This window comes from Lemur catta, chromosome 8 (assembly GCF_020740605.2).
Source record: "Lemur catta isolate mLemCat1 chromosome 8, mLemCat1.pri, whole genome shotgun sequence".
In the NCBI taxonomy this organism is placed as follows: Eukaryota; Metazoa; Chordata; class Mammalia; order Primates; family Lemuridae; genus Lemur; species Lemur catta.
In genome coordinates, this window is record NC_059135.1 from 52,139,456 (window position 1) to 52,283,634 (window position 144,179).

At 37.7% G+C, this 144,179-nt stretch overlaps 4 protein-coding genes, 1 non-coding gene and 1 pseudogene across 7 annotated transcripts; 3 read left to right on the forward strand and 3 right to left on the reverse strand.

The window, feature by feature from the left end:
* Positions 1-7,743: 7,743 nt before the first annotated feature.
* LOC123644117 lies at positions 7,744-8,453 on the reverse strand (annotated as a pseudogene).
* A 1,303-nt stretch (positions 8,454-9,756) lies between these two features.
* Positions 9,757-50,648, forward strand: GPR155 (G protein-coupled receptor 155). The gene is made up of 16 exons (XM_045558939.1): positions 9,757-9,974; positions 13,811-14,307; positions 21,711-22,110; positions 23,920-24,085; positions 25,362-25,517; positions 27,167-27,250; positions 27,889-28,006; positions 31,920-32,004; positions 32,100-32,190; positions 33,205-33,415; positions 38,996-39,100; positions 41,240-41,376; positions 42,582-42,677; positions 44,967-45,031; positions 46,246-46,383; positions 49,534-50,648. The coding sequence occupies exons 2-16, from the start codon at positions 13,842-13,844 to the stop codon at positions 49,832-49,834; spliced, it is 2,619 nt and encodes an 872-aa protein (XP_045414895.1). The 5' UTR covers positions 9,757-9,974; positions 13,811-13,841; the 3' UTR covers positions 49,835-50,648.
* Positions 50,649-54,773: 4,125 nt separating this feature from the next.
* On the reverse strand, positions 54,774-77,510 carry SCRN3 (secernin 3). Of its 3 annotated transcripts, none has more exons than XM_045558937.1 (8): positions 77,445-77,510; positions 74,991-75,160; positions 73,326-73,507; positions 72,561-72,760; positions 69,997-70,086; positions 61,139-61,301; positions 60,008-60,176; positions 54,774-56,449 (listed from the first exon to the last, which is right to left on the reverse strand). In XM_045558937.1, exons 2-8 carry the CDS (start codon positions 75,147-75,149, stop codon positions 56,279-56,281), a joined length of 1,134 nt encoding a protein of 377 aa, XP_045414893.1. In that variant the 5' UTR covers positions 75,150-75,160; positions 77,445-77,510; the 3' UTR covers positions 54,774-56,278. The 3 variants fall into 3 exon arrangements, with proteins under 3 accessions (XP_045414893.1, XP_045414892.1, XP_045414894.1); XM_045558936.1 differs by having other exon boundaries at positions 69,874-70,086; XM_045558938.1 differs by lacking the exon at positions 69,997-70,086.
* Positions 65,859-65,931, forward strand: TRNAK-UUU. Its single transcript has one exon. It is a non-coding gene; the product is annotated as a tRNA-Lys (tRNA).
* Positions 77,511-77,546: 36 nt separating the features above from the next.
* On the forward strand, positions 77,547-113,728 carry CIR1 (corepressor interacting with RBPJ, CIR1). Its single transcript, XM_045558940.1, has 10 exons — positions 77,547-77,708; positions 81,400-81,494; positions 85,729-85,802; positions 86,447-86,457; positions 86,548-86,612; positions 87,347-87,395; positions 88,975-89,092; positions 110,297-110,403; positions 111,278-111,363; positions 112,687-113,728. Exons 1-10 carry the CDS (start codon positions 77,637-77,639, stop codon positions 113,405-113,407), a joined length of 1,398 nt encoding a protein of 465 aa, XP_045414896.1. The 5' UTR covers positions 77,547-77,636; the 3' UTR covers positions 113,408-113,728.
* Positions 113,729-122,987: 9,259 nt separating this feature from the next.
* Positions 122,988-126,578, reverse strand: SP9 (Sp9 transcription factor). The gene is made up of 2 exons (XM_045558941.1): positions 126,418-126,578; positions 122,988-125,385 (listed from the first exon to the last, which is right to left on the reverse strand). The coding sequence occupies exons 1-2, from the start codon at positions 126,436-126,438 to the stop codon at positions 123,943-123,945; spliced, it is 1,464 nt and encodes a 487-aa protein (XP_045414897.1). The 5' UTR covers positions 126,439-126,578; the 3' UTR covers positions 122,988-123,942.
* Positions 126,579-144,179: the final 17,601 nt, after the last annotated feature.

The window sequence follows — 144,179 nt, forward strand, 5'->3', positions numbered from 1 at the left end:
CCTTTTGCCTCTAAGATAGATGATTCAATCTACTATGCCAAATGCTGGGCTTGAACTTTTAATATTAGTTCGTGATTTGACAAAGACTGCTGGCTTAAAACAAAAAAAATCCTTGACCAGCCACCAAGACAATAGATGAAATGAAATATTTAGGAATCTTCTAGACATTTTATCAAATTTTAACATTACTATAAACATATGATTGCCTCAAAATATATGAGTATAATAAATCTATGTGGTAGGGTTTGAGGCCATTAGGACTAATAAGCTAGACTTGATATAGTTAATCATGCTATTAGCTACAGATTGTAAAAACCCAGACCTCAACTAACACTGCACTGAGGAACTTACTTTTATCAACGTTATTCTCTAAGAACAACATTCTCCAAATCCAGTGCCCAGGTCTTTTTGTGGCTAGGCCTGGTTCTTTCTTGTCTCAACTTTTTGAAAAGGTCTAGGGAAAGCTTGCATAAGTGTTAGGGTAAAGGAAAATCTAAATAATGTTTGGAATTCCGAGGATATTTAAATATCTGTAGAATTAATTATTGGGACACTATCATATTTAGTCTTCGTCACAGCCAATGATGATTCCCTATGATTTATTCTGTTTCAGCCACTGTCAGTTATAAAATGATCTGCTTCCTCTGCTGCCCCATAGACTTGAGCTATGATACTTCTCCATCAGTCACTTTGTTGATAGTTAAAAGAAGCAGACTAAGAAAGAGCAGGTGTTTCCATTTTAAGTGATTCTCTAAATACAGAAACTTCACCAACTTGTTTAGCTTATATTCTAAGAATTAGTAGGTCAACAAATATTTATCAAATTCCTGCTATGTGCTACGCACTGTTCTAGACACTGAGGATACTACACAAATCAACACAGACAGAAGACCTACCCACTTCAAGGAGGGAAGGGAACTGGAACCCTTGATATATATACTCAGCCAGAAGAATACAACTGAGGTATGTGCTTGATTGTTGTGCTGAGGACATGAAAGCCTTTTTTTGAGCTACCTATTTACCCCCGAGTTCTCCCCATATTTTAACTAGAATCAGCTAAAAACTTTTTTACTCCCAGGGTCAAGGTTAAAATCTGAGGTTTTTCTCCACTTCCTCTTTATATTTTACAAAATTGGTTAGTGTTATTAAATAGCTTTTTCACCTTAGACATTATTCACATTAGAAAATGCACTGCACATTTATAAGATTCTTTCTTTAAAGATTGCCTGTTAAATAAATTTGTCAGTGAGCCCATTTTTAAATGAACAAACTAAGAGTAGAAACAAATATATTTTTTTGTCTTTCATTTTCATGTTCCTGATATCTAACTGCTTTCAAAAAAAAATGTGGTCAAAACAAAACCACAAGTATTAAGAAACTAAGTCTTGAAAAGATTGGTCGGGGCCCCAAAAGTCATCATGCTTCTATTGTATGGTTTCTGCAGCCTATCTTATCTAAGTCACTGATTTAACTTTCAGTTTCATAACCTAATTCTGATTTCATTGTTTTTCTGCCTAACTTCTTTTTTTAATTTTTATTTTTATTTTGTATTTATTTTTATTTCAGCATATTACAGGGGTACAAATGTTTAGGTTACGTATATTGTCCTTGCCCCACCTGAGTCAGAGCTTCAAGCGTGTCCAATCCCCCAGATGGTGCACACCACACCCATTAGGTGTGTATATACCCATCTCCTCCTCCCCTCTCCCATCTGCCCAATACCCGATGCATGTTATTATTATATATACACTTAAGTGTTGATCACTTAATAGCAATTTGATGATGAATACATGTGGTGCTTGTTTTTCCATTCTTGGGATACTTCACTTAGTAGAATAGGTTCCAGCTCTATCCAGGATAATACAAGAAGTGCCATATCACCATTGTTTTTTGTGGCTGAATAGAACTCCATGGTATACATATACCACATTTTATTAATCTACTCATGTATTGATGGGCACTTGGGTTGTTTCCACATCTTTGCAACTGTGAATTGTGCTGCTATAAACATTAGAGTGCAGATGTCTTTTTTATAGAATGTTTTTTGTTCTTTTGGGTAGATGCCCAGTAATGGGATTGCTGGATCAAATGGTAGTTCTACTTGTGTCTCTTTGGGGTATCTCCATATTGTTTTCCACAGAGGTTGTACTAGTTTGCAGTCCCACCAGCAGTGTGTGAGTGTTCCTATCTCTCCGCATCCACGCCAGCATTTATTGTTTTCTGGACTTTTTGATAAAGGCCATTCTCACTGGAGACAAGTGATATCTCATTGTGGTTTTGATTTGCAGTTCCCTGATGATTAGAGATATTGAGCATTTTTTCATATGTTTGTTAGCCATTAGTCTATCTTCTTTTGAAAGTTTCTGTTCATGTCCTTTGCCCATTTTTTGATAGAGTTGTTTGATTTTTTCTTGTTGATTTTCCTGAGTTCTATATAGATTCTAGTTATCAGCCCTTTATCGGATGTGTAACATGTGAATATTTTCTCCCATTCTGTAAGTTGTCTGTTTGCTCTCATGATAGTTTCTTTGGCTGTGCAGAAGCTTTTTAATTTGATCAGGTCCCATTTATTTATTTTTGTTGTTGCTGCAATTGCCTTTGGGGTCTTCCTCATAAATTCTTTTCCTAGGCCAATGTCTATAAGAGTTTTTCCAACATTTTCTTCTAGAATTCTTATAGTTTCATGCCTTAGGTTTAAGTCTGTTATCCACGGTGAGTTGATTTTTGTGAGAGGTGAAAGGTATGGATCCTATTTCAGTCTTCTATGTGGGGCTATCTGGTTATCCCAGCAACATTTATTGAATAAGGATTCTTTTCCCCAGTGTATGTTTTTGTCTGCTTTGTCAAAGATTAGATGGCTATATGATGATGGTTTTATATCTGGGTTCTCAGTTCTGTTTCATTGGTCTATGTCTCTGTTCTTGTGCCAGTACCAGGCTGTTTTAGTTACTATAGCTTTGCAGTATAGCTTGAAGTCTTGTAAACTGATGCCTCCCAATTTGTTCTTTTTGCTTAAGATTGCTTTTGCTATATGGAGGCTTCTCTGGTTCCATACAAAGCGTAGAATTATTTTTCTAGATCTGTGAAAAATGATGTTGGTATTTTAACAGGGATTGCATTGAATCTGTAGATCACTTTGGATAGTATAGACATTTTAACAATGTTGATTCTACCGATCCATAAGCATGCTATGGTTTTCCACCTGTTTACCTCCTGTGCTATTTCCTTCCTCAGTGTTTTGTAGTTCTCCCTGTAGAGGTCTTTTACCTTCTTAGTTAAATATATTCTAAGGTATTTTACTTTCTTTGTTGCTATTGTGAAGGGTATTGAGTTTTTGATTTGGTTCTCAGTTTGACTGTTGTTGGCATATAGGAATGCTACTGATTTCTGTACATTGATTTTGTAACCTGAGACTTTGCTGAATTTGTTTATCAATTCCAGTAGTCTCATGGTAGAATCTTTGGCATTATCTAGATATAAGATCATATTGTCAGCAAAGAGCGATAGTTTGACCTCTTCTGCCCCCATTTGGATGACCTTGATTTCTTTCTCTTGTCTGATTGCTCTGACTAGAACTTCCAGCACTATGTTGAACAGAAGCGGTGATAAAGGGCAACCTTGTCTGGTTCCAGTTCTAAGTGGGAATGCTTTCAATTTTTTCCCATTCAGTATGATGTTGGCTGTGGGTTTGGTATATATGGCTTTTATAATTTTTAGGTAAGTCCCGCCTATGCCTAGTTTGTTAAGCATTCTTATCATAAAAGGGTGTTGAATTTTGTTGAATGCTTTTTCTGTGTCTATTGAGAGGATCATATGGTCTCTGTTTTTGCTTCTATTTATGTAGTGAATTACATTTATAGATTTGTGTATGTTGAACCATCCCTGCATCTCTGGGATGAAGCCCACTTGGTCATGATGGATTATTTTTCTGCCTAACTTCTTAAGTCCTGACCCAGACAAAAGCCTCTGCCCATTTAAAGATATATGAGCCCTACCTGAGATCAAAAACAAGATTAATAATTAGATGAGATGTTCAGGTCCCACTTTCTTTTATTGCTTTTGTGAGACTATTTCAGTCACAAATTGAGAGAAAAAAAGCTATTACATATTTATGGAAACACACACACATATGTGTAGATATTAAATTAAAAGGTAATTTTCTGGCCAGGCGCGGTGGCTCACACCTGTAATCCTAGCACTCTGGGAGGCCGAGGCAGGTGGATCTTTTGAGCTCAGGAGTTCAAGACCAGCCTGAGCAAGAGAGAGACCCAGTCTCTACTAAAAAATTAGAAATTATATGGACAACTAAAAATATATATAGAAAAAATTAGCCAGGCATGGTGGCACATGCCTATAGTCCCAGCTACATGGGAGGCTGAGGCAGGAGGATTGCTTGAGCCCAGGAGTTTGAGGTTGCTGTGAGCTAGGCTGATGCCACGACACTCTAGCCTGAGCAACAGAGTGAGACTCTGTCTCAAAAAAAAAAAAAAGGTAATTTTCATGGTTTTATCTTGACAGATTAAAAATTAAATTATTTAATTATAACATTTACAATAACAAAAATAAGTCAACAACTTGGGAGAATATTTAAATAAAGCCATAAAACTAGGCCAGGTGAAAAGCTGGAAAAAATAAGAAATCCAGTTACTATAAAAGAGCTATATCACAGTTGCTTGTGTTTAATAACTCCCATTGAGTAGAAGTGCACTTCAACATTCTAGATAGCTGGTAGGCAATTATGTTTTATTCAATCATTCAAAAGCCATTTGTGGACTGCCACACATCAGAGAAAGTATAATTTAAATGCTGGGGATACAAAGATTAACAAAAACAAGGCCTTTGCCTTCTCTAAGTTCATATACTGCACCATATCAGTGCTCTTAAATCATTCTATTTTATGGGTGGATTTTGTATACCTACCTAATTAGCTGGGCATGGTGGTGCATGCCTGTAGTCCCAGCTACTCGGAAGGCTGAGGCAGGAGGATTGCTTGAGCCCAGAAGTTGGAGGTTGCTGTGAGCTAGGGTGACGCCACGGCACTATAGCCTGGGCAACAGAGTAAGACTCTGTCTCAAAACAAAACAAAACAAAACAAAACAAAAAACACTATCATGTATTAAAGTTTTAGAAGATAGTGGTTTTAAAGTTTGTTTTAGAAGATTATTATTAGGTATTGTTCACTGTTTCCATATAACCAAAGTATATACTTTATGACTTATTTCAGAATTCTTCCTGATAAAATTAACATACATTTTTTTGATAAAAATTTTGGGAACTTTTCTACACAGAAAAGAATTCAAATCATGTGTATTCTTACCACTCAGGGACAATCAGTGTTGGCATTTTCTCTTAGCATTTTTTTCCTATGCTTTTGATTTTAAGTAATAGAAAACTCAACTCAAACTTGTTTAAACCATAAAGAAAACTGACTGGTTCACATGAATGAAAAGTCCAAGGTCCCTGTTTATTTCATTCTCTCTACTGTGCCTATCTTGGTCTCTCTGTCTTTCTAAGACTGATTTTTCTCAAGGCCCCAAGATGTCTGTCAGCATCTTCCTCTAGTCCAGCAAGAAAAAGAATATCAGCATTCTCTGCAAAAGTCCCAACAGTCATTCTATTAAACTATTTTATGGTCAATGCCCACTCTGACTCAATCATTAAGTCCAAAGAGATGGAATGTACTGATTGGATAGCCTAGGTTAGTTACGTCACCCCCAAAGGCAGAGTGAAATCAACTTCTCTGGAAACATATGGATCCCTGCAGAGAAAATGGTGCTGTTGGGAAGGGGGTGGGGCATTTTAAAGAAACAAACAAAATTTTTTAAAGAAATTTGACACCATATTACACATAGTCAAACAACAGATTTTAAGCCACTCTTTTGTCTTTCTCATCTTTACTCCACTTTGATTAGATTTTACACATGGCCCAGACTTTCTACTTTTTCAAGGAAGATCACCTCAAAATTTCACTAGGGAATACCCAACAGACACTAAAAATTACGATATAGATCTATATGGATAAAAATGTTAATGATATATTATTAAATGAAAAGGCTTACTAAAAATTATGTGAATGAAAAGTCATATATATTGTATAATCCTATTTTTCTTAAATAATCTATAGTTGCCTAGAAAAAAATGTTACATGGTAAAATATTAACCTAAGCTATCCATAGGTATCATTTTCATGTTCTTCATTCCCTGATCTATATCATTTGAATATTTTATAATTGTTATTTATTACTTTCATAATCAGGAAAAAAACATTAGAATTACTTCATTTTGGAAAAAGTAAAATTTACCAGGAATCTACATGTACATCATATTGCCTCAACATATATTTTATATGACCCTCATATTAAACCACTTGGTTTATTCCTCCCATCAATTTTGATCAGCTGGAGTTGAGGGAAATGGGGGTATCAATGTGTTTGAAGGCTACAGGTCCCATTTATTTGCAAGTGGAAGTTAAGATTAATTTACAGTTGTTCCTCCATTGTTCTGCATAACTTTTAGCTTTTCTTCCCTTTTTTCAGTTAATAGTATAGTATACGTCAGCATCTCACAGAATGATTAGCAGATATGATAGTGGAAGTCTTTCATCTCTGTGTATACTTTGTGTTTCCTTCCACTACCTGCTCTTCTCAGAAGACTTATTTACTCTGTGTAGATGTCTCTTCAAACCACATCTTTAGCTCTTCTCTGTCTCTTGAGCTTCTGTGTTCTCTCCAGGGGTTTACCGGAAGTCTCTGCACACATGTGCTGATGCTGTCATGAGCAGTTAGTTCATGGGACAGTGAGAGCTTTTCTTCTCATTCTCTCTTACTGACTAGCTGGGAGTACTTAGACCAATCGCCTAATCTCCTAGGGCCTCAAATGGAGAGGATGATAACTTCTTCTTCAAGAGAAGACTGAACTAGATAATTTCTCAAGGTTTTAGATTTTAGGTCTAAAACCAAATTCATTATCTTTTCCTTGTAACTGCTTCCCCCTTTGAAATATTTCTTCCTCATCTTCAGATAATAGAATGATAGAAAACAATGAGATTTTAGGTCTGGAAAGGATATTAGAAACTTTCTAACACAATTCTTTTGCTTTATTGTAATGGATGAGGAAATACATACACAGGTCCATTAAGTCCTCCTCATCTCTAGCTCCATCAGTAATTGAATCTCACCACTTCTCCTTTTGTAATGTCTCTCAGGCCTATTCCATTCTTTTCCCTGTCATCACTCCGGAGTAGGTCTTCATTTCCTTATGTCTTGGTTCTCTTGCCTTCATGCTCTTTCAGCTAATTCTGGGAAAGCTTCCAGATTATACATCCAAAAATAGTGTGATCATTATGACATTGTTTCTGTGAAAAAAATATTAAAAGGCTTTACTGTGGTCAAAAGATAAGGTTTAAGTTTTTTTTATTTTCAAACATTTTATTTCATACAAATTTCATACGGTACAAAAGTATTACATGCTTGAGCCTGTCTCCCAAATCGAAGGTTCTTTCAGTTCTTCAGGGCCAACTTTCGGTCAGAGGCAAATAAATAAGAAACATGTCTTATTATGTAGAACATATATAGCAAAGTTTCTTTTACAAGAACAAAAATATTGGGACATTTTATATTTAGTACAGGTTAGCAATCCAGTTTATGTTGACAAATCAAGTTCATTGTTAGGAGGTACCCATTACACATACAAAAGAACTCAATACAGCAGATATTTTAACCTGTAAGGAAAAAAATATCTGATTTAATTTTTTTCTTGTATTTTTTGAAGAAGATACTCCATCTGTAAATTCAAGCTTGGTCAGCCCTTTTTAGTCTTTTTACTCAATATTTTGAACACTTCCATTTTCTTCTTTTTGTAGCACCTTTGAGCTTCTCTCTCTTGTTTTCTCCTCTGAAATTCTTGTTTCTTAGCAGCACACTTAGCTCGTACCTGTTCACATTCTTCTTGTGCTTTTTGATTTGATGTTTTCTTTTTATTTTTCTTTGGCATATTAAAGGACTTTACATTGTTTTTCTGGCTGAAGCTGGTCAAAGCTATACTGATCTTCAGACAAAGCCTGGTCAATGCTACACTGTTCTTCAGGCAAAGGCTTGGTCAACTTGCTCTTCTGACAAAGGTTGGTCAACTTTTCTTAGTTGCTTCCCGAGTCTTTCCTCTTCAGCTAAATGTTTCAGATGATCTGGGTATTGATCTTTGAATTGGGATTCCTGTGATGTTTGAGCCTTCTTTTTCTTCCATAATAATTTCTTGTAATTTGGCTGAATCTTCAGTTTTCTTTGAAACGCAAAGCCTCGTCCCTTGCAAATGCTCCCCATGAAGGCATGTGAATAGTTAGGCTGCCTTATCCTCTGTTTCACATTCTTATTCCTGAATCCGACCAAAGAACCCCCTTTGCCACGTGTCCCCAAACCCCTCTTCCGCCGCCACTGTTCCAGCCTCCCCGCCGCCATTTCCACAGACCCAGGTTTAAAATTTCTAAGACTAAGCTAAGGAACATCTGACAAGCTATCTTTCCAGGCCTGTTTTCTAATATTCCCCTCATAGTCAAAGCTCAGTAAGTATTTATTTAATTGAGTTAATCTTCATACTTTCTAAATAGAAATGCTTTTCACCTTAAGATAATTGAGATATTCTCTCTTTTTTTAAAAAAGTAGCCAGGTTCAACGGAAACAAGGCAGTTAAAAATGAAGAAGACAGAGAACGAACGAGAGTTGAACAGGAGCAGAATGCATGCCTTTTCTGTAGTTTCAATTTCTGTTCATTTTCTCCTGCTAAGTTTCAGATCCTTCAACTGACCCTTAGTTTACTGTGATTTTTCTTAGTAAGCCATATGGTTTTGTATCTTTGCACTAAAACTGCCAGGATGATTAGAAGACACTGAAGTTGCCAGACACAAAAGTTTAAGATGATTGTAAAGGGCAAATGCTTGTGTAGATACTAAGTGGTATCAAAGCATAAATAGTTTAAAATTTGTAATAATTTTTATTCCTAAAGGCTAATTCAACTACAGGGTTTCTTCACGTTTCAAAGTGGAGCACTATATTCGGGATACCTTCAGTTCAAAAAGCTCTGGAAATTTTCTGTCAATACAACCAGTTTCCTCTCGGTACACTGAAGAGATATGCATGTAGTTTCCCCTCCAATAGAAATACTGTACAAGCAGTCACGGACAGGGGGCTTATTCTAAATCAAGTACAGGGCTAAAGCTTTAGAGTCATTTTAATCTCTCGGTTTAGGAAGGTCAAGGTCACACTGCCATGGGAAAGGTGGAAGGCGGGATTTTGACCCAGATCTGATTCTGTGTTCTTGCTTTTAAACCTGATACTATAAAAAGGACTAGGGTAACCGAGAGGACCTGGCGGATCACACAAGGCTGGGGTTAGGCAGAAAGACGACAGTACTCAGCGACTGAGTTTAGGGAGGAAAACAAGACAGGGAATCCCCCCACGGCGGCTGCCATTTTGCGGGAGCCGCGCGGCCGGAAGTCCCGCCGCCGGAGGACAGCGTTGGGCGGCTTGCAGCCGGCAGGGCGGGGCCGGGGGCCGTGCTGCTCGGAGGCTCGAGAAGTGGGGCGGGCCCTGAGGGCGGGTCTGAGGAACGAGCTTAGCAGCTCTAAGCTATGGGCGGGGCCTGAGGGCAGGGCGGGGCCGTGTGACCCAAAGCTCGAGGCTGTAGGCGGGGCCTGAGGGCGTGGCAGAGGCCTGTGCCTAAACGCTTGATGCCGGGGGCGGGGCTAGAGGGCGGGGCGGGGGCGGGGCCTCGCAGCTGGGGCCGGGACGAGCTGACAGGGCCGCAGCGGCTAACCTCCAACCCCACTTTCTCGGAACGTGCCTGAGCTGCTGCAGCTGGCACCCGGCAGCGCTCAGCGAACAGGGCTGGGGGCGGGAGATGACGGTGATATCCTCCCTGCTTGGCCCTCTGCGAGCACCGACTCCCTTCTCCTCGCAGCCCCAGGGCTGCAGACGAAGCAGGTGAGATGGAACCCCGGGGCGCGAACCTGCCCCGTCCTAGCTCGGCCTTGAGGGCACCGGGTACCACACCCCCGACCCTCGGATCTGGGCCGGGGGGCAGTGACCGACCCTCTGCGCCCTGGCTCCGCGGCCCCCTGCCTGAACCTGCCTACCTCTGCCCCGCAGCGCCTGCGTTTGGAACGTATGAGACCACCGGGAAGGGTTGCACAGGGGAAGAGGTGGCTTGTCCCCTCCGGGGACAGAACTGCCATCCCCAGTTTGGGAAGCTCCCCACTGCACGTGCGTCCACCCTGTCATTCTCGGACTCTTCCCTTTATCTGGAGGGTGGCCCAGGCACATGGAACGTTGAGCCAGATTTTCTCTCTACCCCTTTTTGCACCGTTAGTTACCATGACGTTGGGACTCCATGCCCTGGGAAGATGAGCGACCACCTTTTCCCAGGCTGCCTTTCCACTTCCACTGCTGCCTTCCTAGGCGTTGGGTGGCAGCTGTTCTCTGGGCAGCCTATTTGGTTAAGGACTTTCTTCACCTCTTACCTTGCAGGGCCAAAGTCTTTCCCTGCAGTGCTCAGAGCCCTCTACACTGGGTCTCTAGGGACGACATCTGGCCCCCTACAAGTAGGTGGGAGTGGATGAATGTTGTGACTGTTGATGTTGAAGAACTCTTTAGTAGTATCACCCTGTATTTTGCTTTTTCTCGGGAGATAAAGGATATTGGGTGTTTGAGAAAGAGCCTAAGAGTTGAAAGCTTTCTCCTTGAAGTTAAACAACTCTCCATTCACTCCCATTTCCACTTAATAATAGCAGTTTTTTACAATTTCAGTGGTTCATTGATGTTTAAGCCAAATATGAACTGGCCAGGAGCGGTTTGTATTAATATATACAGTAACGTTTCTTCAGTTCCTGCTCCAGTGAATGGTCTTTTACTGTGACAGATCAATTTGTTTGTTGTGTAACAAGATTTGTTTTCATAGATGAAAAAACTGGAGGTAATTTTTTAAAAATTTCCTTTGCTGTAGTTCCTGTCCATTTTAAAGTAATGCTTTAGAAAGCATATTTTCTTCCTGTACTAGGATGAGATAAAACTTTATAAGTCCTTTTGATTATTTTGACTTCTTCCTCAGCAGGTATTGCTTTTATAATATTGAAAAACATTAAAAGAAACCTCTTGGAAGGGGCAGATTTCTTTTCAATGTTTTGTTGTTGTTTTTCATTTTCAACTAATTGAAAGTTAAACCTGGACATCGCTATAACTATCTGACCATCACCCTGAGAAAAATGAACAACTCTCCCTTCACTGTCAGCAACCATTTAAGATCAAACTAAATTAAATTCAATTCCTCTTAACTGTTTAGTATAAAACAAAACCTGATATCTTTATGACACATCCCATCCCTCTTTTTTTGGTTGGAGGATCTCTAATACCAAGTATGTTTGAAGAACTAACATAAGATTTACTTTGTTACCATTATTATTATTAGGACTGCAGCTCCTAATAGCAATTGTTACCATTTCTTGAAAGCCTACTTTGTGATAAGCTGTGTATAAAATATTATAGCTACACAATATCCCTCTAAGGAGATTTTTACTCTCATTTTACAGTTGAGGAAACTAAGGTTCAGGAAGGCTAAGTAATTTACCCAAGGAGTTGATAAGTGATAAGGCCCGGAATCTGTTTGACTCGTTTCACCGAAAGACCACTAGTTTAAACTGTGGGTTAAAAAAATTTGTTGAAATGTGCTCATATGGTACAAATAAGAGGTTGTGAGCAGTATAAGTTAGTAATACTCTGGGGGAAGAAATATAGGGAACTTTTGAAAAACATCACAAGACTGGACTTCTTTAGCACTGCCTTCCCAAGAACACATTTCTTAAGGTTGCCAAATGTGTAACATCTTTGTTTGTTTACTAGCGCCTTATTTCAAGTATGGGTATTTGTACCAACCAGTAGCTTTCCCAGGATATAATTTGATGCTTATGTGGTAAACTTTAAGTATGTGAGTATTATAGGTTTTGTGTACTATATTAAAACCACTCCTGTCTAATCCTGGTAGAAAAATACTTGTCTTAATCCAGATTAAATGTAAGGTTTTTAAATGGTTTGGTTTATAACAGGGTAGCACAGAGAAAATTCTCTTACACACCCCCATGTATCGGTTGTTGGTGATCTCTGGCCTGCCACCTGAGTCTCTTTAATGTGATGTAGATGTTTGAGAATTTAACCAGGGCATTGTAAATTTCAGGAAGCTTGAGGTTTTTACTTTCTACCTTATATAAGGCCACTTTAGATGGTAAACCCAGAGTAATCACTTAGAAATTGACAATTGACATCATATTAATTTCAAGATACCAATAAAAGCTGATTAATTTTAGAGTTATCCAGACCTCCTGTGCATCGTGTTCCTGGCAGCAAGAGGGGAGTCGATAATTATTGTAATGTTACCATAAAGAATTTGTTCCTTGCTTTAGCATTTTCTGAACATCTTTGGAGCATTTTACAACATGTTTTGTGTTCTTTAACATTTTATGAACATTTTTAGAACATTTTAGGACACATTTTGTGTTCTTGGACTTGTTAGTATAGGGAAAAACAGGGTACTTTATCATTTGGAAAAAAAAATTTTTTTCTGTCCATGAACTTGATAGTGCCTAAAAGAGAACATTGATTCACTAAAGGGTAAAAGGTTTATTTAAGTACAAGTTATTATTTTAGTCATTCATTAAAAATGACAGTGTCTCCTGTGTGCAAGGTGTGTGCTAGATGTTAGGGACAGTCCCTGCTTTTGTGACATTTAAAGTCTAGCAAAAGAGACAGCATAAATTAAATAGTTACTCTAATGCATAGTATAATTGAAGACTGAGAAAAGTAGCCTAAAGGTAAACAATGAGAATCTATTTGAGAAAAAATCATGGCCTGGCTGTGTGGTTAGAGAAGCCTTACCTGATAAAGTGACACCTGAACTATATGATTTGGAGGATAAGTAGTTGTTAACTATGTGGAATGCAGCAGGTAGGTGGGTAGAAAAAAGAACATTTTAGGGTGAGCCGAATGTGCAAAGTCCCTGAGGCACAAAGGGGTTATGGGGCCAGTGTGTCGGGCTGGTGTAAAAGAAACTAAAACTAGGTTGGCAAGATACCATCATTTTTTCTTTCTTTCTCATATGTTCTACCAAAATTTAAATATTTAACTTTGGCTAAGTGATTACTCTATACCAGATGTGATTCTGAGGATTTTACTTGAATAATCTCAAGTTCCTATGAGGTAGGTACTATTATTGCCATTTCACAAATGAAGAAAGTGAGGCACAGAAAAGTTATTGGTTCAAAGTTCATAAGTGATCCTTGACTATATTGTTCTTTCTATCCTATACTCAAGTATGACCACAGGCTAGAAAGAACTTTCTAGTCCTGGTGTGACTCCTTGATGCAGCCCTGAGAACTTCTGAAATTTCTGAAGAATTTGGATGCAGGTGGACATTCAGCAGAGACTCTGTGGGCCCCATGCTCCTATCCACCTGACAGAGCTCAACTGTGGATCCCTATAGAGAGCTATAGGGCATGACTGCAGCTGTCATATCTGTGGATCTTATTTTACTCATGTCTGATACTGAATATAGAACAGCAACATAAATATGTTGAGCTGAACTACCTTTGAGAGTAAAGAGGTTATTGTTAGCAACCCCCCACTTTTTTTTCCATTGTATTTTTCCCTGGTGGTAGCTGAGAGTATGTATATTTATTTGGCCATTTAAGAAATAAGTAAATCTAGGTTTCCCAGTGTAACATTTCAACTAGAATTCTTATTGTCACACTGAATCTTTGTTTCTTTCTTTCCAGAGATCTGGTTGGAGTTGGAGGTTGAGAGAAAATGAATTCCTTTTCTAGTTTACCTGAAGAGAACTTAACCATTGCAGTCAATATGACCAAGACTTTGCCTACAACAGTAACACATGGATTTAATTCCACTAATGACCCACCTTCAATGTCAATAACAAGGCTTTTTCCAGCCTTACTAGAATGCTTTGGCATAGTCCTTTGTGGCTACATAGCAGGAAGGGCCAATGTCATAACATCAACACAGGCCAAAGGACTGGGAAATTTTGTCTCCAGATTTGCACTTCCAGCTTTATTATTCAAAAACATGGTTGTACTTAATTTTTCCAATGTGGATTGGTCTTTCTTATATAGTATCTTAATTGCCAAAGCTTCTGTATTTTTCATTGTATGTGTATTAACCTTATTGGTTGCCAGTCCTGATAGTCGATTTAGCAAAGCTGGACTATTCCCTATCTTTGCTACACAAAGTAATGACTTTGCATTGGGATACCCTATAGGTAAGTTATTTTTATTTTTCAAGATTTAAAAAAATTCAAGTGGTTTAGGAGGTAACAAAATATAAACTTTTAATTTAAGCATTTGTTAGTGGCAGATGCCTACTCTTGTATCTAAGAAATCTTTAATTTTTTTTCTTAAATATGTCTCAAGTTGGAATGAATTATATTTTTTCCTCAGCTTCAGAGTTTGAGGATTCCTTTATCATCTACTTGAATGATCATATCCTAGTAATCTTTGTGAGTTGTTTTTCTAATAGTATTCTTTTTCTTCTCAGTAATCATATGAAAAGTTTAATTTTCAGAAGGGATTTGATTCTGATTTAAATTATGTAAAAAGGATAGGCTTATGTCTGTATTAAAATAGTCATTATTAAATGTTAGTATTGAGAATTTATGAGTAATTTTTCCCTCTTGTTTTTCTTACCATCTGGAATATATATTTTTTACATTAAAATTGTTTTTGAGCTCATTATTCAAAATTTTAATGTGTTTTAGTTGAAGTTAATTTCTTGTTTAAAAACAAAAATAATGATGGCTTTTTTTTTTTTACCTTTCTCACTTTTCCTTTTTTATCTTTCTGACTCTTTAAGCAGCCTAATTTTATGTTTCTATGTGTGTACATGTTCCTGATGAGACAGTAAACATACCAATTTGGGATGTTGGGATATCTTAAAAGAAAACATTCTATTTTTTAGAATACTTCGCCACCAAGAAAATGTATACCTAGTAATTACTTTTTTATATTTTTAAATTAAAGTTATGTGTACTTTGATCATGTATCATAATGTGAGAACCTGAATATTGTGGATATATTAATTTATTCACTCATAGGGAACTGTTATGTACCAGTGACTGTGCCAGCTTCTGGGAATATGCCTGCGAACAAAGTTCTTGCCCATACTGAATTTATATTTTAATGGAAAAATAAATAAAATTAAAGTTAAAATCATTTCTGGTGGTGACAAGGGCCATAAAAATAAATAAAGTAGTTTAGAGGGATAGGAATGAGAAAGTGCTATTTGAGGTAGGGTGGACAGTGAGGGCCTCTCTGATGATATGTCTTCTGAGCAGAGACTTGAGTGGAACCTATTAAAGTGTACAATTGAAATCTACCATTAACTTTCAAGTTTCTTATCCAGTAGTTTTATCCTCTTCCCTACCCTCAACTTATTTCACCAATGGCACCCAAAAGATTCTAGTGAACTATACTTTCACCTTTCTCTACCTTTGACCTTCCTCCATCTTGCTTACCAGAAACAGAGAAATATCTATGAGTAAAGCAGGAGGTTTAAGAGGAAGGAAAAACTGGATCTTGATAATTGAGCTGCAAATACTCAGAAACTAGATAGGTGTTCCTTTAAGGTTATTGAATTTTAAAATCAAATAAAGACTTGTAAATAAAAAAGCAAGGAGTTATTGTGTTTGTTTATTTCCTTGGAAGCAATAATAATGTAAATTTGTCAAGGTATTATGGTATAAGGACCTTAGAAGTGTCTCCGTACCATAGTGTTAAATATCTAATAAATATTATTATGTCTTACTTAGACATGAACTAGAAGTATATAGTTTCATGTTCTCGTAGTTTAGTAAGCCCATAACTAAACAGAACTAATATTTGTAACTTTAGGGAGTACTTTCTATTTTTATTATTTTTTATTTTATTTATTTATTTATTTATTTTTGAGACAGAGTCTTGCTCTGTTGCCCAGGCTAGAGTGCCGTGGCATCACCTAGCTCACAGCAACCTCAAACTCCTGGGCTCAAACAATCCTACTGCCTCAGCCTCCCAAGTTGCTGGGACTACAGGCATGTGCCACCATGCCCGGCTAATTTTTTCTATATATTGTTAGTTGTCCAGTTAATTTCTTTCTATGTTTTAGTAGAGACTGGGTCTCGCTCTTGCTCAGGTTGGTCTCGAACTCCTGACCTTGAGCGATCCGCCTCTGCCTCCCAGAGTGCTAGGATTACAGGTGTGAGTGAGCCACCGCGCCCGGCCCAGTACTTTCTTATATACTTATGTCATTTGAGTAGGGCAGATATTATTATCCTCATTTTCAAACAAGGGGACAGGCTTAGAGAGATTTAAATGTTTTATCTCAGGTCACACAGCTAACAGGTGACTGAGACCCAAACCTAGGTCTTCTGGTTCCAAATCCTGGGCATTCTCTTATGCCACAGTTATATAACATGCCAACTTAATCTTCAGAAGACTCAACCAGCCTTGTAATATATTAGTTTCAGAAAGAATCAAAGGTTTTTTTCTCTATATTATTCTAAAAATATTGCATAAAATGAGTAGTAGTGGAAAAGGACCTATTAGATGAGTTATTCCATTTTCACATCAAGGCAGAACTTCCAAATAAAAAATATAATCATCCATTTCATCACTGCTTTTCTTATGTCCCACATTAAATCAGTGAATCTGGTAATAATCATGTTTCTAGTGGTGTACTAGCCCAAATTTCCATGATGATTGTTGATTTTGAGGTGTAATTTTTGTTGGGTTTTTTTGTTTGTTTTTTAATCACAATAATAAGAGCTCTTGTAACATTAGGTTGTAGTCTATGACTTTACTGAAAACCAGTAGTATAGACAGAAGTGCTTTCTCATATACCTACACGTTGGAAGGTGTGGTGCAGAACTGCAAGGGCCGTGTTTCTGCTACTTGATGAGGTTATTTAGTATTGCTGCCTGTGCCCTTCTGCCTTCTGGCCTTGCACATGGTGAACGGAGAAGACTGTCTCCAGACAGAAGACCTTTCTTTCTATTTGTTTCATGATCTTTCCAAGAAATTCCCACTCTCTTATTTACAGATGGGCATTGATCATGGGTTATAAGAAATGTCCTTTTTAAGACATCATTTAAAAAAAAGACTACATTTTTTTTCCACATCTGTCTAATTTATAGGTGACTCAGGAAATGCAAGGAGAAGATAGATAAGTTAATGAATAAAGAAAAAGGATGTTTCCTTTTCCTATGTACTATGACAACTGTAGTGGTCTGTGAAATTACATTAAAATGACTTTACTCAAGTGACAGAGCATTATTACAGACTAAAAAAGAAGCTTACTGTTTTTTAGACCCATTCTTTTCAAAAGTACTTTAAAAATCCAAGTGTGAGAAGAACCCAGGAATCTACCAAGGTGAAATGTTGGTTTTAGCAAATCAGAATGATTCCCTGCCTCTGTCATTAAAAGATACTAATAGGGCATAGTTAAGTCCTATAATTTATTCTTCAAACAATGCTGATAGCATAAGTACCCTGACTAATCATAATTATGCTCCAGTGCTTGAGCTGTAAACAGAAAGGAAATGAAGCATTTAACTATATGCCATTAAATAATAGAATGATCTTGTCTGGGTCTTTGTGTTATGTGCTAGGACTTGAAACCCTGCAGGAATCAAAATAGGAGGCACAGTAGGTGGCTAATTTTGTCTCTTAGTCCTCCAAAGCTGTATAATAACTCCTTATGATGGGATTCTCCCCTCCCTCCAAGAGCCTTTTTTATTATCATTAATTAATTAGAACTTTAAAAGTTGATACAATGATTATAAATCTAATTTTAGTTACTGTAGGTCACTGCTTTCATATATATTTTTTTCAGATTTGAAAAACTAGATTGATAACAAAAGAGAAGCACTGCCAGTTTACAGGGAAAGATGTAATGTTAAGTAATTATGCAAATGAATGGCACAAGTAGACTAGAATTCCTGTGTTAAACCCTGATCTTCTAGTGATTTAACAAATATTTATTAAATCACAATTTTTTGCTGTCCCACTAGACCATACTTCTTTTGCTTTTGTATACCTGTTTAGCTGACTTGAAATACCTCAATAGTAACCTGCTTTATAAATATTCAGAATGTCTAAAAAAATTTTTTAAGATGCATACAAAATTTCAGTTAGGAATACATTTAAGATATCTATTGTACAACATGGTGACAATGGTTGAATAACAATGTGTTGTATTCTTGCTAATTGCTAAAAGTAGATTTTAAGTGTTCTCATCACAAAAAATGATAAACATATGAGATAATACATATGTTAATTAGCTCGATTTAGCCATTCCAGTGTGTACATATTTTGAAATATGTACATGATAAATATATATGTAATTTTTGTCAATTAAAAATAATTTTATAAAAAGCAAAAATAAAGTTAAAAATGGATATAAAAAGAAATGGATTAACTGATAACAATTAGATATAAATTATTGTGTGTTATAAAATACATTTTACTATATCTGAAACCTTTGACATTCATTGATGTGTCAGATAATTCCATTCAGCAAGTATTTTCAGATTTGCTCAGCATTGTACTACGGACTGTGGGTTATAAAATGGTGCCTTCAACGAACTTAGAATTTTTTGAGGTGGCACTAATATGAAGCAAAGTATCATGGCATTCCAGAGAAGGGGAAATTAATAATGTAGATTGAAGACTTGGTGGAAGAAGTAGTACCAGAGACAGGCCTTAAGCATTAAGTAAAAAAAGAAAGATTTCAAGAAGTTAGAGGATGATGGTATGGTCAGCATGTAGAACTAGTAATTATGAACATGGTGTTTGTCTGGTATAATTATGCTAGTAAACCAGCTGATGGAAAAAGAAGAAACAAACAAGAAAACCAGACTGATGGAGTCTTTGCATTGAGAAGTAGTGAGAGATGAGTTGGATAAATAAGGGACCAATTGTGGAGACAGGGCTATGAATGTCAAAAGAAAGGTTTATAGCTGTTCTGTGGGCTGTGAGAGCCGTGGGAAAATCTTAACTTTTAAAAGCTAAGATTTAGATGGTACTGTTAGCAGTGAATAAAATGGACAAAGGAGGTGGTTGAGATAAACAAAAAGAATATTGGTTGGTAAACACATTAAGTAATCTAATTTTGAGATTTTTAAGAAATGATAGTGGTGAGAATCAAGAGGAGAAAATACAAAAAAGATCCTGCTAAAGAGGAAAGTACTTGGTGGTTGGACAGACATATTTGACATATTGGACAGCTCAAATTTGCATTGAGCAAACAATGGAAACTTCATTATGTGATGGTCGTTGACTGCTAGTATGCCAGCAAAGTAAGTTACTGGAAAAAGGCAATTATATAAGGGGCTTTGAGTAGATTGCAGAATTGTAGCTGTGTTGCCAAAGGAAACACATGCATTTTATTGTAGCTGCTTAGGAAAAATTCTTATACTCAGATTGAGAACACAAGATTTTTCCAAAATATACACTCTACTTTAAAAATTGAGTGGTGGGCAGGTATGGACACTTTTCTCTTGAGTTAGGATATCTAATCAGAAGTGTAGCTATCTAGAAATAGTTAGAAAAAGTGTTGTTTTTTACTTAAAAGATGAAACCTTAAACATGAAAGAAAAGCACTAAGAGTTATAGAACTAGCATACTGAATTTGGAAATCAGTGGAAAGAATTTATGAAATTTTATATAATCACATGTTTTTAACCACTGCTTCATTTTGGACATATTATAACCTCTGAAGGTGCTTAACTGAGAAAATGGGGATTGAATCTTATAACAAATAGTTTTAGCTTATGAGAAAAAGGTGAACTTCTAAAGGTTATATAATCTAGTTACATAACTTTAACGGTACATGTGCATGACATTAACTGAACTTACATATCCTGATTAAGTAAACAAATATATTTTCCTACCTGTGTCACTTTATCTTCATGTAAATTGAGAAACCTAATCTTTTACATTTTTTCACATGATTGCCTCTCTCCTTGTGAGTGACTGTTGCTGTTCTTTATCTTTCTCAACTTCAGATCAATTACCAGTTGGCCTTTGTATGCATTAGATTGTATAATGTACACTTGGGTTGCCAAAAATGTGCCTAGAGACCAGGTTGTTTACTCTAAGGCTTTAAGTTGCCCCCAGTCCATCAGGAAACTGCTAGAAGTCTGATCCAACCCGCACACGTCCCTCACAGGATAAGGAAACACATCTTATGCAGTGGTTAGGATCTAAAGTCATCAGGTATATCTAAACCCTTGAAAAAATTCCTTAAATCACCCACAAAATACAGCACACACACTTTGTCTATACTGTACCATTTCTCATAACTCTAACACAGTTTTTTTCTATAGTATTGTTCTTCCTCAATGAACAGCAGGTGAAATAGTTAGTTTGCACTTGAAAATATGCTACAGGGGAAAAAAATGAAGGTTTTGTTTTCCTGAGAGGGTGCAGTTGAATTTGTGTTAGTTAAATGTGCATTGATGTGACTCCACTGTATTTCCCTCCCAAACATTTCTTAGATCCACCTTTCTAGTTCTACTTCTTTAGCATCTTCACTGGGCTTCCTTCCTCATTCATTCCCTTTCATTCCTCTCAGATGGAGGCTGTTCATTTTTGCATAGCCTGCACATCACATGAGCAATGGTAGGTAGGACTGGCATCCCCATAACCACCATGGACTACTGCTAAGCCATTACTTTCTGCTCTGTTGTTAAAAAACTATAATACTTTGAGGTTTGTGCTGTCTAGACCACTCAGCCTCATTGCTGTCACCTGCTGATGTCATTCTAATCATTCCCCCTCATTCACTGAAGACTTTAATATCCGGCTCACTGTCATCTTCTTTATCCCTGTTTTGCCATCTTCTTGTTTAACTGTGGCTAGCCTTGTGAACCATCTGTCACATGCTCCGCCCTCTCAGTTCCTTGACCTCATCTCCAGTGATTTTTTGCTTTACTCCGTTTCACCAACCAACTCCTACGGCCACATCCTGGACTTAGTCATCTGGAAAATACTAAATTCAGTAGCTCACTATGTGACTTACTCTGACCACCTACACCTCCAACTGCACTTAATTCTTGGGCTTCATAGGGGCCTGCATTCTCTGATGCCTCCACATTCTGTCAGCCATCTACCAGCTTCACTTCTTTCCTGTACAGTGTGGACTCCATATCAGTGCTCATTTTTTAGTTCCTTGTCCCCTACTGTCTCCTCAATCCTCTGTAATCTGACTTCTGCCTCACCATTCCAGAAAAACTGCTCTCTCCATGGGTACCAACAACCACCTTGTTGCTATTACTACTTAAATGTTTAGTTTGTTACTAGATTTTTACTTTGAATTGTTTCTTTTAAAAATTTTACAATTCTTCCCTTTTTTGGAGAATAATTTTAGCTCCTAGATAGTAAAAATTAGTGCGTTTTTACTAAAAATAATTGTTAAGGTTGAGTATTATTTTGTAAGCCAGATGATCTTTATTATGGTTTTTTTTTTCAGGTTTATTACTAAAATTTACTTTTCCAAAATAAGCTAATGAGGTCATTTGGAGCTATTTAGATTAATTAACAATTGCTATAATTAAGCACAGAAGAAAATGTTATGTATATATTTATGTGTTTTTGTAATAATTTAAAAATCAATATTCTTGTTTTGCAGTTGAAGCTTTGTATCAAACTACATACCCAGAATATCTCCAGTACATTTATTTGGTGGCACCAATATCTCTTATGATGTTAAACCCTATAGGGTTTATCTTTTGTGAAATCCAGAAGTGGAAAGATACTCAAAATGCTTCTCAAAACAAAGCAAAAATTGTGGGACTTGGACTTCTGCGTGTATTACAGAACCCAATAGTATTTATGGTCTTCATTGGTATTGCCTTCAATTTTATTCTTGATCGAAAGGTGCCTGTATATATAGAAAATTTTCTTGATGGACTTGGAAATTCTTTTTCTGGATCAGCCCTATTTTATCTTGGTCTTACGATGGTAGGGAAAATAAAGAGACTGAAGAAGTCAGCATTTGTTGTACTAATTCTTCTCATCACAGCTAAACTGTAAGTTTCACTTATTTAACTTGGGAATTGAACCTTGTGAAAGCCTTCTTTAGTCAATTCATTGGGATGTGTCTGTGACTATTTTCGCCCTCCTTATAAAGTAGCAGTGATTTAAAGGAAAATATGATGTTGGTGTATTGTGGAAAGTCATTTCCGTATACTGTGTAGATATTCTTTCCATTTTACTATCAGAGATGATTGGTTTCACTTCAGTTTTTAAGTAAAGTTAACTTAATATTTCCTAAGGTACCAATGTGATAATATATTTTTTAAAGAAGTTTTGCAGGATTTCTGAGTTTTCTAAATCCATTAAAATCCTAAAAGCAAAAGCATCTTAGTAATGATGAGAACAATAATTTTTAATATAAACATTTTTCCCATGAATTTGGGGGAAATATTTTGTAATTCTGAGGTTGAGCTTTCTAAATATATGTGAGTGAGTATGAAGCATTATTAACAGCCATCTGGTCCCAGCCTGTCAAATAAAAAGTTTTTACCAGCCCTTAGTTAATAGTGCTTCACCTTGCTTATACTTCATGGTACAGGTGACATAATTTTACTGCAAGATTATCTCAAATATTTGAGGCATGCTTAATTATGGAATTCAGCTCTTGTATAGACAGTTAAATTCATAAGACCAGTTTAATATAGTGTTTATTTTTCAAAATAATAAAAATGAATATAAGACTGAAAGTTATTTATGGAAAAGCTGTAAGGAGCTTTTATGCTCCTTAGAAACAAAGTATTAATTAGTATTGCCACAGTAATAAATATAGTTCTAACAATAATAGTATTATCAACTTCCACTTATAAGTAGAATTTAAATATTCTAATTTAATTTGGGGGACTTTCTGATTCTTATTAGATATCAATTTAATTAAAATAAAATGTCCAATAAGAATCAAATTAAATATCTAATATTTAATTAAATAATTGTTAATTAATTTAAAATTAAGTTCTAATTAGTTTAAAATTTTAACTTTTTGAAATTTATGAAAATAAACTTTTTAATTAAAAAAATAAATACAAGAGTAGTTCTTTACTCCATCCCAGAGCATCTCTAGAGTTGCTGCTGTGATAATGTTGCCAGCCTTAGTCTTGCTATTTTTAAGGGAGAGTCCCATTGGTTCAACTACTGTTGACATGCTCTTTCTATGGAATCCTGAAGAATTTATTTAATAATTGACTCTTCCCCAGGTTTGGATTTTACTCATTTTCTGTTCCATTGTTTCAGTTCCCTTTGCTAACCCTTTTTATATTTACAAAGATGAAGAACTAATTGTAAGATACCTATTTTTCTACAGGTTTATGGAGTGTTTTTGAGCAGCATTGTTATCATTAACTGAACCATTTAAACCCCTAATCATAATTAAAGTTCAGCTTTTTTTGTCTAGAAGGAGTTTGGTAATTTTCTTGAAAGAAGTTTTTACTCAAATTGTCAACATTTTTGTTTTAACGTTTCAGTGAACCAATAGAGGAAGCAAGAAAGCAGCTATAATTGCAATTTTTACCAAATTTTTGCAAGAAAATTATTTGTAGAACAACAAAAATCTGTGTTTTCTTCCTTATCTCTGATGTGTGAAGTATTTCTAGAATATTTTTACACTTTAAGTGACTCCAAGTTAAATTCTTGATTCTTTCAACAAAATGTTCAAAAGTAGGTATGCACAGAATATGTGCATGCAAATAGATACCTCTTCTGGGCAGGAGAAGAAGAATAACCTAATACCAAGTTCACCAGAGCAATCTACAACTTGGGGATAAGAATACTTCAATATCAAGTAAATAATGTATTTCTTCTTTCTTCAGCTTGGTGCTGCCACTCCTATGCAGAGAAATGGTGGAACTCTTGGACAAGGGTGACAGTGTTGTGAACCATACAAGTTTATCGAATTATGCATTTTTGTATGGTGTCTTTCCTGTAGCACCAGGAGTGGCTATCTTTGCAACACAGTTCAACATGGAAGTAGAAATTGTATGTATATACTACTTTCTAAGTTTGATTATTTGTGTGTTTAGTAGGAAAGTGAATTTTTAAAACATACAATGTAACATTGTTTTTATGGGAATTTGATGTCTATGAACTACCTCATTGTAAGTAAGGAGCATTGTGTAACATCATGTAACAACAGTTATGTAATCTGGGGCCTTTATTCAGCCATGACATTTTTCATTAGTCTGTCCATTCATTCATTCATTCATTCATTCTTACGTGATCCTCCTGCCTCAGCCTCCCAAAGTGCTAGGATTACATGTGAGCCATCATGCCCAGCTCTCATTAGTCTTTTGAAATTTCAATTATTTTATTTCTATACTTATACTGAAGGCTAAAAGTTATTTACAGAAGGGTAACTTTTAAAATTTTGAGGAAAAAAATCTATTTCATTCATTGATAATTCAACCACCAGATGCAAAATACCACATAACCAACTGCAAGAAATAGCTAAAATCAGTTAACACCAAATTATTAACAATGTCTAAGTGTATTGTACATGCTACCTACAGCATTAGAGCAAATGATTGTGAAATATAAAGGAATTCAATTGTTTAATGAAGGTCATTTCTATTTAATCTGTAAAGTGTTTGCATGGTAATTTTTCTCTTTTTGAATTGTATTTTTTGCCCTATGTTTTATAAAATAGTATGGAAGGAAACTGTTCACAGGTTTAGTTAGATCATTGATATGATTTACTGTCTTGAACCTAGAAGATAATCATCAACAGTGGAATTTCTAGACCTGGAGCAGTGGCTCACTCTTGTAATCCTAGCTCTCTGGGAGGCCGAGGTGGGAGTATCACCTGAAGTCAGAAGTCTGAGACCACCCTGAGCAAGAACAAGACCCTATCTATACTAACAATAAAAACATTAGCTGGATGTGGTGCACACCTGTAGTCACAGCTACTCAGGAGGCTGAGGCAGGAGGATTGCTTGAGCCCAGGAGCTCTACCTGGGGCAACAGAGTGAGACTCTCAAAAAAAAAAAAAAAAAAAAAAACCAATGGAATTTCTACTATTTGTTATGTATAAATATAAATTAAGCATAGATTGGAAGGGGAACCAAGGAAACTTAACTGTGTTTTCTTTTAAGGACTCTCAGAAATAGGAAATACGGTATTGGATAACATGTTGGATTTTATGATGTCTATACTAACTCCTGGTTTTATTTTAGAATGCTTTAGTGTGCTGTGGTTATTTAAAGTTTAAGGTAATTAAGTGAGATTGTGACTCCTCAATTTGATTTCATTTTTGCAGGTAACCTCAGGGATGGTAATAAGCACATTTGTGTCTGCTCCCATCATGTACGTTTCTGCCTGGTTACTGACCTTTCCCACTATGGACCCTAAGCCACTGGCATATGCCATCCAGAATGTTAGTTTTGATATAAGTATTATCAGCCTGGTCTCTTTGGTAAGTACGTTTCATTGTAAACATGAATGGAAACCACAGAATGAGTTTTGAGAATAGCTTGGTAATAGAAAGGATTTTAAAATCTGGTTTCTTATGAAGTAGAGAAAGCTAAAGCCTGCCCATAAAACACAGTATTAACCTTCCGATTAACTGAGTTTTTTCTTTCCAATTGGGAATTACAGTTGTATAGTGGACAAAGCATAAGATTTAGTCAGGTGTGGATTTGACTCCTATCAAAACTAGCCCAGGCTGGGCGAGGTGGCTCAGGCCTATAATCCTAGCACTCAGGGAAGCCAAGGCGAGAGGATCGCTTCAGCTCAGGAGTTTGAGACCAGCCTGAACAAGAGTAAGACCCCCCTCTCTACCAAAAATAGAAAAAATTAGCCGAGCATGGTGGCATACATGTAGTCCCAGCTACTCAGGAGGATCACCTGAACCCAGGAGATTGAGGTTGCAGTGAGCTATGATGACACCACTGCACTATACTCAGGGCAATGAAGCAAGACTATCTCAAAAACAAAACAAGATAAAAAAAAAAAAACAGAAAACAAACAAAAAACCTAGCCCTATCACAAACTAGTAATATGGCTCTAAGCTTCCGTTTTCTCAGCTATAAAATAAAGATAATTTCACATATTTCCACGGGTTGTTTTAGGTATTAAATGAGATATGTGAAAAGCATTTTGCAAATGATGATGAATCACTATACAAATGTTGTAGAATCATGGGGTCAGAAGGGATCTCTGGAATCAAGGCCAACCGCCTTTTTAATGTTAACAAAACTTTAGGTTACTTTTCAAATTGGATATATCTAGCTCAAATTAAATAGTGAAGCATTTGACAGCTAGAGTATCTTATAGATCAAGTTGCCTATTGAATTCAAACAGTATTCTGACTGGAAAAAAAAGCGACGTTTACAGGTAAAGGAAAGGGGGTAGGGATGAATATGTATATTGGAAACAAATAAATGGGTAATTAATGTAATTTTTAAGAAATTCCACCTCTGTCACATATTCTTAAAATCTATGCCCATTGGTAGATAAGAGAGCAATTTGGAGAAAGAGACTATATAAATTTCAATTGGCAATGAGGACAGAAAGAAGGAAATCAACTAGGATACTTACCTGGCTACTATGTAGGTGGAGTAGTAACCCAGTTCTTTTAAATACGTGGAACGTAAGACATTTAGTCTTAGGGTGGGTGATGTGTATTGTTTGAAGTAAGACAGCCTGGAATTTAGATATCTCATGAGCCAATATGGTGGAAATGAAAAAGGAAGAATTTAGCATTATAACTGTATCTCCCACTAAAGCTCTTTTCCTGACTAGTTGCCTGTGACCCTTGTGACCTATCCCAGCTGCTGAATGCAGGCGTAGTTAGAACATGGCCCTGGCCAAGGCATTAGTTCTTAAAGATCCTGTAATTTTTGGACAGTTAATTTGCTATGGGATCTCTCCATGATTTTTATTTTATTTCGGATATAGTAATTTACCTCTTTGGAACCAGACAGGTTAAAGTAAATAAAATATTGGAATTTTTTGTGAATCAAGACCCAGAGGATTCTTTAAAGAGGCTAATCAATGTGTTATTTAATAAGCAATAATACTGATTAAGAAACATGAATAACTTTTGAACCTTTTGTCTTCAAGATCTGGTCTCTGGCTATTCTTCTTTTGAGTAAGAAATATAAACAGCTTCCTCATATGCTTACAACTAATCTACTCATTGCTCAGGTTAGTAAAACCACAGATATTTAGAACTATGCTCTTCTCATGGATTATTATACTATAGGAGAAAATTACTTTCCTAAGTTTTTCCTGTTATAAAGTCATGAGTATTACCAAATGCAGTCAATTACAATTTGAGTACATTTATGCATAATATATTAAATATTGCAATAGGTCTTGAACTATCTAATGTTGAGGCTAATGATGGCATTTGATAACTTTGCATTTTTAATAGAAATAAATGAATCATTAAAAATTGAACTTTCTGGCAATCTTTTTCTAGTTTAACTTTGCATGTCTCAAATTATAATGCAAAGAAGTTTAGCATTTTCTATGCTAAATTTACTATTAGTAAATACAGGGATTAGGTTGCTATTTAGAATGTAGTCATTATCTGTTTTGATTGAATATGTACATGGTTAAAGACTCTGAATAAAAGGCTTTTTTATCATAAAGCTTGAAGTTTTAGTATAACTAGGATGTAATTGTTGATAATTAGCAATAATTTAAAATAAGTAATTATATTTGCTGTGAATAAAACATGAGTATAACTGGCTATTAATTAATAGTTATTTTCTGTGATAATATTGAATTATATGGTTTTCTTAGCTATTTACAAAGTCTTTTAATAATTTTCTTTCTAGTCTATTGTCTGTGCTGGAATGATGATGTGGAATTTTGTTAAAGAAAAAAATTTTGTTGGACAAATTTTGGTGTTTGTTCTATTATACAGCTCCCTCTATAGCACCTACCTGTGGACAGGTAAGTTGGATTGTGAATGGAAACTGAGGTCTGTTCCCTTCTCCTCCAACCCCAGAAACCCTCAGCTTCTAGTCATCTATTTGAAATCTGTAGTACAAGATCGTGGCATTCACTCAGGCAGTTATGCCCACCAACAGAGGCAGTCTGCAAAGCTGGGCTCTTTTCCTGATGTACTCTGTTTCTGCCTGGGCTCAGGGCCTTGTGGAGTCACATGGTTCTTTTGCTCAGAGTCTTTGGCTCTAGGCCACTGTCAGCACTCCCCTTTGGAGACAAGAAGAGGGCAGGCACTGGAGGCAGGTGGAGAAATGAGGGAATGAGCAGAGAGGCCTGAAGTATGTCCCAGAGCTCACTATTAGAGTCCTACTGAACAGAAAAATTCTAGCTCTGCAAATTACTTAACTTTCAAAACCTCAGTTTCCTCATCTGTAAAACTGGGTTACAGTACCTTATAGGGTTATTTTGAGGATGAAATGAAATATGAGTATTTATATCTGGTACATGGCAGGCACTCAACAAATGGAACTGTATTAGTTATTAAATAGGAGGAAAAGAGGTAATGTGAGAACAAGAAAACTAGGAGAATGACAGGGTATGGAAATAGAAGAGAACCCAGTAAGAAAGACTTCCTCATTTCAACTGGCTCCAATAAGGATATTTAAAATGTTTTAGGCCGGGCGCGGTGGCTCACGCCTGTAATCCTAGCTCTGGGAGGCCGAGGCGGGTGGATCGCTCGAGGTCAGGAGTTCGAGACCAGCCTGAGCAAGAGTGAGACCCCGTCTCTACTAAAAATAGAAAGAAATTATCTGGCCAACTAAAAAATATATATACAAAAAAATTAGCCGGGCATGGTGGCTCATGCCTGTAGTCCCAGCTACTAGGGAGGCTGAGGCAGTAGGATCGCTTAAGCCCAGGAGTCTGAGGTTGCTGTGAGCTAGGCTGATGCCACGGCACTCACTCTAGCCCGGGCAACAAAGTGACACTCTGTCTCAAAAAAAAAAAAAAAATAAAAAAAAAAAAAAAATAAAATGTTTTAGCACATTGCTATTTTGAAGTATAATATTTATTTGGATGCATACATTCTGGTATGTTTGTGAAAAATTCTGTCTGGCTGTTTTGCATTCATACCATAAATTTAAACCTGTAAAATGGCACATAAAAGGAAATTGTAGAATGTTAGGAGGCAAGTGTCAGGAAGTGGCTACAAAGGACAGACCTTTAATTTCATGCCCTCAGGATCAAAAGCAAGTCCCATCTAAGTCAACAGCCTTTTGAAGTGAAGCAACAATGTGGTAAGGAATTATGGAATGAAAAATTCAGTGCAAACAGAAGATGGTTTGTGCTTCTTAAAGGCAAATACACCTTGCATAGCATGAGAGTTTTCATGAAATGTTAAGTTAAAAAAGCCTAAAGATTTCATATTGATTGGATCAAGTTGGTCCAAATATAAATGGACCAACTGAATCAAGTTGGTTCAAATATAAATGGACCAACTTGATCTCTAATAACTAGGTTTATTCAGGTTAACTTTATAATAAGAGTAAGATAGCAGCAAATAGATCAACATATCAAAAAGCCCATGCCTCTCTAAAACCCTCTTCAAGCATCTGTGCCAAAATCTACTTAAAGAGGTTGTTCTGAATTCTCTAACCCTCGTAAAGGTGCTCTTCAACCTTCAGATTATTAGGATACAACAGAATTTTAGACCTAAAAGTGTCATTTTAAATCATCTTGTTCAGCCATTTTTAATTTCACTCATTTACATACCATCCTCACAATTTTTGCCATATCTGCATACCACTTGTTTTTTTTTCTTTAAATTTGACTCATTTTTTTCTCCTTAATCAATGGAGCCTTTTATCAATGAAATCCCGGGTTTCATGTGCTAATTAGTTTTTTTAAATGCACATTAAAATAAATGCACAACTAGTCCAAAAATTTTCACCTTTGTGCCACCTATGGCCCCTAGACTTTAGGAAACACTGGTCTAGTTTTAATCCTTTGTTTTGCAAAGTGGGAAATAGGCCCAAAGGGTTAAACTGATTCAGGCAGGAGCTCCCACAGCCTTCTCAGTGAGACATCCAGGGATAGAGTCTGTCTTTTGGTATATGCTTCTTTTCACAAGGCAGGAATGATGAGCTAGAATTTTAAAGACTGCCCTTGCTACTGTAACATGTATGGCACACTTTTGTGATTGGTTACTTATTTCCCTTGTACTTTGAATACCTGAAACTGTAGAGTATACAAATGTATTGAGGGAGGAGCAATTCTCAAGGGCCTCAATTTTTTTTTTTTTTAAGTAATTCTAGTACAGTGTTACTCAATCTGTACAATATTAAATCTAGGTATGAATTCTTTATATACAGCTAATATATAACTGTAAAACCAAAGCAAATTCAGATTCTACTCAAACAAAACTACAAACCCAATAATTCTAATTAGCAACATTATTTAACATGACAAAGGATCTTGTTTTGCTAATGTAAATCACTGCTTGAAATGTAAAATGGAATTTACTTCTTTGCTATGGCTTTTTTGAGTTTGGCTTGCCTTCACCCCACATACATGGAAATATACAGGGTTATGGCCTGGTTATCTCACTGCTTTTATTTCACAGAATTTTCATTTGGACTGTATGTTATGAATTTGACCTTCACTTGACTCAAAGTTAATATAGAATCAACGTAAGGTCTGAAATCCCGAGACTTTGGTTAAAAGGTGGACACAATGACTATCATAGAAAGTAAACAAAAAAGACTTAAAATTTCTCATAGAAACTTCCAGATCCTGAAGAATATGTCTTAGGAACCCCAAGGGTCCACAGATCCGAGTTTGAGAAACACTGATGGAGTTATACAACTTGTGCCAGAAGGCTGGATTTCTAGTCTTGCTCTGCCCTCTGCTGGCTGTGTGACTTGGGCAAACCCTTATATATAAAGTGAAGGGGTTCTAAAACAGAGGTACCTTCCAACCTTCAAGTTCTAAGATTCTATAGCTATGTAGAATTTATTAAATAAGATGTTACTCATATAAATAATAAAAAGTATAAGGAAAGTTGAAGAACTTGAAAACATTTGTGTTTGTGTTAAGTTCATAATGTATTTGTATTAAGCTCCATCATTACACTAGGGTATTTTCTAAAACCATTACTCATGTAAACAATTGCCTATACTGTGTAGCATCAGCACAATGGGGTTGTTTTTATTTTGACAACTGTTCTGTATATAGTTAAAAATTTTTTCAATTAGACTTAGATTCCAAACACATAAGTCAAAACAATAAAATGATTAGGGCTTTTGGGAAAAAGTACTTGCAGGTAAAACAAGAAGATTTGAGTAAAAGAAATAATACAGGAGGGAAAACATGAATGATTTTGAATTGAGAAAACCCGCTTCAAAATATTGGGGACAGCATTTATTTAAAAGGAGTAAATTCTAGGGCAAAAAATATAGATTACTACTGCAATAAATTTGGTTTAAAAAAAGAGGAAATAAAGTTCCAAAAAAAAGAAAATAAAATTCCAGACACCGTTTTCCCTTCTTTTCCTAAGCACATGAGTCAAAATGACTTAGCTAGCTGTTAATATCTCAAGGGAACACAGAAAGCAAAATGTTTATAAGAGAAGTCTACAAGCATGAATAAACACACCAGATGTGTCCCAAAATATGGGATACTAACAATAATATAACCCTTATGCCACTGGCCGTATCTAGGACTACCTAAAATTAAAAATTAAAAGATTAAAAATAAAAAACCTGACACTGTGGAAAAGAATTTTTCTGAGCAGCAAGCCATGTCGTTAAAAGACTACTACTGAAATAAATTTGGTCTAAAAAAAAAAAAAAAGGAAAGTTCCATGAGGTCTGATTACTATTGAGTAATTATCTCTCTTTCAATCTTTATTTCTTGTTCTTAGGCCTCCTAGCAATTTCTTTGTTTCTTTTGAAAAAGCGAGAGAGGGTACAAATTCCTGTTGGAATCATCATAATATCTGGCTGGGGGTAAGTTGGTAGTGGTCTGTTTGCTTACCTGTTTCTGTATACACAGTTACTATTCATTCTCTCTTTTTCTCTCTCAATAACCCTTGTTATTACAGAATCCCTGCTCTCCTTGTTGGTGTTCTTTTGATAACTGGAAAACACAATGGAGATAGCATTGACTCAGCCTTCTTTTATGGAAAGGAGCAGGTCAGAAGAGTTTATTGGCAATTCTGTTCTTGAGACTGTTTCTTTTTAGCTTGTTAATGTGCCTTTCTATACATTAAAATTAACTTTGAAAACCTATTCCAACTTATTGCATATCATGCTGGTGATCCTAGATCACTTTGTCACACCTCAAAATGTGATGAACATTTTGCATGTCTAAATCCATTTTTAGCTGAAGATTTCTAAATGCTTGAAACTGAAGAGTGTTCTTAAATGCACTTATGAATTATGTTTTCACTACTGGATAAGAGTGATTAATTTAAAGCCATTTAATAAGTTAGCAGTAATAATAAAGGTCAAATTCTTGACTCTTAATCCTATGATAAATATAAATTTCAGAACAAAAAGTGTCTGGGGAAAAATATGCTTGAAAAGCTATGGAGCAGGAAAGCTTGTAGGACCTACTGAATTCTTTAGGGCTGGGGCCCAAAGATGTGTATGTTTAAAAAAACTTCTCCAAATAATTTTGATTCCTTACCATTTTTTTTTCTGTTTTGCAATTTTGAATTTTATGGAGTTTTTGTGAGAATAAATATGATTATACACCTAAAAGACTGAGGCTAGTGCTGGCATCTAGTTAGTGCTTGACAAATATTAACTATAATTATTTATGTCTAGTATCATTGCCATAAAAAAGTCTCTAGTTGACTGAAATACTCTTGAACTACATATTAAAGTGAGCAAAACTTTAGAAGTAAAGGTCTGTAAGAAATCATTTAGATTACTTGTAAAGGAAACTAATGGCTGTGTTGGTAACCAATTGCTGTACAATGAAAGAAGCATCTAGAAAACTTATATGACTACGTGCAAACCCTAATTTCTCTACAAGTAACTTACATTCTTTACATATGCTTACCCTTTTTAAAGAACCACTGTTCTAGAGGATTTGAAGCTGTGGAGATGTCTTTTCCATCAAAAAAGTGCCCTTAACCTACTCTACTAAGATTTTCAAGATGGGGCTGTGAAAAGTGGCCTAATGTCTTTTTCTCACAACAGATGATCACCACAGCAGTAACCCTGTTCTGCAGCATTCTGATAGCCGGGATATCACTCATGTGCATGAACCGCACCACCCAAGCAGGAAGCTATGAAGGTTTCGACCAGTCTCAGACCCACAAAACAGTGGAGCCTGGAAACACTGCTTTTGAAGACAGTCCAACACCAGTAAATGAGCCAGAACTTTTTACAAGCTCTATCCCAGAAACAAGTAAGATCCTTAAAGAAACTGTTACATGCCTTTATAGCATATATCCTAAATGTTTTGTTTAAGGGCACTTCCATGCAGTATTTTGAATATCATAGCAATCTGTCAAATGAAGAACTTGAATCATAGTTATATAGCTTGCAAATTCGTTCATTAGATTTTTGTTTATAAGTCTTTTTGTGAGGATGATCTTTGGTTAGATCCTAAAACTTCCTCAGAGCTGAGAGTTTAGAAAAAAGTAACAACTGAGAGAAGGCCCTTCCTAGGAAACTATAAGCATATACAATTGTTAACTCCACAACATTGTATCAGGCAAGCGTAAACAATAAAACGAACTAAAGGGGGCCTAATTGAGGCCAGGTTAATGATATAAATCAAGTATTGGCAAGCTATAGTCCATAGGCCAAATCTGGCTCACCACCTGTTTTGTATGGCTCACCAGTTAAGAATGGTTTTTACATTTTTAAAAGGTTGAAGAAAAAAGAACACAAATATTTTGTAATTCTTAAAAACTATATGAAATTTAAATTTCATGACCATAATTTTATTGGAACATAGCCATGCTTATTTATGTATTATCTGTGGCTGCTTTCATGCTGTAATGGCAGAGTCATTGCAACAGAGACTGAGCAGCCTGCAAAACCTAAAATATTATCTGACCCTTTGTAGAAAATGTTTGCCAATCTTTGGCATACGTGAAAATATGACCCTACCTACTAGTAACTTTGTCAATGAGTATTAACAATTGTATGGGGTTTGCTTCAATTCCTGAAGGGAACTTGGCAATAGAATATGTATTTTGGATTCATATGCATGTGGAGATTTCATAGATATATGAAAATCTGGGAAGCATAAATGATGGTACCTATTTTGTTTAGTGAGTCTGTGGAGTAGAGGGATGACTAATCACAGGACTATTTGTTGTAAATATCAATAAATAAAGGATAAGAAGAAAGTGAAACGAGATAGAAGATTAAAAAACATTTTAATATCTTTACCTTAGAAGGAATAAAACCCCACAGATCTTTCTATCTCATATTGCCTTTCTTCCTCCCTCACTTCCCTCCTCCATCCCAAACTAGAAGTATGTAACACAGTGGTTCAAAACATGGATCTGGAGCCAGACTACCTGGGTTCAACTCCTAAGTCCATGATTTGCTACTATTTGATTTTGGGCAAGTTCCCTGTGCCTCAGTTTCCATATCTGGTGACAATACCTACCTCATAGAAATACAAATAGATAAAATGATGTAACATATGTAAACCCAGCACACAGTAAGTATAATGTGTTAGCTTTATAACACTTTATTATAAAAAGAAGACATCCTTACAGTAAGGAATTCAAATACTATTCTAAAAGACTATAAAAAGAAAAGCTAAAGTCTTCCCTTCCCTTACTCTCAGTCCTTCTCTCTAGAGGTAACCACTTTTTATAGTTTTATGTATCACTCAGACATTTTATTCATTTTTCTTTTATTTATTTGCCCATGCATAGAATAAGGCAATGCATAATGTCCTACAACTTACGCAGAGATAATGAAGTATGAGAGGCCATTTTTTCTGTTCAGGGAATTGTAAGAGGTTCAGTAAGGCTTGAGCTCAGGGTATATCTGGGGAAGAGGTCAAGAGAAAGCTGGGAAAGTAAGCAAATACAAAGGGAATTCTATGCCATGCTAAAATGTGAGGGTTTTGTCCTGGGAGTAGAGTTATATTAGGAGTTTTTACAATAGGTTGGGCCTGACCCAGGGTGTATTAGGGCAGTAGCGGTGGGATGAACAGGTGGGGCTGTACTCAGGAGAAGTTGTATTGACCAGGTTTGGTAATTGGTAGGAAGCTGGGTGAGGACTAAGGGAGGAACTGAGGATAACATGCAGGAATCTAGTTTAAATGAATGTTTAGTTGTGGGGCTATTACCTAAGAAGGGGAATTCAGGGAGAACAGATTTTTAGTGGAAGGCAACAAGCTCTACTTTGAGCCTTCTAAGTTTGAGATGCATGAGACACCAAGGATACATCCTAGTTTCTCAGTGTACCTCTTAAAATAGGATGTTCAGATCTGAATACAGTATTCCAGTTATCAGTCCTTAGCACACAGTAAGCATTCAATATTTGTTGAATGTTTGTTGACTGAGTGAAGAATAATATTAAGTACAGGGAATAAGGTAGGATATTTACAATTAATAAAGGTTAGCATGTCATATTTGCATCATACATTTCTCCTTTTTAAAAGAAATAAAAATTACCAGTAAAGTTGAAATCTTTGTACCCTCCTCCATTCCTGCTAACCCTAGAGGTAAGCACTATTATGAATTTGGACTGTATCATTCCAGAGCAAAGTTTTATTATACTTTCATAATATGTATATTTTTCCATCAACAATATAATATAGTATGGTTTTTTGTTTTTTTCGGGGGTTTTTTGGAGACAGGGTCTCACTCTGTCACCCTGGGTAGAGTGCAGTGGCATTATAACCGCTCACTGCAACCTCAAACTCCTGGGTTCAAGCAGTTCTCCTCCCTCAGCCTCCCAGGTAACTGGGACTACAGGCACTCGCCATCATACCTGGCTAATTTTTCTATTTCTTTTGTAGAGACAGGGTCTTGGCCCTTGCTCAGGCTGGTCTCAAACTCCTGGCCTCAAGTGATCCTCCTGCCTTGGTCTCCCAAAGTGCTGGGATTATAGGCATGAGCCACTGCGCCTGGCCCTTATATGTTTTCTTAACAATTTCATCTTAGCTGATTTAAACTTTCAAGTTTCTGAACATAAGAGGGCTGGGCCAGATAATCTCTTTATTTTCTATTATTCTGTGGTTCTATTTTAACCTTGAGATGGCATCTTTGTAGTAAATTTAGAAAGACATTTAATAGCTTTATTATAGATCATACTTTTTATACTTGGAAATCTTTTTGGTTTTAAGAACATCACTGAAGAATTTAAGCACATTATCAATGAAAGGCTCACAGCCTAAGAATTATTCATTTTTCTAGCATATTAAATTTTAATAGTTTATCACAAAAGCTAATATTCTATTATAATTCATGTCAAAGAGCACCATGTCTATATATGTGTGAGATGTTTTAAAGGACACTGCATGCAGTTCTCTGACTATATAGAGGAAAAATTATAGCTCTGTAGAGATATGTCAGTGGGACTTCTATAAACCAATCTACCTGTAAACCAGCAAGAGCAGTATATAGTTGAAAAGACAAAAGTATGTAATTGTTTTACTGCATCTTATAGACTAGTAGGAGGAAAGAAGTGAGGGTTTAAAGAACAGAAAATTGGACGTTTATTTTTATAAGAATTTTATTTTTAATTGATACATAATAATTGTACATATTTATGGGATACAATGTGATATTTTGATATAGGTATACATTATATCATGATCAAATCAGGATAATTAGCATATCCATCACCTCAGACATTTATCATTCCTTTGTGATAAGAAATTCAAAATCCTTTCTTCTAGCTATTTTGAGATACACAATATCTCATTGTTGATTATAGTTCCCTTCTGTGCATGCAAACACCAGAACTTATTCTAATGTAACTTTGTACCCACTGACCATTCCCCTCATGGCCCCCTGTCTCCAGTCTCTGGTAACCACTGTCCATCCACTACTTCTCTGAAGTCAACTTTTTTAGATCTGCCTATGAGTGAGAACATGCAGTATTTGTCTTATGTCTGGCTTATTTTACTTAACATAATGTCCTCCAGGTTCATCTATGTTATTACAAATAGATTTCATTCTTTTTATGGCTGAATAGTATTACACTGTGTATATATGCTACTTTTCTTTATCCATTCATCTGTTGATGAACACTTAGGTTGATTTTATATCTTGGCTATTGTGAATAGTTTTGCAGTAAACATGAGAGTGCAGATATCTCTTTGACATATTGATTTCATTTCCTTTTGGTATATACCCCATAGTGGGACTGCTAGATTATATGATAGTTCTATTTTTAATTTTTTGAGAAGCATACTGTATTTCATAATGTCTATACTATTTTACATTCCCACCAACAGTGTGTAAAGGTTCCCTCTTTTCCAAATCCTCACTAACACTTGTTATCTTTTGTCTTTTTGATAGCAGTCATTCTTACAAGTATGAGGTGATATCTCATTGTGGTTTTGGTTTGTATTTCCCTGATAATTAGTAATGTTGGGCATTTTTCCATATCCCTGTTGGCCTTCTGTATGTCGTCTTTTGAGAAATGTCTATTAAGGTCATTTGCCCCTTTTTAATTGGGTTATTTGGTTTTTTGCTGTTTAGTTACTTAAGTTCCTTATATATTTTGGATATTAACTCCTTGTCAGATGTATTGATTGCATATATTTTCTCTCATTCTATAGGTTGTCTCTTCATTCAGTTGATTGTTTCCTTTGCAATGTAGAAGCTTTTTAGTTTGGTGTAATTCCATTTGTCTACTTTTGTTTTTGTTGCCTGTGCTTTTGAGGTATTATCCAAAAAATCCTTGCCTAGTCCAATATCATGAAATATTTCCCCTATGCTTTCTTTTAGTGGTTTCATAGTTTCAGGTCTTATATTTAAGTCTTTAATCCATTTTGCATTGATTTTTGTATATGGTGAAAGATAAGAGTCCAGTTTCATTCAAGTACATGTAGATATCCAGTTTTCCTAGCACCATTTATTGAAGAGACTGTCCTTTCACCAGTGTGTGTTTTTGGCACCTTTGTCAAAAATCAGTTGGCTATAGATGCATAGATTTATTCCTGGGCTTTCAATTCTGTTCCATTGTTCTGTATGTCTGTTTTTATGCCAATACCATGCAGTTTTGGTGACTGTAGCTTTGTAGTATATTTGAAAGTCAGATAGTGTGATGCCTTTAGCTTTTTATTCCCCCTCAAGATTGCTTTGGCTATTCTGGGTCTTTTGTGGGTCCATGTGAATTTTAGGATTGATTTTTCTGTTTCTGTGAAAGATATTATTGGTATTTTGTTAAGGATTGCATTGAATATGAAGAAGTGAGTTTTGAGCTGAACTCAAAAGAAAAGAGGATTTAGATGAATTAACAAAAGTGGGAATTCCATGTTTGTCAGCCTAGGCCTAGAGACCCAAGTAAACATGGGATTTGTGGAGGACCCTAAAGAATTGTCCTGAAATAAAGGAAGATTTTTTGTTAAAAAGTAGGGGTGGTTGGATAAGGGAGAGCGAGTCCAAGTCATAAAGAGCTTTCACATTCAGGCCAAGGAGTTTGAATTAGTGCATGTTTTTGAAGAGTGATGAAATAAAAGCTGTATTTTAGGAAAGTGTTTGAATTCTTAGTTCCCAAAGTACAGTGGAAACTAATAAAACAGCATGGATGAAAACATTTTTCCCTGCCTCATATAAGGAGATAATACATAAAGGAGCTGATCATTTGTCTGGCACTCTTTACATGTTAGCTTCTGCATAAGCACATTTTAATACCTTTTGATAGATATCATGTAAAAACATTTTCACTGAGGCTACTTGGGAAGTGTGTGTGAGTTGGTTTTGTTTTGTTTGGCATCTTTTGGACTTGTCCATTTCTCTTGTTATTGGGCTCTATCCTCAATATTATTTTATCTATAAAGGTTGCTGCTCCTGCTCCATGGGAAATGGTGAATTACGCTGCCCACCGACAGAGCCAGTAGCAAACACAAGCACCCGTGGGTCTGTGACTCCTTCTTTTGAGAAAAGTAAGTGCCTCTCAGCTATGAGGATAGGCTTAAGGAATAGAAGATTTCTTACCCTTATGCCTCAAAGGAACGCTACATAGAATTTTTATAGAAGCTACAAACACTGAGAATATGGATTCTCAAATAAGATGGGGAAAAGTGCTAATAGGATAATTGTACATAAATACTCATTTAAGAAAATTTCTCATAAAGTAGTAATAGGTAGTATTATACATACACACACACACACACACACACACACACACACACACAAATTATCCAATAAGTCTAACCCAAGTGATAAATCCAAAAAGTTTGTCCTAATGCATAAATACTCATTAAATATGGCAGTAGCAGTAGTAGTTGTTGTCCATATGGAGTTTATATTTAGCTGCTGATAGCTAGGAATGAATCTTTAATGATAGCAGAATTCATGTTTCCACAGAAAGGGGTGAAAATATATCAGATGTCCAGCATTCACTGACTTTTTAAATAGGAAACCCTTTCTGACATTCAGTTAAACTGTCTTTCAGTTTTTATCTGTGTGCCTCTTTGCTCAAGTTAATGTTTCTTTCTGTACCTTAGAATTCCCAAGGTTTTCCTCCTTATTTTTTTTCTCACTATACAATATACCTAATAGCAAGGACCCTTGACAAATTCAACATGTAATCAGATTCAGCAACTATTTTTTTCTCCCAAAATCTCCTTACATTTTGCTTACCTGTCATTTTCTTCATTAATAATGTTGATTCTTGAAAATGCTTTTTTTTCTTTTTTCTTTTTTGCAAGGGCAGTAAAAATGCTTTTAAATTATAAGGGCTTCTTGGGTTTTCTGATTATATTTTGCAAAAGTTATATACAATGAGAGCCATCATGTAGGGACTTCATCTAGTCATATAATTTAGCATCATTCCTAAATGAAATGAATTAATGTCTAAAGGAAATTAAACCATAGGCAAATGAGAATTTTTAGAGTTAACAATATAATTTATTCCCCCTAAAGGCAAAATAAATATTGCATTTAGATTGCTGAATGGCAACAGTGTGTGAAAAAGGTAAATGAAAGATAATAAAATTTATTTTTATCCATTTTTATATTATCTGTACATAATATTTTAAAACCAGGCTTATTATATACATATATACTTCTAGAATTTTTCTACACATAGATATATACAAAAATTTTTATTAAAATAGGATCATACTATAGAGACAGTTTAGGAGCCTACTTTCTTTTTACTTAGCAACATTATGAACTTTCCCCTGTGCCATCAACCATTATGCTAGGCCATGTTTAATGAGTGTATGTGTCCTTTTCGAAAAGTGCCTTCAGAAAAGACAAATTTTTACTTTTAACTTGAGGGTAAGAGCTATAGAATTGTGGTTTTTAATCATTTACTTTTATAAGACTGTATGTTAGACTAGGCATCTATTTTGTAAGAATGTTTTTCTTTACTTTTGCTACTATATATAAAGTGTAGCTGAGGTAGAAAAGCAAAGGTCTCTTGTGAAAGATCTCTCACCTCTATCCTAGGCTGGAGAGGAGTCATGCTTGCGATTTGAGTCTGGGTCCATATGCGAACAAAACATAGTGTATATTTACTTGGTTCCTTAAAGGTCTTTTCTAAGGCAAATTTTAAACTCTTTAATGAAAGGCAATAGATAATATTTAATTTGTTTAACAGCCAAAGTAGAGTATACATGACTAATAGGTAGATTCATCAGTGGTGAAACTTGAGTTATTAATTTGGCCTTTATTTAATATATATAAAATTAAATATATATATTAAATATATATTTATATTATATATTAAATTATATATATATTAAATAAAGGCCAAATTAATATATAATTATATACATTAACTATATTAATAAAATTATATGATTATGTATGTACACACACATAAATAAAACATTGTTGAATAGTATAAAAGGGAACTTTTGCATACTACTTGTGTTTTTTCAAATAAAACACTCTACAACTAGAATTCTCCTGAAACAACATGAAAGAGTTTTTCTCTTATTTCATCTAAGATAATATACTGATTCTTAGCTGAATGTGCTTTTTTGTTGTTTCTCTTAGGAAGTCATTACAAATTGAAAATGCATTCAAATAAAAAGCTCTGATTACAAATTGTTGTGTTTACTGTGTTATAGATGATCATTGTGTGAGTCGCTGTAACTCCCAGAGCTGCATATTAGTGCAGGAAGAACAACAGTATCTACAGAGTGGAGACCAGCAACTAACTCGACATGTGTTACTGTGTTTACTTCTCATTATTGGCCTGTTTGCTGTAAGTATTTCTGGTTTCCTTTTGTGGCTACTTCTTTAAATGTTTGGCAAAGGTTGCAATTCAGTCATCAGGGAGAAACTTAGTTGCTGCTTTCCGGGAGTGGGGCAGCTAGGTCATCTCAATCCTAATCTTGAGCTAAATGTTTGCAGGTGGGGGTGGGAGAAAAGAATGAATTATTCACATTACCCTGTTGCCCAAGTGCTCCAATGGCTTATTCTGCTTAGAATCACTTATTTATTCTAGCTCTGAACCTAGAATTTGGTAAAGACAGATATCTCAATGATGTGTACAGGGCCACTTGTTCCTAATGTACTTGACTGACCAAAGTGGATAAATGTATACAGTATCTCTCAGAAGATGTTCCTTAGATAAATAAATTTTTTAAATAATATTATGAAAAGAACATAACCACTTCATATAGTAGATACAAAATAGAGAAAAGAAAAATATCCATCATACTACTGCCTTCTAATTTTTTAATACATTTTTCATAGTTCTATCTGTTCATACATACAGATTTATATCCTGCTTTTGTCCCTTGTCAAACAAGTTGCTACATAGTGTTCATAACCATTACTTTAATTTGATAATTTTATAAGTGAAATACAGAACCTTATTCTTTAAATGCATGCATTTCTTTGATTACTAAATGTCCTCTCGTGAATTATCAGCTATTATTTTATAATTCTTTGAGATGATTCAAGTGTAACTTGTCAGAGGTAAGAGATGGACCATATAACCTGTGAAGGAACCCTTTCACATTGGGATGCTCGTTACATAGTATGATTTCAGCCAGCATCACTTTAAATGCTGTTTTAAGAACAAAAATCAAAAAATAAGAAATGCTGCCAAAAATTGCTGCTTAGTGATGTAATTGTTTTCATTGTGTAGAACTAATTTTAAAATCAGCCCTGTCTCAGGCTAGTCTGCAGTCCTGATATATTATGTAAGCTTCTGTATTATGGCTTATGTCTTCTTTCTTCAAATCTGATCAGAATAGATGGTGTTTGAATGACATCTGTCAGGAGGAGAGGTTGAAACCTCTTGTTGGAAAGACAAAGCCTCTATATTCTCTAGGTGTTTTTCCCTTTAGTCTTTCCCCCCCCCCTAATTATTAAGTAGATAAGTAATTGTACTGTGCTCTGGATGGAAATAAATGATCAGCTTGCTTCATTTTAAAGTACTCTTCTCTCCTTCCTTTACAGAATCTTTCCAGTTGTTTATGGTGGCTATTCAACCAAGAGCCTGGAAGACTATATGTTGAGTTACAGTTTTTCTGTGCCGTGTTTAACTTTGGCCAGGTATTTATTTACTGAGAACTTTGAGTGGTTTTTGTTTTACTAGATGGGTTGATTGGTGTTGGGGGGGAGGGCTGGTACGGATGTTGTTTTCTTTTAAATCAAAAGGGCTTAGTTTGTTTGCCAGCTGCTAGTGTGCATGACAGCTGACAGCTGCTGCCTGTCTCCTAGTAGAGATGAATTATTACTTTGGTTAAAGTCATCAGAATATGCACTGAGTGTTTCAATCAGAAATACCAAATAGTTCTTTGCTTTGGTTCTGAGCTAAAGAATGATAATTTAAGCAGGGACAAGATGTCCTAAGTCCTTTTTCTACTTTGTTTTGATCTTAATAAGTTACTTTGAGAAAATAACTTACTTTCCCCAGCCTTTAATTTGATAAACATCATTTCATTTACATTTTGATGTTTCTTGAACAATAGGTATGTAAATCTTTAAAAAAAATCATGTGGTGTAAAAATAAATTTTGGCTAGGAATAACAGTTACCATTCCTTGAGCATCTACTATGTGCCAACCATGGTTAAGAATTACATTCATTATTTCATTTAAACATCACAAAAATACCTGCAAAGTGAAATTAGAAAACTAAAATTCTAGCTGGGTGCAGTGGCTTATGCCTATAATCCTAGCACTCTGGAAGCCTGAGGCAGGAGGATCGATTGCTTGAGGTCAGGAGTTCAAGATGAGCCTGAGCAAGAGTGAAACCTGTCTGTACCAAAAATAGAAAAAATTAGCTGGCAGTGGTAATATACCTGTAGTCCCAGTTACTGTGGAGGCTGAGGCAGGAGGATTGCTTGAGCCCAGGAGTTCGAGGTTGCTGTGAGCTATAATTATGCCACTGTACTCTACCTGGGGCGACAGAGTGAGACTCTGTCTCAAAAACCAAACCAAACCAAAAAAACCACTAAAATTCCTTGAGGAAGTAATATGATGGATGCTATTGTCTAAGTTTATGTCACTATTAAAATGGAACTTTAAGGATAAATGACATTTTATATATTGGGAATATATTTTTATGTGAAAATTTCAAAATTTGATCTTTTCTTCAACTCCGTACTTTTTAATTAGAGAATATTGGTCAACAGATTGAGCAACAGGTCAAAAAAATACCGTGTTTGAAATCACTGAGTTTTCCTATTAAATCTAAAATAATTTGCCATATGAGTTAACATTTGTCATTAGATGCTCCTGCAAGTTTTTTCCTAACATTAATTTCTTGAAATATTTCCAGTTTTGGGGGGCCATTATTGTAGGAGCAAAAATAGCTATATCTAAAGAGACAAGTGACCTTAGTTTATTACAGACATGAGCATCCCAACAGCTACTTTGATACTCATCTCACTTTGTGGCACTGTTTAAGATCTGATTTTTTATCTAAGAACTAAAAAATATTATGTTGAAAAATCATAGCCTCACTTGGCATTTTGCACTCAGAAAGCCCACTCCAACCTGAGCCATCCCAGAACTGGGACTGAGAAAGCTTCATTCCACAGGGCTATGTCATAAACACTAGCCAGGAATGTTCCATTTAAAATGCTGCCCACACAACTTATGGCTGAAGTGGTTCAAAGGAGCAAAAGAGACCTAAACCCCACTCCCATCCCATTTTCCTCTTGGGGAGATGTTGTGGTAAGATCATTCCCTTCTAGTTGTTTATAGTCTTGGGGTGAAGAAAGCTAGGTCTTTCATACAACATACTGCATTTTCCATTCTACCTCCACCAACTTGCACTCAGATCATTATCCTAGTGTGCCTGACAAATGGCCGCTGCCAACCTCCCCAAACAGTCCTAAACTGTCCTGATCTGTGGCTGATATCTGGTACCAGCTTGCCTCATCACTGGCAAATCCTTCAAATCATTCCCCTAACCACTAGCCACTTTCACTTTAAATTCTGTTCAGTTACTGCATTATAATTAGATACTGAAGCACTTGTTACATAATTTATGAAGTTTTAACAGCAAAATAATAAATAGTTAAGCACAATGAAGGGAGAAATAAAGACATATAGCCCTTAAATGTTTTCATTTTTCTTCAGGAAGCTGTCGTGTGAATGTGGCTGCTCAGCACTGGTTTGTATCACCCATCATAATTAGTAGGACACAATGATTGGGAAGAGGCAGCAAAGTGTCACATGTGCCCCCAGGCACTGCACTTCAGAGGCCTGCTTTGTGTGTTCTTCATCGCTATAGGTTTGCTCCCTCAAACACTACATTTGGTGGCTTCCTTAATTTCTCTATCTTAAAATTTTATTGTTGAATTCAGAAAAAATAACTTTGTTTTCTTCCCTAGGGATTTATTTCCTTTGGAATCTTTGGATTAGATAAACATTTAATCATCCTGCCTTTCAAAAGAAGGTAAATTTAGTTTTGAAATAAATCTGTATCTGTAAAGGTGATGAAAAAGCCATTCTATTAAAATACTAATATTTCTAAACCTTTAGTTACTGCTAGGAGACCACTAAGTGCCACACAGAGGTTATCTGTTGATTCACATATTTGTTGTAAATAATTGCAGAGAAATATGAGAAGAACTATTATAAATTCAGCATTGTAATTTGCATTTAAACAAGAATTGATGGACATACTGACTTCTATCTATGCCATTAACTATATAAAGTTAAATGAAACTTGAAAATGTCTTTAGAAATGGAAATAGTAGATGGTGTGCCCCCAAAGGTCTATATTTGATTGTCTTTCTCCTTTGAAACACAATTCCTCTTTCTATCAAACTGGTAACTTATAGAAAACTCAAGTTTTCTCTCTAAATTTTTGGGTTTTTATTAGCTTAGTGAAGCGTTTCTTTGAATGAAGATCAAGGATTTCTCTATGAAAAATAACAAGTGGCATACTCCAACTTGGGGGTAGGAGGAAAAAGCAGGGGGGCAAATCCTTGTACCTCTTCATTTGTTTTCAAAGTCAAAATTAGTAGAAACTAGAAGTGCTAATGAAATTTATCCTGCCAGCTCTGTGAAAAGCACCCAGTAAATGGTAACTGTTCTTAATTCTTCTTCTTCTTCTTCTCCATCATCATCATCAAGATACAGTTGCTAGGATAATAATCATCTCATGAATGAAGAAAAACATAACAAGAAAGTCACTGAACTCAGTTATCAGCTTCATAATGTTGATCAGGTGAAACAGTCAACAGTTCTATTGCCTGGGCTGGCAGAAACAAAATTGTTCTGTACTCCAGACCCTGGTATTTGTCTTTGTGGTATTGAAATAGAAAAATGATTAAATAAAATACTTGATCTCTAATTTATCTTTGCATTTCCAAACAGTGGGATGTAGAATAAGGAACATTTATTCGTAGAAACTGAAATGGGTCAAACATGTCCAGAGGGTTTATAAATAATGATTAGGTTCCCCACTCCAGCCTTCTTTCAATAGGAAACTGAATGCAGAATGTGTTTTTGCTTCAGAGACTAATGATGTCTGGGAACAAAGATGACAGCTCTGGTGAATGACAGCATTGGAACAGCCATTTTGATGGGGTGCTAAGGCAGGAAGGGCTCTCTCTCAGAGTTTTTCTTTTCTTAAAAATGGCCTCCTTAAATTTTGGTTTTCAGACTTGAGTTCCTATGGAACAATAAAGAAACAGCAGAAAAAAGGGATTCTCCTGTTTCTGAGGAAATAAAAATGACCTGTCAACAGTTTGTGCATTATCATCGTGACCTCTGTATCCGAAACATTGTCAAGGAAAGAAGGTAAGCAAACTGCCAGTACAGGTTCCAGATAATTGTTTTATATGATTAATTTTGGATTGTAATAGGCTAAATATGTGACTGTGACTCACTACATGATTATTTTTAATAACAACATGTAAAAGTTAAAAGTTATGGGTCATGGCTGGGCGCGGTGGCTCACGCCTGTAATCCTAGCACTCTGGGAGGCCAAGGCGGGTGGATTGCTCGAGGTCAGGAGTTCGAGACCAGCCTGAGCAAGAGTGAGACCCTGTCTCTACTAAAAATACAAAGAAATTAGCCGGACAACTAAAAATATATAGAAAAAGTTAGCCAGGCACGGTGGCACATGCCTGTAGTCCCAGCTACTCGGGAGGCTGAGGCAGTAGGATTGCTTGAGCCCAGGAGTTTGAGGTTGCTGTGAGCTAGGCTGACACCACAGCACTCTAGCCTGGGCAACAGAGTGAGACTCTGTCTCAAAAAAAAAAAAAAAAATGTTATGGGTCAGTTTATAGTTTAAAAATGATATATGAAAGAGCCATATCGCTTTGACATTAATATTTTTTTAATGTCATATAACTTCTGATTTCCACATAAAATGTGAAAACTTTAGTTTAGAATGAACCAAAATGTCACAGAATATTAACATTCATTTCCAGTTGGCCATTAGTGTCTCTCATAAAACTTTGAGATACATTGGATTTAGAAGGGATGTTATCTTCCCATCTCCTGGTGGCATGTTATTTCATATTACTAATACTGTTGTCAAGAAAATGAAATTTCTGCCTCTTAATTTTGATGCTTATATTTCACCTCAAGCCCTAATCTTTGGTCTGTGACATATTTATTCTTCTAATCCCCAAGGTAGGAAGTATGCAGCAGGAAATGATGAACTTTGAATAAACAAATGTTACAGTGCACATGTTTTTGGTAGTCATAAAGGAGAAAATAAAACAAAACAAATAACCTAATATTTTTATGGCTATAACTGAAAATTTGAAATTGTATGAAAGTCACTATTGAGGATGATTTATTTTCATATGTTATGCTAATGTATTCAACATGTATTAATATGTCATTATAATCAGAAAGCAACCTGGAATTGACAGTGGAGGGGGACTCATTGGGTGAGGACTAATACTAGAACTTAAATCCTGAACTACACTTACTAGCTTCGTGACACTGGGCAAGTTCATTCTTTAAACTTTAGTTTTCCTACTCTTTAAAATATCTGACTCTCAGGGTTGTTTGAATTAGATGACAGAATGTCTGTGATTGGCCTAGCCCACCGCCTGGCAATAGTAAAATATGAAGAAAAGTTAGTTTTTTCACCCTTAAAGGACTGAGCACAATTATTTCAAAGTACTATGGATAGTTTCAACAATTTGAAACTGCTTTTTAAAATTAAAAATTACAGGCTTATGCCTATAGTCCTAGCACTTTGGGAGGCCCAGATGGGAGGATTGCTTGAGGCCAGGAGTTTGAGACCAACCTGAGCAACAAAGCAAGACCCCGTCTCTACAAAACAATAGAAAAATTAGCTGGGTGTGGTGGCACACACCTATATTCCTAGCAACTTGGGAGGTTGAGGCAGGAGGATCATTTGAGCCCAGGAGTTGGAGGTTGCAGTGAGCTTATGATGATGCCACTGTACTCTAGCCTGGGCAACAGAGTGAAACCCTGTCTCAAAAATAATAATAATAAATAAATAAATAAATAATTTAAAAAGAAAACTCCATGTTAGTTCTGTCAGGCCCATCGTGATTGCCGTCAGAGAGCATAGCTCTTGCTGTTTGCAGGGCTGCCACACTGCCTTGGTCCCAGATGGCTGAATGGGCACCTGCTGGGAGCATGCTGGGAGTGTGCTGGCCTGTTCCCTCTTCCTTTGCAGGTTCTGCAGCCTGTACAGTGTCACATTCTCTGCCATTCTGTGCAGCTCCATGGGCTGTTGTTATAGCTGCCTGATTGCAGTAATTAGGAAACAAACATTCAGTTGGTGTCTGGGCTAGAAGGTGTTAGGCTATAAATCAAAAATCAACAAGCAGGAAGAGGCTCAGACACAGGCTGTAAAATTCAGGCTTTTGTTGAAAGTGATATTTGTAGTTGCAAGGCATAAATTCAGATATCACTAAATGAAATACTGATGTTAAAATATTGTGATTTTATGTACTTGAGAAAATTTTTCATGTATATTAACCTTTTTTGTAATTTTTATATGAAACTCTCATGTATATTCATTTATGGTTAAATGTTTTTAAATTTTTATCATCTGTTTCTCATTTCGTCTTGATTTTCATCCACTGTTTCCTATCATCAAGGACTTTAGGTTTTATAGCTTCACTGATACTTGTGGACAGATTCATGCTGTCGATTGCATTTTTGTATGAAAATGTACAAAATTCATGTAATTGGTTTTTTCATCTCTCTTTCCCTTGTTCATTTGCTTTTACTTAAGGCACCCCACATTTGCATTAGGAAGACAGATTTTAAATAATCAAGAAGTAGATTCATAATCAAAGTACATTTTTAAAATCTTATAATAGATTTGTAGCAAGACAAGAGTTCACATATTCCTTCCTTGCTTCCTAATGAAGCAAATTCCTGACAAACATATCAGGATGATTGTCTTGGCTACTGAGGGCAAGAAGAAAGGCTACTTGTGGACACTATGATGCACACAGTGCATATGTATACATGATGTATATAGAGCTGAAAATCATGTTGATTTGAGTAGTTTCGTGAAAATAATCACTTCTTAAGAGCTTGTGAAAAATATTTAATGTTCCCAAGACAGTTAAATTACTCAGTGTAACTAAGTATAATAAGTTATATAATATTCAGCTGTCTTCAGGATGGATCTGATCATAAAAGGCCATGCTACTATAAAAAGAATATTTCTTTGTAAATGCATTTACTTTACCTATGTCTTTTTTTGTTATTATTTAAGAATTTCTGCTTTCACAAGCATTATTGGCATATTTTTCTCCAATAGATCCTTCAAAGGTCAGGCGAGTTAACAAACCCTTTGTATTCAGAACGGTTTCATTCCTGCCATGCTTTTAACTATCATGCTGTCTCCTTGTTTCCTTCTATTTTTTCTTGCTTGTCCTTTATCATGCAGTGCTGATATGAGATTTACAGAACATATGGGTGAATCATTCCTTTGACATACAGGTGTGGTGCAAAGACTTCTGCCGGGACCTTCTGTGGCTGCGACCTGGTGAACTGGCTAATTGAAGTCGGCCTTGCCTCTGACCGTGGTGAAGCTGTGATATACGGAGATAGACTGGTGCAAGGGGGAGTCATCCAACATATTACCAACGAATATGAATTTCGAGATGAGTACTTATTTTACAGATTTCTTCAAAAGAGTCCTGAACAGAGTCCTACTGCTATTAATACAAGCAACCCCCAACAAGAAAGATATAAAGAAATTGAGCATTCATCCCTATCCTCACTTTCCCCTAAGACCTAAATTATGACAGGGAGAACCCCATATGGAATCATATTCTAGCCCCAGATCTATTACTTTTTAGCTATGTGACCTTGGGCAAGTTATACCTGAGCCTCAGTTGCCTTTTCTGTAAAATTTGACAAGATGCTTTCCTAACCCATGCTAAAGGTCTATGATTTTATGTGTAACTAAAACATATAGGGAACTGACTTAGGAAAAAGAAAACCAAAGCAAAATTTATAAGTTCTGATAATGAATATAATAATTACAGTCATTCCTCAGTATCCACAGGGGAATGGTTCCAGTACTCCTGCAGCTACCAAAATCTGAGAATGCTCAAGTCCCTTTTATAAAATGGTGAAGTATTTGCGTATAACCTACTCACATCCTCCCGTATACTTTAAATAATTTCTAGATTACTTATAATGCCTAATACAATGTAAATGATATGCAAATAGTTGTTATACTGTATGGTATAGGGAATAAAGACAAGGGAAAAAGTCTATACATGTTCACTACATATGCAGCCATTGTAGGCCTAGCATTTTGATCTGCAGTTGGTTCAATCTATGGCTGTGGAACCAGCACTTAGGGAGGGTTTTCTGTACTATAAATAATACTAATGTGCCAACACTGTAAAATCATTGCTTTCTGAAACTGTTTGCTATAATTTCAAATATCAACATCCTAGTAACTATTCCTTTAAATTGACAGATTTTGTAGGTGTATTGCTCACAGGAAATGGACCTTAAATTATGACAACTTTATATTTATTCATATTACCTCCTAAGAAAGAATTTTAATGATTCTAATAAAAGGTTCTTACTATTTTTATTTTTTCCATTTCCTTGACAAATAGTATTCATTTAAAAACTAAAAGCACTATTTTTTAAGGCTTGTCTTTTCTTGCTTTTCTATCCAAGTACTAATCTGTGTCATTTGGAAGGGAATAAGAACCTCCATAAATATCATCTCCACAATCTTTCAACAAAAGGATAGTCTGATCTTTAACTTTTGTATTATAAATAATAATTTTAGAAAATTCATTTAAATTTTATCAACAAAATTGTTGCCATATGATGTATCATTTCTGGTATTTGCACAAAGCATCATAGTACAGAATAATCTTTCTACTTTATTCCCTAAAATTAAAAAAAGAGAGAAAACTATAAAGTTTAAAATTACTAAATGTTGCCCTCTTCCTTAGTCCGTTCAGGCTGCCATAACAAAATGCCATAAACTGGATAGCTTATAAACAACAAAAACTTATTTCTCATAGTTCTGGAGGCTGGGAAGTCCAAGATCAGAGCACAGCAGATTTAGTTTTCTGGCTCATAGATGGTACTTTCTTTCTGTGTTCTCACATGGTAGAAAGGAAGAACTCTGGTCTCTTCAACCCCTCATGAGGACATTAATCTCATTCATGAGGGCTCCACCCTCATGACCTAATCACCCCCCAAAGGCCCCACCTCCTAATACCATCACATTGGGGATTAGGTTTCAATATATGAATTCTGGGGGGACACAAACGTTCAGATCTCAGATAAGCTTTATCTTCAGTAAATTAAAGAGATCTAGTCATATGACCTTTGAATATCTACTTATCAGGTGTCAGTGCTGGTTTAACTTATTTAAAACATGTTTCAAATATTTATTAATTATTTCATACTTTTAGTGTCTCATATACTAAAGTCATTTTGGAAAATAATTTATAAGGTTAGTGTCATTGTCCTTTTAATGCAACAAATATATAATTTTTAAAAAACCTGCATGGAAGCCTAGTGTATTTAACAAGTAAACTATACTTTAGTATAGTATTTACCTATACCAATTTTAATTTATGATTATGGAAAGGGGATGTTTCTAGCAAAACTGTCTTGCTGTAGAACTTTCTTTTTTTAATATAACTACATTATGACTCTCTGAATGCTCAGGAGTAAGCCTAAGGCCTCAATGCTGCACCAGAAGACTTATTGTTATAGTAATAGATGTTAATTCACATGCATGCAGGCAACTCAAACTCAAGTGGTAAATTTGTTTTGCTTATGAATAATATCTTCTGTTATTTGCATGAATGGCATCATTTTCCATGGGAGACACTAGAAGAAAACTCTGGATCAGAATGGTCTACAGTTTCAGATAATAAAGGCTTTTAAGAGACATTTTTAGAATTAAGGGTATGCTAATTTTATTAAATGAAAATATTTGTAACTGTTACTTTCTCACTGACAAGGCAAGTTTCTCAATAAAATGCCTATTTTAACTTGCATTGCCGACATCTTTTCTCTGAGTAATCACAATAATGCAGTAGCCATTATAGAGGTCTTTTCTATAAGTTCTCAGTGTTTTCTTAAATGGGTTTTCTGAGACTGTTTCCCTTTCATGACCCTCTGGATTCTGTGTACAGGGCCTTGCCCAATTATGCATTCAATAAACATTTTTTATGAATGAGTCAATATGACAAAGTCCTTTTCATACATTTCATAACCTTTAATATTCAGGGTCACAGCTAGGGAAAAGATCTGATACAATTTTGATTAAAGCCTACCCTTTTTGTTACTAATCTTCAGCATAGTCAATTGTTTTCTTAACTCAATGAATAATTCCATACCTAGCTTTTGCTTAGATTTCAATATTTTTAGAATAAGATAGGGCACGGTGGCTCACGCCTGTAATCCTAGCACTCTGGGAGGCCGAGGCGGGTGGATTGCTCGAGGTCAGGAGTTCGAGACCAGCCTCAGCAAGAGCGAGACCCCGTCTCTACTAAAAATAGAAAGAAATTATCTGGCCAACTAAAAATATATATATAGAAAAAATTAGCCAGGCATGGTGACGCATGCCTGTAGTCCCAGTTACTGGGGAGGCTGAGGCAGTAGGATCGCTTAAGCCCAGGAGTTTGAGGTTGCTGTGAGCTAGGCTGACGCCATGGCACTCACTCTAGCCCGGGCAACACAGCGAGACTCTGTCTCAAAAAAAAAAAAAAAAAAAAGTTGGGATTATAAATTTCTGCAACTGGTATGCTAAATGCCTGAAGTAATTATTTAAAAAGAGAAAACATTCACTCTGTAGACCTGTTTTTGGCAAATTTTACAGGAAGGAACTAACTTTCCAAAATTCTGGGCTGCACAGTTATTTCTAGGGCAAAATTTTTGGTTGATGATTAATACTGAACACTGAGCACACAACAGTGAGAACAAACATGATTCCAGTCTTCACAGAGTTTCTATTCTACTGTGTTAAACACATAATCAACTTGTGATCAGAATCCCATGTGTCTCCAAGAGTATGGTAAGAGAAACCTGACCTTGCGGCGTGGGGAAAACTTCTCCGAGGAAGTCATGTCTCAGCAAAATTCTAACGGATGTAAAGTACTGCTTATTATGTATAAAAGGAAGCACATAGAATGAATGGTGCAAGTAGAAGGTATAGCCATGAGGAAGGCATATTTAAGGACTTGAAAGAGCAGCATAATTGAAACCTAAAAAACAATGGTGAAAGTGTAATAAGATATAGACAGCAGATAAGCAGGATCTTTTTGGTTATTTGTTAAGGATTGGGACTTTAACCTAAGAACAATAAGTCTTTAAGAGTTTAGGCTCAATCATAAGAAAATGAGCAACCTCATTAAAAAATGGGCAACAGATCTGGACACCTCACCAAGGAAGATGAACAGATGGCAAATGAGCATATAAGAAGATGTTCAAGGCCGGGCGCGGTGACTCACACCTGTAATCCTAGCACTCTGGGAGGCTGAGGTGGGAGGATTGCTCAAGGTCAGGAGTTTGAGACCAGCCTGAGCAAGAGCAAGACCCTATCTCTACTAAAAAATAGAAAGAAATTAACCAGACAACTAAAAATATATAGAAAAAGTTAGCCAGGCATGGTGGCACATGCCTGTAGTCCCAGCTACTCGGGAGGCTGAGGCAGTAGGATTGCTTGAGCCCAGGAGTTTGAGGTTGCTGTGAGCTAGGCTGACGCCACAGCACTCTAGCCCGGGCAACAGAGTGAGATTCTGTCTCAAAAAAAAAAAAAAAGATGTTCAACATCATAAGTCATTAGGGAATTGCAAATTAAAACAAGATACCACTACACATCTATGAGAATGGCCAAAATCCAAAACACCAACAACAAATGCTGACAAGGATGTGAAGCAACAGGAACTCCGTTCATTACTAGTGGGGATGCAGAATCCCACTCTGGAAGAGAGTTTGGCAGTTTCTTACAAAACTAAACCTACATTTACTATATGACCCAGCAGCCATGCTTCTCAGTATTTACCCAAAATGAGTTGAAAATATGTCCACACAGAAGCCTGCATATGGATATTTATAGCAGGTTTATTCATAATTTGCAAAACTTAAAAGCAACTAAGATGGCCATCAGTAGTGGTACATCCAAACAATAGAATATTATTAATATTTAGCACTAAAAAGAAATGGGCTATACAAGTCATAAAAAGACACAGGAAACTTACATACATATTAGTAAGTTAAAGAAGACAACCTGAAAAGGCTACATACTACATGATTCCAATTATATGACACTCTGGAAAGGCAAAACTATGGAGACAGTAAAAAGATCAGTGGTTGCCAAGGGTTGGGAGGAGGGAGAGATGAATAGGGAGAGCACAGAGAATTTTTAGGGCAGTAAAACTATTCTGTATGATACTATAATGGTAGATACATGTCCTTACATTTATCAGAGCCTATAGAATGTATAATATCTAGAGTGACCTCTAACATCAACTATGGACTTTGGGTAATAACATGTCAATGTAGGTTCATCAACGGTAACAAATATACCACTCTGGTGCTGGGATGTTGATGGTGGGGAAGGTTGTGACTGTGTGGAGACAGGATATATTGGGAACTCTGTACTTTCTGCTCAATTTTGCTATGAACCTGAAACTGCTATCAAAAATAAAGTATTTTTAATAAAGTTTTAGGAGGGGCATTCATGATCAGATTTAAATTTTTAATAGGTCACTCTGGACTATTGTGACCAATATGGATGGAAATTTTAAAAAACGGGCGTAGGAGCACAGTTAACTGCAGTGGTCCAGGTGAGAGATGCTGCTAGTTTTTGGTCTAGGGTGGTAGCAAAGGAGAAGGTGAAAACATGCTGGCCCTAGAGAAAGAAATAAGATTCACTGTGTGTCCCTGGATAAATCATTGAACTGCTTACCCTTAGTTCCCTCATCTATTCAAAGAGAGGAGTATAGGAGTTGGCCAGTGGTCCTCACGATCTAGGGACAACCTATCTCTGAACCATACATAACACAGACTCAATTGAGTACTTGACTCTGACATCTTGTCCTTTGTAATGTCAGACCTATATCAGACAAGAGCAGTATCAGGCAGATGATGGTTTTTATGAGAGAATTTTTAAAAAATAACTTCCTGGGTGCTCTTTAAATATAACAGTCTACTTCTTTATTTTAATCCTAATTGTGATGATAGTGACCAATTTATATGATAATCAAATACCAAAAATGGACATTTCTAGAAACCAAAAAATACTTAGTGTTATTTTGAGGTGGATTTTTGTTTATATTTGCAGTTTTGAGTCTTACTAGGTAATCTTTAACTTTAACAAGGTTTTTTAAAAATTTAAGAAGATATTACTCATTTATGTTAATGATATAATGTTATAATATTCATAATATAAGAATGATTCTATTTCATTGCCACTACACCTCATTCCTGTTTTGGTTTTTACCGAATGAACAGAAGTAAAAGATAAGAGAGATTTGAGACCCAGATACAGTATGTCTTAAGGTCGTGGTTCTTTTATCTCATTCTCTAATCTTTCAGACAAACTCTTCTAAAAAACATCTTATTAACATAAAAAGCTATTAAGGGGAATGGCCCAAAACTTGCTAGATAATTAGAGCTATAAGCTCATTCACGGGTCAGCCAAGGCTTGACAAAGAACATGTTTGAGTTTAATAAAAATGCATTTGCAGAATTAATATACTATAATGATGAAGACTTAATGTATACATCTAGAAAATTTTCTTGTTTGAGCTGGTTAATATTTGCCTAAAGCACAAAGAACTCACCACTTGAGATGTTTTCCATTACTAAAGAAAAATCTTTCTTGATATAATTGAGAAAATGATTTGAGGGTACTACATAATTATAATAAATATAAATCCATGCATCATCTTAATGTCTCCGTATTTATGCAGAATTGAGTACTTAATTATTGGGGCAAAACAGTTGTGGCTAAAGAAAATAACACAAGGCCATCACCTGAAGTGACACCTGGCTATCCCATGACATATGTATCCAATTCCAATGTTGTTTTCTCAGTATTTCAGCAAGACTATATGTAGTTTTAATAGGCAAGATATCACTTGACTGCTAGTAAAGAATAATCAGATCTGTTCAAATTAGATTTATATCATTTACCAAGGTTATAGGTTCTGACTTCCAGGAAGACTGCTGACCATTTATATGATCACTAAGAACTAATATTTGACTTATAAATTCTAATTTCATCTTTTGCACATTGAGAAAAGAGATTAACAATTTTATCTACATTGAGATGCTTATTTTGAAGGATTAATTCCATTTCTTTGAATAGCTCTTTCTCCAGTTTCTTCATGTTGTCCAACATTGTTTTGGCTTTTTCCTAAACAATTAAAAATATAAAAATAAACTCATACATGACTTTAACCAAATTCCAGCCCACCTACACAAGAATTGTTCAATCTGATCTACTTCTGGTTTGGCTTCCCTCCTATTCTTCTGATATAGAAGGAATGAAATTCTTTGTTAAAAAAAAAAATCATTGCTTTAGATTGAGTTAATGCATTAATACTAAATTATTAGTTATTTTTAGTAGAAAAGGCAAGAACAATTATATAGGACTAGTCTATAAGCAAGAAACCTAAAGACAACAGAACAATTGAAAATCTGGTATTAATTGTATATGGATAAGGTTGCTGAAAACTGAGGCTGAGATTTTTATCACATGAGATCTTCTGGCCAGGCACAGTGGCTTGTGCCTGTAATCCTAGCACTTTGTGAGGCAGGAGGATCACTTGAGGCCAGGAGTTCAAGACCAGCCTGGGCAACATAGAAAGACCCTCATCTCTACAAAGTTTACAAAACCCACCTTCCAGGAGCAGTGTTATGGGGAAAAAGAGAGCTGACAACTCTTGAGAACTCTCACAAGCAACGAGGGCTGTGTGAAGTCTGCTCAGGGAGGTGGAAAGGAAAATCCCTCCAGAGTAGAAGCTCTTAAAACATATCACTAAAGAACTTGAGCAAAGGCATGAAGAACCAGAGGGCTCATCACTGTTTACAGTACCATTTTAGGTTGGAAGGACAAGCCAAGGCCATGGAAATGGATGACACTGCCTGGCACAGTGGATTGGGCCCTCGTTAGCACACTAAACTGGCTCCTAGTCCTTGCCCCTCACGCCACACCACCAAGATACAAAATAGCGTTTAGATTGTAGGTCAGAAGTGAAAACAAACCAGTCCCAGATAAAGCAGGAGTTACATCAAGAATTCATGGCAAATAGGAAATCTGGCAGAGCTCTTTGCTTTAAGCATAAATGAAATAGGGGAGGAAAAAAAGGCAAGGCAACTATGCAAACATACTCCAGACAAAAATAAATAGATAATTACCTGGAGGAAAACTCATTTAGTTCATTTAAATGTGGGGAGAAAGTAAATGTATATACTTTGACACAGTAAAAGGAATTGTAGGGAAGAAAAATCAGGAGATGGTAGAAACAGAGGAGAAAAGATGGAAGATGGCCAATCTTTTCTTTCACTGCAAGGAGTCAACTGATAGCTGCCTTTAGGCAGCCTTTACATTTCATTCTTACCTTTTCTTTTACTCTAGTAGAGGGTAAAGAGTAGAGGGTAGAGGGTAAAGAGTAACAACAGGCTAAAGAGGCATAGGCATTATAAAATATCTATGCCAGAAAAAAAATATTTAGGTTACTAAGTATGAAATGTCCAATTTCCTTAAGTACTAAGTTTGAGAGTTGATATCACTGACATTTCACTGTGACACTTCTTGTTTTATGTTTATTGTAAAGATACATCCTCAGTCTTTCAAATGTATGTTTTGGCTTGTGATTATCTTTCACATTTTTTAAGAGAAATTTTTGTGAAACCATGGAACATCAAAAGTTCATGTTATTTTCAAATATGAGTTCCGTTGTAGAACCAATGCAGCACAGACAGCTCCAAATATCAAAGAAGTGTATGGGAAGGATGTAGCTAACAAATGCAAAGTATGTAGATAGTTTGAGAAGTTCCATTCTGGTGATTTTGATCTTGAAAATGAGCCACGTGGGCAACCTGAGACCAAGGTGGATAATGATGAGCTGAAAGCTGTAGTGGAAGCAAATCCATCTCAACCTATGTGTGAAATTGGCAGCAAGGTCTGATGTTACTATTCCAACAATATTGGGCCATTTGAAACAAATCAGCAAGGTAAAGAAGCTGGATAGATGGGTTCTGCCTGAATTAAACAAGTGTCAGAAGAGAAATCCTCTCGAAACTTGCTTTTTTTTGCTGTCAGGACATAAAGGCAAACTATTTCTACACTGTACTGTTACATGTGATGAAAAATGGATACTTTCTGACAATCACAAAGCGCTTGGCACAATGGCTGGATAAAGATGAAATGCTGAAACACAGCCCAAAAAGAGTCATCAAAAAAAGCTATGGGGCCGGGTGCGGTGGCTCACGCCTGTAATCCTAGTACTCTGGGAGGCCAAGGCGGGCAGATCGTTTGAGCTCAGGAGTTCGAGACCAGCCTGAGCAAGAGCGAGACCCCGTCTGTACTAAAAATAGAAAGAAATGATTTGGACAGCTAAAAATATATATAGAAAAAAAAATTAGCCAGACATGGTGGCACATGCCTGTAGTCCCAGCTACTTGGGAGGCTGAGGCAGTAGGATCTCTTAAGCCCAAGAGTTTGAGGTTGCTGTGAGCTAAGCTAACACCACAGCACTCTAGCCAGGGCAAAAGAGTGAGACTCTGTCTCAGAAAAAAAAAAAAAAAAAAAAAAAGCTAATGGTGTCTGTTGGGTGGTCCAGTGCTGATATTATCTACTACAGCTTCATGAAACCTGGTCAATCAATTACAGCGGATGTCTAATGCAACCAATTGGATAAAATGATGAAGATGCTTGCGATTAAGCAGCTCAGACTGGTCAGTAGAGACAGGCCAATCCTCTTGCAAGGCAACACTTGACCACATGTCACACAAATAATGCTGCTCAAACTACAGAAGCTAGACTTGGAAACTCTCTGTCATCCACCATATTCACCAGACCGTGTACCAACTGACTACCACTTCTTCCAGGCTTTGGACCACTTCTTGCAAAAAAATATATTCAATTCTCAACAAGCTCTGGAAAATGGCTTTCATCACTACTCACTCTCTAAGCTTCTTCATAAACAAGCTGCTGTTAAGATGGCAAAACTGTGTTGATAGTTTAGGCGCATACTTTGATTAACTGTGCTGCTTCTTGTTTGAGATATAATAAACTTCACTTTTGATTTGAAATTGGACATTTCATATTTAATTACCTATATATCTTATTATTTCTGTAGATGAGATTTTGGGTGATATATTGCTCTTCTAAATGCTTATATTTTAAAATAATGAGCATATATCACTTTTGTGAAACTACAGTGCATTATTTTAAGTCTCTGGGGTTTTAACTCACTTTTAATTAGTTTTAATCTGGGACTATATGATTAAGAACATTATATAAAAGACCAGGTTAATTGCCCTTCAGAGGCTTTATGATTTTGGTGTAGGATATACACTCAGCAAGTTACTTAAACTCTCCTTGTCTCAGATTCCTTATCAGTAAAATAGGGATAATAATAGTACCCACCTCATAAAGTGATTGTGAAGATTAAATGAAATAATCCATATAAAACTGCTATGGTGTGTGATATATAGTAAGTGCTTGATAAATGTTAGCTACTGTTATTATGTTTAATATATTAAATTTCTCTGAAAGATTCACAACACACGTATTCTTAATGAAAGGTAAAAAAAAAATACAGCTCTACTGTAGTCTGAGCATCTAAATTATCTCTAAACCTATTTTTTATATGAAGGAAGGAAAGCTAATACTCCAAAATTCAAAATATAGATTGAATCACACTTTAAACTATTCTTAATGATAGAGAATATAATCTAATCATACCTTATTATTATCTATTACTTCCAATGCCTGTTGATGTTTTTGGTAGAGTGGATGTCTTCTGTCAGGCTTAAAGTGTGGCTTCTTTGTAACTGAATCTTCAAATGTTGGTGAACTGGTATCCAACAGTTGTGATATATGTGGCACAAATATGAAAGGCTTAAAAATGGATCTAGAAGAAAGATCTTTATTAAATTGGTATGTCAATACATAAAAAGTATTCAGCATTATTCTAAGTCTTCCAAGATTCCCTATAATTAGAAGTTTCCATTAATGATGCTATATACTAAATTGTTCCTATCATATTAGTCATACTTATGCCGGTCGTGCTTGGCACACTGGGATCTCCTTTAGGGCAAGAGACCATGCTTTATTTAGCCTTGTATACTCGTGAATCTGACAGAGAGCCTGGCACATATACAGTGTCAGCAAAGTAATAGTTTGTCTTTCCTACTTCGAACTCCACACCTGGAGGTTAAGAACAACCCTCAATGTTATAGACTGAGGATTAGGACTTGGGGTGAAAATCAGCACCAATGTTAATAAGGGGGACACAGGTTTCATTCCATTTTCTTGAAAATAACTTTAATAATATGAAAGACCATATCACTAAAAGTGAATATAAAATTATTTCTAAATGTAACGTGTATTAAGTTTTGTGAAAGATAGTAATGACTTAAATCAAGATAGTCTATAAAAGTCTTACTTAAAATATAACTGGAACTACTTATATTTTATGTTTTACATGCATTTATATCCTATGTATGAGTGCATAAATAAATTTGGCACATCTACATCATTTAACTTTTTTACTGTTATTAGGCATCTAATGTTTGTAATATCTGAAATCTGAATAAGAAAACTTATCTACTTTATTTTTTTGACAATATTATTAATAAATACATCTGTGGGAAGGAAGAGAAACTATACAAGAAACTATTAACATTTCTCTCCCATAAAAAATGAGAACAGTTGTACATACATGGAAACTGCACACTAAACCCTGAACAGAAAATACATCCAAAATTTATTCTATTTGTGTAACAAAAATTTAGCCTGACAAGATCATCAACACACTAATGGGTCTACTCATCCCCTGATCCCCTGCTTGTTGATAGTATTTTGTGGCTTTACCTCTCAGGATCAGGAGTTCCTGTAAAAAAGTGAATGCAAGGAAGGTTGGAGTCTTGAGGTAAAATAGAAACCATGCTTGCAGTGGTCAGGAATTCACCCTCCATATTAATGCCACTTGGTTTATCACGGAGAATTTCCATCATTGTTTCAAAAGTTATGTTTCCTAGAGAAAAAATTTGAAAAACCATCAAATACGTATGCATATACAGATGCCTTGCAAATATGAACTGCTTTCTCTACTAGTAATATATAATAGGAGATATTGGTCTTGGAATAAATTAAATAAGAGACTGACTATAAACAAACTTTGTATCAATTGCAATTAGACACTCATTCCACTGTCACAATGAAGATTTTTTTAAAATACACAAAATTTGCAAAGTCTCAAAACCACTGTAACAGATAAAAATTTCTAAGAAGAAGGAATCAATAATGCAAAAATACACTCAATCTTATTATCCTTAAATAACTTTTAAGGCATATTTAGTCAACAATGAATTAATGATATCAACAACTATTATCTGAGTCTACCCATTTTGGGAACCAAATATTAAGAGTATATTGTGCTTAGTTTCCAATATTATACAAGATATTCTTTACAAAATAAATTATTTTCCTATATTAGTTTCTGTGCCTGACAATAATCTTAAACAAAAGTGTGAATTGTAATCTGAGCAGAATGAAGAAGACAAAATATATTATTGGTTAATAGAATTTGTGCACAATTCTGGACTCCTTTAAAAACTTAAACATTCATTGTGTGTGATGAAATAACATGTATGATGTAATACTGTGTGTGATTATATTGTTTTCTGCTTTCATATTTAAAGTTTAATATTTAAATGAAATTTCTAAGTATAAAAAGCAGAAAACAGAAAAAATCTATTTTATCTCTTTAGTAAACACATGTCCCTGGTTATAGAGAATATCAAACTAAAGAGATAAAACTTATTTTATCTCTTTAAAAATACAACATGTCCCGGTTGTAAAGAGCATCAGAATTCAATATTTGGAAGGCATAACCAAAAAATGTAAAAAGCACATGATGCCTTCAGATAGCTCTGCTCCATGCTCTATATATCCATAGTCAAAGATGTCCCTCAGGATCTAACTACCTCATGACAAAAAAAAAATCTTACCCTACCCCATGTAGTCCCCCAAAAAGTAGCCTGTATTTCTTCTCATATGTCTCATGTCATTCTCTTCTCCAAAATTTATGACTCCCAATTCCTCCTGAATCAAATTAAAACTTCTTCAAACTAAAATTTACTACTAAGCTTGACTGAAAGGACCTTTTCCTATCCACCTATACACATTCCTGATCTTTTGTCTATATTGGTCCTAGATCTGTCATTAGAATATAAATTCTTTTAATGACAAGGATGTGGAGGGGCCAAGATATGGACCAGAAGCAGCACATGCTGCTCTCATGGAGAGAACTGAAAGTAGCAAGTGGATATTCACCTTCAGATAGATCATCTAAGAAAGAGCACTGGGAATCAACAGAGAGGCAACAGGAAGCTCCCAATGTGAAGGAGATGGAAGAGGGGCAGCCCACTCCACGGGATCAAAGGTACATGGGGAAGGCACCCACATATGGGGAAGGGAAAGACAAGAGATTCCCAGGGCTCCACACCCCCCCTTCCCCCGTGGACATTGTGATCTGAGCTGCGGAAGGACCCTGACAGCAGGTTGTCAGACTGACACAGGGAGCTGACTGGAGACTGCGCAGTGGCATTGCTCTGGAGAGAAGGTACAATGGGGACCTACTGGCTTGCAACCCTAGATGCTGGAGCTGGTGCCATTTTGACATTGCAGACCCAGAGCACTGTGTCATCTGGGGGTCAGATCTGTTTCTACTGCCTCCCCATCACCCCTGCTAGGCTGGGGAGGGAGTGAGGAGGCTGGGTGCTCGCAAGTGTCCTGTGGGCAGGTGCCATGTGCCCCCACTGCCAATGGGGGACCTGGGTGGGGCAAACACTTGGGTCCCTGTGCATTGATCCCCACCACCAACGGTCCTGAGCAGGGCAGTACTTAAGCCATCACAGGCCACCACCTGTGGACCTGACCTGGGGAGCACTCCGGCCAACACAAGCTGACAATGGCCACTGCTGGCAAGGTGATCACTCACTCTGCAGCACACCAACCACAGCACAACCACAGGGAAGCAGTGAGACATGAGATGCAGGAGAACACTAGTGTTAAAGGTCACAGTGCATCTGCCCCTCTCCTGCTGGAGTGGGACTCAGTGAGCCAACCACAAACCTCTCTCTCTCTTCATTAAGTAAGAGAGCTCCCTGCAGAAAAGAACAGGTGCACCACAAATCTATCTGTCTTAAGCTGAGAGAAGAGGTCTCAGATGAGAAGGAACCAGATAAGAATTTGACAACATGAAAAAATAACCTGTTGTGATATCCCTAGAGGATCACAGTAGTTCTCTGGCAACAGACTCCAACCAAAAGGAAATTGTCAAAATGTCAGATGTGGAATACAGAATATGGATGGCAAGTAAGATCAATGGGATTGATGAGAAAGTTGAAAACCAACACAAAGAAACCAAAAAAGTAATCCAGGACATACATGAAAAATTCACTCAAGAAATAGATAAATATTTCCATTTCACATGGAAATATTTAATTGTTACATGAAAATTAGTTCCAAAGAAACAAATAACTTTCATTTAAAATGGTTGATTGACCATAGGCATTTTTTTCCTCCAAAACCCTACTTTAATGACAGTAAAGGGATGAAAAATGAAGCAACTCACAAAAACAAAGAGAATATGGAAAGCAAGAATCTCTCCCCATTCCCATGATAATATGGGGATTAAAAGAAAAAGTTCACAGCGAGTCTATACCCAAATTATGATTTTGTGACATTTCAAATTAAAAGAAAACTGACTTCCATATAAAATAATCTAATGTTCTTCCCTTACTTAATCATGCAAGCTACCAAGTATTCTATGTTAATGACAATAGATTTATACAAGTCTACATTTTCTTATCCAGTTCCTCCATAATATAGCCATACCTTCAAATTCAAGAAAAATAATTCATTGAATTTATAGATAATTTGTTACAGGAGCAATATCTTTCTGTTAATTTTGAAAAACACAGGAAGGAAAGAAAACAGTGCACCTAAAAACAGCTCTTAATATTAAAACTAAACAGTAAAGCAAAAGCCTACAATCCACACCTATCTATCAGGCACAGAGCTTTAACATCTAGTGAGCTTTAAAAATGATTCAAATCTAAATTCCTATAAATGGCAAGTTTTAATAAAAACAGTGTCAGAAACATAACATTGTGATAATGCAGGTATTATGAGGATATTTTCTGTATTCAAAACCTTCAATTCTCAAAATGAAAGGATTTACATGATCACTCGAGTAGGATAGCTGTAAGTAATCCACTAGCAAGCATTGAATAAGTACTGAGACTGCAGTGGCAGGGTTCAGTAAAATGAATGCAAAACACAGGGTGTAATTTCATTGCAATTTAAACTAGTTATTTAAAATAAATGAGTGAATATAGGTACAATTTGGATACATATGCAGCACAGTTAATAGCTATCAGGTAGGGATAGTTGGAAAGAAGAGAGGTAGGCTCTTTCTTCTATCTAGAAAAATCATAGTAAAAATTAACCATAATGTACTAGTAGACAATTTTCTCTGAAAGTATTAGGAAGACATTTATTCTTTTCACAAAACACAGAACACTGGATGAACTGTACTTCACACTTGGGGGAAAATAAGTTTCATGTCAGATTCAATAAATTAATAGTAATAGTTTTATAATAATAGTATAATAATAGTATTATAATCATGTATACACTTCAAATCTATGATTCAATATTCTTAAATATAACTGAATTATTATAATGTATGAGCTAATTAATTTATAATTATTTCTATCTATTTTTCTTCCTTTTGTCCAATTACCCTAAACCTTAGGATTCTTGACATTTCCCTCTCCATGTTAATTATGTATTATTGTTCTTCATATTTTAAGAATATCTGCTCATTTCATTTCCTGAGCCTTTAAGTTTATTGTCAGAAAAAAGTATACAACAATATACTTTTGTGGTCTTTGTTAAACTACCTGAAAACTACAATGTAATTCAAATCAACTAACAATCCTTTGTTAATTTATTCAATACTTATTAAGCACACACAATATACTAGTGCAAGACTCTGAACTAGGTGCTGACAAAAAGATAAAGACTAGTAAGAAAGTCCATGTTTTTTCAGTTTCATAGAAAGGACAAATGAAGAGCACAAGCACATGCAGTTTCCTCATTTGTAAAATGAAGATGATATCTACTTCACATGATTGCTTAAAGAAGATAAAGTAAGTAAATCACTTAGCACAGTGTCCGGCCCTTGATAAGCATTTAATAAATGGGAGTAGGTGTTGCTGCAACCAACACTCCTTATCTACTTTTATAATAAATCTAAAATTAAAGTCTTTAGTATAACATGCTTTAGCATGTTCTACAAACCTATACATATATATATATAAAAAGATTGTTTAAATAACCTATTTATAAAATGACAAACTAACATTAAGAAACTTTATAGAAAATTTTTCAAATACTAAGGTATTCTTCTGGAAATTAAAATATAAGTAACATATGAACTACTTTGAAACAATAATGTTAAGGCAATATAAAAATATTATGGCAAACTTTTTTCAATCATACCAAATAACTAAGATAGTGAGCCCGAATAGCTCAGTTGGTAGAGCATCAGACTTTTAATCTGAGGGTCCAGGGTTCAAGTCCCTGTTCGGGCATTAGGTCCAAATAACTAAGATAGCATTAACTTGTTTAATGAATAACTGAGAAGCAAATATCAATCATTGACTAATCTGTCCCTGAGTATTTGCTTTCTGATTGATCTCTAGAACCATTTTATCCTTCCAGTGAAGGAGAGTATAATGGTCACATATTTTTATTAATGAAATGACCCTTTTAGCACTTATCTGCCACTTAGTAATCTAAATAAAAGTTACTTTGCTGGAATTATTTGGAAGCAAAGGGAGAAAGTACATTAGAAATTATTTTTAACCATTACTAGTAACCCGATATAAAAATGGAAAAAATGTATACTAACAGGCAACTTATTAAAAAATTACAATTTTCCAATAAATGTGAGAATACGTCTAATCTCACTAATAAAAATATATTAAAATAATAACATGCCATTTTTGTCTAACAAATTTATAAAGGTTGAAAAAACAATATCCTATATTGGTAAGTATATTAGAAAATGAGGACTCAAATATTGCTGATGGAAATTTAAATTGACATAATTTTTCTGGTGGTCCATTGGCAATGTATTTCAAAAGCTTTAAAATATGCATACGCTTTGACTCCACATTCTACTTCTAAAAATTCATTCTTAGAAAATAATCATGAATGTGAATATAAACAAGCTATTGGCATGGAGAAATTAAAAATAACTTAAATATTAACACAGATTTGATAGCTAAAGTATGATTCATATAATCAATCTTTATTATACAATGATTAAAATATTACCATATAGAAATAAAGGAGATAAAATAATAGAGTATTATGCATCTGTTAAAAATGAGAATTATGTATTATAATAAAATTGAATGATCTACATTATATATTGCTAACTAAAGAAAAGTTATGTGCATAAAAGTATAAATAGCATGCTATCATTTTTGTAAAAAAAGAGAAAATACAAATACATGTTTGTTTCATTAAGCATATATCTCTGGAAGAATATATAAGGAATTACCTATGGGAAAAAGAACTGAATATCTAGGGACAGAATAGGAAAGAGAGACTTCATTATACATTCTTGTGTACCTTTGAATATTGAATCATGTGAATATATATATTTTTGTAAGTAAAATAATGTCATAGAACATTAAATGACATAGGAAGGAGTTCCACTTTCAGCTTGGCTAAGTAAGCTCCTATCAGGCCAACCCTCCCTCAGATTAACTATCTACCTGGGACAAAATACAGAAAAACAACTGCCTGAAGGCTCTTTACAGTTAACAAATGCAGGAAAATTCTGGAAGGGAGATAACAGTATGTTTCCCTTTAGCCTGAGAGAAGGCCACGATCAATGCTGTGCAATTCTGTGCAAGCAGCAGTAGAAAACCTTGTTCCTTCTGGCAGTAGGAAGTGAGGGGAGAATCCTATAAAGGAGAGAGTTATGCATAATATTCTTTACCTGAATCTGAACAGTTCAGGAAAATATTGGATAGCAGGAGCCTACAGTCCATCATTTTATGTGGGGAAATGATAATATATTCCTAGCTCATACTTAAAATATCAATTTCCCCAAATATTATTAAAACATTTTAAAAACCTATATAATAATCTACCAAGAATTTCTACATAACAGAAAGCATATAAAATACCAATTATATATTTATTTTAACACTCAATGAACTTATAGTGGTTGTGCTATGTGCAGCTCATAATAATAATGTATCTTATTCAATAAGAATTGCATTTATTTTCTATATTGCAAAAAACATTTACTATAATGTAAATAGGACTTCTGCTTCCAACCATGAAGGAGAAACAAGGCCCATAATTACCCTCCTACTGTAAATAAACAGAAAACTGGACAAAATAAATGCAACTGTTTTTGGACATTGGACTACAGGTGTATAGGATTATGATCCCTGAGAGAAAGGAAACAAACAAGGTAAGTATTACAATCACATTGACTTTCTTGTTGGAAGCAATTTCTAGACCACAGTGGGGAGAGGTGGAACCCAGGCATAGTTCAAAGATACTCTAAATTGAGAAAGTAGAGATCAAAGTTCAGGGAGGCCAGGGTGGCTAGAAAATGCAGAGCAGAACACCAGAGAGAAGGAAGCTACTCAAAGAAAATGTTCTCAAAATCTGTATAGTGGTTCCCTAGAGCTTTTGACAGAATACCAATTGGCATACACACATAGGGTGAAACTCCACATGGCCAAACAAAGAATAATTTTTCTTGTTTGAGAAATTAGGAATTGTAAGTTTTAAAAAGTTCATAAAGCTAACACTAGGCTGGGAATTTTTCAAGTTCCCAACAGCTGGAGTAGGAAAACCTCGCTTAATACACAGGGCATTGAGTGGAGATCTCAAAGGGATTACATGCCTTAGCAAACTAGCCCCAGATTAAAGTTACTCTAGAGATACCATTGAAAAGCTTAAAAGGGATGAAACTGTTACATAACTTAACTAACTGCTAAAACAAAGTCCAATACTGTTTAAAGGTATAATACAAAGTTCAGCATTCAATAAATAAAATCACAATGCCCACCATCCAAAGATTACTAGACATGTGAATAAGCAGGAAAATGCAAACCTAAACCAGAAGAAAATTAAATCAACAAAAAAGACCTAGAAATTAAAGAGATGATGAAGTTAACAGGCAAGAATACTAAAACAATTATTATAAATATGCTGAATATGCTCAAGGATTTAAATAAAACTTGAAGGTAATGAATAGAGAAATGGAAGTTATACAGAAAGAACTAAATGGAATTGGCAGAGATAAAAATATGAAATGAAAATATTACCAGATGATATTAACAACAGATTAAAAAATGTAGACGAAAATATCAGTGAACTTGAGGACATAACTAGAAACTATTGTGGTAGACGTAGAAACTACATCCTTTCATCTGAACCCCCATTTGACTTAAATGTTTTTGATGGCAGTTACATGTTGATTCATTAAGCAGATTTCTAATTCAGATGGGAAATTTGAGTAAAATATAATTATTTGTCATATCAAATATCATAGTGAGTACAGAAATACAGGTATGCTAGAATCTTGTGTGGTTTACTGATTCTAAACCAGTGTTTGTTTCTTGGCACGCACAGGTAGCTTCAGCTGAGCCTGCAAAATACATGTGGCTCAGAATTCAATCTTTCACAAGAGACTACTGATCCATAGGCTAGGGCAGCAGGCAGCTCAATTCCAGACTAAAACTAAAACACTGGGCAGGTAGTAGAGTAGCATTTTCAGACTCATAGCCTTAGTAAGGAGTCCAGTTCGTACTCCCCAAATGGAACTTTCACCTAGACACCTATATTCTCATGGAGGCTTACAGTCTAGCCTCTAAGGCTTTCTTCTGGTCCGTAATCCCCCCTTGACACAGAGATGAGGAGGAATGTGTGGGGAGAAGACACCTCAAGTTTTGCTAACATTATGGGTCCTCTCTTCATTTTTGGTAACTGGTGAATTCCTCTTCTTGTATTGAACTTAGCTACATATGTCTTTAATGTTTAGATATTTTATCCAACATTTCTAAAGTTCTGGATTAGAAACAGGGAATTCTTGTATCTGTTCAGTTTGTCTTCTTGGCCAGAAGTTCTAGGGATAACTTTTGTAATAATAAAATAACCAATAAGAGTATTATCAAGAGATAATAAAAGAAGCAGCAGCAAGAGTCAAAGAAGCCTGTCTCCATGTTTCAATTAATTCTGAGAAGAAACGTAATCCCAAATTTATTTTAAGAATATTAACAAGAGATTAAAAACATAGGCTCTAAGGATTGAGAATCTGAACTTGCCCTTTAAAAGAATCATTACCCTCTCACAACTGTATGTCACTTATCTAAAAATAGCTTATAATAAATGTCATATTTTCAGTTTTAATAAAGCTATATTTTTACTAAGTATAATTCCTCAAAATCTACATAAAATGTAATTTGTCATTCTGATATTATTTAAATGATAAAAATTACCTTTGTGTTTATTTAGAAGTTTGTAGCCCTCACAGTATCTGCCTGACGAAGTCATCATCTTGGCTGTGTCAAGATAAGAGTATGTTGCAGCAAAATCAAACTCCTTTTTACCGTCCCACCAACCTTTCTGCTTAGCATAGTTTCTCATGTCTGGGTGTTCCCGATCAATCTTGGTTGTTATAGAAAGCTGATTAGAAATATTACGAACTCCCTCTATTTTCAAAGAAGAAGAGAAGAAAGAGGAAAAGTCATATTTAACATAAAGTATCTATCTGTAATTGTGATTCTTAATCACTATTTAAATGTAAATATAGACTTCTATGTGTATCTATTACATATTCAGAATAAAAAGTAAATTACTTTTTAAAACTAAACTTTTTACTTTGAGATAATTGTAGAGTCATATGCAATTATAAGAAATAACACATTGTACCCTTTACCTTGGTTCCCCAATTGTAACATCTTACAAAACTATAGTATAATGTCACAACCAGAATACTGATATTGATACAGTCAAGGTAAAAAATACTTCCATTGCCACAGGGATCCCTCATGTGGCCCTTTTATAGCCACACCCACTTATTTCCCTACCCCAATCTTTCATTAACCCCAGGCAACCACTGGTCTGTTCTCCATTTCTATTGTATCATTTGAAGAATGTTATATAAATGGAATAATACAGTATATAAACTTTTGGCTATTTTTACTCAGCAAAACTCTCTGAAGATTCATGTAGGTTACTGTATATGTTATATCAATAGTTCATTCCTTTTTATTGCTGAGTAGTATTCCATGGTATGAAGGTATTATAGTTTGCTTAATCATTCACAAGTTAAAGGACATCTGGACTGTTTTCTGTTTTGGGCCACCATGGAAAAAGCTGCTATAAATATTTGTATACAGGTTTTTGTATAAATATGTGTAAATTTTTTATTTCTCACAGGAGTGCTATTGCTAGGTCATATGGTAATTATTGTTTTTTAAAAGACTGCCAAACTATTTTCCAGAGTGACTGGCTGTACATTCTTATGAACAACGTATAGATGAACCAGTCTCCACATTCTTGCCAGAATTTGGTGATGTCATTATTTTTTAAAAATTTTATTCACAGTTTATACTTACTTGAAAAATATCATTTTTATTTTAACTATTTTAATTATTCTGACCAGAGTTATAGTGAGATCTAATTGGGGTTTTAGTTTGCATTTTCCTAATGGCTAATGATACCGAACCATTTCATGTGCTTATTTGACATTTGTGCATTCCTTTGGGTCAAATGTTTCTTCGTACTTTTTGCCTATTTTCTAATTATATTTTATCTTACTTTTGAATTTTGAGTGTTCTTTATATATTCTAGATATTAGTTTTTCCTATGAATTACTTTTTTTAAAAGAAATCATAAATACATCTAGAACACAAATATAAGCCTTCCAAAAATATTATGGCACTAAGTTATAAACAAAAATTTCAACTAAAATACAAAATAGAAAAGCAATAAAAGCCTGTCCTAAAGAGATTATAGTAAATTAACCTATCATCATAAATAAAAATTGATAATGTCTTAAAATAAATTAAAATGACAGTCTGCCAAGTACAAATCAATTAAATTACTCCAATGAAGTAATACTTGGAATATTCTCACTACGAAAACCAGATTTGAGTCATGATACAATCAAAGACAGAAGAATTTTCTATCTAATAGATAATTCCCTATAGCTTAACAATTTACTTCTTGGGCTCATTTAATTATAGAAAGAGAAACCAGTTGGCAAAGTTAATCTACAACTAGATAATCAGACCCAATAATGAAAGTGTTCATTTTGAATATCCATGTGGGGCTGTTTCAACAGAATGTATTCTATTCATTTCTCTCTCACATGTAGCACATTTAATAAAATAAAAAGGGCTCCATGGTACAATCAGGTCAATTATCATGATAAGAAAAATAGTCTAAGATCAGTTTTATACATTTATAAGCATACGTGCAAAACATAAAATGTCCATTAAAACAACTGGGAGGTAAGAAGTACATGATTATGCTTGAACACAAGGTTGTGCTCTAGTGAAAGAACACTGCGCTGAGAATCAGAATGGAAAGATTTAAATTTCAAGTCTTTCACTCACTACTTTAAGTCACTTTACATCTTTGGCTTTCCTCACTTGAAAAATCAGAGGATTATATGATCACAAAGAAACCATGGGAAAGAAAAACCAAATCATTCTAAAAGAAATTGTGTTATTTTATTCAATGATATCAAATTTTTATGTTTTACTATTATATCAACATATCCTTTCTAACTACCAACCCACAAATACCCATCCCTTAAGCCTACTCCCATTTCTTCACCTCCACTTTAACACATGATAAAATTTTAGAGTGAAGCTCAAAGTTAAAAGAGGAAGAAATGGTAAGGGGTTATTAAAAAGAGAAAAAGTACTATAAAACAGCAAAGAACTGCTGCAAAGAAAGCATATACTATGAAATTCATATTGCCAAATCTAACGTTCTCTTTTTATCTTTTTCAAGAAAGCTCTTTATAGTGCTCTTTCACTGCTCTTTCAAATTTTTAATTTATCCTGCAGTTATTACATTGGATTATAAATCTTGACAGACAATTAAGTGCAATATCTGCAGTTAAGGGCATATTTTATTAATTGTAAAACAAATCACAAAATGTTGTCCATACCTTGTACTTTTTCTGCTGCCCAGTACTTCCCTGCAGTTTCCAGAATCCAGGCTTCATTCCTATCAGCTATCAAGAAACTGTTGTGATAGCTAAAAAGCATCCTACCCTCTGTACAATTTCCACCCTGGCCATATTTTTCTAATAAATCAACAATGACATGGAGGGCTTTTTCAGCTGTATCAGCTCTTTCAAGGCCAAGTCTAAAATAAAAATATTAAAGTTCTCAGATTAAAATAAATTTCCATTATTTTTCTTAAATAATTTCATGCTCATAAGATTTTGTGTTTATATTCAAAGTAAAAATACTTTCAAGTTAACAGATAAAATGAAATCTAACTTTTAAACTTTTCCTTCTGAAGTCAATTTAGAATCATGAGAACAAAATTTCTAGAGTCAAATGTTCAAATTCCAACTTGGTAATTTATTGGCAAGTTACTTTATCTCTGAACCTCAGGTATCTCATTTGTAAAATGAGCGTAATAATGTATGAAGTTATTATGAGAATTACTTAAGGTGTGATACACAAGTACATTCAGTACTTCCAATGAATCATAATTTCCAACTCCATCCCTTCTCCCAATTAATAGTATCCCAGAGTCATGAATTGCATGCTAGTATTCCAAAGCATTTTTGTAACAAACTATAAAGTATCAAAGTTAAAAAAAAAGAAGAAAAAAAAGAAATAGGAAAATAAAACAGGTAAGATTACATCAAAATTTAAAATTTAGACACGTTCTATAGCACAAAATAAAACAGAAAAATAACCTGACGAGGTCCATGCCCAGTAGTGCTTCTTCATTACAAACTTCTTCTCTTCCCCACACAGCTTCATTCCCAATGCAAACTCCATGCTCATTGGCTCCCATTTCTGCCCCCCACAACCATGCTGGGCGACTAAGGACAACAGCATATGTTTCAGGAACTTGATCAATTTCTATATAAGTACACTGTAAAAAGAAAAAAAAAGTCACAGCAAGAATCACAAAACCAAAAAAGTTATCAAAATCCAGAATTTAAAAAATCAACCAGAAGACATGACCATTATGAAAGAAGTGAAATATAACTTAATAGAAATTTTCACTCATAAAGGCATTACCCTTAAAACATATTCAGAATTGGCCCTTTGCTGAGCATCTCCTGTTACAAAGCACTCTGCCAAGAGATATATTAAAGATGAATCAGATACAAATCTTGCTTTCAAGAAACTACGACTTGTGCACATTAACTAAGATACAACAAAATATAAAGTATAAGGGCCATGAAGTGAAATAAAGATGGGGTACTAAAGACGCTCAGGAGAGAGATGGTTTATATTATAGTTGTGATATCCTAAAACATTTTTTGTAAGGGAAGATGTATGTGAGTTGAAGCTTAAGGAAGCAGTTCTCAACCTCAATGTCCAGTGTTTCTTGATTAGTGATGTAAGTACCCATATGGTAGCCCTTAAATTCAAGAGTATGGCCATAGAATCCCATGTCACATGTCAAAGTCATCCATCAGGTACATCCATAGCAATTAAAAGAATGAGAATCACTGGTTTACAGGATAGGCTAGATTTAAATATGAAGAGATAAAGTGAAAATGGTAACCCAGATGAATAGTCTCAGAAAAAAAAAGGCAGAGTATACAGAAAAAATCTAATATTTAATATATTTTAATATTAGAATATCAATAAAATAAATCCAAAGAGTATAAATTAGCAACAAAAGCATAATGTGAAACTCTCACTTTAAGTTCCATGTTAAATATGTTTTTAAAATTAATTTTTAAAGGATCCTTTAATTAATGTGTATACTACCAAGTGACTGTATAAAATGAATGTTGATATTTATCATAGAGCCTAATAAACCTTTTGCGATGTATCATAAAGCTCTTACTCCTAGAGTCTGGAATGACTTTTCTATTCTACACTAGAACGTATACCAATTCAGAATTAGAATCCTTTTTGTCCATCAAACTCTAGCTAACCCCAATTCCTATGAAGCCTTCTTTGATCCCCAGTTTGAATTAGATGTTCCTTTTCTGTTGCTACAGCATGCTGCTCTTACTTAAATTTGGCATTTAACCATCCTCCTTTATAATGGGGATAGTTGCACACATATCCTATTCCTATACTAGACTCTAAGCTCCTGGAAGACCAAATCCAAGTCTTGACAGCTGACTTTAAATCTCTTGCCCTATCATGTTTGCATATGGAAAGTATTCAAATATTTGATCCATAATTGAACACTTTTTATTATTATTCTTTCAACTTCCTCCAAATCATTTAAATAAAAGACCAAAAGTTTATTTCCGACTCAAATTATTTTTCAAATTTAAATTCTTGAATTGTAACTTCTGTAGTCTCTGCCAAATTGCTAATGATAAAAATAACTGTTTATTATATTTCTTTAAAAAACATATTGCTAACAAAACATGTATTTCACCTACCTTAAGATGTTCTTCCAAGTTATCATGAACTGCAGCAGGAAAATAAACTACCTCTTGTACTTCATCGCAGAGTCTATCTGAATTTTTTCCAAAAATAATCCTGTTATCAACTGTTGTTGGAGGTAATGCCACGAAAGTGTCACAGGAAAAAGGTTCCATTTTTTTAAAAACTAAAAATTGTACAGAAGTTTTAAAATAAAAAGAGAAAGCATTTTTTAGTATATTAAAAACCAAGAGTTTTACTCAATGACCAAGGAATATTATTTCCATACCTAATTAAGGATGTTCATTAAAGTTTTAAATTTCATATACTATAGTATAAAAATCAATAAGCATATGACTTAGGACTCAATCTTGTACTACAAGAGTCAATAAGAAAATGGCAATGAGAACTACCTTCTTCTAGTTTATAGTTCAAATTATTCTCTAAGACCTTTCTCTCCTGAAGCCTTCCCTGATTTTCCTTTCACTATTTCCATATTTGAGGATCCCTGTACATAGCTCTACTGTTGTAAAAGGGTACATTCTACTATATTTGTATATGTATATGAGTTCCCTTACTGGACAGTGAGATCCTTGAGGGCTGGGGGTATGCCTTATTAATCTTTTTATTCTCATTGCTGGACCTTATCTTATGTACCCAGTAGTATTTCCTCAAAGGAAAGAAGAAAGGGTCTCCTTTGAGCTGGGGAAGAATGCACACAGATCATAATACTTAAGATTGAATTTTGAAACAGGCTCACTTCGTATTCTGACAAATACAAAAAGATGTTGATATAATTCCAAATTGACATTTCTAGGAGGAAGTTCACATATATAATTTACAAATCATAAAATTGTATAATTTAATATCTAGATTATCTCTTCAATTGTAATTTGGAAAATCTCAAATCCTCAGTTTTTATAGAACACCTAAGTGTCTTATACTTTTTATTTTGCTTTCAGAACGGACACAATGTTTTATAGTTTCCTTCTTTCCTTTATTTAATAATGCCCAAATCTTTAACATGGCTTTACATAGGCAGATACTAGTAATTTAAAAACAAAATTTAAATGTAGTAAATGTTTCATTAAAAAAAAAGTGGTGGCTCACACCTGTAATCCTAGCACTTTAGGAGGCTGAGCTGGGAAGATAGCTTGAGGCCAGGAGTTTAAGACTGGCCTTGGCAACATAGTGAGACTCTGTCTCTACAAAAAATAGAAAAGTTATTTTGGGTGTGGTGGTGCATGCCTGTAGTCTCAGCTACTCTGTGCACTCTACACTGCACTCTAGCCTTGGCAAGAGTGAGACCCTGTCTCAAAAAAGAAAAGAAAACAAAATGACTAAAGAAACAAACAACTTCAGCTTGAAACTCCTAAGGGTGTTTCTCTTCTCCTCAGTGATGGGAAGACAGAGGGTCATGATTGTTTCTGTTTTGTTTTGGGTTTTGTTTTTTTTTTTGCTTCTACTTTAATGGATGCAAATGTTCTTTTCTTTGTGTATTTCAACCTCTATGTCCTGAACCTCCTTCTATTCGTGTTTCAAAGTTAGCTCCACCACTACATAACTTCAGCAGGCTGTTTGATCTCTCTCTTTGCCTCTTGCCTCATCAGTACAACAAAATATATTACTTGATGGGGCTGTTATAAGAACTTAATAAGGCAATATATGAAGAGTTTTGCAAGTACATGGAACATAGTAGACACTTACTTACATGAAAGCTGTTGCTGTTATTATTTGGTAGAAGAGTGTATGTCTCACAAATGTCTTATTCTTAACATCACCCCGCTGGAGAACTTGGTTGGTGGATCACCTACAGCAGTAGCAGCCAAATCCACTCAAAACTCTGGAGTCCCAAGGGCCACATCAAGCTGCACTAGGTGACCTGAGCTGTCTAATTGGGGTAGTAGAGAAAGCTAACGAAACTTGCGCCTAGTTATAAACAACATCTAACTCATTAAGGAGATGAAGCCTTGAGAGCCTTTACTAATTCCTAACGCGTATTCGTCATTCAACAGATGTTTATCGAACATCTTTCTGCGCCAGGCACCATACAGCTGGAAATAGCTGGGGACAAAATAGACAGGGCCTCCGCTCTTGTGTAGCTGTCATTCTTTTCTATTCCCTTTAGTCCACCGAGCGCGTTCAGAAACATCACATCGTTGGATCCTCACAGACGTACTACAGTTAGGGCAAGAATTACTATGACTATCTCCATAACACAGATAAGAAAACCGATGCAGAAAAGTTTTTGGAACTCGAGTCAAAGTTTATAGAAAGTAACGGGCTCGAACTTCAAGCACCTCTTGCAGAAGAGCCGCCGCCGTCCACCCCGCACCCCAGCCGGTGGCGCTCTAATGGCAGCCGGCGCAGCTGAGCCTGGAGTCCCTAAATGAGGCAGCGCTGCGCATCTTTTCGGTCTTCCTGTGTCCTACCTCAACTATGCACGCCCCTCCCCCGTGCACGCCCCTCACCTGGCCTCCCAGATACTTGAAGTGAAAGGCGGAGGGCGAGAAGTGGCGGGTACCGGAGCCAGCTGCCGGAAGTTGTTACCTTTGACCTCGGAAGTTCTCGCTGCCGCTGGAAGCGCAGTTCCGGTTAAGCGGCGGAGTTTGTTTACGCTCTTTCCAGATCTCGCCGCTGCTTTCCCCAGCTCAAGCTCCAAGATGGGGAAATCCTTCGCCAACTTCATGTGCAAGAAGGACTTTCATCCCGCCTCCAAATCCAATATCAAAAAAGTGAGTAAAGAGACCCGGGGAGGGATCTGGCCCACGGCGACTGGCTTCCCAGAGGCTGCGGGAGGTGAGAGTGGTGGTATCTCTTAGATCCCCAGGGCAATCCCCTGTTCTCCAGGCCTAAAGGCCTGATGTTCTTGCCCTCTTCTCCGCTGAGCAACTAACGAAGCGGGTCCTCAGCGTTCGTTCTGCATCAGCGAGAGTCGGGCAGCTCAAGGGAGCTCGGTCGGCCAGAGTGTAAATTCTTAAGATGTTAAGACTGTTGCTAAGAGTTCCTCAGTACTTCTCTCAGCTGATTCTATCTTTTCAGATCCCAGGGATTACGACTTATGAGCTCTGCTCTGCTGTGCAAAGAACACTTTCTATTTATTTAAGACAGATCTTAAAAGAGAAATTCATCCGATAATGTACTGTCTATTTAATGACCTCGCTGAGGTTTAGCGTTTTGAATAATTGCAGGTGTTCTAGGTGCAGTACCTTGCTGAATATCATAGCAATGAAAAGCAGAATGCTGAAGGAGAAAGAATCAGGGCTTTGGAGTCAGACCTGGATTCTAATTAATCCAACACAGTCACTTTCAGCCTTAAGACCTTGCACAAAAATATCTCTGATTTTCAGTCTTTTAATCTGTAAACTAAGGAGATTGACTTGTAAAATTGTGAGGATTAAGTGAAATGATATAAAGGATTTGAAACAAAGTAGGCACCTATCCCTGTGCCCACCACATAGAGGCGGTGCTGAGATGTTAATTTTCCTTAACATACAAACTTGTGAAAGTGAACAAAGCTTCTAATCGTTTTTAAAACCAGTTATAGTGATGATGAGATTTTGCTACACTCCCCTCACTTCCAGACCAGTGCTCCTCAACTTTTTCTCATTATTGCCTTCTTAAGGAACCTTTTTAGATACTTTTTTCCTATTCCCCCCCCACGAAATTTTGACACCACAGATGTATGTCTGTTTATGAACTGTATGTATGTAAACATACAGTTTATGTAAAAGTTTACATAAATTCACTAACTTAGAGTTAAGGTTTTTTTCCCTGCTTCCCCCAAGTACCAATTGTCTACCCCTTGAGGATTAGCAATATTCCCCCTATTAAGAATTTATGCAGTGAAGAAGACCCCTAAGGCAATCACAGCAACAACAAAAATAAATAAATGGGACCTGATCAAATTAAAAAGCTTCTGCACAGCCAAAGAAACAGTCACGAGAGCAAACAGACAACCTACAGAATGGGAAAAAATTTTCGGATGCTGCACATCCGATAAAGGACTGATAACAAGAATCTATTTAGAACTCAGGAAAATCAGTAAGAAAAAATCAAACAACCCTATCAAAAAGTGGGCAAAGGACATGAATAGAAATTTTTCAAAAGAAGATATAAGAATGGCTAACAAACATGAAAAAATGCTCAGCATCTCTAATCATCAGGGAAATGCAAATCAAAACCACAATGAGATATCACTTAATTCCAGTGAGAATGGCCTTTATCAAAAAGCCCAGAAAACAATTCATGTTGGTGTGGATGCGGAGAGACAGGAACACTCATACACTGCTGGTGGGACTGCAAACTAGTGCAACCCGTGTGGAAAGCAATATGGAGATACCTTAAACAGATACAAGTAGACCTACCATTTGATCCAGCAATCCCATTATTGGGCATCTACCCAAAAGAACAAAAGACATTCTATTACAAAGACATCTGCACCTGAATGTTTATAGCAGCACAATTCACAATTGCAAAGATGTGGAAACAACCCAAATGCCCATCAATACATGAGTGGATTAGTAAAATGTGGTATATGTATACCATGGAGTATTACTCAGCTATAAGAAATAATGGTGATATAGAATCTCTTTTGTTCTCCTGGAAACAGTTGGAACCCATTCTACTAAGTGAAGTATCCCAAGAATGGAAAACTATGCACCACATGTACTCACCAGCAGATTGGTTTCCTTGATCATCACCTAAGTGCACATTTGGGAATAACACCAATTGGGTGTCGGGCAGATGTGGGAGGTGGAGGGAGGGGATGGGTGTATACCTGCATAATGAGTGCGTTGCGCACTGTCTGGGGAATGGACACGCTTGAAGCTCTGACTGGGGGGGGGCAGGGGGGATTGGGCAATATACGTAACCTAAACTTTTGTACCCCCATAATGAGTTAAAATAAAAAAATAAAAAAAAAATTTATGCAGGACGAGTGCAGTGGCTCACGCCTGTAATTCTAGCACTCTGGGAGGCCGAGGTTAGGTGAATTGTTTGAGCTCAGGAGTTCAAGACCAGCCTGAGCAAGAACGAGATGCCATCTCTACTAAAAATAGAAAAAAATTATATGGACAGCTAAAAATATATACATAGAAAAATTAGCTAGGCATGGTGGCACATGCCTGTAGTCCCAGCTACTCGGCAGGCTGAGGCAGGAGGATTGCTTGAGCCCAGGAGTTTGAGGTTGCTGTGAGCTAGGCTGACGCCATGGCACTCTAGCCCAGGCAACAGAGTGAAACTCAGTCTCAAAAAAAAAAAAAAAAATCTGATCTCTTTCAGCTCCTTATTAAAATATTACAGGATTAAGTCCAGGTGTTAATAATTGGCTCCATTGTATTTCTACTCTATCCCCTACTGTTAGTCTCAGTTTTATACTATAGTAATATCAAACTACTTATTTTCATTTTTATGCCTTTGCCTAAGTTGTTCCTTCTGCCAGTAATATCTTGTCCTGTTTTTTCCTTAGCAAAGTATCTTTTTTTTTTTTTTTTTGGAGACAGAGTTTCTGTCGCCCCGGCTAGAGTGCAGTGACATCATCATAGCTCACTGCAAACTCAAAACTCCTGGGCTCAGAAGGTCCTCCTGCCTCGGCCTCCCAGAGTGCTAGGATTACAGGCTGGAGCCACCATGCCTGGCCAAATTTACAGTCTTCAAACTTAGCATGTTTGAAGAGAAAGGTTTGACTTGCTGTTTATGTTGAATGTTTGTCAAACACTTTGTGCTTTATTTTAAAGGTGGTAGGGAGGTATTGATTCCTTTTAAACCTGGAAGTAACATGATTAAATGTATAGCGTAGGTTATGTGGGCTTTCTGCCTTCACCACTCTTACGATTTTGAGAGTTTCACATGGGGACACATTTAGCCTGTGGTATTTGTGCCCTTGAGCTACTCCAGAACATCTGGTACACCTCTGTCTTAACTGTTTTTTCTCTTGTGTTTTCACTTTTTTCTATAACTACTCTTTGTTTCCTTTCTCTTTTTTCTCTTCTTCCTCTTCCATTTCTCTTAGGGTGTCAGTGACACCCACTGGCATCCAGGGCCATTGTTTAACCCCACTGATTGTACCTTGTGCTGAAGAGTTATCTAGACCAGACATATTCTGTGTAGTAGAGAGATGTTTGTTCTGTTCTCTGAAATAATGCAGAGACTGAGCATAAGAAGCTGTTGCTCAGAATGGTTCTCAAGTTTGCAATTTTTGCCTGAAAGTTTAGCTATTTTGAATGGTTAGGTTTAAGAACTTGTATCAAGGTACGAGTCAGATCGTTAGGGGTTATTCTTGTGATGATGTCATTATGACCAAATTAGATTATGTTGTAAACTGTAAACAATAGCACTTTATATTTTATTATAAAAGAAAAGCAGACTTCTGTTTAATTTAAATCCAAACCATCTAATTTACATTTTTTAACATCACTAATTTAGGTATGGATGGCAGAACAGAAAATATCATATGATAAGAAGAAACAAGAAGAATTGATGCAACAGTATCTTAAAGAACAAGAATCATATGATAATAGGTAAGAAATTCTACTATGCTGGTGTTTTTAGAATAATCAGTTTTATGAGCATGATTCCTTACTGAATCATACATTAAGTTAGTTTTGGGGGATTGAATGCCCCAATGATAAGATTCTGTTCTTTCCCTGTGAACTGTCTTCTTTACTTTTATACCTGTAGATGGCCACTTTTTCCACCTTTGCCCATAATTCACATAAAATATAGATTCATGTCATTCATGTACAGTCTGTGAGCAAGGCTCAAATTAGGCAAAGCTTAGAAGAACAATAAATGTCTATACTTGAACTGCTGAGAACGCTTACAATGGTATTTCTTTAACATACACTCAAATGAAGATACATAGGACGCCTTCAAGAAGAAAAGTGTCTTTATTTGACATCCATGTCATTATTCTGTCAGTAGCAGGATCATGGCAGGAATTCTTGATTGGTTTCTTTCAGCATGATACCTGCCCTTTAGCTATTGTGACTTTATGTTTATGTTGCAAATCTAACACTGAAGCTGGTTTCTTTTGGTTAAGCAACTGAATAGTGGTGTTTTAATTACATAGACTGTGCTCTGAGTTAAAGAACACTTGCTTTCATTTGAAACTCTAGAACAGATTAGTAAAATTTCCACAAAGTCCTGTTTTTTTAATCAAAATATGGAATTTAAGCAAGTAGTACTAAACTATTCTTGCTCTTTAAAAAATGTATATTGAGAGGATAATTAAAGAAATGAAACTCAGTTTACCTAAGTAGCTTTCTCACTAATTGTATTCAATCTGGTTAACTTTTATTGAATACCTACTTCATGCAAGACAATAAACGTTCTTGTAGAGGCCTGTAAAAGTGTCTGAAATGTAGTTTCTTTCAACCTTTGAGAAATTGTAATAAAGGATATGTACACATATTTCAAGGTCAAATATAACTGATGCATTAAAAACACACATCACTTTAAAAAAATACAGCATGTTAACATAGGACAGAATAATTCCATTTGGGGTAACAAGGGAAGACTTCATGAGAAAGGTGACATTGAAGCTGAACTATGAAGAGCGATAAGGATTTAGATCAGTAGTTCTCAACTAAGGGCCATTTTTGCCTCCCTGGGGACATGTGGCAGTGTTTGAGGACATTTTTGATTGTCACAACTGGGGGACTGGGGTGCTACCAATATCTAGTGGGTGGAGGCTAGGGATGCTGTAAAGCAGCCAGAAATGTACAGGACAGCTCCACACGGCAAAAAATTATCTAGTTCAAAATGTCAATAGCACTACTATTGAAAAGCCCTGATTTACATACAGTAAAAACTTACTAAAGATCAGCACAGTGGGAAAATAGAGAAGGTTTTCAGGAAACAGCCAATAGTTGAGTGAGAGGGGAAGTGGAAAAGCAGGTTTGAAACAGACCATACTATTCATGTTTATTCTTTATCTTAGAAAACAGTGAGTTACTATTTTTCCTTTTGTGATTAATATTTGAAGCTCTGTGTAAATACCCTATTTCTCCTTAAACTTTTGTCCACTAATTTTAGCATTCATCAGTAGATCCTGCCTGCGTCAGTATTTATTACTGTGGTGTTTTAATGATTTTCTATTTCTCTCATTCCCTCTATATTAATTTGAATTCCTCTGTAAGGAAGAATTTCTCTTATTTAGTTATTTAATCATTCGGATTCATGGATATTTATTTCATTCTTTGGGTTATTATCTAATACTATTGTTATTTATCTTCTTGCTCTAACTGTTCAATTTGAGCCATTGACAGCTCTGCCAGGTTGGCTTCTAAATCCATTTAACGTGCCCCATTCCTGTTTTTTTCAATTATTTTGCTAGGGATTGGGGAGGTGTGGGGGAATAAATCTGACTGCCCTGTTTTTTATAAAATTGCTTCTGGCACCATGAGATAGTCCAGACTTGTCTTTTATTTTTTTCCTGTTACAGCACTGGAATCAACCAGTTTTCCAAGGAACCCTGGTTCCTTTTCTTGGAGAATGATATTTATTATTGTTATTTTATTTCAATAGATTTAAGGGGTATACGTGGTTTTCTTGAGAATTATGTTTAGAAATCAGGATCTGGGCACTATGTGTGTTCATTGCTACTGGGATATTAACTGCTTCTAGGTTTGGTCATTTGAATGCAAATTTATGAGTAATTGGTCATTTACAAAGTGTTTTTTTCTTCCTCATTCAAAAGTGTTGTCCTTGGTAGCCAGTTCTGTTCTTTAGTAATCTGTTTTTTCCTTTTAAATGTTTACTGTCCTGGATATTTCTTAATGTTTATGAATATTGATCACTACATTTTTCCTAAGATGACAATTGCGTTTGCGTTTATTTTTCTGGCTGGAGAGACAAAAAGATTTAATGAGATATCAAAAAATTTGTACAGAGTATTAGTTAAAGTTAAAACAAAAATGCCAATGTCATACCTTTACTTTTTGTTCTGTATACTTGTTGAATTTTGCATGAAGTGGAAAATGATCTGGTTTGAGTTTTATCACTATTTTTGTTTCAACATAAATGACTTGGTTTGTGGGTTTTTTTTGGTAAAAGTATATAGCATAAAATTTACCATTTTAAGTGTACAATTCAGTGTCTTGCACCATCGCTACTATTTCCAAAACTTGTGTTATCTCCAACAGAAACTCTAACCATTAAATAATAACTCCCTAGTGTCCTTCCTCACAGCCTTTGGCAACCACCATTCTACTCTCTGTCTCTATGAATTTGCCTGTTCTGGACATATCATATAAATTAAATGGTACATTATTTGGTCTTTTGTCACTGGCCTCTTTCACTTAGCATAATGTTTTGACATTCACCCATTGTATAGCACTGCAGTCCCCAACCCCTAGTATTGGTCACTGGCCTGTTAGGAACCAGGCTGCACAGCAGGAGGTGAGTGGTGGGCAGGGGAGCCAGCGAGGCTTCTTCTGTATTTACAGCTGCTTCACATGGCTTGCATCACTACATAAGCTCCATCTTCTGTCAGATCAGTGGCAGCATTAGATTCTCACAAGGAGTGCGAACCCTACTGTAAACTGTGCATGTGAGGGATCTAGGTTGTGCGCTCCTTCTGAGAGTCTAATGCCTGATGATTTGAGGTGAAGCTGAGGTGGTGATGCTAGCACTGGGGAGTGGCTGCAAATATATATTATCATTAACAGAGAGGTTTGACTGCACAGTAAATATAATGCACTTGAATCATCCCAAAACCATCCCCCTCCAGTCCCTCCAACCCCCTACCCCCTGGTCTGTGGAAAAATTGTCTTCCATGAAACTGGTTCCTGGTGACAAAAAGGTTGGAGACCTCTGGTGTAGCATGTATCAGTACTTCATGCCTTTTTATTGCTAAGTAATATTCCATTGTATGGATGTAGATCAGTACTTTTTTTTGGCTGCTCTTTTAAATAGTTCTTTGTGGAATCCAATGGAAATAAAAAGAGAGGACTTACAATCATGTAGTATATAATTTCCTTGGTGATTGCCTTTTCCAAATATAAAGGGAAATTCTATTTACTGTTTAACTTCCTGCTTTATAACTAGTACTTCATTAGAACCTTATGAATTAAAACTTTAACTCAACCAGTCATTTAATTTGTTGCAGAGTTTGTTTCCCAAAAAGGCTTGTGTATCTCTGTTTGTAACAGAACTTCTACAGGGAACTTTCAGTGTTAGAACTATAAAGAATATGATTTTTGAGGTGCCACAGATACTAATTCCATCATATTAACTGGCCTGTTGTAGAATTTCTTTAAACTGTTTTCTCTTCACTGGCCTCACTAAAGAATTTTATTCTCTGATTGACTTTGACTCTTACAAGCCTTAATTGGGTTTGACTTCCTAAAGAAATCCCAGAGGAGTCATTTTTTCCAAACTATTTGATTCCTCACAATTAAGAAAAAGTGTCGGCACTTTTTAATTCCTGATTTGTGATGGCATATAGATTTTTCAGAGCTGTTGCTATTTCCACAGCATTTCAGAGTTTAGGAAAATTCTGTAACATTTTCTCCCTTTTCTGTTGGGATGGCTGGGATCTCTCAGGTATTAAGAAAATCTCAGAACTTAAAACCAGTTACTAAAAAGGCAGCACCATTCAGATATTTCAAATGTCATCTAGTCAGTAAAGTTTTGGAACTTAACCTCTAACAAAAATCTTTTATCTTATTTATCTTAGACTTTTGGGGGGGATAGTCTGTAATTTTTTTCCGGCTACATAAAATTGTTAATTTTATGTCTTGTTTCACTTAGATTGCTTATGGGAGATGAACGTGTAAAGAATGGCCTTAATTTCATGTATGAGGCTCCACCTGGAGCTAAAAAAGGTATTTGTCTCATTCTGTTTTTTGAAAGCCTTTGGTATGTTTACAACTAAATATTAAAAACTGCTATGACAGATATTTTTTGAAAGTTGCTCTTCATCTTTTTAAATTGCTATTATTCTGTGAAGACAAAATTTTTCCTTTTTTTCTTTTGTTTCTTGCCAGATGAACAGTCTTCTCAATGTGAAGACAATTTTTAAAATACTGTAACCGATACAATAAAATAAATACTAAAAATATCTTTTTTATCTGGTAATATTTCATGTTGTGTCCTTTGGGAAGAAGAAAGTCTCAACACCAGCAGAAGTACATTTATTCTTTTATAATTTGTATATATATCTTTAGTCCTTCTTACTAAATAAACTTGTAAGTATAAAACATAATATTCACTGTCAGTGAACAGCGTAAAAGCTTAAAATTAGGAATTAACGAAACATGCTTATTAAGTACTATGTCTTATTCATTATTGTGTTGTATCCTTCAGTGTTCTGAATTTTTATCTTGTGAAAGAAGAAAAGTCAAACCAATGAATTCTTCCAAAGTATAATTAAATGTCATAATATCATAGTACAGTATATAATACACTTTCATATTGAAGTTTTTAACTTGTCCTCTTTTTCCCCGCATATTTTTGATATGCAATCAAGAAAACAAAGAGGTAAAGGACTATTATTCTATGTTTGAATTTACTTGCAGTTGATTGTGATTTTATGGAAAAATTAAAAGAATTTTCAATGAATGTTTTTAGAAAGAAGAAACAGAAGGAGAGACTGAATACAAATTTGAATGGCAGAAAGGAGCTCCACGAGAAAAGTAAGAACTGGTTTACTTTTAAGATATGTATCATTAAATTTATCTGATATCCCATCTTACATTTCCTTTTCATTCACTAGAGAAAGTTACTAATATGGAAAGATATGATTTTTATTTTAGTGATTCAGTTGATTTTAATTTAGTGATTTCTTTTTTTTTTTTTGAGACAGGGTCTTGCTCTATTCCCCAGGCCGGAGTGCAGTGGTGTAATCATACCTCACTGTGCCTCCAACTCCTGAGCTCAAGTGATCCTTCTGCCTCAGCCTTCCATGTTGCTAGTAGTATAGGCACCTGCCACTATGCCCAGCTAAATTTGTGTGTATGTGTGTACATGTATGTATGGAGACAAGGTTTCGCTATATTGCCTGGGTGGGTCTCGAACTCCTGGCCTCAAAAACTCCACCTACCTCGGCCTCCCAAAGTGCTGGGATTATAGGCATGAGCCACCACACCTGGCCTAATTTAATGATTTTAATTAGTTATCTTATGCAGCTAATCTGGTTGAACATAGTCTTTTGTTTTATATAAGTTTTTGTTGTTTTTAAATCACAAATTATCAAACTAGACACTTAACTAAATAGTGTTTGGAAATATTAGATTTTATAGTTCTGTATACTTATTGAAGTAATATGTTTCATAATGTTCTTAGAACTATAAAACTATTTTTCAGATTAACTGCTGTTCAGTTTAAGTTATTCTTAATATTATGCTTATACATTTTCTCTATTTGATAGATACGCAAAAGATGACATGAACATCAGAGATCAGCCCTTTGGTATTCAGGCAAGTGACATATATTTTACTCTGTAAGAATGATTTTTAGTTAACAAATATATCTTTATATTGTTGTCCAAAAGGTGTTTAAGCTGAAAAGGGGCACTGTGGTTTCTGTTTGTCAGATAATGTAAGGAAAAGAGGAGAAAACATAAAATGTAGTAGACTGACAAAAAGAGATCAAACCTTTGTAGTAAATGTTATAATGATATTGGTCTCTGCAGTTTTCAAAGAATTTGCAGACTTAAGGTCAAGAAAATATTTAAAACTGTTTAGAACCAGGACAAGCTATCACTGGAGGGCCAATTCCTATAAATAAAGTTTTATTGGAACACTGCCTTGCTTGTTCATTTACATATTATCTTTGGTGCTTTCCCTCTATAGCAACAAAGTTGAGTAGTTATGCCACAGAGCATCTGGCCTGAAAAGCCTAAAATATTTACTATCTGTATCTTTATAGAAAAAGTTTGCCAACCCCTGGTTTAGAAATTTGAAGCTTTAAATGTTAACTTATTAAAATTAGAGAATTTAGGGGCCGGGCGCGGTGGCTCACACCTGTAATCCTAGCACTCTGGGAGGCCGAGGCGGGCAGATTGTTTGAGCTCAGGAGTTCGAGACCAGCCTGAGCAAGAGTGAAACTCCGTCTCTACTAAAAAAAAAAAAAAGAAAGAAAGAAATTATATGGACAGCTAAAAATATATATAGAAATTAGCCGGGCATGGTGGCACATGCCTGTAGTCCCAGCTACTCGGGAGGCTGAGACAGTAGGATCGCTTAAGCCCAGGAGTTTGAGGTTGCTGTGAGCTAGGCTGATGCCACGGCACTCACTCTAGCCCGGGCAACAGAGTGAGACTCTGTCTCCAAAAAAAAAACAGAGGAAGAAAAATCGGGCCCGACCTGGACCTGAGGGAATCGGGCCATGAGGTGGGGCAGTGGGAGGGCTTAGGCTGCTCCCAAAAGAAAAAAAAACAAAAACAAAAAAAAAACCTAGTGAAGAGGAATTGGACAAAATGCAAGAGCCTAAAATTAGAGAATCTGACTGAGAGCAGTGGCTCATGCCTGTAATCCCAGCACTTCGGGAGGCTGAGATGGGTGGATTGCTTGAGGCCAGGAGTTTGAGAGCAGCCTGGGCAATATAGCAAGACCCCATCTCTACAAAAAATTTAAGAATTAGCCAGGTGTGTGGTGGTACATGTCTGTAGTACTAGCTACTTGGGAGGCTGAGGCAGGAGGATAGCTTGAGCCCAGGAATTTGAGGCTGCAGTGAGCTATGATCATACCACTGTCTCCTAAAAAATAAGAAAACTTAAGATTAATCCATGACATAATTCTTACCATTCCTTTTTGGTAAGTATACATTGCCACCCAGTAAGAGGCAAAAAGGAATGGAATTCAGCTTAGCTTTTAGGCAGAATTTATAGTGAAAGATTTTAGTGTTTGAATTAAATTATCAAGCGTAGTTATGGAGTCTCTTTCCCTGAAGATATTTTAAAAATGTAATTTAACTTAAACTCTGTGAAGGAATAGGAAGTTGAACATTGTTTAGATTCTTAGTGTTTTAGTAACCAAAATGTTCACTATTTCTCAGGTTCGAAATGTGAGGTGTATTAAATGTCACAAATGGGGTCATGTCAACACAGATCGAGAATGTCCTTTGTTTGGTCTTTCTGGAATCAATGCCAGTTCAGTTCCCACTGATGGCTCAGGTAGGCACTAGACATAGACGTGATTTGTTTGTTTTAGAATTTATATTAAGGACAAACAACGAAAGGTAAGAGATAACATTTTTCTTTATTTTCTCTGGATATTGTTTTGTTTTATTTGTGTTTTGGGTTTTTTTCCCCCTAGACTAAGGCACATTCCCAAAATATGATGATTAATGGAGAACCCTTATCATATATGTTGAATTTGAAATGTATAATAGGATAAAATTTCATTTTTCCAACCAAAGGCCCTATTAACTTAATTTTAAAAGTAAGATACATTAAACATAGTTTATCAGGTTTTTAATCCTCTGTTGATAAACAGAGCAACCTTTTTGGAGTGCCATTTGATGATATGTATCAAAAGCCTGAAAAACATGCATATCCTTTTACCTAGAAATTTACCTTCCAATAAGTTATAATAAGAAAGTGATAAAGCAATTTTCAAAGATTAATAGTAGTTAAAGATTGGAAACAACCCTAAATATTCATCAGTGATGGGTAAAATAAACTTATTTATGGAGCCCTTATTCTGTGCCAGGCATTGTTCTAGGCTCTAGGAACACAAGACAGGAAAGGTCTTTTCTTTCATTACATTGGGAGTGACACAGAGAAAACTAATAAATCAGAAATAACAAGTATTTATAAGTTCTGAGATGAAAATTAAATTGGATATTGTGATAAGACTCTAAAGAATGACTTCAGATTAAGTGGTCAGGAAGGGCTCCTCTGAGGAAGTGTAATGTTAAGCTGAACCTAAATGAGAAGGATACAGCCATGCAAAGAGCTTTCATATAGAGGGAACCACCTTTCATATAGAGGGAACCATCAATTGTGAGGGGCCATGTATTAATACTTAGTGGTTTAAGTACTCAGTGTTAGCAGCACAGATGGGGGAGCTATGGAGATACATAGATGCCTGATTTGGAATCCCTGCCCTGTTGTTCAGTAGCTATGTAAGTTTAGGCAAGCTACTTAACCTCTCTCTGCCTGTTTGCTAATGTCCAGGGGTGGGGAACCTTTTCATGTTGGAAGGTCGCATTAATTTAGCTGTAACAAATAAGGCTGCATTCAAGAAATTTCAATTAGATAGACTTTAAAATGTACATTATTTTGTAAAAAATCTAACTACTATGTGCTTAATAACTTCAAAAAATGAAAACTATTTGTTAATTTTAAAGTTAGCTAATCTTTTAATGACTTTGTTGTGTCTGCTTTTGTTGGAAAGCATTTGAATATTTGGTTGCAGCATGGAGGTCCGCAGTTCCAGTTGATCTAGATGAGTATCAGTCATTTGTGACCTTAAGGGCATCTTGATTTGGGTTAGGTAGGAGAACATAAATTTGCAAGAATAAGTGGTTGAAAATCAAGAAAGCGTTTCTCAGGCATGTTGCCAAAGGCGTGGATGCTGCATTTTTCCGTATTTCAGTCAGATCTTTTTTAGCATCAAATCACAATTTTAAATTGTCATCTACTGAGGGCTCAATCAGTTCCATCTGTAGTTCTTTAGATGTATTGGTGATATCAACTAGGTGAGACTGAAATGCTATTAATAATTTGTGATGTCCTGATTCTCAAATTCAATGAAACTTTCATTGTATTCTCCAATTAATAGGTCTATAACAGCTGTGTATTCTTCAAATGATTTGCATATATCCTGCTCACCAATGACCTTTGCTAACTGGGGAAAACGTTCATCCAAAATTTCCTTTTGAAGAAGTAGTGTTTTGAAAAAAGGTAGCTTTTTTTCAAAATGCTTGGATTTTTTGCCATATATCATATATAGACTTAGTTTTACCCTGCAAAGAAATATAAAAGTCATTTTGTTTTGACATGATATCACACAGAAATGCTGCATTCCTATAGAAATCGTCTTTTAATAATTCATATTGCTGATTCTGTTCTTCATAAAATTTTACTATCTGTTCTTGCAGAGATAAAACTTTGGCTAACACCTGTCCCTGCAATAGCCAATGCGCTTTAGAAAGATACCACAAATCCACACTGAATACCTCATCATTCAACCTTAGCATGTTGCCAAACTGATGATGCCATGTTGCATTTGTTCAAATATAGTTAACAATGCTTATAACTTGTTGCAAAGTGTCACTTAAAATAGTAGCTTTATTGCAAAGATTTTGCTGATGCAAGATACAATGCAAAGAAATGAGAGCATCTGGATCTGTTACTACTTTTTTTTATCTGTGCAATAAACCCTTCATATTTTCCTGTCATGAAAGGTGCACCGTCTGTACATATACTCATTAAATTTACCAAATTCAGTCGTACATCATGACATTTATCTTGAAAGTTGTTGAAGATATCTATTCCCCGTTTTCTGTTCGCAAAAGTGCCCAAAGCAAGTAACTCTCCATAGCAAAGAAAATCTTCTGTTATGACCCAAATGAAGTATAAAACCTGTGCCGAGTCAGTAGTATCAGTTGATTCATACAAGACAATTAATACATATTTTCCTTTTGAAGTATTGCATGAAGTTGTTCTATTAAGTTAAAGGCTAATTCATGCAGCCAATCAGTTATAGTTCTCCTTGAAAGAAGTAGTTGTTTGTACTTTGAACAGTTGCTGCGGTCTATGCATCTTACAACTTCTGCAGTGTATACTTTCACAATTTCTACATCAGTGAATGGCTTCCCTTCCCCCCTCCCCAGCATATAAGTTACTTTATAAGTTGCTTCAGTGGCATTATTGTTTCCAGGTCTTATTGCTGCTTGCAAGAATTGCCTTAGCTTTTGCTTTTCATCTTTTAATTTCTGCAATACAACCTTTTGCACCTCTCCCTCTAATTTAAAATATTTGTGGTCCTTATGAGTGTTATAATGCTGATGAGCATGGAATTTCTTTAATGTTGATATTGCAGTATCACAAAGCAAGCAAATCATATTTTTGTTAGCAAAAACAAGATAATATTGCAATTCCCAATCCTCATTAAAAAATCTGCTTTCTTCCTTCAATAGTCTCTTGATCTTCTTTGACATCATGGGCTATTAAGCAGGTAGAATAAAAAAATACCATCGAGCTGTGCAACTATTCACAAATGCCACTTCAAGTCATTTTGTTTTGTCTTCAAACAGAAACACAGTGCACCATTGTCAAAAGCCAGTAACAGACTGGTGTACTTGAAATCCATAAACTCTTGGCAACCAACCTCATGTGGTAGTGGCACCAGTCAGGTGGGGGAAGTTAGAACTAAATTATGAGCATAGCAGCCATCAACTTAGCCCTTATGGCTTACTAATGTAATTGTGCCAGTCAATCTGGGAGGATTATTTTGTTGAAACTTATTTTATTCTTTGGTGTTTTAAATACATTCACTTTAAAAATAAAATAAAAATATAAAAGATGAACAAAATGTATTAATAAAAATAAAAGGATTCTGTAAAAGTTGGATTCAGTCAAAAAGCTGTACTTAAGGACCTAGGGCCTTAAAGCCACAGGTTCCCCACTCCTGGCTAATGCTTATAAAATAGGTATTATTAATATAACAGTACCTACCTCATAAAGTTTTTATGAAGATTGAGTGAGTTAGTTTATATATAGTGCTTGGAATAGTACCTGACACATAGTAGGCACTTTATGAGTATTTTTTAAAAAATATGTCCCCAAATGGAATACTCTACAGCCATAAGATATACAAATATGAATATAGCTATAGATCTATATTGGCATATAAGGATATACCAGGATATATCAAGTTTTTAAAAAAGTTAAAAAGCATCATTTAAAAGTATGTAACGATAATGTCAGACATTCAGTAATTGAAGTTAAAAGGGCCTTCTAGGATGTAGTTATTTTTTAAATCTGTAAGATTTTAGAAGCTCTACCTTTTATGGTAAAAGGATGGCTCACTGAATTAACAGCCCTATTTGAAAATTAATTCTTAGTACTGAAGTTCATTTACCTTTTGAAATAATTGTCTTTGGCAACTACATATTTGACATCTTACACATGAGCCAATAAATTTTATTTTTGAACTTTATGTTCCAAGCTCATAGAAGATATAGGCTCTAGCCCTAGTTTACAATCTAATCAGAAACATCAAATTAATATATCATATAAGAAACAGAGAGTAACTCCCAGTTACAGTCTAGCTAGGAAAACAAAGTAGAGCAGTAGATCCCCAACCTTTTTGAGACCAGGGGCTGGTTTCATGGAAGACAGTTTTTCCACGGACCAGGGGGTAGGGGGTTAGGGGAGATTGGAGGGGAATGGTTTGGGGATGATTCAAGTACATTACATTTATTGTGCAGTCAAACCTCTCTGCTAATGATAATCTGTGTTTGCAGCCATTTCCCAGCAGTAGCTTCACTGCCACCTCAGATCATCAGACATTAGATTCTCATAAGGAGTGCACAGTCTAGATCCCCCACATGCACAGTTTACAGTAGGGTTCGTGCTTCTATGCGACTCTAATGCCACCACTGATCTGACAGGAAGCAGAGCTTATGCAGTGATGTGAGCAGTGGGGAGCGGCTACAAATACAGAAGAAGCCTCGCTAGCTCGCCTGCCCACCTATGTCGCCCAGTTCCTAACAGGCCACAGACCAATACGAGTCTGCAGTCTGGGGGTTGGGGACTGCAAAATTAGAGTATATATAAGAATCTATTTGATAGAGAATAACTGATTGTTAGATTATGTAGTTAATAGAGGAGAGGGGACTAAAATGACCTTTGAAAAATTAAAATTTAGCCAGGTAGAAAGAAAGGTTGACCAAAAAAGAAAGCTTAGGAAAAAAACACATGCACAGATTTAACTTGGATGACTTTAAATGAGTAGAATCAGATTTGAATGGCTCTCAGAAAAGTTGGGCAAAAAGAGTTTGACCACTGATGCTGCAAACAGCATTTCCCAAACTTAACCTAATGTAAAGGATCACTTAAGGATTTTGCTTAAATACTGGTTCCCAAGCCCCTATCCCAGAGGGACTATTGAATAAGAGTTCTGAGAGGAAGAGTCTGAGGCTCTTACCCCACAGGTGATGCTCATTAGCTTAAAGTTTGAGAAGACTGTTGTAAGCAAAATTGATGCTGTAGAATATTGTGTGTGTTGTGTGTGTGTGAGAGTGTATATGTGTACATGTTTTGTTTATTTCTTTTTGGAAGGACGATGGTAGGAAAAGGAAAGATGGTAATGTGTTGAAGGAGCTTTTGTTTTTTAAAGTAAACATTCCTTGGTAGACAAAAGAGCTTTTTTTTTAAAAAGAAAAAAAAGGTGGGGAGACATTTTCAACATCATTTCTGATTTTTCACTATTGTAAACAGACTAAATATCTTGGGGGGGGTGGCAAACAGTTGATATGTTAAGTAAACTAAAGAATACTAACTGAATTTACACTATGATTCTAATATAAAACTACATGCATATAAATTGGGACTGGAAGGAAACATGGAAAAATGAAAATAGTTACTATGTTAATTTGGTGAAATTACAGGTAATTTTCTTTTTTTAATATTAAAATATGTGATTAATTAAAATTGGAAAAGCTTAAGATTCAGCCTTTTCAAACATTGAATATTAATGATATTCTTCAGAAGGCTAATGTTTTTCTTTATACTCCCATATTAAATTTATTTTCAGAATAATTGGAACAGCTAAAGAAAGCAAAGAGTTACTGGTGTGTTGTAAAAGCTGTGTTCGTGATGAGAAATAACTAGCAGACTAAATTCTTTGCCTCAGTCTTTATAGAGTAAGGTGTTAGGAAAATTTCTATGTCTAGTTTTTCCTTTCAAACTGACCTAGTATGAAAACAAATACTGGTAAATACACAGGGTATTTTAATTTCTTAAATCATTTATCTTATTATCTGAGAATATCTGAAGGCACTGAACTCTATGATTAAATTATGATAAATTAGTGACTTTCACTATATGATACCATGTATGATGATAAAAGTTACTGATCTATTTGTGATGTACCATCAAGGTTGAGAATCATCAGCTTAAGCTATATGTAAGAATAATTGAAGATTTGGGAGAATAGTACTTTTTCTGTTTGTGTGTTTAATTTTGTTTTACTTATCACAGAGTCATGAATATGCCCTAAGGAAATAATCATATATATGTCCAAAGATTTAGTCACAAAGGATTGTGTATAATAGAGAGAGAAACACCTGTCTAATGAAAGGATATTAAGTGAATAAGTATAGAAGATTGTTACAGTGAAATACTGTACTATATAGCTATTTAAAATGATACAAAGATTTAATAATATAGATGTTGTCTACAACATTTGGTCAAATTTAAAAAGCAATTTATAAAACATAGTAGTTACATTTATATTTCTTTTTATATCTTTAGGTAGACATATAGACCGAGAGAGATACTTCTAGAAAAAAGATTGGAAGGAAATAGACTAAAATATTAATAGTGATTGTGTCTGGGTGGTAGGATTGCCTGAGATTTTGAGTTTCATCTTTTTGCTTATCTGTATTTCCATCAGTAAAGGTAAATTACATTTATAAATTTTTAAATGAAGATGGTTTTAGAAGAATTAAAAATGTACGTAGAAATAAATTATTTAAAATTGTGTTGCTCAGTTAATGCCTTTAAATTTTGACTTGAATTTAGCAGTGGTACTTAACTAAAACTAATAAAACTCTTAAAGGTTTCTCAAAAACAAAATCAAAACTCTGTCAAATAGGAAAGCAAATAATAATGATGTTGTATTCTGAATTTGAATGCAATGAAAAATAAACTGACCAATTTCCTAATCCACTTGCTGATTCAAGTTAAAAAAAATCTTTTCATTTAAAAAAAATCACCTATTGAATAATGTCTCACCAGTGAATAGAGATTATTTTTGCAATAAGGCAATTTCAGTGGATGTGGTTATCATGGGATAATCACACCCCCGGGGGACAGCCTTGTGCCTGTAATCTCCCAGGATTGTAATTATTTCATGATAACCGCACCCCCTGGTGTTGCATTATTTCTATTATGAAATTCTTAGTTTAGTATATAAAGTAACTTACTTTGATCACTGGAAACTGCAAGGTGCTGTTAGAATGTTCCAGCTGTGAGGTTTACAGAGACCAGCTATAAGATTTACTTCTCCTTTACAAAGTTAAATTAGGCAATCAAAATGCTTCTTTGGGCTAAGCTGGTTTAGAATCTCTTTTTTTCTGATAAGATCATCTTAACTTTATAAGTTTTCATCCACTCCAGATATATCAAAATTATACATAAAACTTGCAAGCTTCAGTAGTGGCTGAATTTTTATAAAATATTTTTATACTACAATATAATTAAATGGCCAGCCCACCTGCCTTTTATCTATACTCTATAGCCCTTATTCTTATCATTGACTCTTAGCATTTGTCAGTTTCTTGAGTTTTTAATGTATATTAAAATTAAACACCTTTTTTTAAATTGCAGTGGGATATTTCTATAGAACAAGTGTTTTTTTAACAGCTTTATTGAGCTATAATTTACATACATACAGTTTATCCATTTGAAGTGTACAATTCAATGGCTTTTAATATAGTCACAAAGTTATACATCCATCATCACAGTCAATTTTAGAACATTTTCATTACCCAAAAAAGAAGCCCCATACCCCTTAGCCCTTACACTCCCCAGCCCTAGGCCACCATTAATCTACTTTCTATCTCTATGGATTTGCCTATACTGGACATTTCATATAGATGGAATCATACAATCTGTGGTAAAGAAAGTGGTTTTAATACTATCTTCTTTGCCTTTAAATTTCACATTTTAATACAATGAAAACCACCATTCCCCAAGTCCTTTTTTTCCATGAAATATATTTTCCCATGATGCTTAAACACACAGCAGAGTGAGTAGTCTTATAATAATTAAACATTCCTGTCCACAATGGGATAAGAGTTTATGCATAGGTACCCATAAAACAGATTAATATTAATCAGCTTGTCTGAAAAAAATATAAAGTAAAATTCTATTTATTAAATTCCTCTTTTCCCTAGATAAATAGAGATTTGCACATCTTTCCATGTTTGAATTTCAGATTTCTCTCTTCAGGAAGCAAACAGGTAACACTAAAGAGTTACTCTGTAGGAGAGCTAGATCTGCAGTTGCTGATGTACTTCCAGTGGATGGTGCCAGCCCTCCTTCTCCGTCACCCATTGCGCCCACTATTGAATTCAACTCTGTAGCAGCAATGAAAGTGGATGAAGCATCCCTAAAACCCCAATATAGTCATATCTTGTTTTATCATGCTTTACTTTATTGCACTTTGCAGATACTACGTTGTTTACAAGTTGAAGGTTTGTGGTAACCCTGGGTAGAACAAGTCTTTCGGCAGCAGTTTTCCAACAGCATGTGCTCACTTTGTGTCTCTGGGTCACATTTTTGATAATTCTTGTAATCTTTCATACTTTTCCATTATTATTATATCTGTTATGGTGATCTGTGATCAATGTTCTTTGATGTTACTAGTATCAATGTTTTAGGATGCCACAGACCACACCTATAGAAGATGCTGAACTTAATTGATAAATGTTGTATGTGTTCTGGCTGCTCCACTGACTGGCCATTCCCTATGTCTGTCCCTGTCCTCAATCCTCCCTGTTCCCTATTGAAATTAGGCCAAGTAATAATCCTACAGTGGCCTCTAAGTGTTTGAGTGAAAGGAAGAGTCATATGTCTCTCATTTTAATCAAAAGCTAGAAATGATTAAGCTTAGTGAGGAAGGCATATCAAAAGCCAAGATAGGCTGAAAGCTAGGCCTCTTGCCCAAACAGTTAGCCAAGTTGTGAATGCAAAGGAAAAGTTCTTGAAGAAAATTAAAAGTGCTCCTCCACTGAACACACAAATGATAAGAAAGTAAAACAGCCTTATTGCTGAGATGGAGAAAGTTTTAGTGGTCTGAATAGAAGATCAAGCCAGCCACGACATTCCCTTAAGCCAAAGGCTAATCCAGAGCAAGCCGTTAATGCTCTTCAATACTGTGAAGGCTAAGAGAAGTGAGGAAGCTGCAGAAGAAAAGTTGGAAGCCAGCAGAGGTTGGTTCATGAGGTTTAAGGGAAGAAGCTGTCTCCATAACATAAAAGTGCAAGGTGAAGCAGCAAGGGCTCATGTAGAAGCTGCAACAAGTTATCTGGAAGATTTAGCATCATTGACAAAGATTGGATGATACATCTGTTGACAGTGTGGTTTACTGAATATTTTAAATCCATTGTGGAGACTTACTGCTCAGAAGAAATTCTTTTCAAAATAATACTGCTCACTGCCAATGCACCTAGTAACCCAAGAGCTCTAGGGACTAAGGCCAGCCAAATTATTATACAGCAGTTTTATTTTCATTTTCTTTTATTCAAAATATTTTTTACCTTCTCTCAAGGCTTCTTTGATCCATGTATTGTTTAGAAGTACGTTGTTTAATCTCCAGGTATTTGGGAATTTTCCAGCTATCTTTCTGTTACTGATTTCTAGTTTAATTCCATTATGGTCTGAGAGCATACTTTGTATGATTTCTATCCTTTTACATTTGTTAGGGTGTGTCATATGGCCCAGAATGTGATCTGTTTGGTGAATGTTCTGTTCAGCCATGAGAAGAATATATATTCTGCTGCTGTTAGTTGAAGTAAATATTCTATAATGTCAACTATATCCAGTTGATGGATGGGGGCTATTCAGTTCAACTATAGCCTGCTGATTTTCTGCTTGCTGCATCTGTCAATTACTGATAGAGGGGTGTTGAAGTCTCCAACTATAATAGTGGATTTATATATTTCTGAAAACATTTCTATCAGTTTTTGCCCCACATATTTTGATGCTCTGTTGTTAAACATGTACATATTTGGGATTGTTACATCTTCTTGGAGAATTGACCCCTTTATGATATATGTAATCCCTCTGTCTATCCTTGATAATTTTCCTCGCTCTGAAATCTGCTTGTCTGATGTTCATATACATACTCCAGCTTTATTTGATCAGTGTTAGCATTGTATATCTTTCTCCATCCTTTTGTTTTTAATCTGTCTGTGTCTTTATATTTAAAGTGGGTTTCTTATGGACAGCATATATTTGGGTCTTGTTTTTTAATATACCCAAATAGTCACTGTCTTTTAATTCATGTCTTAAGACCATTCATATTAAAAGTGATGATTGATATAGTTGGATTAATATCTACCATATTTGTAACTGTTTTCCTTGCCCTTGGTTTTTGTTTCACTTTTGTCGATCTTCTGCTTTCTTAGTTTTAATTGAGCATTTAATTGATTCCATTTTCTTTCCTCTTAGCATATCAATTATACTTCGTTTAAAAATTTTTTTAGTGGTTGCCCTAGAATTTCCATTATGCATTTACAAATAATCTAAGGCTACTTTCAGACAACACTATACAATTTCATGGTTGGTGCATGTACCTTATAATAGAGTAACTCAATTTCTGTTATGTAACTGAATTCCTCCCTCCCATCCTTTATAATATAGCTGTCATACATTTCATTTATCCATAAACTATAATCATCTGATATATTGGTGTTATTATTTTATTTTATGGAGAAGGAAAGAGGAATTTATTAATTTTCAGGCAAATCAGGAGGATGGAGACTCTTGTCTATAATGCCATCATCCTAATAATAAGCAGAAATACAGAGCTTTTAAAGGGAGGTTTTCAATTTCAGACAATTGCTATTCATCTACAGTTGATGATTCTGATCATCTTGTCTCTGTCCCATCTCTGGTATTATTATTTTAAATAAACAGTTATCTTTTAGATCAATTAAGAATATGAAAAATAAAAGGTTTTATTTTACCTTCATTTATTTCTCAAATACTCTTCCTCTCTTTATGTAGATCTGAGTTTCTGACATATGTCATTTTACTTTCTCTCTGAAGAACTTTTAATATTTTTAATATTTCCTGAAAGGCAGGTCTAGTGGCAACACATTCCTCAATTTTTATTTGTCTGAGAAGGTCTTTATCCTGCCTTCACTTTTGAAGGATAATTTCACCAGATATTAAATCTCTTCATCTTTGTTTTTTTTGTTTGTTTGGTTTTTTGGGAGAGGGTCTTGCTCTAGCCTGGGCTGGAGTGCAGTGGCATCATTATAGCTCACTGCAACCTCAAACTCCTGGGCTCAAGCGATCATCCTGCCTCAGCCTCCCAAGCAGCTGGGACTACAGGTGATGCCACCACGCCCAGCTGATTTTTCTATTTTTTTGTAGAGACTGAGTCTCACTCGTGCTCAGGTTAATCTTGAACTCCTGGCCTCAAGCAATCCTCGGCCTCCCAAAGTACTAGGATGACAGGCATGAGGCACCATGCCTGGCCTTTCATCTTTGATTTTCTGCAGTTCGAATATGATCTTAGGATATAGATTTTTTGGTATTTATCCTGCTTGGTGTTCTCTGAGCTCTGGATTTGTGGTTTATAACTCTTGGTATATTATCATTGGTTTTGGAAAATTCTTGGCCATTGTTATTTCAAATATTTCTTCCATTCCTTTCTCTTTCTGTTCTTCTGGTATTTCCATTATGCATGTGTCATACCTTTTGTGATTATCCCAGAGTTCTTCGGTATTCTTTTTCTTTTCTTTTCCTCTTTTCAGTTTGGGGAGTTCCTGTTGACATATCTTAAAGCTCACTGATCTTTCCTGCTGATGAACCTTTCAGAGGCATTCTTTTGTGATTATCCCAGAGTTCTTCGGTATTCTTTTTCTTTTCTTTTCCTCTTTTCAGTTTGGGGAGTTCCTGTTGACATATCTTAAAGCTCACTGATCTTTCCTGCTGATGAACCTTTCAGAGGCATTCTTCATTTCTGTTAGTGTTTTTGATTTCTATCATTTCCTTTTGATTCTTTCTTAGAGTTTACATCTCTCTGCTTACATTACCCATCTATTCTTGCATGTTGTCTACTTTTTCGATTTGAGCCCTTAGCATATTTTAGTTATTTTAAATTCCCAGTCTGATAATTCCAGAATTTCTGCCATATCTGAGTCTGGTTCTGATGCTTGATTTTCTCTTCAGACTAGTTTTTGGTTTTTTTAGTGTGCCTTATAATTTTTGTTGAAAGCCAGACATGGTGTATTTGGGATAAGAGGAACTAAGGTAAATAGGCCTTTAGTGTGAGGTTTTAATATGTTTATCTGGCTAGGCGTTAGGCTATGTTTACTGTTTGCTGTAGCTGTAGATGTCAGAGGCTAAAATTTCCTGTAATATCCTTGTTTTTGTCTATTCTTTTTGGGTTTCCCAAGAGATTCCTTCTTTAATACTAAGAGTCTGCGCCTTGCAGTTCTTTCGTTTGTAATCCCCTGATATTATACAGGAGCCCTCTTGATGTGGTGATAAGGTGTAGGGGAAAAGGGAGCATTCTATGATTCTATGATTAGGTCTTAGTCTTTTAGTGAGCCTGTGTCCCTGGGATGTAGCCTTCACAAGTGCTTCTCAGCTTTTTTCCCCACCCTTTTCTGCTTTATTTTTCCATGTAGGTTAGGCTCCAATAAAATAATCACTCTTGAGAATAAGCATTTGTTAAGGACAACAAAATGCTCTAGTCATATTTCAAAATGGTTATTTTTCCCTTCCCACTGATGGAAGGGAAGCACGAGGATATTGTTCTTTGGTCTTCACAGTGAGAACCTGGTGGGGCTCCTGGAAGTGAAACTCACAAAAGTGTGGGATCCCACTGAGGTTGGGCATAGGAGTTTTTTTCTCTCAAGTTGGTCCATGCTCAGGCTCCAACAATTAGTCAGTTACCTTTTAAGTATCCTACCAGTTGTTGGCTTCCAGCAGTGGTTTCTCCTTCTGGTAAGCTGTGATTCTCGGTATCCTCGTCTCTGCAGTCTTCAGGGCAGTGGTTTGCCCTGTGACCTCAGTTCTCTGAGGGATCTAAGACTGTTGACTTTCAGTTTTTTCAGCTTTTTTCTTGTTGTGAGGATAGGGGGACTTTCAAGCTCTTTCTGTTAATATATTGAACTGAAACCCAGAAGTTATAAAAGCAACAAAAAGTGAATAAACATGGACTCCAAATTTGTTAACCTTTGCTTCATATTTTTTAATATGATAATTAATTCACTAATTATTTGAGTTCTGGGTTTTTAGGTTTAAGTTATATATTTATAGTTAGCCATAATTTTTTCACTTAGCTATAATTTTTTAAATATTTGGAACTGACTAGATACAATTTGACAAATTTCATGATTTGAATAAAAGTAAATTCAAAAATAAAATAGTGTCACTAGATATACTAGACATATACAGAATTGTTTTTTTTTTCATATTGCCTAAGTCTGAGTTCCAGACACACCACAAATGGCTACAATGATCATAGGTAATTAATATTTCAGGACCTCTGTCCAATCTTGTTTATACTATGTCTTTCAGTGCGTTTAAACAATATGAAAATGAATAGTTTAAAGAAAAGCTTATTTTACACTTGTTGCAAAGATTTGTTTTTGTATCAGTGCTCTTTTTCTTGCCTAATTTTCCCTAACTTTTGGTTTAATTGTTTTTTGAAGAATGCTACACCACGCTGTGGTACTGATATAAGTTTTCTACGACAGGCGCTCCCACATGCTGTTCCCCTGTCTCTTCATCACCCTTTCTTGTTGAAGACCTTTTTGTTGCTTGGGAACACCTTTGGGAAATTTACCAAAATAATTATCTGATCATAAGCTGTGCTAGAAGGACACCTAGGAGCATGCTGGAGGAATTTTCTATAGATAGAAAGATGATAAACTCCTGAATCTGCTATGGCGTTTCCTTATGCAACTCCTTGAAAAGGTTGAATCCTACCAACATAGCTACTAAGATAGCCCTACAGTTGACGGCAGACTTTTTAAAAATCCTCCAACATAATTCTATTGCAGAAAAAGCATTTGTATTACCAGAATCTCATTAAAGCTAAACTCCTAAAATAGGCAGATACAGAAACTAATAAAAAAGAATTGACCTCAAAATAAAAAAGTGAAGTTGGGCAGCATTGCTCTCCTATATAATATGTAGTTGATTGTGCTCTATTGTAGTTGATTATATTTCTCTGGTTTATAATATGTAGATGATTTTATGTTAAAAAATTTTTATGCAAGAGGAGGCAAGTTAGCTGAAAAGAAATACTGACCTATTAAAGAGATTTTTCAGTAAAACTTGTTCAGTCAGAGTGCTTCAAGGATCAAAATGATGCTCTTCAGTAATACTTTTAAATTTTGGCTATTTTATTTTAAGTGATTACCAGTGGTTAAGTTATTTCAACCTATTTATATGCACTATTATAATTTAGTGATTAAATTTGTTGTTAGAGTGGCTGTTCCTTGAATTCCATTGACTTGAACAAATTAATTACAATCTTGTCCTGTCAGTAAATGCTCAGCCCTGTGTTAAAGGCATGTGTGGGACTAGTGGAGGCTACACTTCCCATAATCTCAAAGGAGTATTATGATTCTCCCATCACAGTCATAACTCTCTTTTACATGATTCTTCCTATTACCATCATTTCATCTGCTCAAGGTCTGCCAGTTTCGAGTAAAGGAAATTAGCTTCTGATTACCTGGGAAAAGGAGAATGAGTAAAATTTAGTCCACCTAGTAAATATTAATTCTTCTACCCAAATCGTACTTAATGAACTTAACGTGAACCTTCGTGTTCCTCTCACTGGTTCAGTGAGTAACTGAAAGAAAGAAAAGGCTTTGCTAACTATTCTAAGAAGTACTGTTTAACATCTCTTCTGAATATATCTTGTAATACAAATTTACAATTTGTTTTTCTTCTGAACTAATTTTCCCAAAAATATTATAAACCTGAAGGCAAAAACCAAGTTCTCGCAATAATACACAGTGATTTTTAAAATCATTTTCTATGTTATATACTAGGGACGTATAAGTTCAAATTCCCAATGCAGGGCTCTCCTCATAGTTAGATATATGATGTGTAGATATAATGAGAGTCTATAGCTGCGGTCCCCAACCCCTGGCCGTGGCGTGTTAGGAACCAGGCTGTGAATCACTGCCTGAGCTCCAGCCCGCACCCCCAGCCCCCTCAACCCCAGGTCCATGTAAAAATTTTCTTCCACGAAAATTGTTTTTCCTGGTGCCAAAAAGGTTGGGAACTGCTGGTCTGTAGTACCACAGTTGCTCAGTAATTACTGTTGACTGATTTAAAATATCATGTGTAACTTTTTTTTTTTTTTTTTTTAAGTAAAACGCACTGGTCTTAGGTATAGAGTTTGACAAATGTATACATCTGGATAACCAACATCCCTGATAGGATATAAAGCATTGCCTTCACCCTTAAAAATGCCCTTCTGTCTCTTTCCAGTCTGTTGCTTCCTCCCACAACCACTTTTCTAATTTCTAATCCCATATATTAATTTTGCCTGTTCTTGAACTTCATATAAATGAAATCATACAGTATGTACTCTTTTGTCTCTGATTTCCCCCCTCCCGGACGCCCCCGCCCCGAGACAGGGTATTCCTCTGTTTTTCAGGCTAGAGTACAGTGGCAAGGAGCAATCCTCCTGCCTCAGCCTCCAGAGAGTAGTTTGGGACTACAGGTGTATGCCACCACACCCAGCTAATTTTTTTTTTAAGAGATGGGGTCTCACTATGTTGCCCAGGCTGGTGTTGAACTCCTGGCCTCAAGCAGTCCTGCCACCTCTGCCTCCCAAAGTGCTGGGATTACAGGCGTGAGCCACTGTACCAGGCCTGACTTCTTTGATTCAACATGTTTTTGAGGTTCATGGATGCATAACTTTTCAAGAGCATTCGTGTTCCCACAACTTATTGAAGACATGATGCTAACTTCTAATACTTAATATTCATCACAACACAAATCACTTTCCTTAGTCCTCTAAGGCTATGAATTAACTTTATTATTGCTGGATGTATCATCATTAAAATATATATAAGTTGAAAATATAAGTAATGAAGACGTAAGTATATGTCATGTCTTTATATTGATTCTGTAAGGCAAGGTTGTTTTTAATAAGCTGATTTTTATTAGTATACAATAAGGACAGTTTCACATTTCCTTGCCTTTATGTATTTTCCAGACACATAGACTAAAATGAAATGTTTAATTTTTTCTTTACATTGTGTGTTTTAATAGAGATGAGTTAGCTGTCTTCAATATGAACTTGGGATAAGGGCATAAGAAACCCTATTGTTTCCAGCCTCCACTCAGACAAACTGGCAATGTGTCAGGAAAATTCCCAGTATGGAACAGTTTTATTACAATTCAGTACAAATGGTTCTTGCATAACCTTTAGAAAATCATACATAAAACATTCTCATCTATATAAATAAAAATCACCCACACACTTTATTAATAGCTTTGTTCACTTTTTTCCTGGGTCTTATGCTGCATGTTCCTACTGTGCCCCTTTTTTTAGTTTTTTTTAAAGATAACTTTCTATAAGCTTTTTTAAAAGTAGGAAGGTTATAGTAATATTAGGAATAAAATATAAGTATAAGGTAATTCTTGATAATTCCCACTAGACACAGATCTCCCTCTTGATCACATGCTGTACTAGTGTCGCTAGTTATCCTTTTTACATTTAGTGACAGGGACTGCCTTATTCACTAGATATAGTCAATTTAACTTTTGGAAAGAAAAAAGGACAGAAGGTTGTACTTTCATTGAAAAATCATATATTGGTGATAATGTTTGGGGTTTAAGGTTATACTACTGTTACTGTGACTGCAATAAATACATAATGAAAGTGGTTACAAGAACATATCAGGTAGGAGTCTCAGCCTTTTTCTTTGGGTAGAAATGTGTTTTCATTAGCCAGAAATTTGTTTTCAGCTGTCATTTTTCTGAATCCAACCTTTAGAAGACTTTCTGTATATTTCCCCAAAGGATGTGGTATAAAGTACCAAAATAATTTAATAATAAGCCTTGAGAATTTAGCTACCAATAATACAGGAAATACGAGAACTAGAAGAATATGTTAAATGTTCTATCCAGAATGTGAGAAAGCTACAGAACATATTACCCATTTTCTTCCACAAATCAATAGCATTTGTAGGGGGAAAGGTGGGTAAATTTTTTAGATTAAAAGAGACTTCAGAGATCTATAAACCAAGTGCAATGTGTGGACCTTGTTTGGATCCTAATCTGAATAAACCAACTGTAACAGAATACTTTCGAGACAATTGGAGAAATCTAAATGTTGACTGAATATTAGATATTTTTAAATTACCAACATTGATAGGTATAATAAAGGTCTTAATGGTTTTAAGAACTAGTCCTTATTTGCTAGTGACTTCATACCAAAGTGATAATCTGAGATTTTATTTAAAATACTCTATCAAAAATAAAGAAAGTTGGAGGTAATGGATAAAACAAGAATAGCAAAATATTGTTGAAGCTGTGTGATATAGGTTTGAAATTTTCCATAGTGTAAAATTAAATTAAAACAAGCACGCACACACACATATAATGGGAAGGGAGAAAAATAGATCACCGCTGTAATAGCAAGCAAAACTATATTCACTTTATGAATAGCAATTTGGTTTCAGCAAACAACAGCATCCAGTAGGTTAATGTGTTAAATTTGGGGGAAGGAGGGAAAGACATTTCTAATTAAGCCTTACCTAACCTACAACTCACTGCTCTCTCTTCTCCCTTTTAATACTGTAAAATTGTAGATGATAATGCATTGTTTGTAAAGAATGATGAACTTTGAATGGAAGATTCATCTGCCCTTGGGAAGAACAAGTGGACTTAGTGTTGGCAGTTAAATGCAACAAGTGTCTTTGGCCTTCAGCATTAGTCCCCTTCCTGTGCCATCTTTGGCATTCACCTGGGACTGCTATCCTTTAATTGTAGGGTCATTTATATGGCTTTTCCTCAGGACTTTTGATATCATTTATTATTCTCTAATGAAATACCTGTTTTACTAGAAAACATTTTTTTAACCTTTCATTGTTTTTGTTTAGTTCTATAAAAATAAATCCTCTTAATGAGTAGATTAAGCCTTTTACATACATAATTTTGTACAACATAATTCACCTGGGAAATTTTTCTTTCGTGAGACACTGATTTCATGGTATTTTTCTAATAGAGAAAATAGTCTGGGTCTAATCGGGACATGGAACTGAACACCATTGTGACAACTGGTATTTTGATACTTATCCATATCAGAGCAAGGAAAGTTTGCAGAATAAACAAATGTTTATAGCAGTTTCTTTGGTGGACTTGCTTTTCTAAGTTGGAACATTGGTTTTCACGCTGTGGAGGCTTAGCCTAGCTTAGGTGAGATGATCTGGAGAGGAGCCCTCACAAGCCTGCATTTTAGAACAAATGCCCTTTTTCTGAATTCTCTAGAATTATTCTGTAATAGTAAATTTAAGAGTAAGCCAAACATTCTTAAGACCCAGCTGCAGCTGATTTAAAATTTTAAAACACCATACATAAAAGTAGTTATTTTGCATTTGAACATGTCAACTAAATTTTGAGTTCTCAGAGAGCTGGGATCATTTCTATCAATTTAACTCTACATAGCCACTGTCACAGTGACATGAAAGGATGAAGATATTTACTAAATATATCTTCATTCAACCTGACTTGTCAAATTTCCTAAACCCAGAAGTTTAAGCCCAGAACTCTTGATAATAGGAGAAGGCTTAAGTACAAAAATATGTGAATAAGATTGGATTTTGGAAAATATTACTATTAAAAGCATTTTTTTAAATTATGAAGATATAAAATATTCATGAAAGTTGTATATCTAATGGTAAAAATAATTACTATTTATTGAGTACTCTTTGTCAGATACTTCACTAGTACTGTATTTAAGTCTTACAATGTGAAGTTACTATAATAAGTTTCTGTACTATACAAATAGTTCATTGAGGGTTTTAGAGAAATATAAATGCCTTTAGAAGAAAAATGTTTGTTTTGTAATCTCTGTAACAATAGGGAAAGAGATCATTTCTTGAGTTTGTTGGAAGTACTGTAAAGAAGGCATGTTTTCTAAAACATTTTATTAAAATTACTCATCTTTGTGAGAATCACTTGAGGCCAGGAGTTCGAGACTAGCCTGAGCAAGAGCAAGACTCCATCTCTACTAAAAATAGCAGGGCTTGGTGGCATGTACCTCTAGTCCTAGCTACTTTGGAGGCTGAAGCAGGAGGATCACTTGAGCCCAGGAGTTTGAGGTTGCAGTGAGCTATGATGACACTACTGCACTCTAGCGTGGGAGACAGTGCATGACTCTGTCTCAAAAAAAATAAATAAATAAAAATAAATTACCCATCTTGTGATGGAAAACTGATGAAATTAGTATAACCTCCAGCAATTGGCTAAGCTCTTTGACCTTTTACTGGGGTGCTTTCTATCCTAATTCTTAGCATGTTTGCTGTTTGAATTCTTTTGTCATATAATAAAATTATTAACAAGGATATGTAGTTTTGACACTTAAGAAGAAACATTTTCTACTTTACAAAATTATGTTTTTACATGTGAAATTTGAGAAGCCACCAAAATGAACATTCTGTTACTCATTTAAAGCCATTAATTATATGAGCACGTTTATGCCTTTTAGAGGCAACCAGTATTAACATTTAAAATCTAATTTTATTTAAGATTTTATTATCAATGTTAGCAATGAAATTGAGTAATTAAAGGGTCATTAAAGTAATCCATAGGAATTAAATGCCTTGTACAGAAGAAAAATCAAATCAATCTTCTATTGTTTTAAAATAATATAATGAAATAAAGGTGCTGCTTTATGGTGATTTTGTTTTATTTTTAAATAAGGCTTTCTTTCCCTAATAAAGCATCACATCATTAATAATTCCTCCCATATTCCATTAATAGGCAGTTTTTTCCTGTCATCTCCCTAATACTTAGAACAAACTTTTAGTTGTTCTTGATAATTTGAATAGAATGGTAAAGCCCAGAGAACTCAATAAAAGATATTAACTTACACCTGAACTTTTCCCACCAAATTTTTTACAAAAGCTGCTGTTGACAAGTAAACAGATTTGAATTGATTGTCTTTTGCTTACCATGGTAACAGGCAGGTGAACATGCAAATAAGTGGAAAAATAAAACAGTAAAAAGAAATAGACAAAGTCATCAGCAAACTAGAAAATTTGTGTCTGATTGTTTCTCTATCCCCACTCTCCCTTACTTCTTGTCAGCAGTAACTGTCTCATTCTTCCTTATAGTGCAGATACATCACCTAGGGTAATTCATTTAAGCTGATGTAGATGATTTAGGATAGAAACTTTAAATAGCTGCCATGAAATGTTATCATTAGTGTGCTACCTGCAGAGAAAACAAAATGAAATGAAAATAACCAAAAGGCGGCGGAAGGGCCACATACGTAACCTAAACATTTGTACCCCCATAATATGCAGAAATAGAAAAAAAAATAATACTAAAGTACCATTGATTTTGCTATGTGAACGTTGTATTTAGTGACCCTGATAAACTTCTTTATTAATTCTAGTGGTTAAAAAAAAAAACAACAAAAAAAACCATAAACCTTATGTTTGAGGGAAGGGGACAGACCTTAAAATACATTTTTTAAAAATTTATCTATTGTTATTTCATATTTGGGAACCAAAAAGAAGCTCACTTTTCAGTTTGGGATTTTACAACAGTGGCGTCAGCTTGTGAAAAACATAAAACATACACACCTATAGCAAGCCTAAAATTGCCTGTCATCAACCTCAAACTAATTAACTAGGCATTTCAAAATCTGGCTATGTATATAAGCAAGATTAACTAAAGTACTTGATGGTTACTCACAGGGCGGGGGGTGTATGTGTGTATGTGTTGATGATTAGCAGTCACATGGCAATGTATTCAGTATTGGTATTTGATAAATAAGCTTGATGGATTTTGAATTGGAAACTAGAATAATAAATTGCTTATATACTTTTAAAAGTATTTCTTTTAAATGAACTCTTAGAGAGTAACTATCAAAAATTTAATTGTAGTTTTTTTATCATTTTGCTTTGATTTTATACTAAAAACTGCCAACCAGACAAAATACAAATATATCTTTTTCAGTATGACAAAGTTACATAAGAAGAGACTCCCCTTGCACGTAAAGAAAAATGCAATTATTTTCTATTCTGAATCTCCAGACTGCTGTTTTAGAAAATCATATCTGATTATTTGCTCAGCAGAAGATTATTGAGTTGATTTAGCTGTGATTTTACTTAACAAAGCTTCAACTGCATTCCTACTGTGGAGTCCGAAAAAGGTAGAGAGATATAAATGATACATTCAAACTGTGATTTTTTTGAACAGGGCCATCGATGCACCCCTCGGAGCTAATAGCGGAGATGAGAAACAGTGGGTTTGCACTGAAACGAAATGTACTGGGGAGAAACTTGACCGCAAATGATCCATCACAGGTAATGATCTTTTTATCAGTAAGCTGAAAATGTCTATAAATCTAAATGTGATTGCTTGTGAATTGCTACTTAATGTTTTCCAATATGCATATATCCATAGGAAAGTAAGATAGAGCAAAGAAAATGCCCAAAATGTATTTTGATTTTGCTTCTTTATTATTTTAACGTAAATGAGAAATTGTTTGTAAACCTATATTTTAATAAATGAAACTGCTCCTCTGGGTTTATGTGGATACAACATTTAACTGAACAACTGATAAGGTTGTTGTTTTCTTCTTCCTGTTAACATGCCTCTGAGGTGACATTAAATAGAATGAATGGGAAGAAGTATATAAAAATGAACCCCTAAAAATCATAGAAAACATTTTAAACTTCTTTAACTTATTAAACTGTATATAAATCCAGAAAATGTGTTTGAAAGGCTATATTATCATATGTTTGATAACGTATTATTGAAATAATAAAAGCTAAAATTGTGGATATTTTGACCTTCCTGTAAGGTTTATGATCTTCTTGTTTTCTATATATTATTAAGTTAAAAATAAAATATTTAAACTGTGAAGTGTTTAAATTCACGTGATAGAGAGTGGAAACTGTCGCATAAATGTTTTATTAATGTTTCTCTGTTGTCCTCTTCCTGATAAAGTTTCCCAGTGCTGGCAAAGCAGTCATGTTAACCTCTTAGTCTATTATGATCCTCCCGGGCAGGTAGACTACAAAACAATGGTTAATTCCTTCCCGCCTCCCAATCCAAAATATCATATTCATCTACTGCCCCTAATACAAAACATCTTATTTATAAATGTTTTCTTTCCTATCTGTTAACTAACTTGTCTTGAAATCTAGCAATTTAATGATATTTTTGTTGACTCAGGAGTATGTTGCAAGTGAGGGTGAAGAAGATCCAGAAGTTGAATTTTTAAAGTCACTAACAACCAAACAAAAACAGAAACTTCTCAGGTAATTTGAAAGTATATACTTAATAGATTTATTTTTTCTTTGTTTCATCTTAGTATTATATTCAATTCTGATCCTAAGAACTCATGAAGGCACTTAAACCATGCATCATATCTATTGATTTATTCTTCAGCTATAGTAATACAATTTTATATTTCTTTTCAGTAATATGAAAATGAGTTTAAGATTGTATACTTAGATTATACCACAAAACTATTGCACTTTTCAGAACACTTAATTTGGAAATAGACTTATTTGTAGCTTTACTTTTCATAATAGATTTGTCTCTGTACAGTTTGTACTTAGGAAACATTTTTGGCCGTGTATTTTTTTTTTTTTTTTTACATTTTGTAAAATTTTATGAGGGGTGCACAAAGAATGCTTAAATTTGAGGTAAATATGAATTTTGTTAAACAGACTGCCTCTGGATTAAAGAACCCAAAAAATGTCTGCTGAGTCCAATAGAGGGAGCTCATGATGTTTTCAGTATGTGTAGTTTTGAGAATGGCTGGACAGAACCCAGAGTTCTATTTTCAGAGTAACTCAGACATATCATATAAACAGGTTACTCTGAGAATGTGAAATACTCTTTAGGAATTCAGAATACCTTAACAGAATTGTCCTAATTATTTATAAAACTAAACAAATTGTTGAAAACTAGTGTGTAATTACATTATTTTAAAAAGCAAAAAAAGAGTGCCAAAATTTTAAAGTATATTCTTATTCAGAATTTCTGGAGACTATACTCTTGAATTTTGATAATGTAATGTTGATTAATATTTCCATGCTTTAAAATAGTACATATGTAAAATTAATTTTTCATCTGATTTTAGCTATATATTTGAGTGTATAGTAGATCCAACTGATGTTACTCACCTTTCACAGGTTTTCTTTAGATCAGAATGACCATTTATTTAGAGTGCTATATAATTTCAAATTCTGACTCAGAATTTTTTAAAATTTTAATTAATTTGTATATTTTAGAGATGGAGTCTTACTACATTGCCCAGACTGAACTTGAACTCCTGGGCTCAAGTGATAAGCCATTGCACCTGGCTAATTTTTTTTTTTAAATAGTCATTACTATTGATGAAATATAGTCAGAGAATTGGGTTAATGTGTTTAATTTTTTAATTTAAACTTACTGTATACATGCCTTGAATAATTTAAAAGGAAGAAAATGGTTTGTCATTTAATAAAGTAAATGTGTTCATATGTAGATACTATTTTAATAGCTTCTAAGAAAATATATTGTCTGTTCATAATGTTATAGTTAGTTAAAGGACTATTTTTCACAGTCTGTTACTATCTTTTTCCCAACTACAGGAAATTGGATCGACTTGAGAAGAAAAAAAAGAAAAAGAAAAAAGATAGAAAGAAGAAAAAGTTTCAGAAGAGTAGAAGTAAACACAAGAAACATAAAAGCAAATCATCCTCCTCCTCTTCCTCTTCATCCTCCTCATCCTCCTCTTCCTCATCAGAGACTTCAGAAAGCAGTAGTGAGAGTGAGAGTGACAACAAGTCAAAAAAAACGGAAAAGAAGAAAAGAAAGAAAAACAAGTGTTCAGGGCATAACAACAGTGATTCTGAAGAGAAGAATAAGTCTAAGAAGAGAAAACTTGATGAAGAACTTTCTAGCAGTCACAGTAACAAGGAAAAGCCTAGGTTTTTAAAACAAGAAAGTTCTTGGGAGAACAGCAAATGGAGCCATTCTGATTCTGATAAAAAGTCCAGAAGCCGTAATCATAGCCCAGAGAAGAGAGGATCTGAAAGAAATGAGGGGAGCAGTAGAAGCCGCAACAGGGATGAGCAGAGTAGGAGAAGCCGGAGCCGAAGTCCTGCTAGTTATAAGAAAAGGGAGATAAGAAAACGGCCACAGCGAAGTCCCAGCGAAGAGCGGAATAGAAGTAATGACACCAGAAGCCGTGGCACAGATACATACAGAGGGGAAAAAATGCACAGAGAGCACTCAGGAGATAAGTATACTAAAGTGACACAAAGAGAACGAAGCAGAAGTAGAGAGAGAATAAAGAGAGACTGTATGTGACAGTTACCTGGGAATAAAAATATCTCCACTTCTTATTGAATACTTTTTTTTTAGCAAGGGCTAAATTATGTACTATTGTCTTTCTAATAAAAAAGCTCTATTTTAATTTTTCATCTCTGTCATTTTAAGTAGAAAAGTACATGAGTAACGTAAGAATGAATTTTACAAATATTTGTAAGTAATCTATTTTGGGCCTATAGAAATATTTTCTGTTGGTAACTGTTTCTTGTGCCCTGTACCAGATAAAAACTGCATATAACTCTGTGACATTTTCTTTGTTCTGAAACATCATTAAAAGAATGACAGTACATTGAATGGGTATAATTTAATTTTCTTTTTTTTCCAATTCAAATTTGAAGCAAAGTCTAATAATCATTGTTGAAATTCACTAGTATGAATTAAACAATAGATTGATTAATATCTCTTTTAGACTTTTAAACTTCCTTTAGGTGCTTCATTCTACAGAGTAAGCTATTTATATTTGGATGAGGTATTAGTTTTCTGTGCTGCCATACAAATTACCTCAAACTTAAAACAACCTACATGTATCATTTTAACAGTTCTAGAGATCAGAATCTGACATGAGTCTCACTGGGCTAGAATCAAGGTGTCAGCAGGACTGTGTTCCTTCTGGAGGCTCTAGGGAAAAATATGTTTGCTCACCTATTCCAGCGTCTAGATGCCACCTGCGTTCCTTGTCTCCTGGCCCCCTTCCTCCATTTCAAAGCTAACAAAGGGGAGTCAAGTCCTCCTCACATCTAATCACTCTGACGCTTTGACATTCTGCATCTCTTCCAGTTTTAAGGCCCCTTGTGATTACATTGTGCCCACCTGAAGAATCCTGCAATAATCTCCCTATTTTAAGATCAACTGATTAGCAACCTTAATTCTATCTGCAACCTTAATTCCCCTTTTCCATGTAATGTAACATATTCACAGGTTCCAGAGGTTAGGCCATTTATTAATACATCTTTGAGGGACCATTATTCTGCCTACCACAAACGGCCTCTCTACTACTACTACTGGCGTACAGCTATTAAAGATTTTACTTCAAAAGGCTAAGCATTTGTATAATGTCACAAGCGAAACAATGCAAACCATTTTGATATGTTTCATGAGTATAAGGCATATTTAAATTTAGCTACAAATATTCCCATGTGTTTCAAAAGATGTGGTAAAGAAAAACTATAGAAAAAATTAGTACAACTTACAGGTAACATGAAATTCCCAAAAACATACTTCACATCATGGACACAAATATTTTTGTTATCAGGGTTCAATATTTTTAAAACATCTGTTATTTAATAACAAACGAAATATTAGATGATTTTGATAGTTGGCAATCACAATTTCACAAATTCTGTGAGAAAGTAGAGTTAAGTAAAATCACTCCACATAGTCTTTGCCTTGTCTATGTACACACATAACAAATGTCCCCTGATTTAAGAGACGCTAAATAAAGGTGTAAGCAACCCTTTGATTATTTAGCTTTTTAAGAGAGTTGGAGGAGGGAGGAACTTGAATTCCTTCTACAGTATTCTTTAATAACTTACAGTGTACCTCAAAGATCCGTTTCCTTCTGTTAAAAAAAAAAGCTTTCATGCATTTGAAATTGATAAAGACTGCTAATTTACACCTTGAGTTCATCAGTGTTGCAGTGATTATTTTCTCCCTTACACCTTTTTAGACTTTATAATTTTTATCATGTCAAAACCTATGCAATACTTAACTGCCTTAAAGAGTTTCTGAAGCAATATAGTGTTCATGAAGAAAAATGTTGAAATGCATCCTGTAATTCAAAATGAATTAAATGTTTTCATTTCCTACACTTTTTTCATTTGACTTTCACAAAAGTGTGGTTGACTTTTAACTTTATAAAGTGGCCATAAGAATTTTTTTTTAAGTCTCTGATTTAATTATCCTTCATTGTTAAGATTGAGGAATTATGAAGTACATCAAAAGCCCTAATATTCTTACACATCTAATTCTGAGAAAAATTTTCATGTAGTCGTGGAAGATGTTGATTTGCTGTTTTGCTGTCAGCCGTGGTCACCCAAGGGTGCTCGACAGCCCTAATGAGGAGCATTCTAACTTGTGAACTTAAAAACAGAAGGGAAGCATTTTCACGCACAACCATAACATGGTAACAAACAGCTTTAAATATTATGGGGTAATATTTTAAATGATACGGGGTAAAATAATTGAAAGTGTTTTTTTAAATAAAAATATTAGCATCTAATTCTACTTTTGCTTTGATAATGTAAGGTAGAAACCAGAGATAAACCTCATAATAAAAAGGATGTCTAATGTGTGTAGAGATTTCTCTATGTACAGAAAGCCAAAGAAGAATCCTCCAAGTTTAATAAATCTATGATTTAAGAACCCAAACAGCTAGCACTCTGCGAGACTGAGGCAGGAGGATCGTTTGAGCTCAGGAGTTCGAGACCAGCCTGAGCAAGAGCAAGACCCTGTCTCTACTAAAAAAAAAAAAAAAAAAAAAAAGGAAAGAAATTAGCTGGACAACTAAAAATCTATATAGAAAAAACTAGCCGGGCATGGTGGCGCATGTCTGTAGTCCCAGCTACTCGGGAGGCTGAGGCAGAAGGATTGCTTGAGCCCAGGAGTTTGAGATTGCTGTGAGCTAGGCTGAAAAAAGAAAAAGAAAAAGAAAAAAAAAACAAACATCCTCAACAGTGACTTTTTTTTTTAAAGAAAACCAGTCTACTGAAATTTGTCATTCTTCTTACCCTTAATAGAGAAGTTATTTTAAAGAACTCTTGGTACACCTAGGCATTTCTTATTTGTCTATGGCCCTGGAACTGCAAGGAGAGGCATGGGACACACTTTTGGGGCATTCCACCCTCCTCCGCTCAGCACACACTTCCTCTATCCAGACATTTAACATAACACTAGCGAATTAATTCCTGTAGGAGGTGCTGTCGATTTACAAATGGCCAGAAAAGATCAAGTTGCTGGGTTAGGACTTGTTTATCTGAATGTCTATGTGGTAAATTAATCATAATTTCTTTTAATAAATGCCAAAATAGGCAGAGGTTGCTGCAGCATAGTGGCAGGTCTGCCTACCTTGCAATGTGAAATGGAGATCTTGTTTTGACTCATAGGGGTGTCATCTTAAGGAAGCTTTTTATCTGAAAGGCTCGGAGAGACCTTTCTTGCTGCTCCGTGAGACTGCTTGCTGATAGTGAATCAGATCAGTCCACGCTGCTGGGAGCAGGCGTTTCCCAGTTTCAATCACCGAACATTTAGCATCGAAGCTCAAAGAGTTCAAAATCCACCTGAGCCATCGCACTCTCCTCCTTACCTAATGACCACCGGGCCAAGACACTGGTGGAGGCCTGTAAGGCCGCATCCTCCACAGCCTGTGCTTAAGACCAGGAAGAAAGCTACATTTTTAGCTTCAGTAACTAAAGGGTATTTAAAAATCTTATTTAGGTTTTCTGAAAAAGAAAATCTTTGCTATAGTTATCACTTCTTGAAGAACAGAGTTAAAGAAAGGCATGCAACAGCTGTTGGCCTGGGGAGAGTTTTCAGATCAAAAAGGAGAAATGCTTTTAAAAAGTTGTGAGGAACAAATAAGACGGGGGAACCGCAAGGCTTGGGAAACACAGAGCTTTCCCAACTGAGGCTTCTAAAACCCGGTTCCTGCTGACAGAAAAGGAAGCAGATAACTCCTCACCACCTTCCCCCTTTCTTCTCCCTTCATGCCACACTTAACATCACCCCGAGAATGCCTAGAATGTAGCAGCGACAATGAGGCTGAGGTGCGGGATGCAACGCCAAGCGCTGCTTGGCATGGAAAGAAACGCACCCTCCGGCCCCAACTGCCCGTGAGCCGCCTTTGCGCACTCAGGGGCATGGAAAACCCTAGTCCCTTCGGCTCGAGGGGGTGGGCTGAAGCGGAGGTCTGGGGGCTCCGGTGCTGACCAGAGCGGGGCTTCCAAGGACATCGCCCTAAAAGGAAGCTGGAAGAGGGCTGGAGGAGAGTGATAGGGTGAGTCCAAGGCTGGGGTCACTCTTTCCCATCCCCAGAGGCGACACTGCCCTGCGTACTCGGGTGCCTTCCTTCTGGAAGCGCGTCTGGCAACCTTTTGAACACACCCCAAACCCAAAGGGAGTGACTGAGAATTAGGGGGCGCACGCCCTCCCTAGAAGATGCGCCTCCCGCGCGAGGAGGCCGCTGGCCGCCCTGCCCAAAGGGGTAACCGGCAAGGGTTCGGGTTAGCTCTCGGCGACGCTCCCCGCACCCCGCTGGTCCAAACCCACCTAGAAGACTTTCCCAGGCCTTTCCTCGCGCTGCGGGCCGGCCGATGAGGACCCTCGCCCGCCAGTTCCCGCCTAAGCTCGCCGGGCCTCCGGCGCGTTTCCCCTGCGCGGGTCGGAGGACGGACTCGCCGTCAGCTCTTAGGAAAGCGAGAGAATTTCTCTGGTCGCTTGGGCTCCCACAGGTGAAGAGGGCGCTTTGTGAAGCCGGTGCTAATCTCTCGCTCCTGGGGTAAAAAATGAAAATGTCAACTCTCGCCAGCAATCTGCGCAGAAAATGCACTGAGGGAGACACCCTATCATTTTGCATTTATTTTATAAATGAATAACCCAGAAATAGATGTTTGCAAAATCACCAGCATGGATTTCTAAAGGAAGAGAGTGCAAGGGTTTTGGAAAACCTAAAACTCTTAGGTACTATGCTTTCCCGGGTCCCTGAGAACCGGTCCTGAAAAGATGTGTCCCCATGGACATTCTGAAACCTTCTCCCTAACTGGAGTTGCAAACACACTGTATATATTTATATCAATACTATATGGGGGAGGTATGTCTGTATGTATTTACCTCATACATATTTCTATAAACTCCAGCGTCTGGAAAGGGTGGGGGGTAAATAACGCCGAACGGTTAAAATTATGGAGAAGGGATAATAACTGATTACTAATTTGAAAGTAAATAAACAGGTGACTTTTTCAGATCAAATTCCTCCTTGTATCGTTACAATAAATATCTCTGAAGTAAGCTCTCTATTTATGTTGTCATTGATTAATTCTTCACTACCTCATTTGATTTCGATTTAGAACGATTTGATTCTAATTTAATTAGCATGTAATTTGGATGTACATAATTACTGTAATTATGACATTCAGGTAAGGCAGCTTTAGGCTGAAAGGCAATTTCAAATTTTCTAGCAACCTACTTTGTACTGGGAAATGGACAAGGACTTTGCGCCCTGCTATCCAAGTAGTAATTAGCACATCTTTGAAATAGGCAGTGCGGCGGGGTTTGTATTAAAACAGCAAATACAAACCCAGCCGAGTTACCCGCTGCAAAGGTGGCTGCGAGTTCCCGGAAACGCGATGCGTTTCCCCGGCGCGAGTTCGGGGAGCCCGGCTCCCTGGCACCTTGGCCCGGCTCTAGCTGCGGCGGGCGACGCCGCCTCCGCCGCCTCAGGCGCGGGGTCTGAAGGTGTCGCTTTTAAAATTAAAATACAATAAATGCAGGGGGAGGGGGAGACAAGAAAGCAGGGGGAGGAAGTCACTTGAAGACGTCTGAGGATGGGGGTGGGGGAGTGGACTAGGAAGAGGAGGGAAAGAGTTGGTGGGTGGAGGGCGATGCACAGAGGAGGGGAAATTAGCCAACACCCCCACTGTTACCCGATTTCAGATTTGGGTTTCCAGGGGAAAAGGTGAGCACAAAAGGAGTCGGTTTGCTCCGGGAGGGTGCGCGCACCCTTCGGGAACGCCTGGGGCTAGGAGTTTGGGGGCTTCTCGTCCACCTGGGTGGCCCTGCGCGCCCTGCCTGGCTCCATCTGGCCTGCCCCGTCGTACCTGGCGCCCAATTCGGGCTGGGGTGGCCGCCCGGAGGACGCCGGCGAGGCGGAAGGCCGCTTCAGCCGGCCTCAGGCCCGGGCTGGCGAAAGCTCCGTGTCCCTTGCTGCCCTCTTCTTCCAAGGGGGTCTGGTGGCCTGCTTTAAAATCAGCTTGCTTCCAGCCAGTCCTGGATAGTCCTCCCGGGCCTCGCGGCCGGGAGCCCAGGATCATGGGTCGTAGGGAGGCTGTGCCCACGGCTGGGCCCCCATCGCGGGGCCCACGTCGCCGCCGACAGCGCTCAGCGTTCTCAATTCTAAGTTGGAAGACCCTGAAGTTGCCTTGCAAAGGATATTAAATGCGACAATTCTAAGACCAGGGCCAACTGGGCGTTATTTTGTTTGATTGGGATTTCCGTTAGCACGTTCCAAAAACGACCCTCTTCCCTAGGAACCACTGCTAACCGGTGCCCCTCAATAGCGGGGCTCGTCGCCCGTTGGATCACAAACCCTGGCTTTTCTTTGCTCGATTCGCTGGGTTGCGGCTGCTGGCGGCAACAGCCGGTCTCCCCTAATAGCCGCGAGCCGAGCAGACGGCGCAGCCCTCCCGTCTCGGGGCTCTAGATGGCGCCCGCGAGCCGCACTCGCCAAGCTCCTCTTATGGGAATCAAGAGCTACTGTCAAACATAAAAGCAAATCAGAGTTTTCAGCTTTTTTAATGTGTTAAGAATGTTATTCCTTAAGAAAATTTGTAGCTAAATTATTCTCACTTAAAATAAACACTTAGTATACCAATTACACAAATGGGCGGGATTTATGTGAGATTTACTTCATCTGCATTTTTGTAGTGGAAGAGAGCCTTAGTGAATACAGATAATAGATGCAAATAAGATTAGAGTTAAAATAAATAAGTTTCCATCTGAATAAAAAGAAATTCAATTTTACACGACTTGTAACGATTTAACGGAATGTCCAGACACGCCATTCAGGTGCACAATCTAATCTCGTCAAAATAGTTTTCCCTCCTTGAGGAAAGAAAATCTCTTTTCTTTTTCTGTTTTTCTTTTTCCTCATCAGGTAGGATCCAGCTCACTCCAAGGGGAGAAAAAGAGCGTCAGAAAAGGAAACCGCAGGGGGAGGGTGTGGAATGGGGCTGGGTGGGCGCCGGGCCGAGGAAACTTGGTCTTCGTTCCTGTGTAGCGCAGGAAGCTACGAACAGGAAACGCCGGGAGAAACCGGCTGAAACGAAATGTCCCGGCCCCTCACCCGGCCGGGCGGGACTCGGGGCCCCGGGCCGCGGACCCCGCCCCCCACCGACCTCCAGCCCGCCGTCCGCATCTGCGCTTGGGGCCCCCGGCCGCGACCTCCGGCTCCTCCGGGCGCCTGAGCCAGAGAGGCCCAGGCCGCCTGGGCTCGGAGGAGGCCCTGGGGAGACGCGGCCCCACCACAGTTGGGGACCGAATTCGTGTCCAAGCTCTCTCGTCTCACGCGCGCTCTCTCCAATTTGCTCATCCCCTGCCGGTCGCTCGCCACCCGCTCAGGTCAAGGTTCCCCGCGTCCACAGGGGCGCCTGGGGCTGTGGGGAGGGGCGGGCAGTGGGGCTGGGGTGTGTTTTCGCCAGTTGGTTTCGGCCAGGGGGCGGGGGCCCCGCTCCCTCGGGTTCAGGTTCCGCGCACTCGGGTCTCCCGGCTGGACGCTTGGGCCCGGACCGCCGCCCGCCGTTCCCGGGAACCTCGGTGATGGACGTCCCCTGACCCGCGGGGCAGAGGCAGCGCGCAGAGGCCTTGATCACTGGCCTGCGGAGGGAGCTGCGCGGCCAGCGGGACCTGCACGGCCAGGCCCTTTGATCTGCCTTATTATCAACGAGAAACAAAGCTGCCTGGGCTCGACGCCCGGGCGCCCTCATTCCTCGGGAAACCCCACGACACCCTCAACTCCGCGCCGCCAGCCGGCTGCCCCCAAACGCGCCGGGCACCCTCTGGGCCTCCAGCGCGTCGGCCCAAAGCCCTCATAGTAAACGCACCCTTCCTTGCCAGCTTCTCCAGAAGACCAGACCCGAACCAGAAGGCGCCTGGGGAGTGGGGGGTCCCGGTTATGAACAGTTTGAGCGGGGAGAGAAAATGACCGAAGTAAAGAAAAACTCAGGAGGAAGAACCTGCGGGAGCGCAAGAAGGAGAGGGAAGAAGCCGCTGAACCTCACGCTGCAAACGCCCTGCTGGGGACCTTCGTTCTGTTTTATCGCTATTTTTCTGCTTGGCTTTTTAGAGCAGTTTGCGAGAAAACATTTTGTTGATTGTTAATAACAATAATTTATTTTTTGTTTCCTAAAAATCAAAACCCTCATTCAAGTTCCAAAGATGGACAGTAATCAAAAAAGAAGGAAAAAATCTATTGCTGCTGACTTCGCTTGTATTTCCTCTCGTGTGGGAAGCCTTTTAGAAATATTTTATTCTATAAATATGTACTTTATTTTCTGAATTAACATTTTTGCGAATTGCGAAATTATTTCATTTACCAATTTTCTTTTCGTCTCTCCCTCTTTTCTCCCTCTTTTAAACTGAGGCTGTTAAGTTGGTGGTCAGAAGACAAAGAGAGTGAAAATAATTTTCATTTCAATAATTGCCTTCTGGTCAATTTAACTGTGCCTTATTTTGAAAGAGACTGTCTAAATGAGATTCCTGTCCCAAACGTGTTCCCAGGCCTGATCCCAGCCTTTAATTATTCCTGAGTTTTTTTCTTCAGAATAAGACGCCGCACTGAGTAATCACAAAGAAGTCAGAGAGCATCCTTGAACCTTTTCAGAAGCAGCGCCACTGATATTCAAATAACCTGCGAGGGCCATTTGCTGGCGCGGGGACCTAGGCATTTCCAATTCACTATTTGCATAGATCAGCCGTCTTTGAAAAGGAAAGGAGCAGTTGTCTTCCATAACATTAAAAAGCCTAGTTATCAAATCAAGTGCTTAGTTTGGGGGCTTTTAAAACGTTTACATTTTATCTCAGGTTGCCCTTTACCGTTTGACATGCAAATTTGGTGCAGTTAATTTAGACAATTAAAAAGATCTTCAAGGGAGCTTTGTCACAGAGAATATTTGGAGTTTTCCCCGCGGACCAGCTGAGATAAAGTTGGCCAGAACAAATGATGTCTAGGAGATTAATTAGATATTTGATAAGACATGAATCCCTAATAAGGGAATACAAGGCACAGGGGGCTGCTGTGTGCTCTAAGTCAAAATTAATAACATTTAACAAGATTTTCATTTAGGCATGAAATGTCTTTTCCGGGGTATTGACTCTAGCGATTTATTCCCCTGAGTTGCCTTCCAACGTAGAGGGCCTTGGGAGCTAAAAGACTTCTTTTTTAAAAGCTTCTTCCTTTCACAGATTGTTTTTAAATCGCTTTTTAAAAACAAACAAACCCACCAGAGTTTTTTTCTGACCCCTCCGGGAGGCGTAAGCACCTTCCCAGTTAAAACTGCCAAACACCTTCTCATATTTTAGGTGCTCCAGAGTTTTAAAATTGCACATTTAGAGAGCCTTCCCATTAAGTAATACAACTACACGTTCTTATAACCCAATTTAATTTATGCTGTTGATATACAAATAAATAATTTTGACTTCTCAAAAACGTATATGTATTATGGCTTTTATAACCCACATAAACTTTACATTACCTACAACTAACATTAAGGGAATTTTTTTTCCCAACAAAAAAAGTCAACCCACGCAAATGTTATTGAGGGTGAAACAGGATTTAAAAAAAAAAGAAATGTATTGTTCAGAGTCCTTTAATAATACCAAAATGAAAATATGATGTCAAGATTTTCTTCATACAGATAAACGCATTTAATTTCTTTAGATGACTTTAACTTACGTGGTTGTGAGTGAAATGATAACTCAACATTTTAAATATCTTTTACATATATACTGACTTTCACAAAGTGCATCAGAAAATTAAAAAAACTCCCTGAATTTCAGGAATTCACCAAAAAAACTCTATTTGAATGAACATTTACACGAAAATAAAAGAGAACACAATCTTTTGAACCCTATTTATACAGATGTTATGAAATACAGAGAAACTGTCGCTAGACTTCCAGTTTAATTCTCACCTTAAGCCTTGTGATGCTTCCTTTTTTTTTTTTAAGGAAAAAAGTCTCACTGTAAGTAGATATCAAGCAGGACTTGGAGCATTTTATATATAATCCACACAAAGGGTGATTTTATAGGTCCCATTTGTTTTCAAATGTTCTGACAGTTCTGTGCTGGGTGGTGGCTTGCTTTTTGAGAAAAGGAAACACAAGGGCAGTGGAGGGAGGTGGGCAGTGGGGAAGGAGGGAGCCTTTCTGTGTATTGCTCTTTGCTCGAGAAGTTTGTGCGAGTGATATGTATGTGTGTGCGCGTGAGTGTGCGTGCTTGTAGGTCTCCGTGTGTGCATGTGTGCATGTGTGTGTGTGTGTGTGCAGTTTTAAAAAGTATTTGTGTCGGAGGATGGTTTGCTTTTGTTTCTGGACCACAAGTTCCATTCTCGTCTGGGCGCGGACGGCGGAGGGGAGCTCCTGGCGCGGCCGGCGAGCCGCAGCCCGACTTGCCTCGCGCCCAGTCCCGGCCCGGGGTCGTCACTGGAGCCCCTGCCCTCCGGTCCCCCCCTCACTCGCCCTCCGAACCTCTCTCGTTCGTTCTTGGTGTCTCTATTCGCTCGCTCACTCGCGCCTCTCGCCCGGCCTCTAAGAATCGTTGGGGCCAGACGCTGCTTCCTTGCCTCCCGCCGAGGCCGCCGCTGCAGCCGCCGCCGCCGCTGCCGCTGCAGCCGCCGCCGCTGCCGCCGCCCGGGCGGCACTGACGCCGGAGTCGTGCAGGATGAGGTCAGGGGACTCGGAACGGGGTGTCTCCAAGTTGCTGGCGTCCGTGTCACTGTCGCTGCCCTTTTTGCCCCCGCCGCCCCCGTTGTGCGTCTTAATGTGTTTGCTCAGGTGGTCGCTGCGCATGAAGCGCTTGTTGCACACAGGACAGGCGAAGCGCTTCTCGCCGGTGTGAGTCCGCAGGTGCCGCTGCAGCTCGTCCGAGCGCGTGAAGCGCTTGCCGCAGAAGAGCCAGTTGCACACGAAGGGCCGCTCGCCCGTGTGCCAGCGCAGGTGCGCCTTCAGGTGCGACGTCTTGCCATACACCTTGCCGCAGCCCGGGATGTGGCAGCTGTGCAGGCCCTTGCGCCGCAGGCTCGCTCCGGCCGGGCCCAGCCGCTCCGCCTCCTGGCAGTTGGGGCAGTCGCAGGTGGCGCGGCCGGAGTAGCGGCGGGCAGAGCGCGCCGAGCTCCCCCCGGCGGCCGCGGCCGCGGCGCCCGAGATCATGGCGCTAGCGGCAGCGGCTGCCACAGCGGCGCTTGAGTCCGAATAGGAGGGCAGCACCGGCTTGAAGCCGTCCTGGGCCAGCAGGTGCTGGCTGGTGGAGAGTAGGTGCGAGGCGGCGGCGGCCGAGGAGCCGAGGCCCGTGGAGCTGAAGGCCGAGTGCGTGAGCGAGCTGAAGTCGGGGTTGTAGGTGCCCAGCTGCGAGTGCAGCGAGGCCTGGGGGGCGCCCGAGTGCAGCGAGCTCTGGAGCCCCCCAGCGGGGTTCTGCACTTCCAGCCACGAGCCCGGGCTGCTGTGCACGTCCCACCACGACGACGCCGCGCCGTTGGTCACCTCTCCCGCCGCCAGCGTCGAGTGGAAGCCCGACTTGTACCACGACTCGTACGGGTGCGCCATGCCCACGCGCGGGTATAGGCCGTCGGCCGCCGTCGTGTGCACCTTGGAGATGAAGGCCGACTGGCCGCCCGCCTCCTGCGGGGACACCCCGGCCGCCGCCGCCGCGGCAGCCGCCGAGTTGGAGAAGAGGCCGCCGTAGTCGCTGCTGAAGGCGGACGACGTGGGAGAGGTGGAGGCCAGGCAGAAGGCGCTATTGGCGGCGCCAGAGCCTCCCGCCAGGCCTCCCGAGCCACGGCCACCAGTGGCCACGGCGAAGCCCGAGAGGCTGGAGCCGAGGTTGCAGCTGGACGAAGAGCGCTTCCAGGGGTGAAAGCCGCCTTTGGCGAAGGCGCTCGACTCCGGCAGCGTGGTCAGCGGGCTGGTGTTGCCAATCTTGTTGCAGGTCGCCGCCAGCATGGCCAACGGGGTCGTTCCGAAGCGAGGCTCTTCCTAGAGTGGGTGGGGTGAGGGAGGGAGCGAGGAGGAGGAGGAGGAGGGCAGGAGGAAGTGAGGGGAAGAAACAAAGTGCACCCGTGAGCAGCCTCGTCCCCCGCGACTGGTCCCGGGGGGCCGTGACTCCCGTGCTCGCGCCTCCTCCCCACGCGCTCGCAGACGATGCGCCGCGCCCGGCGCCAGGCGGAGGCGATCACAAGCGCGAAGGTCCAGGCACTGTAAAGTTGTTCTTCGGTGGGGCTATAAATTAAAGATGCCTCCCTGTTCCACGCCTCAGTTGCTGCAACCCTAGCCTAGAACCGGACTTGGGTTGTCGCCGTAAGCCCGCTCCTCTCCCAGGAGCCCCCAAGTCGCCCTTCGGGGTGAAGCACCAAGGTAAACACATAGACCACAAAACACTGGGTGAGGGCGGAGGCGGCCGAAACAGCCGCCCAGGAAAGGGGGAAACTTGGAGCACTTCTCCCAAGGGTGGCTACGACTTTTCTTTTTTAATAGAAAATGTTGGTTTTTATGTTTACACACACACACACACACACACACACACCACCACCACCACCACCACCACCACCGATTATGAAAACAATAATCCAAGGATAAGCGGCCAGCGACGGATTTCAAAGTCATGGACAAACTGGGAAGCCGCGGAAATGTAAATGTTTATTAGCGTGACTACATGGACTGCAAAACGATTAAGACTGTTTTCTGGAACCACCACTGTCGCATAATTGCAACAATCCCCAAAGCAAGGGGGGATGGGGTATAAATCACCAGAGGAAGAAAAGAAACCTCTAGCTCGTCTTTGAAACCAAATAAAAAGGGAGTTGCTTAAGAAATCCTTTTCTTGCAAAGGCATCTCCTGGATTCCAAAAACTTGGAAAGAGTCAGTCCCGGAAATGTGGAAAGTGCTAAAAGAAGCTAAAGCTGCAGTCCAGCAGCAACAGTTTCTCGGGAGCCACGGACCCCAAGAAGCCATAACGAAAAATTACTCCGGTTAAAACAAGCAAATGCGTTGCCACACTTGCGACTTACCCCGAGTATAGACGTGGCCATAGCAGGTCTCTGGGCTGCGCGGCGGGACCAGGAATGGGGCTGAGCCTGGTGGCTGCTCGGAAAAACTGCTCGGGTCCCGCGCGGCTCCCGCGTCCCCGCGCTCGCGCCGAGCGGACTCCGGGCTCCCGCCGGCTAAACTCAGCCTAAGTGAGAGGAGCACCCGCTTTGAAGTGCCGCTGGCTGCGCCTCTCGCCCAATGAGGGCTCAGGCAGAGCAGACGGGAGCTGCCCCACAGCCAATCAGACGTGCCGAGGGGCCCGAGCCCGGGCTCCCGGCGCGTGCCAGTCAAGTCTGCTAGGGAGGGAGCAGGGGAGGGGGTGCCGAAGGGGGAAGGGGGGCGCTGGCTGGGGACCGAAGAAATTACAGTGCAATTAAAAATTTACACACACACCCCAAGCCAGGTTTAAGTACCGTTGAGACAGAGCCACAAGCCTCTCCCCCCCTCAACCATCCGGAGATGTTGCAAGTTGGGGCTGACAGTCCTACTCCACTCCCCGTTTGCGGGAAAGGAGGCAGGAGGGAAGGGGGCGCCGAGGTAGAGGCCACACCAGCAGGGCTCAAGTGGAGACGGAAAATGTCAACGCTCATTTTGTGTGTCCATGCTCTTACTTACCGAGCACAACTTCAGCTTTTATCCATCATTCTCGCTTGCAATTTTATTATTGTCGTTTATCTTCTACCCAGTTCTTATTCCATTGATTCAGTTTTACTCTCACAGTCACATTGAGGAGGGGGCGCGAAGGGACAGCTTCTCAGAGAGGAGCGAAATCGGCCTCTCTGTACAGGTCTACACCCATAGACTTGTTGGGAGGGCCTGGCTACATCCCGCCATTTCCCCCCAGAGGTCTAAGTGACTTCCTAATTGTCGCTCTGGCCTCTGACCCGGGGGGTAATACAAGTGCCACTCACGCCAGAAGCTTCTAGTGGTAATTGAGGGCACCCTTTGTACGGTTTCGCCAGCGCCTAGATACCAGGTTAACCCAGTTGTCAAATATGACTAAACAGTGGGATGTACTGATTATCTGCCGGGTTTTGCTGGGGGCTGGTGTGGGGGTGGGAGGCATCAGCCCATACAACACGCTGCACGAAGCCGCTTATTTTCACATTGTAACAACTTCGGAAACAGAGACCTGCGCGAGCGGCGTCCGCCCCCACAGCCACCTCCGCTGAAGCTGCAGCTTGCTCGGCTGTTTGTTTAACCCGGTGAAGATTTGCGTGTCGCGTTTTAGCTTGGAGTAGAGTTTTCTTGCCCCAGCTCCAACCCACTCCCACTCCAGACGTCCAGGGCCTAGAGAGGCTCCTCTGCAGGACAAGGGCGCAGTGTTAAGAGGTGGGCTACCTTAGCGCCCGGCTTTCTTGGACGTGCCGAAGGAGCCTCTCCCGGACCTTCACCGCCCGTGCGGAAAAGCAGGCCACACGTGGGCGCCTCTACATCTTGCAGGCTGGAAGCATCCTGAAGTCCTCCCTGGACCTTGTCAGTGTGAAAAGAGGTGTCTTCAGACAGACAAGGGTGCGTCCTGGAGTCCCACAGCAAACGCTGAACTGTTTTTCTTCTTTCTGGGCCCTTCTTTCTCTTTCTTCTCCAGGTTAACCAGAGGAGTTTGAACCAGAAATACCAGCGCCCTCGGGCCTACTTGGCTACTGGTTTTAATGGAGCACATTCCCTTCCAAACCAACATTGTGCTTCCTTAAAAAAAATTGTTTTAAAACTACCAACCCCAAATACCCCAATGCTCAGGTGCAAAAGACGAGTTGTCGTGGAGGGGGTGGGGAGTAAGTGAGGAGGACGTGGAATTGTGCCCCCACGGTTTTCTCTCCTCTTTTGCAAGATCTCTTGACCCAAAAGATCAACAGTGCAACAACCATGGCACTTCTTTCGACCTTAAGATGGAGCCTGCGTGCATCTTTGCGCACTCCTTGGGTGGGGAGGGCTATGTGGGTCGCTTTCTTCGCTTTTTGTTGGAATACTTCTGTTCATAATGCTTTTTTGTTTTGTTTTGTTTAAGGTGGCGAAAGCACCAAGGAAATTATGACAGAGAAAGAAAAAGAAAAGAGAGCGAGAAGACCTGCACAGCTATAAATGAAGCGCTGTGCCCTGGGGGACTGTAGTGGAAATGAGGGGGTGAAAAGCCCTTGGGGGACGCAGGGTGAGGAGTTGAAGGGGAAATCAGGCCGCCTGGAAGAGCCCAAGAGCCCAGCAGGGGGATCCGGGAGCCATTCCCAACAGGTGACTTCTGCCCTGGAAGGAGAGACTGGTCCTCGGCTTCCTATAGAGTCTTCGCGTCGATTTACTAATAGAGGGATTGTTAAGTGGCAGCGAGGCGTTTCCGACTCACCCTGTGCAGCCCGGGGAGGAGAAGCGCCGAGGTTTCCCCCGTCCAACTCCTCCCCCACCCCCAACTCCTCCCCCACCCCCAACACACCCTCTCCAGAAGGAAACCTGACAAAGTAATAAATAAGACAATCCGAAAAGCCACTTAGCACTGGTGACATTTTCAAGCCAACCATTTAAAACAGTTCTCGCAGACACCTCGGGCGCCCGGCGCCCTGCTTGCCTTCCTCTTCTCCTTCTCCTCCCCTCCCCTCCCCCTTCAGTTTTCCACGCAGTTCCAGCTGTCAGACTCTCGACGTGGGCTCTAGGATATTCCTTTAGATATACGCGTCCGCATCACAATAAAAGTTAGGGAAATCTTCTGAACCAACGCAGGCAAACACCCGGGCCACTTCAACTCTAACGTGGGGCCCCAAGGAAATCTTTAGAAGGAAGTCCAGTTTTTTTTTTTTGCCTGACAGATTTTTTTCATCTTATGAAAAATCTAGTTTTTAAACAAAGATCAATGTGTTATGCTAAAGTGTTGAGCTGACTGTTAAAACATTTGGGGAAATAATGACAATGTAACAAAGGCCTGGTTTGGAGTGAATCATCACCCTTTTAAAAGTTAAAGCAATTTTCAGGAGAATAGCTTTCAGCAAACGCTTTACATTATTCAAAACGGCCAAATAATGCTCTATTATAGCGCCTGAATGCTGCCAGTCAGCCCCTAAGTGCAATTTGTGCAAAGGCCCCGGTGCCTTATCTCCACTTCTTTATAAAGAGGTGAATATAAAACAATTTCTTCCAAACCCAGACAGAGAGCACGAAAATTGCTTCCCTTTCTGCAATCAGGGCAATTTAACTGGAGTGCAATTAGCACTATTAAATGTCGATTCTGCATAAACAAATCTGACTGAGCAGCGAAAGTGGGGTGAGAACCTCATATACACTGAAACTGATTTTTTAAAATTATGTATCCGGGTCCTTTACAATTGATCCGTGACGTTTTCGTCTTGGAATATATTTACATCGTAAATACACTATGGTTAAATCAACATAATTTTTTGCAAAAAATTCAATACGAATCCCAATAAAGAAGAATAGGGTAATTAAAGGGAAGAGTTCACTTCCTTTGAACAAATATTGTTTCTCTCATCTTGCCTCTCCTGAGAGCTTTGATCTGAGCAACTGCTCAAGTTGCTGTGTTTAGAAGGCAAAACCGGAGAAACAATTCAGTCATTAGAGCTGATCGGAAGGATGGGAGCTCCTACGCCACAGATAAAATGCTTCTCCCTGATGCAGGGTGGCGACCCGGAGGACCAGTTATTTTCTGAATAACTCAATATAGTAGCTGGTTAAATAATAGGTGGCTGCACAGTCTCCCCGAGCTTTGACCAGGCGCAGAGTTTAGCAGCGGATATATTCCACCGGGGTGGGGTGAGGTGGAGTTGGGGAGACAAGAGAATGTGGGCGGGAGGAGAGGCGTTGGGGGAGGAGAAACCGAAGGTTCTAGCCTTGGCTGCAGTCAAAGCCTGGGCCACCAGGACCGGGAGGCGGGAGGGGGGTGGGGGGGCGGAGGTACAGGAGCCCAGACCGTAAAAAGCATTTATCTGACCTGTCCTCCCACTGCCTTTATTTATTTATTTGCTAAGCCACAGCGCTCGCTTTTAGAATCATTTGCGCAATTAATTATGCTTTTCATTTGCATGATCTACACTAGAGCAGTGATTATCAGGTCAGCACGGTGTGGGAGTTGGGGAGATACATTAATAACTCGAGTTTAAAAAAAAGAAAGGAAGAAAGACGAGAAAAAGCTGCCCAGCGTTGCCTGCCATGAGCAAGGGAAAAGGAAGCCCAGTACGGTCCGTAGCGCCTGTTGAGTCGAGTGAATCCTTTTCGCAGTTGGAGTTTTGTCAGTTGTGGGTGAAAATGAAACGCAGCCTTTGATTAGAGGAGAATCTTTTATAGTTAACACATATTTATATTTTTAAAAGCACTAGCGTTGAGATCAAATGGATGGAGAAAATTAATTGAAAATTGAGGAACTCTCCCACAATTTCTGTTGAGCTTTCATTTAATATTTGTTCTATAATGCCCTCATTTCATCCCAACCCTAGCAAATAAAAGGGCCAGAAAGAATCAATAGGCCAATAGGACTTTCATCATTTTTCCTATCTCACAAGTGCCACTGCTATTTAGAGGTGGTAGAAGATGCAAATCTTTCTTGCCTCTGTAGGGTCTGCTGGAGAAATTGGAAACCCCTACTCTATTAAGTACAGTAAAAACGTTTGCTACACAACTAATTTTCTGCTGATAGATGTATCTGGGCCATATATTTTAAGCTTGCCTCCATCTGTTTATCTGAGCCAAAAATGCATTAACAATTAAAGGAAAGATTCTGGTGTGTCAAAGGAAGGAAGGTGACTGTAGACTGTGTGATGATTTTAATGACTGCAATTATTGAAAGATTATTCAACAAGCATGATAGATTTGTTTACTGCATCACTCGGAAACTATAGGGGGCCTATTGGGCTTGGGGTTTTACCTTCCTCCCTTCCTCACCAACCACTACAGAAGGGTCTTTAGACCTAAGCAAATGTGGTGTTCTCTGTTGGCTTTCTTGTTTTTAAGAGCATCTCTACTGAAATGCACATTTGTTGTCTCAGCCAACTCTAATGGAACCATCTTTGGAGACATTAAAGCAACCTTTCACATAGACCCTGAACTAGTATCAAGAAAACTAGTATTTTTTTAAAGGAGTGTTGGAGAGCTGTGTAGCCTCCTAATTACGGCAGGAATACAGAGGATCCTGGTCATTAGACAGCTTCTCCTGCCATGGTACCTCAGTTTTACTCTTTCATAGGCATTTCTGAGGAGACCTCCAACTCTTTCCTTCCTCCTCCATTCAGGGCTTGGAGAAGGCACTACAACCACTAGATGTTGATGTAAACAGGAGTGTAGGCACACCTCCAGGACTCTACTAGACAAACTTTGGCTTTCCTTTCTTCCCTTTAACATACCATCCCTCCCCTCATATTATTTCCTATCACAACTCCTGATGTTGCCCTGTTAAAAATTAGTAAATAAAAAGATATGACTAAAAGCATATCAGTTAGTGGACTTACAAAGTTTTTACTATAAATACAGACACAGGGGATGCAAACAAGGAAAGTTTCTTGTCTGATATTAACAAAATGATCTTCAGCCTACAATAATCTATAAATTGCAGCTGGGCTTTGCTCATTAATGAATTGCTGATTTGGAAGGGAGATTTGAGGGAAAAAAATGAAAAGCAAATATCCACAGTAACACCTCCTTCCCTCCCTCCCGGAGGCACTGAGACTGCAGTGGCAGGGCCATCATGGCGCTCTTTCTGGTTCTGCAACCGCGCAGTCTTAAGCCTAAGGTGGACTTGGCTAGAATTGAGAGCCTTCCCTGTTCAAACGAGAGCCTGCAGGATTCTGCAAGTGGCAATTAGGAGCCTATTACAAGCCATTAGATTGATCAATGTACCTTAAACAATGCGAATGATTTATATGACTGATTTATATGGGGAAGCAAAAGAAAGCGGTGGGGGAGGAGATTCCACATCCTTCACATCCGCACACTGTTCTGGAGAAGAGCTGGGCTCAGCCTCTGTTCATCGCAGCTTAGCATCACCAAAGTAATTTATTTGGAAAACTTTTCAAGCAAAGACACAGGTTCGCCTGGCTTGTCCGGTGGGTGGCGAGATGTATATTCTTTGCTCCTCTCTCTTCTTCCTAAAGAAGAGCTTAGAGAGACCAAGGCCGAGAGGAGCAGTCGAGGGTCACTGTGACGCCACTCCCCTAGCGGAGGACACCGCCCGCAGCGGTCCCAGCTGCCTCCTTTCCTCGGGTCTGTCCCCGGAGAGGGGGAGGATGACTTACATATTTGTTTAAAGGAGTGTTGGAGAGCTGTGTGGCCTCCTAATTACGGCAGGAACACAGAACCATTAGCTCTTGAAGTTTCTGGAGAGACTCGGGAGGAACTGCGACCAGGCTCCGGGCGTGAGATGACGTGGGGGTTGGGGAGGGAGGGGACTCCGCGGGACGGAACTCCTTGCCAGGGCTGACTATTTCAGCTGATCTGGCGAAGACAAAATTACAACAGAGCTGAAGCGATCAAAGCTGGCCCCCGCCCGCCCTCCTCCTGCCCGCCCGCCTGCCTGCCTTCCCTCCCGGCCAAAGTCTGTTTGTAGTTGTCTCCTCTGCTGCAGACACTCGTCGGTCTTCTCACGACAAGGAAATTCCTGCCAGTTTTTCTAGAGCCTGCAAGGAGAGGACAGACGGACTTCACTCGTCCAAGAGGAGGAGGATTCCCTTTGTCTAACCTCCTCCTCTCCCAGTCTGCCTCCAGCTCTGGAAGCCGGGAGGACAGGGTTTGGAAAGACCCTGGGAGGGGAGGAGGTGGTTATAACCGAACCCCCCGTCCAACTTTGCCCCTGCTGGTCCCTCCTCATCCTCCTCCCTCTTCTCTTTCCCAACCTTCTCCCTTCCTCTCGCCCTCTCTCCCTCCTTCCGCTCTTCTAGATCCTCTTACCACCCAAGTCTTCTCCCGGGCTCCTGCCCCAGAGCCTGGGCAGGCGCTGTTTATTATATCCTGACCTTAGTGGTTTGGCGGGAAAGGCCTTGGTCCTGGCTTGTTCTTGAGCGTCTGGGACAAATCCTTTTGTTTAGGTCTAAATGTGAAATGGGAAGCATTCCAGGTTGACAATGGGGAGTAGAGAGAAGAGGGAAAGAGCAGAGGAACAACATGCACGTGTCTTTTGCAGCCAGGCTGCGATGGGAGCCCAGGATTTGACAACCCTTCCAGGTGGATCATGAGTTCACTCACACACACACACACACACACACACACACACACACACACACTCACTCAACTGCTCTCATCTGTCCTTTATTACATCATGTCCCACTTTCCTGAGTTCTTCTCTGAGTAACTTTCTTTCAATCCTCTCCTTCCTAAGATCTCAGGGCCCTACAGTTCAGTAAAAGGCTGAGAAAAAAGGTCAGTTATAAGATTCCCCGCAAGGACCGGGGCACTCCTGTGGAATATCCGGGAACAGGCCTGCCCAGGGCTGACACGTTCATGCTTTCTTGATTTCAGCCACTCTAGAGCCCAACCCTGGCAGGCTGAACTTCCCTGTCACACCCACTGATGTCACACCCACGCCCTTCCAGAGTCCACATGGACACCTTCCACCCTGACTCGCTTCTTGGAGTACTGAATGGCCATTGCACATACGGGTACAGGGTGGCTGCACACTTTAGACACGTGTGCCTCCCCCTCGCCCCTCTCTCCCCCGCTGCCGCGTGCAGAATCGTACACTGATGACATAGACACACTCACCCGGGCACATGCCGGCGGCGTCCATCATCTTTCCCAGCCAGGCATCGTCAAGCCAGAGGGCCTTGAGGCAGGTGCCATCGCCGCCGGGAAGCTGGCTCCGAGCTCCAGATGCTTCTCTGGGATCCGGGGTATTCAGGTCCCCCAAAGCCAGCTTTGAGCCTCCCGGGCCGGGTGGCCCGCGACTGGGCCTCCCCTCTGCCTCCCGCTGTGCTCCCTCGCCGCTTCCAGCTTGGCACCCGCTCGCTTTCTCCGCCGCCGCAGCCCCCGCCTCCCCCCCCCCCCGCCAGCGCCCTTCTGCGAGAAGCCCGCCGCCCGCACGCACGCCTTCCATAGGCTCCGTTACATCTGGGAAGCATTGCCCCTTAATTGTCAACCCCATTATTGTGATCAAGTGAACGTTGCTAATCTCTACACTTATTGTTTAGGTAAATAGAGGCTGCATTTAATCAATACGCAGGGCCCCAGCCCTCGCAGCGCCAAGTAACTTAAGTCAACGGTGAAGATTTCAGTGTGTGCGTAATTACAGAGCACGCGGAATATTCACTCCAGCTTAATTTCACATCTCTTCTCCGACCCGTGGGAGCGGGAGGAGGGAATGGGAAGAATCCCCACCCTCCCATTCCCTCCCCCTGAAGGAGGGCCGGCTCCTTCAGGACAAGAAAAGGACTTCACGGCTGTGACACCGTGCGCCTGGCCCGCGTTTTAGGTGGAGCGCGCTCCGGACGCCAGGGCCTGAGGCAGGACTGGGGACAGTCCCGGACTTCCGAGAGGCAAGATCTGGCTCTGGGCGCCCCCTCTCTACGGCTTCTGGACCCCTCCTCTCCCAAATCTGCCGCAGTGCGGAGTGTGATTCCCCATTCGGCGGGCCCCTGCAGGCAGGAAGGCTGGGGGCGGGGCCCCGGAGGCGGGTTGCCCCGAGTTCCCGACGCCCCGGCCCCCGCGCGCCGGCTCCCCCTTCTCCTCCCCGGCTGATCCGGGCCGCCGAGTTCCTTGCTGGAGGGGATCTCCCAAGAATGCCACGCCTGGGCGCGCAGGGCGGGGATCTTTGCGCTTGTTCTTAAATAGCTATTGTTTCCTAATTTAAGAGGACCTTCGCCTGGCGCAAGCGAGAGGATTAGGGATTCACAGCAGGGGATGGGCGGGTCTGGGGAGAGGGGCGGTCCGCTCCCGCGGGGGGTGGTATCCGCTCCTAACTGCAGCTTCGCTCCGGGAGTGGCCTTACAGTGAGGGCTCTGGGCCTCGGCAGGGAAAGGGTTAGTCGAGAATCTTCTAGGTGGGGACGGACAGAACTCTATCCCTCCCGACACCCTGGAGAGGGGCGCTAGAAACTGACCCTCAAGTTTGAAGCACTAATACTTCTTAGGCAACTCTGAGGCCCGGGGTTTCTGTTTCTCCTGCTGCCTTTCACCGCTCCATTCCCGGGAGAGTTGGATATAAACAACAAATTACTGTAGTTGTAACCAGATACCTGCCTTGCATGGAATTGTCCCGTTTTATATAAGCAGGATTCTAAAGTCAACTCATCATTTGCAAGTTTAGGGTGTCATTGCAACTACCAAACTAAATTATAGCTGGAGTTTGAATTTAGGGCTCATGGTATTTGATGGCAGCTGGCTGTTTTTAATTTTGGGGATTGAGCAGTTCTCCTATAAGGTATCTCTCCCTGCTTTCTTCTTCCCTTAAAAGTTGAATCGCATCTGGAAAACAGGGAAATTAAACACAAATGTCAGTGCAATTGCAAAAATCTTTTTCTATTACTCCTTCCGGAGTCTCCCCTCTGCCAGTCCCAGGCTACTCCTCAGCCTGTGACTCACTCTCCTTATCAGTCAGGCAGATCTTTTACCACCTGCTTTGCCACCAGTCCCGCCTCTCAGTCCACAGGACAGATCAATGTGGTTTCATACACTTCTGATGGGAATGTCAACTTAACCTTTTCTGGACTGTGCTTGTTTTTAAGCTAGGACAAGGAAAACAAAGGCAAGAGGGGTGACAACCAGGGCTCCTGGCTGAGCACAAGTCCTTTGGAGATCCCAGGAGCTGGATGTGAGTTAAGGCCCACCACTTAACAATGCTGTGACCTTGGGCAGGGCTTGAAACTTGTGTTTCTTTCCTTCTCTCTAAAATGAATCATTAAATGAAACTATATAGGGAAATTTCTGGTAATGTGCTCAATACTTACTAACAATTTAGCTAAAGAAAAGTTCTTGCCTTCCATTTTCCACTGAAATAACATTCCCAGCTAAAACTTACTGTGAAACTAAAGGCAAAGCTAACAGCCACTATAAAACAGAATTTGTGTGTGTGTGTGTGTGTGAAGCACAGGGCCCAGTACAGAATCAGGTTGGATGAGGATGGATGCAATGACAGCTTGCGACTGCCTGTTTCAGAAGCGGTAAAGTTAGCTGCTCCAGTCAGCAATATATTTCATGGTCTGGCTTTTATATTCTGCCCAAGGGAAAGAAGAGGTCTTGTTTCTAATAGTAACAGCTAACATTTATTGAGCAATTATTATGTGCCAGGCACTCAGTGAAGTGCTTTACACACAGCATCTCATTTAATCCACACAATAATCTTATCGGGTGAGTATTACCAATATCTTTTTTTAAAGTTTTATTATAGAAAATGTTAAATACATGTTTAAAAGTAGAAACAATACTTCTTGAACCCCTGTGTTTCCATGACCCAGAATCAACAATTGTCACCTCAGGGCCAAACTTATTTCATCTCTACCCCATCCATTTCCCCCTGCCTTATTTTGAAGCAAATCTCAGACATCATATCATGTTATTTGTACATATTACAGTATGTATCAAAATATAAAAAAGATAACTCTTTAAAGACCTCTACAATAACATGTTATAATAATACCTAAACACATTTGAAATAATTCCTTAATATCATCAGATATCCAATCAATGCTCAAGTCTCCCCAGTTGTATCATACATTTAAAAAAAATTTTTTTGAGACAGAGTCTTGTCTTTTCAGACAGAGTCTTGTCTCCTGGGCTAGAGTGCAGTGACATCATCACAGTTCATTACTACCTCAAATTCCTGGGCTCAAGTGATTCTCCTGCTTCAGCCTCCCGAGCAGCTGAGACTATAAGCGTGCACCACTAACCTGGCTAATTTTTCTATTTTTCAGTAGAGACGGGGTCTCATTCTTGCTCAGGCTGGTCTTGAACTCCTGACCTCAAGCAATCCTCCTGCTTTGGCCTCCCAGAGTGCTAGGATTACAGGCATGAGCCAGTGGACCAGGTCAAAATTTCTTATTTTTTATTTTTTTAGAAATAAGATCTTGCTCTGTTGCCCAGGCTTGTCTTAAACTTCTGGTCTCAAGTGATCCTACCCTCTCAGCCTCAAAAAGTGCTGGGATTATAGGCATGAGCCACTAAGCCTGGCAATGATTTTTTATAGTTGTTTTTTTTTTTTTTCAAATCAGATTGAAATATTCACACATGACATTTAGTTGATATATTAATACCTATTTAGTCTCTTTTAATCTGTATGTCCTTTTCTCTCTTTTTCTTTCTTTGTAATTTATTCATTGATATTTGTTTCATTATTTCATTTGTTTTTAAATCCTTTTTTTTTTTTTGAGACAGAGTCTTGCTCTGTTGCCTGGGCTAGAGTGAGTGCCATGGCATCAGCCTAGCTCACAGCAACCTCAAACTCCTGGGCTTAAGTGATCCTACTGCCTCAGCCTCCCGAGTAGCTGGGACTACAGGCATGCGCCACCATGCCCAGCTAATTTTTTCTATATATATTTTTAGTTGGCCAGATAATTTCTTTCTATTTTTAGTAGAGACGGGGGTCTTCCTCTTGCTCAGGCTGGTCTCGAACTCCTGACCTCGAACGATCCACCTGCCTCAGCCTCCCAGAGTGCTGGGATTACAGGCGTGAGCCACCGCGCCCGGCCTGAAATCCTTTTTTTTTATTTTAAGAGATGGGGTCTCATTATGTTGCTCAGTGCAGTGGCTATTCACAGGCGCTATCATGGTGCCCTATAGCCTCGTATACCTGGGCTTAAGTGATCCTCCAGCCTCAGCTTCCCAAGTAACTGAAACTACAGGCATGCACCACCATGTCCAGCTGATATCTTTTTTTTCTTTCTCTTTTAAAAAAAATGTTTGGTTTTACTTGAATACCAAATGGAAGAATGATATCCTTGTTATAAATGAAGAAGCTGAGGCTCAGAGAGATTAAAGGAATTTAGTAAGGTATGGAAAAGGAATTCAGTCCGAGCTATTACCAAACCCAGAGTCCAAACACTTAATGGCTTTATTATATTCCCTTTAAGTCAAGTGATGAAAAGCAAGAAAAAGGAAAAACACAATCACCCGTAAAAGATTTCAGAACATGCATGACTCCCCTAAATAACCAGTTCCTTTACCAAGTACCCACAGAATACTGTTCACTTAAAACCCAAGCAGGATTTGAAATGTGGGAAGAGAAATTGAAAACAGAATAACCTGGTATCCTCCTTATGTTTTGAATCTGACTAAATAAATGCTACATGCAAATGTATCCATAACAGTGAAGGGATTTTTATTTCCAACAAATATTTAGCAGAACAAAAACCTTTCTTAAATCTACTAGATTTTTTTTCTCTTCTGCTTTATTTCCTCCTGTTCTCTCCTTTCCTCGTATTCTCTATAGCTAGATAAGGAGGAAACATCTCTTTCCAATAGTTATTTTAAAATACCAGTCAAATTAACAATTTGGTAGTTTGATATGTGATATCTGGCTTTTGTTACGGTAGTTTTGAAACCACAGTTACCCTAGCAACTGAATACATTTTTCTTTAAAAAATTTTAGCTGTCTGGAGGAGAAAAAAAAAGAAAAAGAAAACTTCTTGCCAGAATTTTCCCATAATAGCTTCCATTAACTGCAGTGACTTCTCTTGGAGAGGCCAGCACTGCTGTCTCCTGCTGTCACCAGTCATTCATTGATCTAGCAGATGTTTTGTTTGATAAGGCCAATTTGAGCTTTATAAAACATTTTTTTCACCTCCAAGGAGCAAATACCAGTAAGGATGGGATTCAGTGTTGATCACTGGATACCATACAAGGACCCCAACCTGCCAGGAGAGCTTCTAGGTGAGAAGAAAAACTAAAATAAATCTAAAGTCTTCATTTATTAAAAGAAGGGGAAAAAAAGAAAAAAAAGAGGGGGGATGGTTAAAGGGCATTAGATCAGTCCCTAGGAACTTAGCAAGAGGAAAAAAGTGAGTAGAAGAGCCAACAGTCTATATGGAATCTTTCTGGAAACACCTGGTAGATGTGCAGTTGTCAAAGAGGACAATGATGCTAGTTACTTAGAAAAAGGAATAAGAAAGGGAGTGATGCACATTGCACTGTTTTGTAGGTTCGATAAACCATGTGTTGACATTTCAAGGAGGTGAGGTAGATAAGAATCACCAAGGAAAAAAGGTGTACCATAGGACTTCTTGGAAGCAACTAGACTCTTGGAGCATTGGTGAAAATATTCACATGCTTCTGAATAAAATCTGCCCCCCAATCAAGCCCCTAATGCAGATAGCTCTAGGTTTCTTTTCTTTAAAATTAAAACACACACACAAAAACTGATATGATAAAATTAAAAATATCCATATCCTTTCTCTTCAATAGAAGGAAGGTTGGTTTCAAGACATGGGGCTATGATGTGGGTAAATCAAAAGATGGCAAAGGAAGTGCTCAGTGGTTCTGTTCCCTTCACTAAAATGCTTCCTTTTATGGGTCTCCCAGGCATCATTTATTTAGTCATTCTGCAGAAGACCGACAAAAGCCAAAAAATTCTGGAACAGGAAGTTGTCCTTTGCAATATAATGACTCAAAAAAGTTTGAAAGAATGAAGGTTCTAGTCTTTGGGGTTATTTTAGATTGTCCTACCTAAGTATAATATTTTGACTTGAGGAATTACATTTTGAGCCAGGGTGAGAACTAAAAAAAGAGAGAGAAAGAGGGAATATCAACTTTATTTTTAGAAAATGTAATTCTTCTATAGTAAACTCAGCCTGAACAATATATTAATACGTATATTTGTAAGTATATGCACATTCCTCTCCAAGACAAAGGAGAAAAAAGAGCAGAACCAGCAATATCAGTTAAGACTTATTCTTAACTACTTGGATTATTAAAGGAACCTACTACTTCTTTATTGACCATCTGTAAGACACTACACCTGGGTTACTTTTCCATCCTTGAGTCCCTCCCTTACATACGATCTAAAACTGGGGAAGAGTGGTTCTCCAAAGGAAAATCTTGGCACTGTTAGCAAAAGAAGGGGAATTGGATATTGAAAAGACAAAAAAAGAAATGCCCACTACAGATAGGAAAATGAAAGACAAAATAATTTTGATTAATTAGATAGAAGAGCCAAGGAAATCCAGAATGAAGAATTACTCTGAAGTGTTTAAGCACCAGTAACAATAGACATTCACTACCAAAATTAGATAAGTATGCAGTAGATTCAGTTCTCATTTCCAGTCCTTATCCCTTTTGTTTTCTTTTTAAACATGCTTTTTATTTTGAAATACTTTCAATCTTACAGAGAACTTGCAAGAATTAAACAACTAAATACTCCTGTTTATCCTTTAACAGATTTCACCAGATTTTATACATTTTGCATTATTTTCTTTATTATTCTCTCAGAAGATTCAGATCTGCAAAAAAGACAATGGGTTTGGTTTGAGACCAACTAAGTTTGAGATAAGGTTGGGATATACAAGTAGAAAAGCTCAGCAGATGTTGGGAGTCAAGAGTCTAGAACTCAAGAAAGAGACTACTCATAAAGATACAAATTTAAAGAAAAAACTAAGTGGGACTAATTTGATTGAGGATATGGTTTTTGAGGAAAAGCCTAACTCTGAAAGACAGAAGGTCTTAGTTCTAGCCAATGAAAAGGCTTGTGATGTTACGTTAATTGCACCTCTTCCATGTCTCGGTCTCCTCTGATGGGCAAGATCAGGATCATATGGTATTAGTCTTATTTCATGTTTGAAGACTACTTTGAAAATACATGAAACTTATTATATGGTTTTATCCAGGGGAAATTTATAGAAATTGAAAGTATTGTTATTAACATGGCTTATAGGTAACATATGTGTGTGTGTGTATTTTTTTTTTTGAGACAGTCTTGCTCTGTCACCCTGGCTAGGGTGCCCTGGCATCATCATAGCTCACTCCAGCTTCAAACTGGGCTCAAGCAATCCTTCTACCTCAGCTTCCTGAGTAGCTGGGACTATAGGCCCATGTCAGCATGCTTGGCTAGTTTTTTAATTTTTTGTAGAGCCAGGATCTCTCTATGTTGCCCAGTCTGGTCTTGAACTCCTGGGCTCAAGTGATGCTCCAAAGTGCTAAGATTACAGACCTGAGCCACCGCGCTTGGTCAACATATATGTTTTAGTTACTATTGCTGAGTAACAAACCACACTAAAACTTAGCAGTAAAAACAACCATTTTATTATGCTCGAAAATTCTGTGGGTCAGGAATTTAGATAGGGTGCAGTGGATATGGATGACTTGTTTTTGCTCCGCCAGATCTGAAGCTTCAGCTGGGAAGACTCAAAGACTGGGGGTGACTGAACAACTAGGAGCTGGAATCATCTGGACGTTTCTTCACCCACATATCTGCCAGATGGTGCTGACTCTCAGTTGGAACACCTACCATGTGGTGTCTTGGGATGGGCTACTTTGGGCTTCCTCACAGGATGCATCCACATTCCTACAAGTGAGTGTCCTAAAAGAGTGAGATGAAACACTTGGCATTTTTGTGATCTAACCTCAAAATTTACATAGCATCGCTCTCCAGTACTCTTTGGTTGAGGCAGTCACAATTGTTTTCCCAAGTTTAAGGGGAAATTTAATAAATGCTACTTCTCCATGGGAGGATTGTTAAGGTCACATCGTAAAAAGAGCACTTGGGATACGAGATACTATTTCAGCCACTTTTGGAAAACACAATCTACAATAATATATGTATGTACATATAAAGGGAGCTTCCTAATAGTACAAAAATCAACATCTCAGAGTTACTTTTTATTGTCTGTGGTAGTTGAAAATTGAAGTCTTTCCTCAAATACTGATATATAAAGCAGGATTTTACATATTCCCTGTGCTGCCTTTATTAGGAATTATTTTCCAAACATTTCTTTCTTTCCCTTTCTTTCCCTTTCTTTCTTCCTTCCTTCCTTCCTTCCTTCCTTCCTTCCTTCCTTCCTTCCTTCCTTCCTTCCTTCCTTCCTTCCTTCCTTCCTTCCTTCCTTCCTTCCTTCCTTCCTTCCTTCCTTTCTTTCTTTCTTTCTTTCTTTCTTTCTTTCTTTCTTTCTTTCTTTCTTTCTTTCTTTCTTTCTTTCTTTCAAGATTCTCACTCTGTTGCCTGGGCTAGAGTGCAGTGGCATCATCATAGCTCACAGCAACATCAAACTCCTAGACTCAAGTGATCCTCCTGCCTCAGCCTCCCGAGTAGCTCGGATTACAAGTGTGAGCCACTAAACCCAGCCAAATTTCTTAAAAGTATAAATTTTGCAGTGTTTTGAGTAACATTTTGCTCTCATATGTGTAATTTAGCAAGTGCATTAGAGTTTTTTAAGCTTCTCGTTTGCAGATGAACAGCAACAAGTCCAGAATTACAAAATCTACAGGATTTTTTTCATTTGGCTGAAAACATTACAATTGAGGGTGTTCATCTAACTCGATCACTCACATCTCTTTAAAATAAAATTTGATAGACTGCTTCAATAGAGAATTATTGATAATAGAAAAAAAACATAATGTTCAACTCAGGTGTGCATTCCCTTTTATTATTAATATTATAGTTCTCATTTGATTTCATTATCCAAAGATTGGGAATATTGGAAATCAGCTTACATCTTTGAAAGAAATCTTAATACTTTTCTTTGTTACTGCAGGGTTTTTTTTCTTTCCCCCCTTTTTTTTAAATAGGAAAAAAGACTGAGGAAAAGTCTTAATGTTTGGTTAACAAATTAAAAACCCATGTTCAAATGCTTTAATATCCTGGTCCTATTTCACTGTGTCATCAGGGGTTGATTTACCGGCTGTAAAATTACATAAGAAACCTTTTAAATGTAGAACTGTTGACAATATTTGAACTTCTGTGCATGTACTGTGATCTTCTGATAATGACTACATCAACTGTGACAGCTCACTGTGGCTCACCCAGACTAGCTCTGAAATCAGTGATGTATTTTCAGAGATCAGAGAAGGTGACAAGGCTGGGCTTGTTTCAGTATCCAATGCTTATTACTCATTCAATAGTTCAGGCCTTTTTCAGCCTTCTCCAAATCCTTTTAGCAAATTTTATGAACTGAACACCTTTTTAAGGACTGAGAAATTGGTGTATTAGGATAGCCTATTAATTAAGGAGGCAGAAAACATGTCAATTATATAGCAAGAACAGACTCAATGGAAAGGAGTTTTGGAAGTTAAAAATTTGTCATTTTAAAACATTAACTTTAATGGAATACATCTCAGCTAATAGTTACATTAGATGAGAAGGCATTGGCTCAGAGCTAACCTATTTTCTGTGTGTCTAGCTTCACCATGATTGAGGGACCGGGAAAGAAGTCTATAGAAATGTGTATAAGTTAGAATTCATCTAGCTACATGTGTCAAAACAATCAGAAACCAAGATAAATAACATTGGCTTGATGTTTAGAGTAAAAGTTTACTTCTAAACCGATATGGTGGCTCCACAATCATGAGGAATCTGAGTGTCTCTCTCTGGCTGCTTCACCTGCTTAACTGAGTACACAGCCCCATAGGTCAAGATGCTGACGTTCCAGCTACTGCTTCTACATTCTAGTGGGGGCGGGGGAGGAAGGACAAAGAAAACATACTCTCTCTCACTACAGACATTTTCAAGAAGCTCAATGCAACACTTCGGTCAACATCTCATGTACTAGAATTTACTCCCGTAGCCACATCTAGCTGCAAGGAAGGCTGGGAAATATAGTCTTTATTCCTCATGGCTGTATTTCTAACTAGAAATTCTATAACAGAGTGCCACAGTTTGAATGTTTTTGTTCTCTCCAAATTTA

Excerpts from the sequence above, each read along its gene's own strand:
- GPR155 (XM_045558939.1), top strand. The coding sequence starts at position 13,842 with ATGAATTCCTTTTCTAGTTTACCTGAAGAGAACTTAACCATTGCAGTC. Across the intron at positions 28,007-31,919 it reads TAGCACCTACCTGTGGACAG|GCCTCCTAGCAATTTCTTTG; the intron begins GTAAGTTGGATT and ends TCTTGTTCTTAG. Across the intron at positions 42,678-44,966 it reads CCGTGTTTAACTTTGGCCAG|GGATTTATTTCCTTTGGAAT; the intron begins GTATTTATTTAC and ends TTTCTTCCCTAG.
- SCRN3 (XM_045558936.1), bottom strand. The coding sequence starts at position 75,149 with ATGGAACCTTTTTCCTGTGACACTTTCGTGGCATTACCTCCAACAACA. Across the intron at positions 61,302-69,873 it reads ACTTCTAAATAAACACAAAG|GAAACATAACTTTTGAAACA; the intron begins GTAATTTTTATC and ends TTTTTTCTCTAG. Across the intron at positions 60,177-61,138 it reads GGAACTCCTGATCCTGAGAG|ATCCATTTTTAAGCCTTTCA; the intron begins GTAAAGCCACAA and ends TCTTTCTTCTAG.
- CIR1 (XM_045558940.1), top strand. The coding sequence starts at position 77,637 with ATGGGGAAATCCTTCGCCAACTTCATGTGCAAGAAGGACTTTCATCCC. Across the intron at positions 87,396-88,974 it reads ATCAGCCCTTTGGTATTCAG|GTTCGAAATGTGAGGTGTAT; the intron begins GCAAGTGACATA and ends ACTATTTCTCAG. Across the intron at positions 89,093-110,296 it reads AGTTCCCACTGATGGCTCAG|GGCCATCGATGCACCCCTCG; the intron begins GTAGGCACTAGA and ends TTTTTTGAACAG.
- SP9 (XM_045558941.1), bottom strand. The coding sequence starts at position 126,438 with ATGGCCACGTCTATACTCGGG. Across the intron at positions 125,386-126,417 it reads TGGCCACGTCTATACTCGGG|GAAGAGCCTCGCTTCGGAAC; the intron begins GTAAGTCGCAAG and ends CACCCACTCTAG.